The sequence below is a fragment of the Muntiacus reevesi genome, chromosome 13 (genome assembly GCF_963930625.1).
Source record: "Muntiacus reevesi chromosome 13, mMunRee1.1, whole genome shotgun sequence".
Lineage (NCBI taxonomy): Eukaryota > Metazoa > Chordata > Mammalia > Artiodactyla > Cervidae > Muntiacus > Muntiacus reevesi.
In genome coordinates, this window is record NC_089261.1 from 20493591 (window position 1) to 20637769 (window position 144179).

At 38.6% G+C, this 144179-nt stretch overlaps 3 protein-coding genes across 12 annotated transcripts in view; 1 reads left to right on the forward strand and 2 right to left on the reverse strand.

The window, feature by feature from the left end:
• LOC136146091 (zinc finger CCHC domain-containing protein 8) overlaps positions 1-18620 on the reverse strand; it is a 23197-nt gene extending 4577 nt beyond the window's left edge. Inside the window, exons 1-11 of one of the 5 annotated variants that reach the window (XM_065904945.1) lie at positions 18273-18620; positions 14980-15020; positions 11668-11742; positions 9642-9747; positions 8417-8491; positions 6113-6216; positions 5932-5997; positions 5303-5363; positions 4693-4835; positions 3599-3741; positions 796-917 (exon numbers count right to left, since the gene is read on the reverse strand). In XM_065904945.1, coding sequence (XP_065761017.1) covers positions 796-917; positions 3599-3741; positions 4693-4835; positions 5303-5363; positions 5932-5997; positions 6113-6216; positions 8417-8491; positions 9642-9747; positions 11668-11742; positions 14980-15020; positions 18273-18473 — 1137 coding nt within the window. In that variant the 5' untranslated portion in view covers positions 18474-18620. Of the gene's footprint in view, positions 1-795; positions 918-3598; positions 3742-4692; positions 4836-5302; positions 5364-5931; positions 5998-6112; positions 6217-8416; positions 8492-9641; positions 9748-11667; positions 11743-14979; positions 15025-15405; positions 15943-18272 lie in introns of those variants that run through there. The other 4 variants (XM_065904946.1, XM_065904947.1, XM_065904949.1 and 1 more) reach the window with 4 other exon arrangements.
• A 5798-nt stretch (positions 18621-24418) lies between these two features.
• RSRC2 (arginine and serine rich coiled-coil 2) lies at positions 24419-40377 on the reverse strand. Of its 5 annotated transcripts, none has more exons than XM_065903899.1 (10): positions 40229-40377; positions 36289-36445; positions 35150-35193; positions 32533-32723; positions 31860-32063; positions 30706-30828; positions 28268-28347; positions 26685-26914; positions 26251-26340; positions 24419-25199 (listed from the first exon to the last, which is right to left on the reverse strand). In XM_065903899.1, exons 1-10 carry the CDS (start codon positions 40232-40234, stop codon positions 25020-25022), a joined length of 1305 nt encoding a protein of 434 aa, XP_065759971.1. In that variant the 5' UTR covers positions 40235-40377; the 3' UTR covers positions 24419-25019. The 5 variants fall into 5 exon arrangements, with proteins under 5 accessions (XP_065759971.1, XP_065759969.1, XP_065759973.1 ...); XM_065903897.1 differs by having other exon boundaries at positions 26685-26917; XM_065903901.1 differs by having other exon boundaries at positions 32533-32745.
• Positions 40378-40621: 244 nt separating this feature from the next.
• KNTC1 (kinetochore associated 1) lies at positions 40622-110966 on the forward strand. Of its 2 annotated transcripts, XM_065904322.1 has the most exons (64): positions 40622-40728; positions 42847-43025; positions 46219-46339; positions 47827-47942; positions 48800-48878; positions 49646-49723; positions 51267-51301; positions 51534-51644; positions 52610-52703; positions 53065-53117; positions 53322-53437; positions 53934-53988; positions 54502-54600; positions 55865-55908; positions 56014-56079; positions 56177-56252; positions 60886-61011; positions 61102-61191; positions 61765-61818; positions 63139-63200; positions 66124-66235; positions 67471-67614; positions 67800-67856; positions 67957-68058; positions 69561-69677; positions 69768-69911; positions 70341-70439; positions 71133-71236; positions 71418-71517; positions 72099-72233; positions 72781-72900; positions 74459-74531; positions 75619-75686; positions 79654-79934; positions 80805-80977; positions 81607-81704; positions 82251-82389; positions 82964-83020; positions 83529-83692; positions 84400-84507; positions 84805-84933; positions 85575-85691; positions 86715-86824; positions 88170-88377; positions 91827-91916; positions 93533-93704; positions 93791-93849; positions 93981-94197; positions 95337-95410; positions 96341-96551; positions 96671-96780; positions 99083-99129; positions 100442-100520; positions 102322-102440; positions 102811-102946; positions 103617-103712; positions 104097-104153; positions 105911-105965; positions 106280-106343; positions 106710-106839; positions 107923-108012; positions 108488-108633; positions 109672-109762; positions 110741-110966. In XM_065904322.1, exons 2-64 carry the CDS (start codon positions 42897-42899, stop codon positions 110756-110758), a joined length of 6624 nt encoding a protein of 2207 aa, XP_065760394.1. In that variant the 5' UTR covers positions 40622-40728; positions 42847-42896; the 3' UTR covers positions 110759-110966. The 2 variants fall into 2 exon arrangements, with proteins under 2 accessions (XP_065760394.1, XP_065760395.1); XM_065904323.1 differs by lacking the exons at positions 105911-105965; positions 107923-108012; positions 108488-108633; positions 109672-109762; positions 110741-110966.
• The last annotated feature ends 33213 nt before the right edge of the window (positions 110967-144179 follow it).

A 144179-nucleotide genomic window follows, 5' to 3' on the forward strand; every position in this document is an offset into this window, starting at 1 on the left:
AAGTCCCTAGAATGCATTTTTATTAAAATACTACCACCACCATCACCACTACTACAGTTAGTTGTTGAATCGTGAAACATATGATAAAAGTTGGAAAAGATTAAGTATAGCAAACCTTTCTTGTATCGGAGAAATTTTACTTTGTGGGGGGAAAAGAAGGAAAAGTAGGAAAAAGTTATAGTACACGTAGATTGATTGAAGGTAGAAAAATACTTCCCAAGTAATTCTGTAAAATTACAATACTGCTTTAAAGCACCCCACGTTGTTAAAAAAAAAAATCCTTTAATTTTAGAATAGTTTCAGATTTACAGAATCTAATCATTCTACTTTAGTTCCTTAGGGCATAACAGCAGAAAAAACTGGGTTTTCTTTTTGATGAATTCAAGATTTCACTTAACATTCTAGTCAACACAAAGGAAATTAAAAAGTTAAACTCATAAGCAACACATTTTGTTGTTGTTGTTCAGTTGGTAAGTCATGTCCCACTCTTTGTGACCCCATGTAGCACACCAGGCTCCTTTGTCTCCACTATCTCCCAGAGTTTGCTCAAATTCGTGTCACATTTACTATTTTTTTTTTGGTCACACTGCATGGCTTATGGGAGCTTAGTTTCCCAACCCAGGACTGAGCTCCCACCCTCAGCACTCAAAGTGTAGAGTCCTAACCACTAGACAGCGAGGGAATTCTCAACCTTTATTTCTTTATGGGACATTTAATTGCTATACAAGCTAACATTTTGAACAATCTACACAAATAATTTTATATCCCAGAAGAATATAAAGCCAATATACTTACATCTGGAATTCCTCTGGGAGTAGATATATTAAAACCTGGATAGTTTACCAATTTCGAGAGATCGTAAGTGACACTTTTAGTTTGCTGTACTTCTCCAGCTTCCATCTCTCCCTCCGCACCATCTATTGTGGATCATCAAAAAGGTTAATATTGCTGAGTGCCCATATAAATCCCTCTCTGGACCAAAAGCAGACCTGGAAAGTGCTTATATTTATGACCACAAAATTATTCTGAGAACGGCTTTCATTATAATTTGTCTGAACCGTTAGAATTTTTAAACAACATGGACATACCATTTTGATAAAAATATAAATATTGAAAAACTTGCAAAGTTTAGTTCTTCCATGAGTTGCTTAAAAGTCTATTTTGCACTGATTTTATGATTTTCCTAATGCTCTATTCTAGTTCTTTTATTTAAGAGACATTTATATAACGGTTACTATATAAGAAAAATGTTTTCTTCTCAGATAGTGCTTTAAACAGTTTATAAGTATTCACTCACTTAATCTTCACAACAACCCTAAGAGGTACTTACTACTCATACCACTTTACAGATGACAGCAATCCTTGAAGGATAGTTGAGAACTACTTCATTCTTTTTGAAAAGTACATTAAGTAAAGCGAACATTTATGTTGTTAGTCCCATGTCTATATACCTAAGGTCACTAAATGGTTGATAAGTTTCTCTTTATAGAAGTTTTCAGGATAATAAGCCAAGAAGTAATGAAAGAATGAGAATACAACCACTGTGCCATCCCCAATAAATAGATATTGGCAATGTTCACTGATGACTGATTTTACCACCAATTCACAGGAAACAGAGGGACAGAGAAATATACTAAAAGAAAACCATCAGGATGATCAGGAAAATCTAAAAAAACCCACAAGGACAAAATCCAGAGCTTTGTTAAAAACAAGAAAGAGAACTTATAGACTCTCAATTATCTACAACCATGTATCCAAAGAACCCCTATGTGAACAAACAAATTTAAGAAGAGATCAGTGGTCCAGTGGCTAAAACTCTGCATTTTCAATGCAGGGGGCCCAGGTTCCATTCTTGGTCAGGGAACTAGATGCCACATGCTGCAACTAAAACAGCCCACATGCCACAATGGAGATCAAAGATCCTGTGAGCTGCAGCTAAGAGTAGGTGCAGCCAGATAAATTTTCTTTTTTAAAAAGAGAGAACAACAGACTTGCAAGCACCCACAGACACTGGCATAAGTAATGATAATTTGAATGTCAGCATCACCTGGGGATATATAAAATATTAAAAGGACTGTGCTAAATGTACTCTTCTTGTACTACGTGAAAAGGGGGGCTTGGTAAATGTTTTGTTTTTATTTTAATGACCTAAGTAATATCTAGAAACAACTTTCTTTTCTTTTTTAATTTAGAGCATTAGAGATAATACTAAAATCTTAAGAGCAATCCTGTTTTCCCTCTCAGGGATAACCACTGTTGAGTTTGCTGTATATTGGTTAAGACTTTTAAAAACTTATTTACTATCTACCAGATGTCAGGCACTGTGCTACATGATAAATAAGCATATATGAACTGTGACAGGGCATGAAGAATACAAACAGGGTGCAGTGATAAAGTCTGGCAGGACACACAGATGAACATAGGAGAGATATGTTTAAATAAGGTGGTCAGGGAAGGCCTCTGTGAGTCTAAACCCTAAAATCTAGATGGTTCCTTTCAAAAGTATCTTTACAAACATAACTCCTTATAGAAAATATACAGCATGGTTTCATCCATGTGGGATTTTTTGTTTTTTTAAGATCAACGGTAGTAGTAGTAGTGGTGGTGGTGGTGTTAGCGCTCAGTCGTATCTGACTTTTTGCGACCCTACAGACTAGCCCGTCAGGCTGCTCTGTTTATGGGATTCTCCAGGCAGGAATACTAGAGTGGGTTGCCATTCCTTTCTCCAGGAGATCTTTCCAAGACAGGGATCAAAGCCGGGTCTCTCTCATTGAAGGCAGATTTTTTTACCATCTGAGCCACCAGGAAGATCAACAGTATCATAATATATAAGCTATCCAGAAATTTATCTTTTAAACTCAGTATTGCGTAAGAATCTTGCCATAGGAGCTCCATGGATTTACTCCATTTATTAAATTCTACAAGGATTCTACCCCCTAGATCTACCATGGTTTACTTAGCTGTTCTTCCTTACGGCCTTAATGTTGTTTTAAAATATATATATATATATTCATAAAATTAATTTATTTTGGCTGCGCCAGGTCTTAGTTGTGGCATGTGGGATCTAGCTCCCCAACCAGGGATCGAACCCAGGTCCCCTGCATTGGGAGCACAGAGTCTTAGCCACTGGACCACCAGGGAAGATCTCTTAATGTGTTTTTAATTTTTCACTATCATATTCAATGCTAAAAAGTATCTTCATATACATACATTTCCTTGGGCACATGTGTGAATATTTTTCTAGAGACCTAAGAGAAGTTTTAGAAGGTTTATTTATTCGAACTTTTATAGATCTCCTGGCAGAGATGGGTCATATTTCTGTTACTATTACTGAGAAAGGCAAGAGTTTTGAGGTCTAGCTGGAGAGCTAATACCTTGCTCGGTAGTCACTGAGCAAGTGCAGATAATTATTTGATAACTCTCAATGAAGTTTTAGTTCCTTCCTTGTAAAACAAAGGAAAATCATTGTAATTTTTAATTAACTCAGTACACACTAAACAAGACAGCCATTCCCATTTTATTTTATTGTGACTCTTTAATTGAAAAAAAGAGAGAAATAGAACCCTTAAGTTGACTTATCTAACTGAACATACTATACCTTTCCCATCATAGAGCGAAAGCCCTGAGTTCTCCAGTTCGGCCTCTTTGAGCCACCCTGGTGGGTATCCTAGCTGGCGCATTCGATATATAAAAGGTGGAAGACTCTTGTCCGTCACACCCAGTGCATCCTGGAGTTCCTCACTGAGTGAAAATAAAAGAGGAGGAAAAAAATATTGTATTCTTGCTTGGATGAAAATACATACTCTTCGAGTATTTTAAAACACTTCCGTGTCCTTAGAGAATAGACTTGTGGACACGGCCGGGGTGGGGAAGAAGAGGATGGGACAAATGGAAAGCGTAGCATGAAAACATATATCCATCATCATATGTAAAACAGACAGACAATGGGAATTTGCTGCATGACTCAGGGAACACAAACCCGGGCTCTGTAACAACCTAGAGGGGTGGGATGGGGCGGGAGGTGGGAGGGAGGCTCAAGAGAGAGGGGGCGTACGTATACCTAGGGCTGGTTCATGTTGATGTAGAGCAGAAAACAATACTGTAAAGCAATTATCCTTCAATTAAAAATAAGTTAAAAAAAAAACAAATCACTTCCATGTCTTATATTACACAGCATGTGGCACAGCAGTGCCTATCAATCACAATACACATAAGTATTGTGATTGATATGAACATATGAACATATGAACCTTCAAGTTGCGAACTTTCAAAGATGTGACTGTGCCTCTGTATGCTAGCTATTGTAGTGTTAACTACTGTCCTTTTCAAGGTACTGTACTATAAGATTAAAATTGTTTCCTTTATTTTTTGTGTTAGTTTTTTTATGTATTATCTGTTTGAAAAGTATTAGAAACCTATGATGCTATATACACCCAATTGTGTTAGTTGGATACCTAGGCTAACTTTGTTGGACTAACGAACAAATTGGACTTATGAACATGATTCTGGAAAAGAACTCCTTTATATATAGGGGACTTACTGTAGATATTTTTTGGATTAATCGATGTACCTTTTATGTAGAGACTTGTGGGAGAACACTTATATGCTGATTATTACCCTGAAGATACACAGAACTTGTTCCAAATAGTGGGGACATAGAAATGACATTCTAAGGTAAAATGACACAGGTACCTAATAACTCCTGGCTTAAATCTTCCAAATCTCTCTTCTACTTCTTCTGCGTGATATCGCTGCTGAAAATTCTGATTGTTTGTCTCACCACAGGCATCCATATACTCTTTTCTCTTTTCGCTTATTCGAGCAGCATTTCGAGGCTAAATCGTAATGTGTTTGGAAAGAATGGTATCAAGCAGTGTAGAAATATTTCAGAAATTAAATAAACATAAGCACTTTTCCTAGGTCAAGCACACAGACTATTTCAGTTTTAATGCATAAGGAGCAAGTATAAAAGAGACTCGATAGTTTAGAAAATCAAGCAAGGAAGAGAGGCAGTCTTTCAATTTCTTATTACCTTGGCACTATCACAAAGTTTTAAAAATAAATTGTCTAAATATGAATTCTCATCATGTTTTATTCATCTTAAATAGAGAGCACTGTAATAAATTATTTTTTTCAATAATGTCTTAAAACTTACGGACAAATTTGGAAAGATTTAAAAATTAAGGACTACAGGAAAGTAAGACAGGAAGCTTCTTCATATCGCACAATGCTATAGATGCATTGAAAATATTAGAAAGCTCTGGTTCAAAGATTTTTTTTTTTTTATATGAGAAAAATTTACCATTGGGCAATCTTTCATTTGATGCTCTTCAGAACCACAATTGAAACAGTGAGGCTTTGGCCTATTTGGTCAAAAAACAAAGATTTTCACAATGTAAATAGAAATATCAAAGCAAATCAATAAAATTCTGTGTGACAGCAATGTGTATCAGAGACAAGAAAGTACGCAGATCACCAATTACTAATATCTGCAGAAATGACCTCACTTTCACCTCCTGTCCTAATGAGTTACACAAATATTATTTTTGATCAAGTCTTTTAACCAAGAGCCCTTATGTTCCCGACTAATCTGTCACCTCTGAATTTTGTCAGTGGCTGATAACAGAAGGATTTGAGGCAAACAGATTATCATATTTTCCATTAGGAAACTTGGAAAGGGGTAGATGGTTATAAGACAGCAATCAAAGACAGCAATGATTAATCCTTTCCACCCACCCAGGCACATCAGGCCTGAACCAATGAGTTGCAATATGACTGACTTAGAGATTTACTCTATGTCTATGTACTGAAATTCTGGTTTAATCTGTTTATTCATAGTAAGCCGGTAATATTAACTTTTCAAGCTATAAGAGTTTATGGTTTTGGTTAATAAAGAAGAAGAAGAAAACAAAAGCAACTACCCACACAAACCTTTTTGCCTTTACTTGTATTTCTTGCCCTTCTAGAGAAACAATGTGGCTGAAGACTTGCTGGTACCTTTAGTGAGTTTTATTAAGGAATAGTTAGCATAGTCTGCACAATTTGGTTTTTTTTTTTAAAGGTGAACTTAATGGCAAGATGCATAAAGATCTTCATTCACTATGTAGGATACTTGGGTATTTCCCATCCTTCCGTAAGCTGAGGGTTTTCATTTAGTAGCGGTTGCCCCAATTTATCAAGGCAAAAATTAGTAAAATACAGGACACTTCCTACAACCTGCAGAAAACAAGTCAAAAAATATTGCTATTTAAGCGGAAAAAAAAAAAGATGACATTAGACACTGTAAGACTATGGTTAATTGTTTTACCAACTTATTTCTGGATGATAAAATTACTAGAAATAATAATCAACTCCCTAGTGAAGGAGTCACATCCTGATGTGTCAGTAAAATCTCCATCACTGAATTCCCTAGATCATGGAGTTTTTCCTGTTGGATCACTACTGTCAGGGGCACTCCCTCCAGACTTAAAGAGCAAAAATTTGTCAACAATTCTTCTATTTCCCATTTCTTTGCTTCCTTTTGTAGCAAGATCCTCAGAAAGCTGTCTTTATTTCTATATTTATTGTTTCCATTGCCTTGTCTCCCAATAGGAGAAAAATTCCATACCAATTTGGAAAAATTTCATACAGAAAAAGTCGGAACACCCATGAACCCTCATCTAGATTCAACAATGGTTAACTGACATTTCTGCGTGCACATCATTCTCTCCACACAAAAACATACTTTTTACTGAGCCATTTTAAAAAAGTAAGCTGCCACCACTCTCACCTTAGTCTAAGCTATTATTTGCTCCTGCTGGGGACTAACAACTTCCTACCCGAGATCCAGCTTCCACACATAACCAGCTACAACACTGCACCACTCACAGCATGGCATCCCTAAATACTTCAGTATGAGCCTCCTAAGAATAAGAACATTCTCCTACAAATCATGATACCAGTGTCATACTTGCGAAAACTAATAACACTTTATATCATCTATATCCTGTCTGTGCTGGGAGGATGAAGAGCCCACAGATCTTACTGGGAAGATTTACAAGATATGGACACAACTTTGCATACGTGATAAAGGCTAATATCTGCAAAGGTATCATGTGAGATCACCCTATAGAGTGCCAAGTGGCAAGACTAGGACCAGCGAGTACAAGAAGCACATTTCAGCTCAACTTTTAGAGAGTACAAATTTCTATCAGAGATGTGACAAATGAAGAAGTATGTCTCATTTATTTTTTTAAAGTGAATTCCACTTACTGAGAAGAGTCAAAAAAAAAAAAAAAAGACCAGGATGCTAGCTATCAGGGCGCTTTAAAGAAAGATCCTGACCTTCAACTAGATAACTTCATCTCCCTTCTAAACAATAAGGTTCTGGGATTTAAGGTGGCACCTGACTAGGATGTTGCACAATTATTAGTCTAAATTGTGGTATGTCAATGGCACACAATACTCCATGAACATGAAAACTGGTCTTCCTTTAATGGAATCCAGGATTATATCATCTTCTTTAAAAACTTTTAAGTTGCAAAATCACACATGACATTGCACTGACACCTCTGAATTTTGCATAGGTATCAAAAGGCCTACATATAGGCTCATCTCTGTTAAAAATCTTCTGTTTTTCACTTACTATATGAGTCTTTCAAATATTTAACATTTCCAAGTTGCCACTTGTTATACTAGTTATTTATCCCTCTCAGATTCACCCATCTATAAGTTCAACAAGCATGCTTTCTATATTTTCATCCAAGTTCTTAAAGATGATGAGTGGGGAGAGGATGATGAATAGGTGGAGTAAAGAGAATTTTTAGGGCAGTGAAACTACTCTATATGAAGGTCTAATGGTAGGTGCATATTACTGTACAAATCCATAGACCATACAGCACCAAAAGTGAACCTTAACGTAAACCATGGACTCTGGGTGATAATGTGTCACTGCAGATTTATCAATTGTAACAAATGTACCATATGGTGGGAGATGCTGATAGAGGGGGAGGTTATAAATGTGTCGGGGCAGGGGAGGCATGGCAAATCTCTGTATGTTTCACTCAATTTCTCTGTGAACTTGAAAAAATATAAAATCTATTAAAATTATAAAATCTACTAAAAACTGCTCTAAAAAATATAAAATCTATTTTTAAAAAAAGAAAAGAGAATGAACAGAGAGGATACTCAGGAGAAAAATAAAGTCCTCTGAGGTATATCTATTGTACTCCTAGGCCACAATGAAATAGTTATTAAAAAGCAAACTATAATATTTAGAAGGCTGAAGCCTACACTGTTGTTTACAACAGATTTAATGAAAGAATATGTCATCATTAGATGACACGCGACTACATCAGTTTACCATTTAAATGCTACCCAATGAACAGTGGATAGGAACTATATCTGCAGAATTCAAAACCAAAGTGTCCAAACTTACACTAAAAGCTTCCTTATTATTAACGGCACTGGATTCTTCTACTTTATGGTCCTCTTCTAGCATAACACTGGATGGCTAACACAAAGAAAAACACAAGTTAGAAAAGCTAAACAATTTTTAACAACTTTAAATTTCATAATTGAATCTGAACACATTCACTTTATTTTCTAATACATACCATTAAGGTATATAAAAGTTTGAATTCATTGCTGTGATAATTAGGGGGAGTGAGAAGTTAAGCTAGGTAGGAAAGTTTATGAAAGCTATTTCCCAAGTGGGAAAGTTAAAAAAGATATAAAAGACAGCATCTTCTGAAGCATTAGCTTACACTATGACTTTTATGTTAATAAATATTAATTATGGAACTTTCAACATTTAAACTGACAAGACAGGCTTTATCTTCAAATCAGATAATCAAAAATTTATTTTGTCATTGCTGGTCAATACTGATACTCAAGGCACAAAATTCTGAAGTGTTTCTTGAATCAAAAATTAAATAACATTCAGTATGGTTTTTATTGTTAAATGTATTCTGTTCCTTGAATCTTTAAAAAAAATTATATATAATAGATGAAAACTAAAGGTGACAAAAATTTAGTAAACTAGAATACTCCATTCTCCAACCTCTGAGGATAAACAGCTAAAGATCCTTATTTGAGAGCCTCTACTTACCTTAACTTTTAATTTAAAAAAAAAAAAAAAAAAGCCCAGAAATCATAATCCTAATTTTCTTTGAGATAAATTTATGCCTTAATATTCACACAGTGGAATCTCTCAGATTTCTTTGGGCATGCTACTGATTTTTAAAACAAGTAGAGGGGAAAAAAAGGATGATACATGAACTTGTTCATTTTAGTAAAAAAAAAAAAAAAACAAGAAAATCAATTTTTTATAGTCCCCAGAAAAAGAGATGTTTTTCCCTGGCCTAAAATTAATTTTCTGCCCCAAACCATGTGTCCAAGTTAGGGAATGGTGCAGGGGGAAAGGCTTTGAGTGTAGCCAGGTGTGAACATTATTCCCTAAGAAAAGCAATCACGATCCAAAAGAAAGCCCCATGACTGCATTGGTCAGATTGTGGAGAGGAAGCCAGGTTGCAGGATGGAAGGTGAACAGACAACCTCAACAACCATTTTGGTTTTGATTCAAGAGGATCCCTGGAGCCGTCTAATAATTGGCAGTAAAACGCATAACCTACTAATCTTAAAGTCTCTTAAGTTTGAAATACCTGGGGCAAAAGATTAAAGGAAGTCTTTTCCACATCATTTTTCTGCTGTTCCTCAAATCTTTTTACTAAATTTGATACAAATTCCTCTATTTCTTGATGATATTGCCTGCATAAGAGGACAAAGTGGTCAGAACCCAGACAGAGTAAAACACTGACTTGACTGAAGTCATGCATTTTTAGAAGATGACATGTGTAAATATAGTTATTTTGTTTTTCAGAGTTTATATCAAATCACTGACTGTATGTAACAGTCTAATCTATTCTTTAGGGAAAAAGAAAACAAATCCATTTTTGCCAAGTTAATAATACAATGATGACAATCTAACATAGTGCCTAGCATGTAACAGCTGGCAAATACTTACACGAAGACTACATGGATTTATAAATTTTACAAATTTAATTTGTAAATATATAACACATGGAAATGGTTCAAAATTCAAAAGAAGTAAAATAGTTACATAACAAAAAGCCCCCTTCCTACCCTGTCTCACAGCCACTTATTTCTGCAACACACACACAATCAATGCATTCAGTGCTTCCATAGCCTCTTCCCACAGACTCTTTCTGCACACACAAGGCAACACCTATGTAAATATGACACTGGAGGAAAAAAAAAGACCAAAATGCAATGCAAGAAAAATGACCGAGGTCTATGTTCTCCAGCTCTCCAGGTCAAGAACCATGTTCATCAAATACTCTTCAGTGCTCAGTTCAGAAGGGGCCAAAGAGCCAAATTCCTCTTCATGGACTTGATGATCTGTTAGGTCTATTTAGCTCTGACATTCTAAGATTTCTGCAGGCACAACCTCAGGTGAGTGGTGCAGACATTAAGACTGTAAGGAGGGAATTCTGGTGGCCCAGTGGTTGAGACTCAGCACTCCCAACGCAGGGGGTGTACATTCGATTCCTGTTCAGGAACTGAGATCCTACATGCCATGCAGTGTGGCCAAAAAAAATTTTTTTTTAATTGGGAAAAAAAAAAGGTCTGCCAGGAGCTTGAGCCAGAGGCTGACTCTGATGGTGACAGTGGCCCTGGAGTCCCACATGCCCAGCACCGTGCCACCGGATGTTCCACCCCACACAGCTTCAGGTTCCACTTCTGTGAGATAAAGTAGCCAATGGATCTGCCATGCAGGTAACACCTAAGTATGCTCCCTTTACCTTGCACAGCATCTAAGATATGACAACATGTGATGCGGGAGGGGGCAAGCAACCATCTGAAATGTCTATGACCATGCTTCAAGCAAGGCACGGGTCAAGGCCTCAAACCATTTCAGAACATTCTAGCAAGCATTGTAGGAAAGCACTGAGACATCCTAGACCCAAGAATACTGAAAACTAGCAAAGGTCTAGTTTTGCTATTAAAAAAAAAAAAAAATCACGTGGTAAGTTTTGAACATAGCCAACAGGGAAAACTCAGCTCCCTGATTCTGGTAGGGAAATGGTGGTAGCAGTGACTTTTATTAGCAGCTAGATAGCTACTTGGGCTATCTGGGTTTCCCTGGTGACGCAGTGATAAAGAATCCACCTGCTAATGCAGGGGCTGCAGGAGAGGCAGGTTCAATCCCTGGGTAGGGAAGATCCCCTGAGAAGGAAATGGCAGCCCACTCCAGTATTCTTGCCTGGGAAATCCCATGGACTGAGGAATGTAGTGGGCTACAGTCAATGGGTTGCAAAGAGTCAGACACCATTTAGAAACTAAACAATAACAACACTGGGCTCTTACAGGTGCTCATTTAGTTACCTAAAAGGTAGTTACTATTAGTGTCCTATTTTCCAGTAAGGAAACTGATATGCAGAGAGGGTCAGCGACCTCTCCAGGTTCACATATCTACTAGAAAGTAGAGGTAGCCAGACTCAAATTCAGATTGATATGACTGCAAAGTCCTGGCTCTTATCATGATTCCATACATTTTAAGTAGAAGAATACAGATGGTATAAATACAGATGAAAACAGCATATTTATACAAACACTGTATCATAAACACATTAACTCGTAATATTTAGGAAAGAAAAAATTACTTACTTTGAAATAACATTGTTCATAAATAGAATCTGTAATAAAGGTCCATCTAACTTAGTATTGTTCACCAATATTCCACTAAAACAGAAGTTAAAACATATTCTTAGAAGACATTAAAGTAAAACTTGCATATGTATATATAAACACTGAACCTTTATCATTTCTAAGTACCAAAGATGATATATTTTACGAACAAGATCAAGAACCACCAGGAACTCTGGTTTTCACCAATTTAACATACTTGAACAATTTTATAAAGATTATCTTTTACTTTACATACATATTTTAAATATTTCATAAAAAATTAAAAGCTGCAGTTAATCTTTCAGTTTTCAACCAGAAAGTTTCTTTACCTAATGGCTGTTTGTTTACAAATTGAGGAGAGGGAGGAACTGAGTAAACCAGGAGGTTACAAAGAATATAATTCTGAAAGAATCATAGTGAATTTGGCTTGGAAATATACAGGAAATGGAAATACTTTATAAACAAATGGGTAGACTTTTTGGAGGGCAGAGAACACTGCACTAAACATCTTTGATCCAAAATTTTAAAGTAAAGATGTAAAATTACACTATTCCTGGATGTGACTTTCAAATACTGGAAAAAATAGAACTAGACTGCAGCCCTGAAATCTGCTATATATTCCTTTGGTAACCTGGGAGCAGCTGTATCTGATTTCTCCACACGTTCCTCAAATCCTTGTACCTGTACAGCATGCGAAATCAATCAATCTGTATGTGGAACTGCTCACATCAAGTAGAGAAATAAAATTAAAATATGAAGACATCCAGAAACTTGTTTCAATTTGCAAAAACTGCAGTTTAAAAAAAAAATACATTGTGGGCTTCCCTGGTGGCTCAGTGGTAAAGAATCCGCCTGCTAATGCAGGAGTCACGGGTTCGATCCCTGGTCCAGGAAGATCCTACATACCATGGAGCAACTAATCCCACGCACCACAACTATTGAGCCTGCGCTCTACAGGAACTGCAACTTCTGAGCCCTTGTGCCACAGCTACTGAAGGCCGAGCGCCCTAGAACCCGTGCTCCACAAGAGAAGCCACCGCAATGAGAAGCCCACACACCACAACTAGAGTAGCCCACACAGCAACAAAGACCCAGCACAGTCAAAAATAAATAAATAAATACAACTATCCAACAAAACAAAACACCATGTTTTTAAAAACCACATGCAATTGTGTGACTCTTGATTGGCATTCAGTTTGAGCAATCAGTGATAAAGACATTCAGTTGGGGAAATCTGAATATGGTTGAGAATGTTATTAAGGAAATCATGCCAGTTATTAGGTGTGATCATGGTGTTGTGGTAACACATGAAAGTTTTTAGAAAAAAGAATACATGCTGAAATATTTGGGGTAAAATATGTATATGGAATTAGAAGGAAGGTAATATGTCAAAACATTGTTAAATCTAAGTGATAAAAAAGAGTATTAAATATACTATTCTTTCCACTTTCTGTACATTTAAAATTTTTATCATATAAAGAAACAATAACAAAAACCAACTCACAATGTTTATTGGGAGACATTTTGATATGCAAGTTCCAAAAATGAGGGTTAAATCAAGACAAATGGGGAACAAATTTTATCTAAATTTTTTTCTTCCTTGGTTTTCTGTAGAAAGTTCTGTCAGTCTCACAATGTGGAGAACTCTAATTCTAAATAAATAAATATATAGTTTATTCCTTTTTCAGGGTACTAATGCTTCCTCATAAATTGGCAAAGCCTATAATGCTATAATCGTTTAAACTCAGGTGATTGTAACCCACTTTTAAATAAATATTTAATGTTCAAATGATTGACTATTACAAAGCATGTGCTTGTCTAAATAAAATATCTCTACACATATAAAAATTATGATTTATTTTTTTAGGAATCCTACTTACATTCAATACATTTACTACCTAACCAAAAACAAGTGTAGATCCACAGAGTGTGCTCATATAGATAGGAAGGTAGAGCATAGAGAAATTATTCTTTAGACATATTCTGAAATATGTCTAAATTCTAAAATTTTAGTCACCAATGCAGCAGGTTACTTCAGCTGGTACCAGGGATAAAAAATTCCATGTGAAACTGCATCATGGCACCCCAAAGTCTGAAAGCCTTAACATACCACTCTGTATAATACATCTGTTTTAATAAATATTTTAGATTTAGTGGCTACTAGATAAACGCAAACTAAGAAATAATTGGGGCCTTCTTCGTGGCTCAATGGTAAAGAATCCATCTACCAATGCAGGAGACATGGTTCGCTCCCTCGTTCGGGAAGATCCCACTTGCTGTGGAGCAACTAAGCCTGTGCGATACAACTATTGAGCCTGTACCCCAGAGTCCGGGAACCGTTAACTACAGAACCCAGCTGCCACAGCTACTGAAGCCTGAGCCCTAGAGGCTGTGCTCTGCAAGAGAAGCCATGGCAACAAGAAGCCCTGCGCACTGCAACTAGAGAGTAGTCCCTTCTCCCTGCAACTCCGGTACTCCTGCCTGGTAAATTCCACGGGCAGAGGAGCCTGGTAGGCTGCAGTCCATGGGGTCGCTAAGAGTCGGACACGACTGAGCGACTTCATTTTCACTTTTCACTTTCATGCATTGGAAAAGGCAATGACAACCCACTCCAGTGTTCTTGCCTGGAGAATCCCAGGGATGGGGTCACACAGAGTCAGACACGACTGAAGCGACTTAGCAGCAGCAGCAGCAGCTGCAACTAGAGCAAAGCTTGTGCAGCAATGAAGATCCAGCTAGCCAACAAATAAAATTACATAAAAAAGGAAATACCAACATGTAATTATCTATTAAAATTAGATGCCTGAGAGCAAATTTACTCACTGTACTGTTTTCAAAAGCAACTTCTTTCTCTTCTTCTAAACGTATCTTGCATTGTTTCTATTTACAGACACATTTTAATTGTGTAAATAAATCTTCAACTGTATCAATACCGTAATTTGAATTCTAACTTCCCAGAAATGTTCACTGAATAGAAACGTGAATAGGTTGATAGCTTGCCTGAAGATAACTTATTCTGAAGATTAAGAAAAAATTTCTGGTTTGTGTTTCACACGTATTTTCACCCAGTCAGTTTCAAAGTTTAATGCAGTTATGAGAATTCAAATTTTACCCTCATAAATTAAAAATAAAGGATCATTACTCTGATTTCTTCAGAATATACGGAACACATACAAGCAATACAAAAATCCCAAATACTTAAAAAAAAAACCAAACCCAAAACCTGCGATTAAATATTAATATCAGGACAAAATAAAAAGTACATTATAGTGCAAATTCAAGATCTCATACCTTGGTCGAGTCAAAATATTCAATTTTCTTTTAAGTTCTTGATGTTATTACTTGTTAAGGAGTATAGCCCCCATTAAACAGAAATAAGATCATAAAATTCAACTACTAACCTCACTTTTGATGTCAATGTTATAAACATGTTATAAATATGTTACAAAAGTTAAAAGACAAATATTTTGAGGATGACACACTTACTGACCTTTTCTGTTGCAGGACTAGTACCTGGATCTAAAAAGCTAAAGTACATACCCTTCCAACACGGTATTTCTAAGATAGGGTCATGTAATTCAAAAGAGACTAACAGACTGAAACCAAAAATGCTATTCGGACAAGAGTGTACAGTCAGAAGTTAAACAGCCACTTAAGAAAACGTTCCAGGTCAAAAGTATCATGATAACTCTGTAAGGTAAATGCAGCATAACATACCGTTAAGAACTGAAAAATCTATGACGGAATCTATGAATGTTCACCACCAAATCCTTTCAACTTTTCTGTCTTTAGAAATTTTCCACAATAAAATGTCCAGGAAAAAGGCATTATGAAAAAAAAAAAAAGGCTTCGAAAACCTTACACTAGAAAAAAGTTCCTGAACCAAAATTGTAAGCTAAGTAAAAATAAACAAAAAATTTTTAAATAAGTTAACCCCCACCCGCAAACACCCTCTAAGAACACATAAACATATTAACACATCTTGCTAGAAAGGCTGTGGACATGTAACTAAAGTCTAAGGGAAACTCATTGGGAGCGTTTTCCCTGGAGCTCTGCAATGCACATTCCACACGGAAGCTGTTTCAAAGTGGAAGAGCTTTCAAATGAATCCCCAATGGTCATCAACCAATGAATCATTTCTCTGTGCATGCCTCGACTCCTTTAGGGACCCCAACTCCACAGAATAGGACCACTAACTGGCCCCGCCTTAAAGACACATCTGCGCCCAGGTCAAAGTAGCCGGTATCGCCTAATACACCACGTAGCGTGACTGCATCAACTTAAGACTGGTTCCAAAAAAGGAGACCGGATAATGACTCAAAAGACGGGAAGAAGAAAACTATAAAACACTGATGAAAGAAATCAAAGAGGACACAAACAGTTGGAGAAACATACCGTGTTCATGGATTGGAAGAATCAATATTGTCAAAATGGCTATTCTACCCAAAGCAATCTATAGATTCAATGCAATCCCTATCAAGCTACCAACGGTATTTTTCACAGAATTAGAACAAATAATTTCACAATTTGTATGGAAATACAAAAAACCTCGAATAGCCAAAGTAATCTTGAGAAAGAAGAATGGAACTGGAGGAATCAACCTGCCTGACTTCAGACTCTACTACAAAGCCACAGTCATCAAGACAGTATGGTACTGGCACAAAGACAGAAATATAGATCAATGGAACAGAATAGAAAGCCCAGAGATAAATCCACGAACCTATGGACAGCTTATCTTTGACAAAGGAGGCAAGGATATACAATGGAAAAAAGACAATCTCTTTAACAAGTGGTGCTGGGAAAACTGGTTAACCACTTGTAAAAGAATGAAACTAGAACACTTCCTAACACCATACACAAAAATAAACTCAAAATGGATTAAAGATCTAAATGTAAGACCAGAAACTATAAAACTCCTAGAGGAGAACATAGGCAAAACACTCTCCGACATAAATCACAGCAAGATCTTCTATGACCCACCTCCCAGAATATTGGAAATAAAAGCAAAAATAAACAAATGGGACTTAATGAGAATTAAAAGCTTTTGCACAACAAAGGAAACTATAAGTAAGGTGAAAAGACAGCCCTCAGATTGGGAGAAAATAATAACAAATGAGGAAACAGACAAAGGATTAATCTCAAAAATATACAAGCAACTCCTGAAGCTCAATTCCAGAAAAATAAACGACCCAATCAAAAAATGGGCCAAAGAACTAAACAGACATTTCTCCAAAGAAGACATACAGATGGCTAACAAACACATGAAAAGATGCTCAACATCACTCATCATCAGAGAAATGCAAATCAAAACCACAATGAGGTACCATTACACGCCAGTCAGGATGGCTGCTATCCAAAAGTCTACAAGCAATAAATGCTGGAGAGGGTGTGGAGAAAAGGGAACCCTCTTACACTGTTGGTGGGAATGCAAACTAGTACAGCCACTATGGAAAACAGTGTGGAGATTTCTTAAAAAACTGGAAATAGAACTGCCATATGACCCAGCAATACCACTTCTGGGCATACACACTGAGGAATCCAGATCTGAAAGAGACACGTGCACCCCAATGTTCATCGCAGCACTGTTTATAATAGCCAGGACATGGAAGCAACCTAGATGCCCATCAGCAGATGAATGGATAAGGAAGCTGTGGTACATATACACCATGGAATATTACTCAGCCGTTAAAAAGAATTCATTTGAATCAGTTCTAATGAGATGGATGAAACTGGAGCCCATTATACAGAGTGAAGTAAGTCAGAAAGATAAAGAACATTACAGTATACTAACACATATATACGGAATTTAGATAGATGGTGGCGATAACCCTATATGCAAAACAGAAAAAGAGACACAGAAATACAGAACAGACTTTTGAACTCTGGGGGAGAACGTGAGGGTGGGATGTTTTGAAAGAACAGCATGTATATTATCTATGGTGAAACGGACCACCAGCCCAGGTGGGATACATGAGTCAGGTGCTCGGGCCTGGTGCACTGGGAGGACCCTGAGGAGTCGGGTGGGGAGGGAGGTGGGAGGGGGGATCGGGATGGGGAATACATGTAACTATATGGCTGATTCATGTCAATGTATGACAAAACCCACTGAAATGTTGTAAAGTGATTGGCCTCCAACTAATAAAATAATATTAAAAAAAAAAAAAAAAAAAAAAAAAAACAGATTCCTTTGGGTTGCTCAAGCAGAGTGCCACATGTCTGAAATAAACCACATTAATATCAAAAAAAAAAAAAATAAAAAAAAAAATAAAATAAATCAAAAAGCAAAAAAAAAAAAAAAAAAAGACGGGAAGAGACGTAGTGAACAGTCTACAACTGAACAGTTGAAACAATCCGTAATAACGCTAAAATCCCGCCTCAGACTCGCGGACGGGAGAAGCGAATGAGGTCTAGGAGAGAAATCCCACAAGGGGAGAGGTCTGTGCCGAGGCCTCGAGGACATTTTACGCAACCCGAACCCTAGATTCTAAGGCTGAATTCTGGCCCTTGTGGAATTTCCGCCCGCGCCATACCGGCACGGGCCCCACCACACGCCCCGGTGACAGGGCCCAGCGAGCGGGAAGGATATTCTCGGCGCGGAGCTGCTCGATGGTTTCCTCGCACTGCCGAAGCCGTTCCCGCAGCTCCGCGTCGCCAATCCCATTCTCGTGCTCCTCGTCGCCGTCGTCGTCCTTGAAGCGGGTGTGAACGGGCTTCGGAGTCGAGTCCTCTGGGTGGTCAAACGCCTCGAACAGCTCTAAATCGCCAAAATCCACCTCCGCCGCCATTTTGGGCTGTGGGAAAGATACGAGAAGAGGCGGAGCTGGCCACCAGGCCGGAGGCGAGGATTTTGTTGGGCGGAACCGCTCTCTAGGGCCCCCACCGCGCTAAGCCACCCAAGTAGGGTCTCCTCCAAACGTAGGCCGCCGAAGTTGCACAAGGGGCGGGCCAGTCCTGTGAGACTACAACTCCCAGAATGCAGTGGCGTCTCCTCTACCCACCTCCGAGATTGCTCGGGATCACGGCATTCTGGGATATGTGGTTTCTAAGCGACTGTTAACTCATTGTTTGCATTGCATACTGGGATTGGTTGTTTTTAACGTGAAGAAAGCCGAACCAGATCAGAAAGTGTTACAATGCGAGTTGTCCCCGTTTTGCCTCAAAAGTAGGGGAAAAAAAAAAAAAATCAGAGCACGAGGCATGACTTGTCACAGATTCTGGTGTTCATGCCAAACAGCAATAAGGAACTCCAGTTTGCCACAGACTACCTTTTTTTTGTTCTTGGAGAAGCTGCTTCAGTTGATTGGACTTGTTTCACTTTTTCATAAAAAGCTAGCTTGAAAAAAAAAAAAAAATCTAGCTTGATTTTAGATTATTTTAGATTTGTCCCTAGAAGCTTTTGGTGGTATCTCTCCTTCAATCAACCCACTCCAGTACTCTTGCCTGGAAAATCCCATGGACGGAGGAGCCTGGTAGGCTGTAGTCCATGGGGTCAGCAAGAGTCAGACATGACTGAGCGGCTTCACTTTCCCTTTTCACTTTCATGCATTGGAGAAGGAAATGGCAACCAACAACAGTGTTCTTGCCTGGAGAACCCCAGGGACGGGGGAGCCTGGTGGGCTGCTGTCTATGGGGTCGCACAGAGTCGGACACGACTGAAGCGAGGCAGCAGCAGCAGCTGCAGCAGTTCCTTTAATCACTCGTTCATTCAACATTTATTTACCGAGTTCTGTGTGCTAAGCACTGTTCTAGGAGCTGAGGATGCTAGAGTGAGCGAAATAGAGACGGCCTGGTCCTGCTTTCATAGAGGGTGGAGTCTAGCAAAAGAAACAAAAGGAAAGTGAAAGTCTCCAAGTAGTGTCCAACTTTGGGACTCCATGGACTGTATAGCCTTGCCAGGCTCCTCTGTCCATGGAATTCTCTGGGCCAGAATACTGAAGTGGGTAGCATTCCCTTCTCCAGGGGATCTCCCAACCCAGGGATTGAACCCAGGTCTCTCGCATTTCAAGCCAAGTCTTTACCAACTGAGTCGCAAGGGAAGCCCAAGAATACTATCCTTTCTCCAGGGGATTTTCTGGACCCAGGAATCGAACGGGGGTCTCCTGCATTGCAGGCGGATTCTTTACCAGCTGAGCTACCAGGGAAGCCCAAGTTCAGTTCAGTTCAGTCGCTCAGTCGTTTCTGACTCTTTGCAACCCCATGAACTGCAGCACACCAGGCCTCCCTGTCCATCACCAGCTTCCGGAGTTTACTCAAACTCATGCCCATCGAGTCGGTGATGCCATCCAACCATCTCATCCTGTCGTCCCCTTCTCCTCTCGCCTTCAATCTTTCCCAGCATCAGGATCTTTTCCAATGAGCCAGCTCTTCCCATCAGGTGGCCAAAGCTTCAACATCAGTCCGTCCAATGAATATTCAGGACTGATTTCCTTTAGGATGAACTGGTTGGACTTCTTGTTGTCCAGGGGACTCTCAAGAGTCTTCTCCAACACCACAGTTCAAAAACATCAATTCTACAGGGCTCAGCTTTCTTTATAGTCTCTCACATTCATACATAACTACTGAAAAAACCATAGCCTTGACTAGACGGAACTTTGTTGACAAAGTAATGTCTCTGGTTTTTAATATGCTGTTTAGGTTGGTCATAACTTTTCTTCCAAGGAGCAAGAGTCTTTTAATTTCATGGCTGCAGTCACCATCTGCAGTGATTTTGGAGCCCCAAAAATAAAGTCTGTCACTGTTTCCACTGTTTCCCCATCTGTTTGGCATGAAGTGATGGGACCAGGTGCCATGATCTTTGTTTTCTGAATGTTGAGTTTTAAGCCAACTTTTTCACTCTCCTCTTTCAATCTCATCAAAAGGCTCTTTAGTTCCTCTTCACTTTCTGCCATTAGGGTGATGTCATCTGCATATCTAACGTTATTGATATTTCTCCCGGCCAATCTTGATTCCAGCTTGTGCTTCATCCAGCCCAGCATTTCGCATGATGTACTCTACATATAAGTTAAATAAGCAGGGTGACAATATACAGTCTTGACCTACTTCTTTCCCTGTTTGGAACCAGTCTGTTCCATGTCCAGTTCTAACTGTTGCTTCCTGACCTGCATTCAGATTTCTTAAGAGGCAGGTCAGGTGGTCTGGTATTCCCATCTCTTGAAGAATTTTCCACAGTTTGTGGTGATCCACACAAAGGCTTTGGCCTAGTCAATAAAGCAGAAATAGATGTTTTTCTGGAACTCTCTTGCTTTTTCGATGATACAGAGGTTGTTGGCAATTTGATCTGTTCCTCTGGTTCCTTTTGGGAAGCCCAAAAGAAACAAAAAATAAACGTAAACATTTCTGATCTTGGGTCATAATGGATATTGATGGGAATTCATCTTATTAAGAAATAAATATGCATAAAGACACAGGAAATTATTGATATATAACAAATTTGAAATTTCTGTGGGAGTCTGAATTGAGGAATTGAGGTTTGAGCTGAATTATGAAATGTTAAAGAGGGCAAAGTTGGTGGTGAGCGTGGGGGATGGTATTAAGAGTCTTAGGCTGGGACTTGCCTGGTGGTACAGTGGAAAAGAATCTGCCTGACAGTGTAGGGGACACAGGTTTGAGCCCTGGTCTAGAAAGATTTCATATGCCTCAGAGCAACTGAGTCCGTGTGCCACAACTACTGAGTTGGCTCTGGAGCCCTTAAGCCACAACTACTGAAGCCTGCTCTCCCTAGAGCTTGTCTCCGCAATAAGAGAAGCCACCACATGAGAAACCAGTGCACCGCCAATTGAGAGTAGCCCCCACTCTCTGCAACTAGAGAAAGCTTGCACAGCAATGAAGGCATAGTGCAACCAAAAATAGATAAATGAGTCTTGGGCTGAAGAAGTGGAGTCTTAGGCAGAGTGGAACAAAATGTGGCTGGAACATTAGGCAAGTACTCACAGATCACCCTAGGGATATTCTTTCCAGTCCTAGAATTGGGAAGTCATTTAAACATTTTAAACAAGTGGTGTGTCCATGACCCACCAATTTTCATTGTGATATGATCCTGATCCCATGTTTGGAAAAGGAGAGGCATGGAGCTGAATAACATTCTGATTGTAGCAGACAGATCGCTATTTTGTAATGAAATCAACAAATGTTAGCTTGGATTAGGGTAGTATCAAGAGTAACATAGAGTTGATATTCAAATAGAGGATATTTAAGCGACTTCCCTGGTGGCTCAGTGGTAAAGAATCTGCCTGCAACGCCAGGAGACGGGGTTCGATCCCTGGGTCAGCAAGATCCCCTGGAAGAGGGCATGGCAACCCATTCTAGTACTCTTCCCTAGAGAATCCCATGGACAGAGAAGCCTGGCAGGCTGCAGTACTTACGGTCACAGAGGCTGAAACGACTAAGCAGCAGCAGCAGATATTTATAAGATAAAGTAAGAGAGATAATTGAAGGGTTGTAAATGGGGGATGAGAGAAGAGTGAATTATTTGCCCAGATTCTGACTTAAGTGGCTGAATGATTGCTTGAGATAGAGAAAAACTGATGTTGACTATGTTTGGGAGTAAAGAGCGAGTTCCATTTTCACTACGTGGTAACTTGAGGCAATTTTATCCTTAGAGATAAGTACGAGTGGAAGAAATTCTTGAAGCACTGGTGTATTAGTATATTGAAGGTGGAATTTTAGGCCCCAGTGGAGAGGTATGTATTAGTCAGGTATTTGGGACTAAACTCCAGAAAGAGGTCTGAACTAAAGATTAGCATTTGACTGGATCCAATTTTTATGCAAATGTCAATACAAGGATAGGAGAATGAGACTGCATAATGTAGAATGGGAAGTCTGGGACGGAGTCCTAGAGGGCTGGGATTGAGGATGAGACAACTGCAGAAATTGATGAATGGCCAATGGGAGAACTTGGAGAGGGCTCAAGATTAAGTACTTACTCTTAAAATCATCTTTTGGCCTATGAAACGTAACTTGAAATGATAAATCACACAATTTGTTTCTTACCTCTTTCTACCAACCTACTACTTAAAATGGAATTTACATTAAAAAAAAAAAAAAAAACTGGGAGTATTTACAGTATTTCTAATTTAAATCACAATAATCACCCAAATTGGAACCCTCATCTTTAAATTTACTTACTCTCCAAGTCATCTGCCTTTACATAGTTTATCAGACCTTGCCTCAAATAGTGTGGTCTTAACTTCCTGCCGGCCTAGCTACCATGTCTTTACAGAACCTATTGGACAACTTATGTTCCTGTTGCATACAAAAGTAAAGCCAACATCCATCAGTAAGTAACAGGCTTTGAAAAAGCAAGCACAGTAGTAGCCAGCAAAAGGGGGAAACAAAGCTTAAGCACATAAAAACTATGGAGTTTATCTTCCTATGAAGTCATTTCCAACCAAGCCAAGCAGTTAACTGTCCCTTGCCTCCAGGACTCCAGTAATTGTTTCCTGAAGTTTAATTATGCTAATTACAATAATCTATATGCCTCCCTCTAAATTTATTGTCCAGGACTGTTGCCCCTGGCTGTATATGGCTATTATAGTCCAAGTCACTCAGTCGTGTCCTACTCTGTGTCCCTGTGGACTGTAGCCCACCAGACTCCTCTGTCGATGGGATTTTCTGGGTAAGAATACTGGAGTGGGTTGCCATTTCCTCCTCCAGAGGATCTTCCCAATCTAAGGATCAAACCCAGGTCTCCTGCATTGCGGGCAGGCTCTTTACCATTTAGGCTACAAGGGAAGCCCAAAGATGGATTCTTCACCACTAGACCACCAGGGAAGCCCCTATTCTTTAAATGTAGCTAGGCCCAACTGGGTTAAAATACAAAATATCCACTGGATTTCAAAAATAAACATGAAAATAACAAATTGAAACCTCAATTAAAAGTACGTGTTACCTATTCAATTATTTAGACATTATATTAAATGAATCAAAATCAGTTCCCTGTTTAAAACTTGCTACAAAAATTCTTAAGAGTGAACTGTTATTCATAATTTATGTCTAGCACCTAAAATACAACAGAAAAATACAGGAAGTTTAATGTGTGTTCTCCATAACCACATTGCATTACAAGCCCTCAGACATTAACAAAACTGATTTCAGAAAGTACAGCTCAACAGCAAAATGTGAATTTGGGATGACTTCCAAAATGAAAAACCATGGTGTTACTTTCCCCAGAAACTTTGTCACTGAGGCATGAAGAGGCATCTCTCCCTAAAATTACTGTGCTCTGGGAAAACAAAACATTTATCAGAATGCATTAAGTAGTCTTCCCTCGTTCTACTGTGCTGCTACACTGTGGAGAGGTTTTTCAAAGGACCTTTCCAGGGAAAGCTAAAAATTATGAATTTGTTTTAATAGAAGTAAATGAAGTACAAGTTCTGTAGTCCCCTCCTTCCACAAATCTATGCCCTAAATGTATTCAATTTAGTGACAAAGTGGTTTTCTCTTTTAGCACTTTAGTCTATGCTAGAGAAGAATTCTAAATGGATAATGAGGAAAGGGCATACAAAGAACTTGTTATAAGGCACTTTATTAAAATAAAAGTGCTTACATCCCTTTAATGTATTAATCTATTTCCTGAATAACATATGGAATATTTAACAAATACTGTACACCAATTCTGTCCCTTTTAATAGTAGGAAAACAGTATTATTTTAGTAAGTTTTTTCACTGCTCCCAACTTCCTTTTACATTTTTGCTCACCATGGTACTGCCTATAGCATAGTTGTTCTTTAAAAAAAAAAAAAAAAAAAGAAAAAAAGAAAGGAATTTCCAACCAGTGTCTTCTAACAGAAATTGCAAAATGCCATAGAAACCATAAAACAAATTCAAATAAGAATTCCAGGTAACTTAAATTAACACCAGTCTTGAGAAAACCAATTTTATTATCATTACCACCCAGCTTATTTGTGCTGGATTATGTACCAAATGGCCAGATCTTCTAAAGAACATCTACATAACATTTCTTTCATGTTTCAAGAGATGAAAATAACTGTACAAGGTTAAGTACAAAAAGTACACAAGACAGTGGACACCAAAAATTCATGTATGAGATATTTATCCCACCTGCAGCTTTTATATATTTGAAAAGTAGAATTCATGAACTAAAAAATATTGTCCTTCTATAGTCCTGTCAAGTTTAATGGAAGTGGGTTTAACCTGATTACAACACTAACACCAGTATCACTGATCTGATATTTACAAAAAAATCGTATTTTTCAATAAATTAAAGTCAATGCAACACCCATGCAAGCTAGAATGCTAGCTGTTTGGTGAACAAGGACCTGACATCAGAACCAGAAGTCTATAAAAGTCCCAAATATAAAGTGTGATCTTCTTCAAACTGCGTCCATTCCTCGCATTGATGATGTGAAACCCAAACCCATTCCTCTCTGTGTGTGGGTTTGTGATCTTGCCATTTCATACTGAGCATCTAGATTTCTAAACACTTCTTCCTGCTGTTTCAGTGTCTTGTAACTTTCTTCATCAACAGAGCTACATCCAGCTTCATCTTCACTCTAAGCAACAGATACAAAAATATACCATCAAGATGAATTCACCTAGACTATAAAGTACTTCTCTCACTTAAAAGTCCTGGTAGATCATATTTTTGCAGTATTTTGACTTCACTTAGCTTCAATTCGTCATTCAAGGCAATGTTCATTCTTGGTACTGGGATAGAAGATGTTAACAAATATCAACTTCATTCAGTGGGAATGAGAAAGAACATGCCAAACTATGTGAATAAATGTCTAGAAGAAAAGTTAAGTATAAAATGGGGATCGAGTTTAAGTCAAATATTTTTTCAATGAAAGACCAACTCCCTTAGTAATGACCAATATTTGAACATTTATGGACATTATCAGGTTACTGTACAAAACCTAATACTGTATTTGTCTATCTTTACATTATTTAGCAAAAAAACACAACCTTCTACATCTCCTTTAAAGGAGATGGTCCACTGGTTGGGAAGCTGCCTTCCAACAGTGGACACAGGTTCCATTCCTTGTCAGGAAACTAAGATCCCACATGCCACGAGGCAATTAAGTCCATAAAAAAGACCCTGCATGTCACAAAAATAAGACATGATGCAGCCCAAAATAATATTAAAAAAAAAAAATCTTTCTTGAAAAAAATAAAGGTCTGATGACAGTTAAACCTTAACAAACACTCTATCAACAAATATTTAATCAAATTTAACAATCTCTATTGTCAGTTAGTGATAATGTATTGGTCTCTATTCTCAAAATTAACCTAGAGAACACAAATGAGAACACACTAGATGTAGAGCAAAGGGAACTATGCATAATGCTATGTGGCAGCCTAGTGGAAAGGGAAGGGAAGAATGAACACATGTGCATGTATGGCTGAGTTCCTTTGCTGCTCATCTGAAACTATCACAACATTCAACCATACTACAATATAAAATAAAGTTTAAAAAAAAAAAAAAAAAAAAAAAAGCACTAGAAAGTATCCAGAGATGGCATATCACAAAAATAACATTTGAGAACCAATGTTACCCTAAAGATATAAATTAACATGAGTTTTAATACAAAGTGTGTAACTCACCTTAATACCCATTAATTTCCTAAATTTGACGTTTTGGTCCTTGTTTCCAAAATTCAATTTCTCCCATATTTCAGCAGACTGGGATTTGTCCTGTTAAGAAACAATGAACTTTTAGGGTATGTAAAATTTAAATATCTTTTATTAGGATACTAAAATTTTCCATAATACTGCCTAAGTAAAAAAACCATTTATGACATTCTATCAGTGGAGCTGGTAATTGTCTTAATATGAAAACATATAAACTAAGGAACTCTTCCCCTTTAATAAATGTATGGGCACACTGGTTTTCTCTGAAAGTCTGACTTAGATCATGCATTTTTCCCCAGCATTAATAATTGTAGCAAGAAAGAGAAACCCAAACTAAATTATTCCAATCCAAATGAATTTTTCTAACTTAGAAATCAACAACAAAAGAGGGGAATAAGAAAACTTACTCCTTCTTTCTTGCCTTGCCATAGCATTTTCCTTTTTTTCTCTTGTTCAGCAAATTTCATTGGATTCACAGCTGCTGGGTTGTAATAGCTAGGTACAGCTATTCCGGTCTCTGCCAAAGCTTTTGCCTGCAAGGCTGCCATCTGAGCTGCCATAGCTATCTGAGGAGTTACTTGTGTTCCTGACGCCAAGAGGGCAGCAACATTGAGAACAGAACCTCCAGTAGCGGCAGCTGCTGATGAGGAAGTAAGTATGGATTTTAATGAAAACAAGCATCTTAATTTACAGTAACATATTATTTATAAGCAAGAGCTACTAAGCTGCAAAAAGGCAGAATATTCTCACCAAATATAAAAAATATGATTTGAGTGTTAAGCTTATAAAGCAATAACATTCTAGCAAACACTCAATGTATTCATCAATAGACATTTTTGTATATAATTCCTTGTATGAACTAAAACTTCATTTTCTCCTCTGAGGATAAAGAGAATTCTGTAAACATGAAAAAGGTGTACAATTTCAATAGAAATGAACTATGGTGACTGTAGCTAAACTTTTAGTAACTTTCATTTGTATGGTTCTTGATAGGTCACAATATGATTTCACTATACCTCATTTGAAACTCATAAGAAACATTTAAAACTATTAAACAGATTGTTGTTGTTTAGTTGCTAAATCATGTCTGACCCTTTGCGACCCTGTGGACTGTAGCCTGCCAAGTTCCTCTGTTCATGGGATCTTCCAGGCAAGAAGACTGGAGTGGGCTGCCATTTCCTTCTCCAGGGGATCTTCTCGACCCAGAGATCAAACCCACATTCCTGTTTTTACTTTTGTTTTTCAAACCCACATTTCTTGCACTAGCAGGCGGATTCTTATCACTGAGCCACCTGGGAAACCCAAACAGGTATTACACTCACTTAACAGATACCTGGCCCAAGTCTTATAAAGTATCAGGTCTGGTACTTCCACCTTTCAGATTACATTTCATACAAGCTCTCTTTGATCACCTCTAAATCATCCACAGGCAGTGTTGGTGTCATACATAAAAACTTGGATTCCTTAAGCAGTGATGGCTAACGTGCTGCATGAACAATAGTAGTCACTATTCACTTGTCAAAATTATCTACACTGACCAAATCAGAAATACAGCACAAAGAAAGTTTTATGAGGTAGGAAAATTACACTAAAAATAGCATGTTCAGGACCTCCTGGTGTTAGAGAGAATAGAAACCTGCCTGCTAATGCAGGGAAAATGGGTTCAATTTCTGGTCTAAGGAGGTTCCACGCGCCATGGAGCAACTAAAGCTCATGTACCACAACTAGTAGAGCCTCTGTGCTGCAACTAATAAAGACTGTGCACCTGGAGCATGAGCTCTGTAAAAGGGAAGCCACCACAATAGGAAGCCTGAGCACTGCAACTACAGAAATCCTGTGCGCAGCAATGAAGACCCAGAGCAACCAAAAATGATTAAAAAAAAACAAAAACAAAAACTAAACACACACACACCAAACAAAAATAACATGTTCACACGTCAGTAATGATTTTTAAAATGCCATACATCCATAATAAAGAAGAAAAAGTTACCTGCAGCTATTTCCTGTTGTTTTTGTTTTTCAACCATTTCCTTTTCTCTCTGTTCTTGTAATTTCTTTGCCCTTTCCAACCTGTCAAAGACAATTTAATAAAAAATAACAACATAAAGCCAACATTTATCTCTATATGTATACATGTGTAGGCACAAAACACTACACAGAATTTTAAATAAATTATTTCCCCCAAACTGACATCTGCATGTGAGGAAAAAAGCAATCATTCTTAAGATGGTATCAGTCACAATCCAATGGTATTTCATATTAGTTTTAAACATTTTTAAATTCACTGAATAGCCAACAACTCTAACTGCTTTTATATACAGTTCCCGGAGAATGGTTAAAATGGTTAAGAGATAAAAATTATTCAGTCTTCATCAGTGCTGGTTACAGGAGAAGGATAAAATTAAACCTTGCAAATGTGAGACACTGAAAAAATATATCTGAGTAAATTTCAGGGTATGTTCAATAACTTATAGAATTACCTAAAAGCTTCTTAAGTGAGGCTGATTGGGAGTAAGGCCAATCAAAACATGCAGATGATATTTATATTTAAACAGACTTTATTGGTCTCTAAATTACTGGAAATTAAAAAGCCAAAAATTTCTAAAAGGGCAAGCAAACCCTACCTATAATCTAATAAAACAAGGGAAAAACTATTAGAAAATTATTTTTAGGAGATGAAGAAATTAGTAAAGGAATTGGAAACATGTAACACAAACTCATCCCCAAACAAAATAAAAACAAATTTTGGTTCACACTAAATTTACTAATGAATACACATACTAAACAAAATGTGCTGCCAAGTCAGCGCCTGCTATATTGCAAATCTTAAGTAATATTATCTTCATAATGAGTTCCTGAAAGAGAAATCCCTTTTCTTCTCTGAAGACTCCTTGATTTACCAATCATACGTTAAACACTGCCCCCTCCCTCCTTTTAACATGGTATAAAGAGGCAAGGATTGGGGAAAAGTTTTTTGAGGGGGGAAGCAGCGGGCACTATGGGTAAAATACAGTGGTAGAAAACTGGCATTCCCTTTTAACAATTGCTGAAATTTACATAAAAGGAATATAGTAATCTTGCACGCATAAAAGAAAGGCATGTAGTAAAGCCTTGAACTTGTCCTTGGAAACAAAAAGTTTCTGATTAGAATTAATGTTAAAATGTAGATTTATAAATACTTAAAAATATTTCAAATGTAGTTTTAAAACTCTGTTATTTAAAAACAAAAAAAGAACAAAAAAAGGTCTACATACTGTAGTTTAACAACAAACGACCATCCTTCAAATTTCAAGGTAGCCAAAGAACAATTTGTTATTCTGAAATTTGTATTGTCATCTGAAAATCACTCAGGAGACTAAGTCAGTTTTAGAGGCTAGTCACAGACTCAACTTTAATAAAATAAAAAAATAAAACAAAAAAAAAATCATGATCAAAGTTACTGGACTATTCTTCATAAATTAGTTCAGATATTGTGGAAAATTATTTCCTAACTCCGTTGATTTTAGTTTCAGGAAGAAAGTGATTGACAACTTTTTGTTTGCATATTTTAAACGGCCATTGCAGGTTTGGAATCAACACCATTCACTAAGGTGAATGGAATGAGGAAGGGGTGAGCTCACACCTTTGCTGCTGCTGTTCAGCTGGAGTTTCTGCCAGGCTGGGTTCGCAGGGCAGCAGCCCATCAGGTTACATTGAGATAACTGTATTTTTGTAATGGAAAAAAAAAATACAAACTCAATTTCATAGAGAAAAAAAAATCAAAATCAAAAGATTTTAGTTTTCAGAATATGGGAAAACCTGCAAACAAGGGCTTGTATTTTACTTCTTGCCTCTATTAGGTAGTTCAGTCAACGGTTTTGCAGATTTAGTTATATAGCCCTGTTGTTGTGTGGTCCCATAGTAACCCATCTTTGAAACATCAGAAAATTTAAGAATACAATGATCTTTCTATGATATTAGCAGTAAAAATTTTAAGATCAAATAAACTGGTTTATTATTTGCCACTTTCAAAATAAGAAAATTATTGACAGAATTCTACTTATTGTTTCAGAGACTGTTTTCTTAGGAACAAAGAAAATAATGACAAAGCAGTTTTAGAGACAAAATGAAGAGAGTTCTTAGATCAGATTTAGGATTTTTAAAAACGTTTTCAATTGCAAACTGAAAATATTTATAAGTCTAGATTGGAGAAAAATGAATGAATTAATCATGGAAGAGAAAAAGAGGACCTGCTGCAGAAGTACCCTTTCCAGAATTAACAAACCACTTACATAGCTCTGTATCACAAAGGTGCCACAAGTAGTCATGGCTACATTTAGTTGTTTGAATTCTTCTCTGACTGAAAGCATTCATTTGCCCTACACAATTGAGTATCCATTTCAAGATGAAAAGGAGGAAAAAAAATGCATCAAACAAAAATATACACACCTCCGAGCTAAAGCTTCTTGTGCATCCATTGCTGTGTTTCTGCCTCTAAAGGGAGGTGGACTAGGAGTTCGGCTTAAACTTCTGCTAAATCTTCTTGGTTTTTCAATTCTCTTCTTCCTATCTCTTTAACAAGTCATATTTTACATGTCAGTATGGCCAAGTAATACTTCACTGAGTCAAAATCATGGTTACATAGTTCAAACTGTGTAAGACTAGTTTTCCATAATTTCATGTAAGCACTCCTTTACACTCCTTTTTCAGATGATGTTTAGGTTGTTTCCAATTTCTTGCTATTATGCCCAATGTTGCAAAAGTTAAAAGACATGTAGGTTAGTTGTGTGGGTCAACATGTGTGCTCCCCTGTGCTCCCCTTGGCTCTGCAGTCAAGAGCCGGCCTGCCAATGTATGAGACACAGGTTTGAGCCCTGGTCAGGAAGATCGCCTGGAGAAGGAAACGGCAACCGAATCCAGTACTCTTGCCTGCCAAAATCCCATGGACAGAAGATCTTAGCAGGGTATAGTCCATGGGGTAGCAAAACAGTGGGACACAACTTAGCCACTAAACAAGGTCAGTATGTAGAATAAATTTCTAGTAGTGGCATCAATAGGTTAACTGATCATACAAGTGACAAACCCAAGTTCTTATAATAAGTTTAAGTGCACTTATACCCATATTTCAGCCTTTTATAGGCTGTTTGACTTAAGGAGCAATAAATTAGTAAAGAAGCTTTCCCACTAATTTTATATCAGTACTTGTGAATATAGATATAACACACTATTAGTTCATGGGATTGCAAAGAGTCAAATACAACTGAGTGGCAGAACTGAATACTATTAATAACTGCTTTGTAGAGACTAAACCTATTGTTTGAATACTTATAATGAAATGATCTTTATTGAACATCCAGTTTCAACAAATTAAAGCCTCCTTCCAATCAAGACAAGTTTGAACTAATAAGCTCATCTTCTGAATATCTGAGAAAATAAAACAGTATGGTGGATTGAGCCCATGTATTGACTTTGCTTTCAGATACACCTGGGACCAGTCCTAGCTTTACCATTTAAGAACTTCTTGGGCAAATTACTTAACCTCTCTAAGCCTGACCTATCAGACCCTGTTCCTATCTGAGTTATTCAAGCTAATGAGTACCTACCGACTTCTACTCCTTGTCCTACTCCTGCTTCTACTCCTATGCCTGTGTCTTGATCTTGAGCGGGAACGAGATCGGATCCGACGTTTTCTTTCCCTGCTTCTGGATCGTGATTTCTTCCTCTCTCTGCTTCTGGATCTTGACTTCTTCCTATCCCTACTCCTGGATCTTGACTTCTTCCGCTCTCTGCTTCTACTACGATGACGCCTGAAATTAAAGCACACAAAATTTCAGTTATTTAAGAGTTCTGTGTTCAATTATAGACATTATGAATTATCTGCAGCATATGCAGCCAATACTATTGTGTTGTATAACTGAAGTTTTTTAATGAAAGAAGTTACACAAAAAAATTGACTTTTGTTCTTATTTGATGATGCCTCCTAGAGAAGAATGTGATAATGTAAAAAATGGAATATTTCCTACCCCAATTTAAGATTTAGTTTAGTAGTTAGCAGCAAACAAATCCTACACCAGCAATGTAAGAGGACTGTTATATGGGCAAACTATATATAGTTTTCAGCAATATTTTTTTTTTTCACTGTAAAAGACAGACAAATCAAAAAGTTAAAAATTCCAAATTTTCTAACCAAAATTTTGTTGTGTTGCTCTGTTAATGTAGACTTTTTCTGTAATTTAGAAGTTTTGTAGAGGCATTAACTTTGGAAAAACTACTTACCTTTCACGAGACCTAGACCTTGAATGACTTCTGCCTCTTGATGATTTTCTTTCTTTGCGTTTGTGTCTGTCCTCACCATTTTCAGATGAATTTAGCCGCTCTCTTCCTTTATCAGAAGAATGCTCTTTGTCATTATGTTCCTCAGACTTGTGTTTCTTAGACGACTTATCTTTGGATTCATGTCTTCTTGCCTGTTTTAAGAAGAAGTTGGTTCTTTCAGGAAAATAGTGCAACAAAGAGAGTTAGTATGGGTATCAGAAGCAAAAAAGTTGTGATGCAACATTAGTAACCTTAGGAGTGTGTGGCAAATTTTAAAAAAAGATCTAGTTTCACATCACCCAAATGTTGCAAATATATACTACTAATTTTACCTTTTCCTTATACACCCCCAAATGCAGTTTCTACCCCAAAATATTTTCAATATCACAATTAAAACAATGACTTTCAATGTTAAAATAATATAAACCATTATTTCAGAAAAACAGAAATCCCTGTTGTTTCTTTTATCTAAAAGGGAAGTACACATGTATCAAAATTTTTTCAAATTTCCAACAAACCTTTTAGAGAAACAGACCATATATATATACACACACAACACAACTTCTAAATCCAGAGTACATAATAAGTTAACAATAATGAAGATAAGGACACAGAAATGTAGCAGAAAATGCATTTCCAATTAGGTAATTAAGTTAAATTAACCTAAGTATTAACATTTTCTGCAATTTCAAATTACTTTACGCAGAGTTAAGTGTCCTTTTTATATAGCTATACTGACACATCCTTTCTTAAAGACGGCTCTTGATTTTTCTCCCAATGTCTACACTGTGAAGCAATCACTTTTCATCTTGCAATATCCCAACAGGCTTGGAGTTCTATTACATTTCATGTACCTAGGGTAGAAAATGGCAACCATATCTTTTAATTTTTATGAAATCAAACTAGGTATAACACAATTAATCCCTATACCATTATATAATACATACTTCCCCCAAATTCTGAAGAATTGTAAAAACTGAGGCTTCTGCTTTCACAACATATGCATTCAGAGACTGAGCTAACTCAATTGTATCAAGTCTCCATCCTACACTCACTGAATTACAAAGTGTTAAATGTTAGATTTCCCCACATTAGGATTTGTCAGATCCATCCTATAGCTAAAGTTCACAATCCTGGATATTTCAGAATCATAATTTTAAAACTAGAAGGAAACTCAGATCCTCTAATTCCCATTACTTTACATACGACTAAGACCTGAAGTCACAAAGCTACGTATTAGGAGAGTTGAAACCAGACCCCATATTTGATGCCCAGACTACAAGAGGACAGTTAGCTCATAGTTTCCAAACTAGACCTTAGCATATTTCCTCTAAGATTAACTTTTCTTAAAAACAAAAAACTTGGTCAAACATTTTGGAACATGCATGATGATACATCTGAAAAGGGTGATAGCATAAAACTCATTATTTTGCAGAAAACTAAGAGACCTGGAGACACAGCTAAAGTTTAGTTTCAATGCCAGTTCTCTGTATGAGCTTATAAAACACTATTTTCTTGATTTTGCCATATGGTGGCAAAGTGGAAAAGCTTTAAGTGGTTAAGCTTGCAAAAGTTTTAGAGTTTATTTTAAACCAGTTTTCCAAACATAACATTACTATTATTTTTAAAAAGAAAAAAACCATTTAAAACCCTTAACTGATTTAAGATATACTTAAGGGAAATAGGAGTTTGAATGACTAATAGTTACCTTATCATGAAGTAGGCTTATTATTTTGCTATCTGAGTCTGCAGCGTCTTCAGTTCAGTCTCTTCGCGCATTAGCACGCTGAGTATGATTTATTATAGAAATGTTATCATGTGAGCTAAACAAAATAGTCATTTTCACAAAAACTCTCCTAAATTAAAAATTTAACAGAGCTTCCATTAGGGGAAGAGGTGAAGTCCCTGCCCATATTTGTTTAAGGAGTCCCTTGCCCAGCCCCCATGAGACTCTCCTCCCTTTTGGCTTCTACTTCCGCTCTTCCTTTGTTGGCTCATTCCTTGTCTTCTCAGGTAGGCAAGTTAACTCTTCTGCAATACAGCTGCTGTCTTAATCCTCAAGTTTTGCTGTCACTGCCACCTTTCCAGCTGTCCCTCACTGACGCTTTTATTTCAAAATTCAGTATTATTAGGAAACTAGTTTACTAATGAAAAGGACTCTTGTCACCTTCCACAAAGAAAAAGTAGCCCATAGATATTTAGAGTACTGCTACTTAAGAATGATTGCTATTTTAAAATCCTGAACAGTCGTAAGGCATAAGGAGACTCGGGACCTCAAATTAATGGAAGCTCTGTGCAACAGGCCTAAAAAACCAATTATATTCTTCATATGAAATTTTTATGGTGAATATTTTCACAACATAACATATTAATAGTTTCTGAATGAACTTTTCATATAAACAACTATCTTCTTGAAAAAATGATGAATCCAAATCATGCTTATTTTATAACTCAATTAAACCTTTTAAATTTCAAGTTTTGGTACTTACCTTGACAATATCATATATTCACACAAACATTTCTACCAAATACTTTACAAGTATTTTAAAGTGCCTATTCACTACAAAGCGTTAATTACCTCTTTGCTTCTGCTCCGGCTCCTGTGTTTTCTTCCTTCATTATCTGTGAACACACAAAAAGTCACTATAAATAAACATATAAAGACATCTCAAACATAAATTTCAAAACTCACACAAAGAACGTTTCTGTCCACTTGCCTAACTCAAGAATTTATTAAATATTTACCAGTGAAGTAAAGCCTCTAAAGTCTATTTTTTATGACAGGGGTGGGATTATCCTACATCATGTATTTGAAACAAATAAAGCAATCTGAGTAAACCAGAATATAATCAAGTAAGCAAGCAAAATAAGTTCCACAAAAAGACCATGTTCTATGACACATGACCAAACAAACTTTTAGGTGGCCACAGATTCTTAGTATTTTACAAAACATTCTGTCCAGTCCATCTTGTTTCCTATTATGCAGCAAACTTATAAAGAAGTCAAAAGGATGCTATAGTTCAGAAAAATTCCTTTAAAAAGTAGTGATGATACTGCACAGTTTCCAATATATAGATAAAAATCACACTTAAACCATTTTGTAGATGATTATCTGCGGTTACAAAAGTTAAATAACTAGACCTCAGGTTTTAAAACTTTCATTAAACTCATTTCTACTCTACTTCTCATTTAAGTACCTCATTAAGTATTCACTCATTAGCAATACAGGATGCTTTCTAAGACACATCACTCTCGTTTTTTTAAAAAAAAAGTTAACAAAGAGCATTTCAAAACACAACTCTTGCTTTCATAAATATTCTAACATTAAGTTAAAAAGAAAATCAAGGTTAAAAGTGTTCTTGTAACTTGTGTCAAAGATGTTAAATAAATTCAGAATACACCACTGCCCAGACTACACCTTTCAAAATATTGTTTTGCCTGTGTTAAAAGGACAAAACTTAAACCTCTAGGGCTAATATTTCTGTGACACAAGTTTAAGCATACAGTTTGACAAATTATGAAACTTCTGTATACATTAGGACATTTGTAGTTCTCATAACTGAAAAATTCTCCACCAAATTACCAATGCACTTTTCACTATTCATTTCTCAATTCGAAGAACACACATATTAACAGTATCAGTAAACTAAAATCTTTTACATTTCCACATGGATTATACAAATGCTGGTAAGTGGTATCATTTCTAGCAGTTCTTACCTGACTTTCGTTTTCTTTCTCTTGACCTTGACCGTGATCTTGAATAATGATGTTTTGAGGCTCTAGGAGAAACAGACACATCGGACTGCTCTTTTTTCTTATCTGTATCTGGGGATGTTTTTTCTGGGGCTAGTCCATCTCGTTCTGCGTCACTAGCCTACAAGTTCAAAGAAAAATCTTCGTAAATTCTTAATTGCTTTTAAATGTTTTCAATTTCTTAAGAGAGGGGGAGGAAAGACACTTATCCTTGGGTTTTACACAACTAAAAAAAGAAAATCAAGTAACAGAATAGCTGATTTCCAAGTGGCTAAATATGCTTTATAAGTAAGTAAGTCTGAGTAAACTGAAATGACTAACCCAATACCAAACAGACGTATGTAACTTGGTGAATTTTTTAAATCATTGTTTTTACATCTTTCAAAACAACAAGGAAGGGGAAAATAAGGGTCCAAGTATTTCCAATAAATATTTAAGCAGAGAAGAGTCCATTTTAGATCTCTGAGTTCATTTAGTTGCCTTTACTACATGGGCATACCTTAAAAAGGCATTTTAAATGAGCTGTGAAAGGTTAGAAAGACTGAGGACTATGAAATCTCAAAAAGCAGAATGCTTCTAGAATATTATACAAGAAAAAAAAAAAAAAAAACACAGAAAATTAACTTACCTATCTGAGAACCCAATCTTAATTTCATTAACCCTCTTTAATGAAAGCACCTTGGCACAGCGCTTCTCCAAGTCTGCCTCTCCTCACATATGCTCTGGGCTATGGAAACATTGTTTCTGCTTTAAAGTGTTTTATAAGTTACACAATATAAACTTTAAAAATTGAAAGGAACAGTCAAGTGTACACTGGCTCCAAAGGCCTGATTTACCTGAGAGAGTAGGGTCCTTCATTTAACTATCAACTCTTTGTTTTCCCATTTACAAAAGAGAACTTTTTTTTTTTTAAAAAAGGAAACTTCCTGTGCCTAGATCATGACATAGTCCTCAGTACAGAAATCAACCAATAAAAGAAGAAACGAATTCCAGTTACTAGTTTTTCATTAAAAAAATGTATTTCTGTAAGAAATTGATTTAAGTAAGTCACAGGAGAAACTAGAACCTTAATGTTCTCGAGTCAGATACTGATAAAAGGAAGGGAAAACAGTTTCAGTATATGTGGAAGGTGGTGACCCATCTGTCCAGAGAAGGAATAGGAAAGAGTCAATATGCTAATATGCCCGAGAAGCTAATTATTTAGGGCATGAATTGGCAAAGTATGGCCCCTAAGAATGACTTTTACATTTTTAAAAGGGCTGTTAAAACAAGCAAGCAAGAAATGTGACAAGAGACTGTATGTTGTATGTGATCCACAATGCCTAAAACATTTATCAACTTGCTCTTTACAGAAACAAATTTGGATTGGATAAATGGTGAATTACTATACGTTTTCAGCAGAAGGAATAATCACATGATAATGAACTACTTCTCTTAGGAAGATCAGTCCAGAAAACAAACAGCAAGTAAACTAAATGGACAGTAATTTAACAAGTGAAGTTTGAGAGGCTGCATTATTTCACCAACTATTTTCTGAGGGTCAAATATGCACCCAACTCACTTGATGCCGGACACTTCGAGAATAAACTAATAAATTTAAAGGGAGGGATTTACAGACTGGGTTAGGATGAAAGACATATTATGTGTTAAGCGTCTAACAATATTATCAAAAAACAAGAAACAAGTGGAAGTATATAACTACTGGGGAGGCTCATTCAAGCATACTTGTTTCTTTATGTATGGGTCGTATCTGGAGTCAGAAAACTTTTGTGCAGAAAGGCTCTCATCCCTTAGAATCAGACTCAACTTTCAATCCACAGATGGGATTCAGCAATATTATCTGACTCACCAAAGAAGGTACTCTATCTCCTGTCTACTATTAATATATGATACTCTTATCAAGCAAAAGAGAATTCTGATATTCACACTAACACTGGTTATTTTCTTTTCTTCTTGTGCTCATCACTATTCTTAAGGATTGTTTCTAACAGGTTTATGATGTGCGATGTGCTGGTCAAGTTACACTGAATATAAAATAAAGCAACAGAAAAACTTAAGGCACTGCTATCTCTTCTCTCAGTGCATGCCACATGTCCAACTGAGACAGCATACCTGAAACCACTGGCACATCTCATTCACTTCTACAGATATCATGACTAGTTAAAAATCTTTCCATGGAAATGCCAGCATCTAGCCCAGGTCTTAAGTTTTCAGTCAATGGTTTATTTAACTACATGCTTAATATTAAGGAAGTCCAGCAATAGGGAAGCCAAATGTCCTTGACTTAAAGGAAGGCACTCTGTAATATGGGGGTAATAACATATCAGCCATTTTCATCTGTAAAATATATACTACAAGACGCCAACAAAAACCATCCCATCACTAAACAGATGAATAATAAGTGGTCACTTAGACCACCCTAAGCTTTTATGTCCTTTAGGATATTTTACAGTAGTTAAGATTTCAATTTAGTAAGTACCTGTAAGTAAATCTCCATATGCTAACCGCAAAAATGCCCTTCACTCTAGCATTTGCTCTTTTAGAAAAACATCATTTTTTTAAAAAATTTACATCTTCTTTAAAACCTCAATGACGCTCAAGACACAATAAAGGAATCTTTTCCCAGTGCCAAGAGAAGCACACTGGACTTAATACAAGGCTACATCTCCAGGGGATCGTGTCTTTCTATCGAACAAGGAACTGAAGAAACAAATGTTTTTTAAATATCTGAGCTCAGGTAAAACAATATTCTTCCAAGTCACTATTTAAACAAAAGAAAACACTAAATCGATTCTTTGCACAAATACCAAATAGCCTGCCGACTGTTTGAAAGTGGTTCTAAACCAGTTACCAAAAAACCCAGTTTTAAATCAAATCGACTAGGAAAGGGGCAACAGGGAGAGGCAGATTAACGATTTCTAATGCCAGGCGCTCCAAAGATTAGGCTGAGTAAACTACCAGTTTTTCAATATGTTTAATAATCCTATTTATTTTCGAAAGCGAGAAAACAACTTTTTAATCAGTGGAAAAGGATACAAAATGTTTGCATTTTTCTTTTAACCGGGTAAAGTAAAACGAAATATTCCCACAATAATGCGATCCATCTGGATTGGGCATCTTATATCCAAAGTAGGCTTATTTTACATTAGAGGTAATTGAAAAATTGCATTTTCATTTAAAATTAAACGGGCCAATGAAGGACTCAAATTTAAAATAACAACGCCAATGATAAGTGCTTGATTATGTTTCTCAAAGACTTCAAAACGGAGCATCATCAGTTCGAATTCGCAGTTTCAAAGTCTTCTAATTAAAACGAATTTCTACTCCCTTCCAGAAACTCGTTCCCTAGCTGCTTACTAAGGAATAAACTAAGGTTTGCGCAGACGCAACACTAATTGAAAATTTGAGATTAGAATTGTCTCATTGAGCGCAGGCAAAATGATCGCTCCTAGACTACTCTGTTTTCGCGTTCGATCCCTTACAGGCACCGCCTTTCTGACCCAATACTTTTTCAGAGACGACCCCTGATCCCTTTTCTCTTTTCCCTAGCCCTCTCCCACTGCGAACATAAATGCCCAAGCCTCAACGAAATTCAATATAACCCACTAACTAGTGAGTAAGCTAAACTGCAGTCAGTCCTGTGGGTCAAAAGGAACAAAAAACTGGGAAAGAGACAGGAAAGTTCTGGAAAAAAAAAGACACTCCCTGCTGCTCCCCACCCCCAACAACAGCGCCTTATTTCCCCCTCCCTACAGCAGCCAGCCATGATGGCGGACGCAGAAGAAGGCCAAGGCGCCATTTTGTCCACACACAAGCGCGGACAACAGCCCTGGAAGCCGCTCATCCCTTCTTTGGAGAGTAACAGAAAAATATCCATGATTTTAAACTCAAATTTGGCACCCACCGCCATAGTCTAGATTCTTGGCCGCAACGGCGGCGCCTCCACTTGCCGCTTTCCACAGTACTGGCCGCTTCGACGCTTCGCCACAGACAGAAGAGCTCGCGCAAGAGACCCGGATGGCACAAAGGGGAAAAGGCCCGGAGCACAGCACAGCTTGCTGGGAGGAAAAGGGGTGGGGATAAGAGTTTCTGTAGCAACGCGGTTAGACGGTGATTGGTTGTTCTTTTGAAGGAGCGCGTAAGGCGGGGAGAGGGCGGGGCCAAGGACGTACCACAGAATGCTCAGCCTGGATTTCAGAACTGGTGGAATTTAGGGTGGAGCGACTTCCTATTTCGCTTCTAGAACAGTCTTGGCCTCCTTTAGTCGCCGTAGAAGGGGTTGGGCTTGGTGTTCTCCCGCCAATTTAAACCTGTGGCAAAACCCCTTAAGACCTTAGGAGCGGTTGTGGGAGCACGGATGCGGGGGAGGTAAATTTGAGTGTTCTTTAATTTTTTCAGTTGCAGGTGAGGAGGGGGAGCCACGCTACTATAGGAGCTGGGGGGGGGGGAGGGTGGTTTTAGGTCAAAACAGGAGAAACCTTAGCTCAGTTTGGGGTGTTTTCCCCTTGAGACTCCGGCGGGAGAGTGGTTGGAGTTGTTTCTTTCTGGTCCGTGGCTAGCTGAGAGCACTTAAGCAAGGAGGCCTATTTGAAACTTTCGTTTAATTCGTTTATGTGTTCACTTAGCACCCAGAGTAATCTCAAACTTAATCACATCACGTCACTGGCCTACTTAGTATTTTTTCCACCCTAGCACTGAGGATGAAAGCCAATCTTGTAATCAAGGATTCATTGGTTCCACCGGTTGGTTTAGCCCCCGCAATTTCCCATTCTTTATATGGCCCTACAGCAGCCCCAAACTCTTTCCACCCTCTGCATCTTTGATATTCGGCCTGCATCTTTGTCCCCCCTGAGCCTTGCATAGTTGCCTTGTCTTGTTATTCGGATCTCAGCTCAGTTGTCATCTCTTTCCCCTCCCAGATTTTTCTTATGCGCCACCCCCAACCCCCCCCCCCCAATCACTTGAGCATTATTTGTAGTTGTGCATTTACTTATTTTTTCGTAGGGAAGCAGTATAACAGTTAATAACTGGCATGAATTTGAATCTTTTCTAGCGACATCGTTAACTCATTTTAGGTGACCGTGGCCATTTACTTAGTCCCTGACTCATGCTTCTCAGCTGTAAAATAGGCTGTTGTGCATATTAAATGAGTAATACATTCAAACTATCTTGCCTAGTCAATACCGCATTTATTTTTGTCTGTCTTTCCTATGGGATATGAATTTCATAATGACAAAGACCTTTTCTGTCCTCTTCACAGATGTATTCCCAGCTCCTAGAACAGTGCCTGACACATAGTAGGTGTTCAGTAAACGTTGGTCAAATGAGTGACATACCTGGGAGGCTGATAATATTTCTCTGTTCTTGCAGATGTGGAACTCTGAAACTCAATAGAAGTATTTACTTCAGCCTGTCTTAATCTCCTCCCAATTCCTGCCCAAACACAGCCACTAAAATTATTGTCTATTCTAACATGCCTTGTTTTCGGGCCCTTGCTTACACTCCTAGTAAGAGCTCTTCCAGTATTTAAAAAGCACCTGTAACCTTAAATACTAGCTCAAATGTTACCTTCTTCCATCAATACTATAGTGGATTAGCTGCACTTAAAAGGGAGCGCTTGCATTGAAACCAAGCATTTTTCATGAATGTTTGAAACTGGTAGTGACGTTTCTGGCTATGTACAACTGATATTCCTATTTTATAGAAGAGAATTGAGGAACAGAAAGGCTAAATTACTTGCTTGAACACAACAGGTTAAGAAATGTAAAATAGCCCTAAGTCAAAAATCATTTCTTTCCTGTACTATTACCGTCAAAGATTTAAAAAAATATCTCTGAGCAGTTACCAAAACAACTGAAACTATTTGGTTCTTTTCCCCTCCAGTCTTGATTCAAGCATTGCTTTTCATTTTAGTGTTCTATGCCGGGGAGACCCAGTGAAATGAGTTATTTAAGTCCTTGCTGATGAAATAGTTAAGTGACTCCTAAGGTTACAAACACACTGTTTGGTTCACTCAGAAGCCTAATCGTTTTTTTTCCACCTCTCCTTAACATTTTCATTTATGGTGTAACAGTCCTGGAAACATGAATGGACCTGGCTTTTTAAGTTCGTCTGGAACCTTAACCAACCTAAGGTATCCCAGAGGATATGGATTCAGAAACTTCACTGTTTTTTGCTATTCTGGTTAAGGATTTTTTTTTCAAATGAAAGCTTGTTATAATTTCACCTACATATACAAAATACTAGAAACTCTAGGACACATTGGTAGGATTGAAATTGTTTGCCTGTGACCCTAAACCAGTATGTTCTTCTCTAGTGATAGTCTTAGTTCTAGTTGCATTTATCTTATTGATCCAAAGTGTCTAGTGACTGCAGAAATAACACAGAGAAGTCTCTGTTTATTGATGTGTATGTGTGTGTATATATATACACACACACACATGTATATATATTTAATAAAACCTTTTTATTTCCCAAGGAGCTGGAGTCTATGCAACAATGTAATTTGGTCTGATTTTACAGTTGTCATAGGGAAGGCAGTGATTCCTGAACAGGAAAACAATCTCAGAAACATGTGGAATGATGTTGAGCTGCTAACAAATGATGATACAGGAAGTGGGTACCTAAGTGTTGGTTCAAGAAAAGAACACGGAACCGCTTTATATCAAGTAGATTTACTAGCAAAGATCTCCTCTGAAAAGGTAATGGTTATGTCGCTGTTTTCATTCACAAAATTTTTACTGTGTTTAGTAAGACTAGTAGCCATGTGGTGGTTGTTTTATAAATGAGTATAGTCCTTTCTCAGGGATTCAAAGTTTAGTGTCAAATTACTGGAAATTTCCATCTGAATTCCCCATACATCATTTTAAGGTCAGTATTCCAAACCTAAACTTCATAGCTCCTCTTGGCATTTTAGAAATACAGATGTATGCAAAAATGATACAAAGAATATCTACCACCAGCTTAGGAAGTAAAACATTACCTAGAATTGAAGCAAGCCCCTGGAGTCCCTCCCTGGTCCCAAGCTCTTCTCATACTCCTATTACTGAGGTTGAGATTGTCCAATCCTTTCCATGAATTTCTCTCTATATTTTAACTTTCTTCTTTTAATAACTACTCCACCATTCTCACACCAGGCTTGAAACCTTATTCTCTGCCTGCTATGGAAAGTATTGCTGTTCGTCTTTTATCTTTGATTTTCTTTCTCAGTAATTTGCTTTTGATAAAATTTTGGTGATCGTGGTAAACAAAGATTTCTTTCAGAGAAAGTACAAATGATCTTCTGTCCTAGTATTATAGCCCAGGATTCCTCTGCTTCTCATAGTAAGTTAATGTAATGTTTTAATTAGCTGATTAAGGAAAAAAGTTTTGAAAGGAGGAAAGACCAGACAAGATTTGTAGTTTTTAGAGCTAGAAAGGGAGGGCCTGAGTCTTTGGCAACATTGTTCATCAAAGGTCTCAAAATGTAGGCTTTTGACTTTTTCTTCAAAGGAGCATTAAAGACACTAGCTGATAGAGGTTTTCAAAAAATCTTTCTTCATGCAACTTGTGTCCTCTTGTCAGCCTGTACTGCTTTATGGCATTTGTAAATCACAAATTTATATGGAATTTATAAATATTATGAATAATACAAATAAATTTTAGTCCTTGGTATTTATTTCTAAAAGGCAAGAGTGTAAAAAATACTGTAGGTTCTATAATGAGAAAATGGTATTTCTTTATTTTTTATTATTACCAGTAGCCTTAAAAGATGGAAGTGGCCTGGGCCCCTCTTGATCTCTGAGGGCTACTGTTGAAAAAGGATAGTATGTATTGAGCTTTGAGTTCAGTTAAGAACTAAAATTTCATCAGTTGTTAGCTTGGGGCATTACCTGTAGCAAATGCTGTGTTCACAACCCATGCTTGCATTTGGTAACTCTTTTTAGGATTTTTCCTTAAAGGTACACAGACAGGACACAGCAATAAAAGATACCTAAACTGTGCAAGTCAGTGTATGCCAAATACCAAATGAATGGTACAGACAGGACATGTAGTAGGAGTTCAGAGAATGGAGAGCTCACTGTGGGTCGGGACAATCTAAGGAGCATTTCATAAACTAGCATCTGATTTGGGCCTTTAGAAAAAGGAGGGGAAATGAAAGCACAACTTAACCAAAATATGTGGAATGCAGCCAAATCAGTTCTTAGAGGGAAACTGCATGCATATATTAGAAAAGAAGAAAAATCTAAAGTCAATAATCTTAAGTTTTCAGTTAGGAAACTAGAAAAAGAAAATAGACTTTCCTTGTGATCCAGTGGTTAAGACTTTATGCTCCCAATGCAGTGGGCACAGTTTCCGTCCCTGGAGAGGAATTAAAATCCTGTTGCATGGTGCGGCAAAAAAAAAAAGAAAAATGTCTCAAGGTTCGCAATCCAGACAGAGAATACAGCCTGGGTTAGAATCCTGGGAGGTGTAGCACAGTTTCTTCTTTGGTGTAACTTTTCAGTTTGAAGAGGTTAAGAGTATAAGAGGAATCAGAATGTAGTTTTCAAGAATTACACCTGCAGGAGTTGGCTACTGAAACAGATATAATATGAACTGATTTAATGAGCATATGCTACAGGCTAGGTTCCCTTCCAAGCCCTGTGCTGTTGTGCAGTGGCTCAGTCATCTCTGACACTTTGCAGCCCCATGGACTGCAGCATGCCAGGCTTCCCTGTCCTTCACTGTCTCCCCGAGTTTGCTCAAACTCGTGTCCGTTGAGTCAGTGATGCCATCCAACCATTTCATCCTCTGTCACCCGCTTCTCTCCTTGATCTTTCCCAGCATCAGGATCTAAGCCCTTTATATGAATTAATTCATGACTCTCCAAACCAGCCAGTGTTGTAGGCATTATTATTATTGTTTCTGGTTTACTAGAGAGTTGAGGCATTTGCCTGAGATGACTCAGCTAGTAAGTGACAGCATTCTCAGCCACTGAGCTGTCCAACTGCTTTAAGTTACATATGTGTGGGAAGCTCTAATCAACAGAAGCTGCAAACTGGAGACTCATATTTGGCTTGCAGTGTTTTTTAAAATGTTGACTGAGCTGCCAATATTTAAAATTTAGAATATTTCACATAAAGATGCAGATTTTCTTGGTAAATTGGAAGCTGTGGCCATGCCAGGGTCACATTTCCATGGGGCTTTCATTTTGCTGACTCTAGTTTCTGTAGGGCCTGTGTCCTTCATTTCACAGTACACCACAGCCCCCCTCCCTATTGTAGCCCAGACACTGAGACTTGATGCCAATATTGGTTCATTCATTTGTGTTAACACCTGCTGGTTTCTCCAAGTGTAAGGTCGACCCTTAGGAAACAAAGGCTTGTACTTCGGAATCGTTTGCCCTGTGCTACGGAAGACAGAGGAGCCTGGCGTGCCACAACCCACAGGGTCGCAAAGACTTGGACATGACTTTAAGACTGAGCAACAGCAACAGAAGCAACCCTGGACTATTTCCCTGTTTCAGGTTCTGATGGGATTCAAGATATATCATAGAAAGAAAAGCTTGGGGCTTCCCTGATGGTCCAGTGGCTAAGACTCTACGTTCCCAATGCAGTTCAATCCCTGGTCAGGGAACTAAATCCTGTATGCTGCAACTCAGAGTTTGCATGCTACAACTAAAGACCTTGCATGCCACAAAAAGATCTAGGATCCTGTGTGCCACAACTAAGACATGGTGCAGCCAAATAAATAAATAAACATTAAAAAAAAAAAAAAGGAAAGCTTGACTAAGCAGTTATATGGGCTCAAGAAAAGAGGCCTGTCGAGTGAAGTTTTAAACTTGGGTGCTTAGGACTGTGATGACATTGTTGATAACTATTGTTTAACGTGTATAAAAATGCTTTATTTTAGTCTTATTTTTCCCTCCCCCAGGCCTCATTAAATCCAAAAATACAAGCATGCAGCTTAAGTGATGGGTTTATTATTGTGGCAGATCAATCAGTGATACTGTTGGACAGTATTTGTAGATCTCTTCAGTTACATCTTATATTTGGTAAGTCTAATGTAATGCAGTAAACAAATTGGAAGTCAACTATATCTTGCTACCAATTTCTACAGCGTTGCCTTTTCTTTACTCCATTATTTAGAAGACTTGAAATTAAACTGATTTTAAGAAATGAATCTTGAGTACCGTGTGCTCAGTACCAGGTGGAAAGGATACTGAGATGATCCTTTCTGTCAATAAGCCTAGGGAAAAGCATACTAGGAGAGCAACAGTTGATTTGCATGGTTTTTGTGTTAGTAGAAAACTGGGCTTCCCTGGTGGCTCAGCAGTAAAGAATCCGCCTGTAATGCAGGAGACATGGGTTTGATCCCTGGGTCAGGAAGATCCCCTGGAATAGGGCATGGCAACCCACTCCAGTACTGCCTGGAGAATCCCATGGACAGAGGAGCCTGGTGGGCTACAGTCCATGAGGTCACAGAGTCAGACACGACTAAAGCGACTTAGCACACACGCATGTTCAAATTCCTGGATCTTGTGCATAATTTCAATACCATCAGGAGATATTTGAATACTTCTAGCACTATAAATGTTTAAAAAGTGCTTATGAATGAATTCCTATTGCATTAAAGAGCTTTAAGTATGTATATGCAAATATGGACTTAACAGTAAACTAAGGGACAAACAAATCAGTGGTTTTGTTGGAAAATAGGTGAAAATATTGTGAAACTTTTTCTGAAATTTTGAGAGAAATTGAAGTGTTTGAGAACAGCTGAAAATTAATGATCAATTTTAAAACAGAACTTAGCTGGAAAGGAATCAGAAGGTATGCACGTGAGATCAAAATCTTGATCTCAACATGTAGGAGGACAATCCATATTTTGTGGAATCTTAGCATATCTGCCCTGATGGGGCCACAGGATTCAGTTTCACTGATGGAAAGTGAGACTCTGTCTACATATAGTACTCTGTGTACAGATATTGCTAATGAATAATTTTAGTTATAAACGATTTACATTCTACTGCCTTTTGTCTTAGTCTTCCCATTGCAGTCTTCACTTCCCCCTGGCCTTCTTTCTGTTGTGCAGACAAAAACTTTCACCTCCTTCAAATTTTTGTTCAGATCTGACCTTAACAAAGGGAGCTGTCCTGAGCACGCCAATTAATGACACGACTCTTCCGAGCTCTGTTTCCCTCTTCTGTATCACCTTTGTTTGTGTCATATAATTAGAATGTTATGCTGACTGTTTATCATCTATTTCTGCCTTAGCATTTGAGTTCCATGAAGGTGGGACTCTTGGTAATATTCTCAGATATATACAAAAGGCCTTGAACAATGCTTAGCCTATATTCAGTGCTCAGCAAATATTTATTGACTAAGAGTCAGTAGCATTCCTTTTGACATCAATCACTACTTTCCTGAAATATTTAAAAGAAGCTTCTTAAATAGTTGACTTTAAATAAAATTTGCAATTCTTTGTATTGAAAATAAACATTTTTGGAGGAAGCTTGGCATAACTTTGATTTGAAATTTTCAGATACTGAAGTGGACGTAGTTGGCCTGTGTCAAGGAGGAAAGTTTCTTTTGGTTGGGGAGAGAAGTGGAAACTTACATCTTATTCATGTAACATCAAAGCTAACATTACTTACCAATGTAAGACCTTGTTACCTTGTTAAGTTTTTCATCTCCGTTATCTGAATTCTAAATTATCTCTTAGCTAAAAACTCTAGCAAAGCATTACTTGATTTGTGTTTTAAATTAAAAGAGTAATGTTTCTTAACATTGAATTTAAGAATCATAGCTTAGAAACTGAAAAAATGCACAACCTAAAAGTTGAGAATTGTTTTATTGGGTGGACTTTCTGAGAACTTCAAGCCTGGGAGGCAGTCTTTCAAGGTAGCTCTGAGGGACTGCTCTGAAGAAGTAAGGGAGGAGCTAGGATATATAGGAGTTTTGCAAGACAGACCATATAGTCAGAACATCAAAAGAGTACTGTTAACTAAAGAAAATCAGGTATCTCGGGTTAATGAATTTAATGTTTTCTGTGTATGGGAAGATGCACGAGTGGGCTCACTCAAATCATTCCTTTGATACATGCACCTTTACTATCCAGGGCCAGATTCAGGTGCTTCCCCATCCAGAGTCCCCTTGGTGTACACTTGGGAGTAGCTGCTGTGGCTGAGGGCTGGCCAGTGGGCAGCCTGTTCATATCCATCCTGAGTTCCCTCATGGCTGGATGTGGCCACAGCATCCTTTGTTTGCTGATATGGCAGGCAACATTTTTTAATACACAAAACATATGACTTTGCAATTTCAGTGCAAAGCTGAAAAATTACAGTTTGAAGACTGTATACTTGTCCATAATAGTTTTCCATTTCAAGACTAAAATGTTTGGGATATAGGTAGAATTATTGCTAATGATAATTGATAACCCTCGAGTTTAAAGAAAATAATCTTTGATTGTATTTTTCTGGGTTTAATCTTATCACTTGATATTAATTTGTAATTAGGCTTTTGTTCAGAAAGCTAACGATGAAAATCAATGTACTTACCGGAATCTTGTTATTGAGAAAGATAGTTCAAATGAGGGTAAGTTTTTAAATTTCTTTTTAAATATCTTCTTAATAATGTTCGGTCAAAAAATCAGATTTGTACTTAGTATATTAAGTAAATTAATTTGCGCTAGGTGGCTCAGTTGGTAAAGAACCCACCTGCAATACAGGAGACCTGGGTTCGATCCCTGGGTTGGGAAGATCCCCTGTAGGAGGAAATGGCAACCCACTCCAGTATTCTTGCCTGGAGAATCCCCATGGACAGAGGATCCTGGCGGGCTACAGTCCATGGGGTCACAAAGAGTTGGACATGACTGAGTGACTAACACACAGTTAGACTTTTGGGGTGCAATTAATATTGTTTTAAAAAATAAGTTTATTTTAGATCTTTTCAGAGGCTTAAATGTTAACTCTTAAATAATATATCCTAAACTTTTTACAATTTTAAGAGTTCTATAGATAATTAAGGATACATAATATTCTTTAAAAATGTTCTTATTGGATTTTAGTGTATTTATTATACTTCTTTTTAACACATGTTAACTGGACTTTATTTTGATGTAGCTGAGATTATTTTTTTCTGGTAAATGAAGTTTGGTTTATAAGTTTCAAAGAAGTAATTTTGTTTTTGCAGATAATTTACCAACTCTTTATAAATAACTTTTATCTGTATTGCTACTATATTATTTGGTTATTAGACTTTAAATGAGCAAATGGACATATTTTTAAGCCAGATCCAGACTCTGGTTTAAATTTTATATTGATGTGCCTTTTAAAGAAGCTGGCTTGATTTTATTTTAATAGATACCTATTATATGCTGCTTCTTACAAACAATGGACTTTTTTGTATTACGAACCTTCAGCTTGTAAAAATTCAACAAGGTAAGTAATGTAATATTTTCTTATTACTGATTTGCAGCGAATTTTTTTTGAGCAAAGGGCTCTTTTTTTTAACCAATAGTTTTATTTATTTTTTGTTGGCACTGTTATACTGTTTGTTTATTGTGTCTTCATTGCTGAGCATGTGCTTTCTCTATGTACAGAGCTCAGGAGTTCTGCTCTCCCGTTGTGATGTGCAGGCTGTTCATTGTTGTAGCTTCTTTTCCTGTGGAACACGGGCTCTAAGGGTGCATCGACTTCAGTAGTCGCGGTGTTCCCGAGCTGTAGAGCGCAGGCTCAGTAGCTGCGGTGCGTAGGCTTAGTGGCTTCTCGGCATGCGGGATCTTCCTAAACCAGGGATTGAACCTGCGTCTCCTGGATTGGCAGGCACATTCTTTACCACTGAGTCACCAGGGAAGCCGCACAGCAATATTTCTTATGAGTTTTCCAAGTAATTTTAATATACTCTGAGAATATTTTAGTGTAACTACATACTTTGATACTGGGTATACTTTGAATATTTGTAATATACATATTCTCCAAGTTAGGGCTGCAACAGAATCTGAAGAAATATTTATTTATAGCCTTCGACGACTTTACAACTTAGTCGGAGAGACGGGCAATATGCTAGAGTAGTAATAAATGCTTTTTGCTGGAATGAATGAACCTGTAAACTGAAATGATTGTGTGTTAATAATACAGAGCAGTAATCTAGAGTGTGTTAGTGAATCGTGTGGATCTTATATCCCTCTGAACTGGCAGAGATTGAGGAATTGATTCCAGATATGTATTCAACAATTTTTTTTTTTTATTAGTTGGAGTAACACTTTTTTCTTCAAGATATACTATGTGCTAAGAGGGCTTCCCAGGTGGCATTAGTGGTAAAGAACCCGCCTGCCAGTGCAGGAGACATAGGAGATAATAGTTTGATCCCTGAGTTGGGAAGATCCCCTGGAGGAGGGCATGACAGCCCACTCCAGTATGTTAGCCTGGAGAATCCCATGGACAGAGGAGCCTGGTGGGCTACAGACCATAGGGTCACAAAGGTAATAAAGAGTAGGACCCAACTGAAGCAATTTAGCACACATGCATACATGTGCTAAGAATGTGCCAGATCCTGGGGATACGAGGAGATTTAAGATAAATGTTTCTCTAAAGGTTGATGAAGGAGCTGGACAAGTGAAACAGCTGTTCCAAAAGGGAGTGCAAAGTGATGAAGACATCACAGGTAGCACTTCAGAGCTTGACTAGGAGAGTTAGGGCAGGGAGAAGATTCTCTGAGTAGGAAGAACCTTGGTGAGCGAACGTGTGGAGAGGCTCTATAAGGATTGTAAGACATGCTGGCTGGTGCCCTGAGTACAACATCTCATCACAGTTTATTTCTTTGGTCAAGGGAAAAATTGAAAAGTCACCAGCACTTTATTAATTTCTGACCAGTTGTTCTTCTCACTAGATTGTATATAATTTCATCTTGACACAAAAGGGGAGACTCCTATGTATTTTATGTCATAGTATAAATTTAGCCTACTTTCTCTTTTTCATGCAGCGATTGAAAAGGCAGATGTCAATACAGCTAAGAAGGTAAGACAAAACCACACTGTCTTGTTAAAACTTAAATGCCAGTTTAAGAAAGTGTGTCTGCATAATTGTCTTATGGTTGATTTGGGGGAATTAGCATGATGAAACACTTTAATGATATTCCCATTAAAAGGTACGTTTGTAACTGTTGATTTAACTGATTTTTATCAATCTTTTCAAGGAGTTTGAACTATGGAGCATATATATAACATTCTTATTTTTTTAAATCTTGCAGTTACAAGGACAAATCAAGTCCAGCTTTATTTCTACTGAGAATTATCATACTCTTGGTTGTCTCAATCTTGTGGCTGGTGATTTAGCAAGTGAAATCCCTGTGATAATTGGGGTAATTCTTTTTTTATAAAATTTCAAATTTCTTTTTCTGAAATGTTTCATTAAAATGTAGTTTTGGTAAAATTATGAATTTGTAGTGTATAGCAGAAACGGGGAAATTAGAGAATAAAGGTCATGAAATTAACTCAGTAAGTTAACTAAGTTTCTACATTGGAAAAACTATTGCATCTTTATTTTCACAAATCTCTACCTGACATTTAGCATGTCTTTCAGTTAGGGTTCCCTGGTGGCTCAAATGGTAAAGAATCTGCCTGTAATACAGGAGACCTGGATTCGATCCCTGGGTCCAGAAGATCCACTGAAGAAGGAAATGACTTCCAATATTCTTACCCGGAGAATTCCATGGAGAAGAGCCTGATGTGCTGTAGTCCATGGGGTTGCAAAGAGTTGAGCAACTAACACTTTGACTTTTCACTTCAGCTATGAGTGCAACAGCAGCAAACAAAACATCTAATATCATATTCAAGGAGTAGGCAAAAATTCTATATTGAATTATATTATTACAGCATTTAGAACATTTTTGCTTGCCAAATTTATATATTAAGCAGGCATTTCTCCCCATCTAGTGTATCCTGTTCAGTATTTCATCAGGCTTCAAATAATTTGAAATGAATATTTATGAGTTCTTTTCAAATAGTAGTTATTTTAATGACAATACTTCATCAAGCACTGTATTTATCTCATAATTCTAGAGAAAGTCTTAAAGCTTATCTGGTGTCTCTAAGTTGCCTGAACATGCCTGCTCCTTATTAAATGTTCATGTGGTAGGAGTTCACTGTTCTTTCAATTCTGTTCTCTTGAAAACTAAGAGAGGAACTGGATGATACAGCTAGCTGAGCTTGAATATATATAAATATATTTTGAAATTAGTCATGTACAACTTTGATGTTTCTACTTGGAAGAGAACTTGGGTCTAAAACCAAGTTTGTAATTGACATACTGTTTTCACTTCTGTAGGGAACTGGCAGTTGTGCATTCTCAAAATGGGAGCCAGATTCTTCGAGGAAAGGGATGACAGTTAAGAGTGTTATTGATTCAGAGATTATTAAAGGTAAGAACAAGTTAATGAAACTACTTTTGGTAATTGAAAATGAGTTGTTATTTTCATGTCAATATGCTAAGTCTAGCATGTGGGCCATTTTACCAAATAACTCTTGCAAACAAGCCAGCTTATTATTCTTTGATTGTCTGCATATTTGACTTGAAGTGTTGCAGTTGTTACTCTTCATTTTGGAAGGTTTTTTTGTTTTAGTAGTCATCCAGAAAAGTAGAGGGGAGGGAATAAATGGGAATGGAAACTTCTTGTTTAAGTGTAGTTCTGCCTTTTCATAAGTATGTTATTTACTGTCTTAAATATGGCAATATGTAACCCAGAAACATAGTCCTTACACACCTTGCTTTCTCTTTTGTAGGTGCAAAGAAGTTCCAGCTTATAGACAACCTACTTTTTGTTCTTGATACCGAGGTATGTTTCTGATACTTTGCCTTAAGTATTTTCACTTGGTATTATATTTAACAGTGGAAGTGTTGTCACGGACAAGGACTTTAGCTGGGGTGAATTACTGTCTCGTGTAATGTACTTTATTTCAGTTACACATCAAAAGATAGATTCCCAAATGTAACTTTTTAGTCATTAAGAGGATGTATCAATGAAATGTCTCTTTTGCAGAACGTGTTGAGCTTATGGGATGTTTACACCCTAACTCCCATATGGAACTGGCCTGTCCTTCATGTAGAAGAGTTTCTTCTCACCACAGAGGCGGAGTCACCTTTATCAGTCACCTGGTACATTATGACACTCACATTGATTTCCCTTCTGTTAGAACTAGGTTTCTTGCCTGGTTCTGATAAGATCTTTGCTACCCCGTGGTCTATACAGTCCATGGAATTCTCCAGACCAGAGTACTGGAGTGGGTAGCCTTCCCTGCTCCAGGGAATCTTCTCAATTCAGGGATCGAACCTAGGTCTCCTGCATTTCAGGTGGATTCTTTACCAGCTGAGCCACCAGGGAAGCCCCATTATGTGTTACATTCCAAATAGCACTGTAAACAGACTGACAGGGTAAAGACCATTTCATTGTTAGCTATTAAGAACAAATAGGTAACACAAAAACCTCCAAGTGAATGTGTTAGAAAGAGTGTCAGTCTAGGCCATAAACACTGAGAAGCCAAATTCATTATCTTCTGTGTGAATAAATTTTTATACAAGGATATCACTTTGACTTAGCTTATGTCTAGCAACTGGCTTATGTGATTCACTTAAACCTTCTTTTCTTTTTCAGGCAAGGGATTACAAATCTCAAATTAGTGGCTCTGACAACTACTACTAATAAGAAGGTTTGGGAGAATTTATTTCACATTTGTCCATATTATGTGTTAGAAATAGCATTAATACAAAACTAGTTGTTAAGTAGTGCTCACAATATATTAGCTTTTACTTCACACATGTACTTGACAATTCAGAAATAACCCTGCAGAGAGGTCTTTTTTCTCATCTAAATGAGAAAATGGTATAAATCTCTGTTCCATACTCTAATTGGAGCATTTCCACAAGAAAATGTTTATTATAGTGATACTTCATAGTTCTGACACTGAGGAATTACATTTGCCTTCGGAATTACATTGGCCTTAGTTTAAATTGTAAAATGGACTGCAGGTAGCAGATTTAAAAGATGGGACAGGATGTAATTTTATATGTAACCTTTAAATGATACAGTAACAAATTTACTTATTTTTTTCATTTAACATTGTATCAAGTGTTTTCATCTATGTCCTGGATTGTGAAGTGCTATCTTGTACTTATAGGTTTATATTGACCTAAGAAATTCATTGCTGTCCTATTTTTCTTAGATGAAAAACCTCGTGGTCTATTCATTACCTGCAATGGAAATACTGTATTCTTTGGAAGTATCTAGTATTTCTTCTCTGGTCCAAACAGGAATTAGCACGGTAAGGTGACATGTATTTTGAACTACTTCATAGCAACAACAACAAAAACAATTAAGAATAACTGAGTTAAGAATGAGAGAATGAGTGGAACCTAGTGGAATACCTGGATAGATCTCAGGTTTCTAACCATGTTTATTGTTATCAGAGGTCCTGAAATACATTTATTTGTAGGAGGTCAGTTTTCATTTAAAAAGACGAGAAAATTAATTGACTAAGACGTCAGTCAATTGCATATTCAATTTTCTTGTCTGTTCACAGGGAATATAAATGATTGTTAATTTGGGAGAGGTTATCACTTTTTACTTACTTTCTAACTAAAAATATTAACTAAATAATAATAAATTTAACTAATAAAATAAGATAAATTTAAATAATTTTAACAAAAAATAATTTATTTTTTAACTAAAAATTTTATCCTAAAAAATTTTTTTTACTATGTTTCATCTCTTTTTTATATACACGCCCTGTACTTTTTCCAAACCATTTGGAAATTACTTGCAGACATCATAACTTCTCATCTCTAGTTTTAGCAGGTATCTCCTAAAGAGTCAAGCCATTCTTCTAAAACATAGTCATCACACTCACAACATTTAACAGTAATGCAATATTATTGTGAAATATGCCATCCAAATTCAAATTTTACCAATAGTGCCAATTACTTGAGAACTTTTTTTTTTCCCTGACCTAGGATTCAGTCAAGCATCACAAATTGAATTTTGTTGTTGTGGTCACATGGTGGTTTACTTTAATCTCTAAAACTTCCTTAGTCTTATTTTGGTCTTTTCCGACACATTTTCTTGAGTACTAGTAGAATGGTTGAATGTTCCTCCGACACATTTTCTTGAGTACTAGTAGAATGGTTGAATGTTCCTCCATTTGGATCTGTCAACCTCATCATGATTAGATTTGTGCTATGCTTTTCTGGCCAGAATCCTGCATAGGTGATATTGTGTCCTGACTGGATCATGTTAAGGGACTCAAGTTTACTCATCTTGTTATTGGTGCTATTAAATTTGATCACTTGGTTAAAGCAGATTTGCCAGATTTCTTCCTTGTAAAGGTACACGTTCCCCCTGGTAATTAGTAAGTAATTTCTGTGGTACTATTTAGAGACTATGGGAATATATTCTTTTCCTCAACAGTTTTTCCCAGTAATTTTAGAATCCATTGATGGATAATTTCTGCCTAAACCAGCTGTTACTCTAGTAACTATAAAGTGGATTATTTCTGTTTCTCAATTTTAAGCATGTTTTTGCTCTTGTAGGATACCATTTACCTTCTGGAAGGAATTTGCAAAAATGATCCAAGGTAGGTCACATTTTGTTTATCAGATACATCATTAAATAACAGCATAGTTAAAATTTACTTGCTAATATTAAATGACAAATGTCAATATTAAAACATTTTTTTCAGTCTGTCTGAAGACTCAGTCTCCATTTTAGCACTCAGATGTCTTACAGAAGCTTTACCAGAAAACAGGTAACTTCTCCTTTTCTTCTGAGCCTTACCCCTTAATGGAAGACTTGAATTCCCTGATTAATAAAAATTTTACTGAAATTTTTTTTCAATTTTTCAGATTGAGTCGGTTACTTCACAAACACAGATTTGCTGAAGCTGAGAGCTTTGCCATTCAGTTTGGACTAGATGTTGAGGTAATTATTCATGTATTCATTCATGCATTGAAAGCATTTCTTCATGTACTAGAGGCTGAGGAGACAAACAGGTAAAACATGATTGAAATTCAGTGTGATCAGACCTGTAATTAAGATACTACCAAAGTAGAGTAAGGGATTCAAAGGAGGTATTGAACTTTTAAGTAGGGTGGGAAATCTTCCTGGAGGAGGTAATTTTATGTCAGATCTTGAAGATATTCCTGATAGTCCTGGGAGAGGAAGGGAATTCTAAGTATTAGGACACATGAATAAAGTGAGGGATGGAACTTTCCTGGCAAACCAGTGGTTGGGGCTTCGCCAACCAAAACAGAGATGGGGTTGCAGGTTTGATTGCTGATCAGGGAGCTAGGATCCCTCTTGCCTGGAGGCTATAAAACCAAAGCATGGAACAGAAACAACACTGTAACAAATTCAGTGAAAACTTAAAAAACAAAAATTCATCCCTTATTAAAAAGAAATTCACATAGATGTTAAAAAGAAAGTAAAGGAGTCTTAAGGTTTCCAGGAACTCCTAGTAATTAGTCAGAACTAGCATGTAGGTTCAATGTGCATAGAAAGAAAAGGTGATGATGGAGAAGAAGGTCAGAGTCTGGAGGGCTTTGTGTGCACTACAGAGGATTTAAGTTTTGTTCTGCAGGTGATGGGGAGCTCCTAAGAATTTCACTGTATAAAGAGGGGAAATTGATAATGGGATTGAACCTGTATCCAGTTGGAAGACTGAACCAGTGCAGCAAGGTAGAGACATACAGGAGGGAAGGCCAAGAGAGGTGTGTAGAAGGTAGAAGCAGTGGGGCTCAGTGATCAAACAGGGGGTGATAATGTCGGGAAGGGACTTGCAGGTCTCTGCTCAGCACACTAGTTGGAATGTGATGATATGACTTAAAAATGAAGAGTGTCGTGAAAGAGTTAGGGATAGCATATAAAGGGTTCTGCCTTATGAACATTGCATGTGTGACTTCCCTAGTGGCTCAGTGGTAAAGAATCTGCTGCCAATGCAGGAGATAGAGGTTCAATCCCTGATCCGGGAAGATCCCACATGCCAGGGAGCACCTAAGCCTGTGTGCTGCAACTACGGAGCCTGTGCTCTGGAACTGGGAAGCCACAACTGCTGAAGCCTTGTGTGCCCTAAGGCCCATACTCCCCAACAAGAGAAACCACTACAGTGAAAGGTCCATGCAGAGAATAGCCCCCACTCACTGCAACTAGAGAAAAGCTCTCACAGCAACAAAGACCCAGCATAGCCCCAAAATTAAATAAATAAAATTATATATTGAAAAAAAACATCGCATGTAAGGGATCTAATAAAATGAGGCTCTCTGATAGGAACCTAGAGAGTGATCTGAGTTGAATCTGGAGGTGGATAACACGGGGGAATGACTCAGACCTCTCAAGGAGAATGTGGAGAGTCAGAAGAGATCTGAGTATGATATATAGGGCACCAGCACACGGGACATAGAGGAAGAAAGGCAATGAACACATTCGGGAAGAAACCCACACAAATGTACAATTGAAGAAGCCAAGGAAGAAGAAACTGAAGTTTAGGGAGGAGAATCCCTGGGAGTCCAGTGGTTAGGGCTTCTTGCTTTCACTGCTGAGGGCCTAGGTTCAGTCCTTGGTGGGAGAATTATGGTCCCATAAGCAATGAGACATGGCCAAAAGACAAAAAGTTGAGTGGGGTGTGATCAGCAGTTGCAAATATTACTGATAAAATCAAGCATAAAAACTGAAAGTTGTTGAATTTGGTAATTAGGAATTCATTGATATCCCCTGAAAAGTCGTGGTAAGTAATGAAGGAGGAAGCCTAGTGGTAGTGAAGAACTAGTATTTCCTTTGCGAATGATGAGTATCCACCTGTTTGTTGTTTAAAAAATGTAGCATTTTGGGGACTTCCCCACTGGTTCAGTGGCTAAGACTCCAGTAATCCCAATGAAGGGGGCCCAGGTTTGATTGTGGTTAGGGAACTAGATCCCCACATACTGCAACTGAGAGCTTGCATGCTGTAGCTAAAGATCCTATGTGCCACAAAGACCTGGCATAATCAAATTTTTAAAAAAAGGAGTGGAAAAATGTAGCATTTTATGTAACAACCTAAATGGGAAAAGAAAAAGAGTAGATGCAGTGCATATGTATAACTGAATCATTTTGTCATACACCTGAAATTATCACATTGTTAACTATACTCCAATATTAAATAAAATGTTTTTAAACATAGCATTTTAAAAAACACAAAAGAATTCCATATATTGTTTAAAAGTGTTTATGAGTAAAGAAGTAAGTAAATTAGTGGGATAACAACCACCAAAATTAAGATAACAGATACTTCTAGTTTAGGGAAGGAGGATGATGTATTTAGAAGAAGAGAGAGATCTTAAACTATATTAATAATTTCTGTGGCCAGCATAGCAAGTAGGGATTGAAAGTGGTCGACGCAGTTTGGGAAAAAGAAACTAGAGACAGAATTAAAAGTTTTAAAGATGGAACCAGGGAACTCAAGACCTCTTGGGTCAAGAGCCCTGTTCCTTGGAGCCACATCGCTTTTATTTAGTGTTTTGGCAAGCAGAATGTATCTTGTGTTACGATGAAGTCAACCTCCTGTGTTCCCGGTCACGTCTCCCATTTTATTGATTACTTTAAACTATCTTCGTTATTTTCTTGTACAAGGGCTGTCACCAAGCTGGAGGTCATAGACCCACATATGCCTTGGGAAAACATCTTAGTGTGTGCACAAGCAGTGTTCTGAACTTGCACTGACCCGGCGCTCCAAGGTCCACACTATGTTTTTCCTTAGCTTAGCAGGGCATGACAACCCCAACTGATCAACCCGATGTACTTTTATTTGGGTTATGCTGTATTGCTATATTTTGCTTTTATTCTTTTCCCATGGCGATGTTCTCATGGCTTAACCAGAGCAACAGGCGGCTGACTATTAACCCCTATAAGTAATGTGCTTTATTTTTTTTTAATTTGAGTGGTAAATATACAAGTATTTGTTATATTGTTATCTTTTTAAACATCTGAGTTTCTAATTTTTAAAAAGGTGAATAGAGCAAAAAATCAAAACCAGTGCAAGGTGTTTTCAGGTACTGGAGACACAGAACTATAGAAACTACTCTTTCATATCATTTTTTTTTTTAATTTTCTCTTAATTAAAAAAAATGGGTTTACATGTGTTCATATGTACATCATGTGTACATATCATTTTTAGTCTTCGGAACCAGAAAGCCCATGTTAAAATTGGTATTTTGTTTATAAGAAAGGAACCTGAAGTACTTCCCTGGCAGTCCAGTGATTAAGACTCCATGCTTTCAAAGCCAGGAGGCTGTAGTTCCATCCCTGTCAGGGAACAGATACCACATGTCACATGGCCAAAAGATAATTAAATAAAATTAAAAGAAAAAAGAAACCTGAAATTTTGACTTTGTCTATATTCAAGTTGTTTCTAGCTGCTAAAGAACCTTTGATGGAAAACTAGACATGAAACATAATTGTGTGGTCATCTTCTAAAAACCAGCTCCATTTATTAAAAAAAAATTAAAGTTAATCAATTTGGCAGCACTGGATCATAGTCACAGCACACAGGGTCTTCAGTCTTTAGTTGTAGTATGTGGGATCTTTGGTTGCAGTGTGCGAAGTCTTAGCTGTGGCATGTGGGATCTAGATCTCTGACCAGGACCAAACCTCGGCACCCTTCATTGTCAGCACTGAGTCTTAGCCACTAGATCACCAGGGAAGTCCCTCTATTAATTTTTGAACAGCATAATTTCAGGCCCTCTCTTGAGTTTCAGGTTTTTTGGAGGGAGTTTTGAAATTTTTATTTTGTTTATTTATTTATTTATTTTTGGGTGTGCTGGGTCTTCATTGCAGCATGCTGGCTTTCTCTAGTTGCAGCACATGGGGGCTTCTTGCAGAACGCAGGCTCTAGAGTGTGCAGGCTCAGTAGTTGTGGCTCATGGGCTTTTCTAGTTGTGCCATGCAGGCTTAGTTGCCTCATGGCATAGGGATCTTAGTTCCCTAACCAGGCATTGAACTTGAGTCCCCTGCAATGGAAGGTGAATTCTTAGCCACCAGAGCACTTGGGAAGTCCGAAGTTTAAGTTTTCTCAACCATAGAATAGGGATCTTAGTATTTACCCATAGAGTTATGATGAGGTTCAAATGCTTACTTAGGTTTTTATGAGAATTAACTGAGATAATTCACATAAAGCTCTTAGTACACTACTGGTCACGTCTAGTGAGGACGCAGTAGAAATGATTTACATAACTTTGCAATCTGGATTACCTTTCAGTTATCTAAGTGTTACCTTCTTTAATGTTTTTTTTTTTTTTTTAATATTTATTTTTATTTATTTATTTGGCTACACCAGGTCTTCGTTTAGACATTCAGGATCTTTAGTTGCAGTTTGTGCGATCTAGTTCCCTGACCAGGGATTGAACCCAGGCCCCCTGCATTAGGAGCACGGAGTCTTACCCACTGGACCACCAGCAAAGTCTCAGTGCTTATTCTTGAACTGCATAAATATTCACTTTTTTCTTTTTTTAGCATACAGCATAAGGTTTCATCAACAAGTGTTATTTTGCTTCAGGTTTCTTGATGTGGCATGTTTATATTACAGCTTGTTTACAAAGTAAAATCAAATGATATATTGGAGAAACTAGCTTTGAGTTCTTCGGACACCAGTGAGCAGACTGAATGGCAAAAACTTGTAAATGAAGCTAAGGAAAATCTACATAAAATCCAGGTAGGTTTTTCCTGTTGTATAGTAGAATATTCAGAATAATGGAATGATCAGCATTGCGTTGCCTTACCATGTCTGGCATTTATGCAATAGGATGATGAGTTTGTGATGAATTACTGCTTGGAGGCTCAGTGGATAACCTATGAAACCACTCAGGAAATGCTAAATTATGCCAAAACCAGGGTAAGTTTTTCTAATTTTTGTCCATGTTAGTTTGTCTTAAGCAAAAGAAATAATTTCCAAAAAGCTGGATTGTTTTTCCATCAGTGATCTTTTTAAAGTGCATTTTTAATTTTTTTTTGCTGTTCCAAATGATGCCATTTTTTTGCTATAGATTGTTTTTCTCACTGATCTTTGAATGGATACTGTTGCTAGTTATATTCCTTAACTTCAAGGTGTAACAGATGGGCAAAATGTGAGCTGTTTTCGTAAAATGCATTGTTTTTAAGATACATAATTTTTTTATTCATCTCAGAGTTCAATGCAATTTACTTTTTAAAAATGATTTTTTTTTTTTTTCTTTTTTTTTTTATTTTTCAGTGGGTTTTGTCATACATTAATGTGAATCAGCCATAGAGTTACACGAATTCCCCATCCCGGTCTCCCATCCCACCTCCCTCTCCACCCGATTCCTCTGGATCTTCCCAGCCCAACAGGCCCGAGCACTTGACTCATAAAAATGATTTTTTGCTTTAATTCACAGAATGGAGAACCTGATATAGCCAATATTCTAACCATGTTTCTTATTCATCTTAGCTTTTGAAGAAAGAAGATAAAACTGTTCTTGTCTATTCTGATGGCTTAAAAGAGGTAATTACATTAGATTTATAGGTTAATTTGGGGATGAATGTACTAATAGAATATGCTTTTGAATTCAAGATAGGTCTGTACTTTTTCAAGAGCAAGTTACTTTAATACATTTTTCCTTATTGCAAAATGGGAGTGATAATAGTCCTTAAGGGTTATTTTGAAATCAAATGAAATATTTCCTCTAAGTATTTTTGCATAGCGATTGCTACCTCAAATAATTATAAATTATGATGATAGTTATGATAGTGTCAAAAAATATATATGTGTGTACTTGTACATACAGATCTTCCTAGACTTATGATGGTGTTATGTCCTGACCAACCCATTATTAAGCTGAAAATACCATAAGTCAAAAATACATTTAAGGGATTTTCTTGGCAGTCCAGTGATTAAGACTCCATGTTCCCAATGCAGGGGACACAGCTTCCATCCCTGGTGGGGAACTAAGATCCTGCAGGCTGAATGCAGGTAAAAAAAAGTACATATAATGCACCCAACCAACTGAACATCATAGTTTGGCCTCGCTTATGTTAAATGTGCCCAGAGACTTACATTAGCGAGAGTTGGACAAAATCATGTGACTCAAGGCCTACTTTATAATAAAGTGTCAAATAGCTCATATAATTTATTGAATACTATACTGAAAGTGAAAACACAAAATGGTTGAAAGGGTATCAGTTGTTTGGGATTATGTGGCTGAAGGGGAGCTACAGCTTCTTAATTCTTGCCAGCATCACAAGAAAGTATTGTCTTGTATATTATCATTAACGCAGGAAGAGATCAAAACTTGAAGTGCAATTTCTATTGAATGCGTATTGATTTTCCACCATCATAACGTCAGAAAATCTTAAGTTGAACCATTGTATGCCAGGGACCATCTATAATTTTTAACTCTTATCTCAAAGTAAATGTTTAGTATAATCCAGCTAGGTTTTACCAGAAGGTCATATTTATAAATCAGTGGGAAAACTAATTGATTTTGAAAGACATTTTTCCTGCTAAGCTTTAGGCACTTCCTACATCATCCATTGGGATTGAAACATTTGGAAGGCAGATGTAAAGGCACAGTTTATATACAAATACCTTCCTCTTCTTTGCTGTTTTATTGCAATGCAATGACTGTGATTGGAAATGTTTCCATCAGTCCAAGTTTTATGTTTTGTGCTGAATAAAGGCAGCCATATTTATGGGTATTGACCTGTAATACAGGATAAAAGGAGAATATGTACAGATTTCTAAAACAGAGTGCCTAATTTTGGGTGTTTTTTATTTTGTTGTTACTGCACACAATATTCAGACTGTCGGGTTGTTTCTTTTTAGGTACTAAGGGCTCATGCAAAATTGACTACTTTTTATGGAGCATTTGGACCAGAAAAATTCAGGTGTGTACATTCCCCATTTTTAATTTAAGTTTGGACTGTCATAAAAAATACAGCATTGCTTTGAATGAATTTATATTTCTAGGGAGTGAATGATGGAAAACATTATCTTTCCTGCTAAACTTTAGGCACTTCCTACATCATCCAGGTAAGGCAGACCACCTTACCTGCTTCCTGAGAAATCTGTATGCAGGTCAAGAAGCAACAGTTGGAACCAGTCATGGAACAACAGACTGGTTTCAAATTGGGAAAGGAGTCCTCAAGGCTGTATACTGTTACCCTGCTTATTTAATTTATATGCAGAGTACATCATACGAAATGCTGGGCTGGACGAAGCACAAGCTGGAATCAAGATTGCCGGATGAAGCACAAGCTGGAATCGAGATTGCTGGGAGAAATATCAATAACCTCAGATATGCAAATGACACCATCCTTATGGTAGAAAGCAAGAACTAAAGAGCCTCTTGATGAAAGTGAAAGAGGAGAGTGAAAAAATTGGCCTAAAACTCAACATTCAGAAAACTAAGATCACGGCATCTGGTCCCATCACTTCATGGCAAATAGATGGGGAACAATGGTAACAGAGACTATTTTGGGGGGGCTCCCAAATCACTGCAGATTGTGACTGCAGCCATGAAATTAAAAGATGCTTGCTCCTTCGACCAACCTAGACAGCATATTAAAAAGAAGAGACATTACTTTTCTGACAAAGGTCTGTCCAATCAAAACTAAGGTTTTTCCAGTAGTCATGTATGGATGTTAGAGTTGGACTATAAAGAAAGCTGAGCGCCGAAGAATTGATGCTGTTGAACTGTGGTGTTGGAGAAGACTCTTGAGAGTCCCTTGGCCTGCAGGGAGATCAAACCAGAAAATCCTAAAGGAAATCAGTCCTGAGTGTTCACTGGAAGGACTGATGCTGAAGCTGAAACTCCAGTACTTTGGCCACTTGATGTGAAGAACTGATTCACTGGAAAAGACCCTGATGCTGGGAAAGACTGAAGGCAGGAGAAGGGGATGACTGAGGATGAGACAGTTGGATGGCATCACTGACTTGATGGACATGAGTTTGAGCAAGCTTCACGAGTTGGTGATGGACAGGGATGCCTGGCATGCTGCAGTCCATGGGGTCGCAAAGAGTCGGACATGACTGAGTGACTGAACTCATTGAACTGACATCATCCATTGGTATTGAAATGTTTGGAAGGCAGATTTTTTTTGGAAGGAAGATTTAAAGGCACATACCTTTGGCCTTAGCAATTCACTTCTGGAAATTAATTCTATTAGATATACTAACATGTGCACCAAGAATATAATTTATAAATATGCAGTATAGCTACTTCAAAGATAATTTTATTTACCGTGATAAACAACAAAGGAAGCTTTATTTTTTTCCTTGTGACTCTTCAGTTATCCCAATACTATCATTAAGCATTCCACCTTTACAGTGCTGATTTAAAACGTTACCTTAATTATATGTTAAAATTCTCATGTGTATTTAATTTTCTGGAATATAATTGTGTTTACTTGATCTCATCTCTGTTCATTCACCAGTATCCAATAATTTTAATTAATGTAGCTTTAAAGTGTCTCATTAAGTGATAGACTAGTCCCACTATGCTTATTTTCCAGAATTTGGGGGATTACTCTTTTCTGTATGAAAGAGAATCAGCTTATTCAGTTTTTTTAAAGTCTTATTTTTATTGGATTTATTATTATTTTTTAAAAATGGTACTGTGCTGAACCTAAGATCAATTTGGGGAGAATCAGTATCTTTATAATATCAAATCTTCATATTTAATGACAGTATGTGTCTTCTTTGGAGGAGGAAATGGCAACCCATTCCAGTGTTCTTGCCTGGGAAATCCCATGGACAGAGGAGCCTGGTGGGCTACAGTCCCTGAGCTCACAGAGTCAGGCACAACTTAGCAAATGAGCCCACACGCGGGTGTCTTCCTACTCATTCTTTTCTTATATTCCTAAGTGATAGCTACTCAGTTGTCTTCATACAGATTGTGTATACTTTATGTTAATTTTGTTCTTTTTTCCTACTATTATAAATGGAACTTTATCATATTTTCAAAAGAATATAGAAGCTAATGATTTTTTTAAATTACTTTTAAATCAGTTACTTTATTGAACTCCCTTTTTTTTGCTTATAGTAATATTTCAGTTAATCTTGCTTTTTCCAAGTATATTATTATATATGCAAATAATGATAATTTTGCTTCATTTTTTTCCTCATTTCTTGCCCAGTTTCATTGACTGATACTTGTAGAACATTGTTAAAAAGTGGTTGTAAACAGACATCCTTGTGTTATTCTTGATGTTAGTGAAAATGCTTATTTTGTCTTATTTAATCATGACACAGGCTTGTAGAGTTTTGTCTTTTTGTCATTTTAAGGAAGTGTTCATCTTGTATTTCTGAGCTTTAGTTAGGACTGGGTAGTCACTACAGCATTATTGATTATAGCAAAAGACTGGAAATAACCCTAAAGTTCACCTGTGGGAGTCCTAGTTAGATTATAGTAAATCCATGCCATGGAATCATATGTAGTCCTTAAAAAGAATAATAACTATTATGTGCTCATTTGGTATAAGTACCAAGATAATATAAAGTGAATTTTTTCAAGTATAAACAGTGTGTATTAAAAATTCCTTGAAATCATTCATTTAAAATTAAAAATGGTTGCTTGAATATGTAGTGATTATTTCAGAAAGGCCCTACAAGAAGAGCTATGCCTTCTGGAGGAGGGGAATACAGGAGTTTTATAGGTCTGGATATGGAGGAGACTAACTGTACAATCTTTGGTATTTTTTTTTAACTCTTTGAGGAAAAAACTAGTTAAAATGCATAATGATATTCACTTGTATAACCTTAATATATATTTCTAAACTATTAGCTTCCTTCCTCTCTCTGACTTTGCAGTGGTAGTTCTTGGATTGAATTTCTGAATAATGAAGATGACCTTAAGGATATTTTTTTACAGCTAAGAGAAGGAAACCTTTTTTGTGCACAGTACCTCTGGCTGAGACATCGGGTAATTTCTTTTGCATTTTTTTCTGAATGGTTTTATAGTTCCCTAGAGATGTGATTCAAAGAAGGCAATGGCAACCCACTCCAGTACTCTTGCCTGGACAATCCCATGGACAGAGGAGCCTGGTAGGCTGCAATCCATTGGGTCGCTAAGAGTCGGACACGACTGAGTGACTTCACTTTCATTTTTCACTTTCATGCATTGAAGAAGGAAATGGCAGCCCACTCCAGCGTTCTTGCCTGGAGAATCCCAGGGACGGGGGAGCCTGGTGGGCTGCCATCTACGGGGGGCTGCACAGAGTCGGACACAACTGAAGTGACTTAGCAGCAGCAGCAGCATAGATGTGATTTAATCAGTGTTAGAAACAAATGAGGTGGCACGAATGACTGGGCAATGGGGCATTTTCAGACTGCTTGATAAAATAGAGAAAACTGTCCTCTGATGATATTAATATTAACTCAAAGGAAATATTATGACGATAAAATAGGAACTTATGTTGTCTCATCATTCAGAACCTGAAGAAGTGAAGTGAAGTGAAGTTGCTCAGTCGTGTCCGACTCTGTGACCCCATGGACTGTAGCCCACCAGGCTCTTCTGTCCATGGGATTCTCCAGGCAAGAATACTGGAGTGGGTTGCCATTTCCTTCTCCAGGGGATCTTCCCGACCCAGGGATCGAACCCAGGTCTCCTGCATTGCAGGCAGACGCTTTAACTTCTGAGCCACCAGGGAAGCCCAATTCAGAGCCTAGTTAGCTCCTAAACTTAGCTCAAGAGGTAACATTCTATTAAACAGTTTATTGACACAGTTTATTCACACCTTCTGTGTTAATGGTGGAGAGGGTAGTCCTATTGCAGCTCAGATGGTGGTAAAGTGTTGCCTCTTATGAGTTGCTGCTCTGAATCACCTGAATAGTGATATAGGATATTAGGTCCGAAGAGCAGGATCTGGGTGTGACGCTGTTAAAGACACACGCTTGTTAGGGTTTATACTTTCACCTTCAGTTAAGTTTTCGTTAGAATGGCATCTCTGCCAGATCCTCTGCCTTGATTTATTAACTCGTACTTGCTGCCATGAGGTTTCATGGAATTTAGCTACCAACTCAAATCATTTGCTTTAAGGGTCATTATTAAATCAGTAGAATATTTCTTCAAATGACTTCCTAGTGTCTTTCCCTCTTGGGAGGCTCTCAGTTTAAATTTATCAGATAAATCTTTGTTTCTCACTCTGTATGATTTAGGCAAACTTTGAAAGCAGATTTGATGTGAAAATGCTTGAGAACTTGCTCAACTCAATTTCTACACCAGTCTGTCTGCAAAAACTTTGTCCATGGCTTAAAAATGATGTGGTCCCATTTGTGAGAAAGACTGTACCTAAAGGACAGGTAAGTTGCTGTCAGTGTTTCCACTCTGGATGATTCAGTTTTATTTTTTACTTTATATTGTTAAAGATTAAGTCATGCAAACACCAGGTAGTTCATTTCAGTATCTCTTTTGAAAGATTATCATGGAGGTTTTGAATGATCTCAGTGATTATCTATTTGTAGTTTATATGATGTATCTATTTCAGAAAATTCTTGCAAAATGGTTGGAGCAAGCAGCCAGGAACCTTGAATTAACTGATAAGGTACTACCAGTTTAATTAGGACTAAACAGACATTTCAAATACTCCCCATTTTATTTTAAAAATAACATTACTTTTAATGGTCTCTAATATTTTTTTAAAGGCAAACTGGCCAGAAAATGGGCTTCAACTGGCAGAGGTATTTTTTACAGCAGAAAAACCAGATGAGTTGGGATTGACATCCTCTTGGAGTTGGAGTTCCTTGGTATGATATGAAAAAGAAATTTTTAGTAATAAAACATTTGATTCTTTACCGTCTGAGCCACCAGGGAAGCTCAATTTAAAAATATTTAATTTATATTAAAGAGTTTGTCTCTGTATTTAGACATATCTGCCTCTTAAGTTTTCTTTCTGTGTGTTCTTTTGTTGTGTACTTTGACAATCCACTAAAAGGAAAATTAGCTTTATTTCTTCATGATGTTTCTGTCACAACTTCAACCTGTCCTAATGCACTGTTTTCCTTTATTGAACCAAAGGGAAACAATATATAAACATACTCCTAAGTAGTCTAATTGGGATTTTATGCATTAGGAGCATTTGATAGCCCTTTAAAAGGGCAAAACTTAATAATTCATTAGGATTAGTTTTTAAAGGCCCTATCAATCAGGTTTGTTTTTATTTAAACTGGTAAACTGCTTCTAGTTTTGAATGCCTTTCTTAGACATTCCAATAGTCATAATGGCTTAAAAATCAAATAATTTTTTAAAAGATCAAATTGAAAAAAGTCTTGAACTTCTGACTGACCAAAAAAATAGTGATGCTAAAAAGAGAACTAAGAGCAGGAATATTGTCACATGTAGTGTTAGTTTGAGGATAATGAACTAAATTTATTATTTGGCTTCTAAATTTCTTAAGTTTATTTATTTTCTCCTTTACATTTCTAAAAACTAGAAAGCATTGATTATATTTTTAAAAAAATACATTCTTATATTTTAAAAAATGTTTGTTGGGGTACCATAATTTAGTTTATAAGCTAGCATTGAGACATCTCAATATATAAAGTACTTAAGGACTAGAAGGTATGACTTTTTGGAACATATGTGCATTATGAAATTATGCACATATTAAAGGAATATTGACACTTATTCCTTAAGTTTCTGGAGCCCCCAAATAGATAATATCAATAAATTTCCTCCTACTTTCTGATATAACAGTTTCTTGTTATTATTTACATTTAGTGATTATATACTTTTAAGAATAAAATAAAAATTTTTCCTACAGGTTGCAAGCAGTATATTGATATCATATAATCTTTATATGTTATAATGTATAAAGTATATTGATTATTATATATGTTTTTCCACAAGAGAGCTTTTCCTCTTCCTCTTTTCCCTAATTGCCTTTTATCAATTGAAAATTCTGTTTCTTGTATATAGCTTTAGGAAATGTCATAGCTTTATATCTGATTTTAATCTATAGCTTTATATCTATATGGTTGGAACATTGAGGACCATCTAAATGATGATTGTGTACCTAAGTATATTTGGGGTTCTGAAAAAATTTACACTGTATTAATAGTTTTTTCTGTTTTTTAGGAAAGAAAAATTTCAGATTTCTATTAGATTCTGGTCTGTTAATTTGTACTAGTTAATTTTAGTTAAACTTATACAAAATTTAAAGGCATGAGTTACAGGTTTCCTCTTATTTGTATTTCCCTCATGCTTTTGTTTCATATCCGTAACAACTTCAACACTTTTGTTTTATAAGGATAATCAAAACATGGAGGAAGTATGTCAGTTAAGGACTTTGGTAAATAACCTTCGAGAGTTAATCACACTGCATAGGAAATACAACTGCAAATTGGCCCTCTCTGATTTTGAGAAGGTAGGTAAAATTCTAGGTTTACCAGAATTATTTTACCACAGTCAGCATGGCTAGAGTTTGCATTTATGCCATCTTTATTTTGATATCCAGGAGGATACAACCACCATTGTGTTCCGAATGTTCGATAAAGTGCTGGCCCCCGAGCTTATTCCTTCCATCTTCCAGAAATTTATAAGAGTTTACATGCATGAACATGACTTACAGGAGGAGGAACTTCTCCTTTTGTACATAGAGGTAGCTTCTTTTTTTCCTGGATCTGTGCAGTGTGTTGCTGTATTGAATGTTTAACTCTGAGGAATGTGGATACCTACCATTAGGATCTGTGCAGCATATTGTGTTGTTAAGAATGTGAGTTAACTCTGCTGCTAATTGAGTGGTAACCTTGACACAATGGGATAATATTAGGACTTTCTCCAAATGGTTGTTGTGAAATAATAGAAGTATGAACAAAGTTTTCTGTGCCATGTAGAACCGAAGACCAAGGTTTTGGGAATTTTGCACTGTTGATCATTGTTCATCATTCATGGCTAAGTAGAAGTTTTTGGTTTTTTACATACCCATAAAAGCTATTTATCTGTATTTATTTGTGTGTGGGGGGTTGGTTTCTGTTTCTTTGTTTTCTAGTGAGTTTTAAATTTAAACAAAATGTTTGTCTCATTTTAGGATTTACTGAAGAGATGTAGTTCAAAGGTCACCTCACTCTTTGATACAGCCTGGGAAGCAAAAGCCATGGCAGTAATAGGATGTTTATCTGACACAGATGTAAGTAATAGTGACCATATAGGTTTTTCTTTTGAGTATTGCATCCTTTCTTAAAAGTTTTTTTCCTGGTCACAAAAGCAGCAGATATTTTTTGCTGTTCACCTTAAACTGCCACAGCATTGTTAATTGGCTACATTCCCTAGTACAAAATAAAAAGTTTAAAGTTTGAAAGAAATAAATATTAAAAAGCAAAACCAAGAAAAAGCAATGCATATTTGTTAGGAAGAATTTGTATAATATGAAAAAAAGAATAAGAAGAAAATAAAATCACAATCACCCATGATTCTTTTTTCTCATGAAAAATCTTCTCATTCCCACCTGCAGAAATAGCACATGGACATTTGAATGCATGTATTTCCAGCGTTTCTATGGTCTTACAAACATACAGTTTTTAATATATTTATCATATATACCTTTATTTTGACTTCACACTGTTTTTAGTCATTATTGTAAAATGTGAATAAAATCATAAAAACATTTTTAAACACAGAGACTATAGAAAATAATAGAGCTATATGACTTAATGTGTGTGAATATTGGAAGAAATACATGGTTTTGCTGTCAGAAGATGAAATATTCTCGTTTCCATACAGTAGATGGCAAGGCTCCTGCTATAGCTTGGGCAGCGTCATTAATTTGCATGAGACGTAAGTCCAAGGGCTATTCACTGTTGGTGTGTGTGTGTCTTTGTAGCTCATATTTGATGCTGTGCTGAAGATAATGTATGCCGCAGTGGTCCCCTGGAGTGCAGCTGTGGAGCAGCTGGTGAAACAACACCTAGAGATGGACCATCCCAAGTAAGATTACAGTCTCCTGATCCAGTTTTTTGGTGTTGGATAAACTATGTTTTGAGTTGAAATTAACATGTTTTTCTATCCTTTACTGTGTCTCTTAGTATTTCGTAACAAAGACAGTCTGTGTTAAGATGGACATTTACTTTTATATAATTTATATAAATTTATATAAATTTACTTTTAGGGTCAAGCTATTACAGGAAAGTTACAAACTAATGGAGATGAAAAAACTTTTACGAGGCTATGGAATAAGGGAGGTGAATCTCTTAAACAAGGAAATAATGGTAAGTCCAATAATTGAAGAATCTTTTAACACCTTTGTTCCACTTCTAGAACACCATGGGAAATGTGACTGAGTTTGACATTCTTAAAGATTCATATACCTAGGTTCTTCACTACTTTACTTTTGTTAGATAGGATGTTAACAGAGTGTTTGATTGGTTATTAAAACAGTAAAGACAACAGATAATAAATTAAGGAACTAAAGAAGCAGATTACATCATAATGTTGTGTACCTTGTGAAGTGAAGTCGCTCAGTCGTGTCCGACTCTTTGCTACCCATGGACTGTAGCCTACCAGGCTCTTCCCTCCATGGGATTCTCCAGGCAAGAGTACTGGAGTGGGTTGCCATTTCCTTCTCCAGTGTGTACCTTAAATATATATAATTTTTGCTTAGCAATTAAACCTCAATAAAGCTAAGGGGAACAAAAAAGGTGAAAGGATTGTCATTAAATTAAAAATATAAATTGTGTTTTAATTCTTCGTACAGTTTAGTTTTTGCTACATTGTTTTAATTGCATAAACATGATTTCTGGGTTCTCTGTGAGATTTCATAACAAAGAAATATGAATTGTCTCTATTTCAGAGGGTGGTCAGATACATTCTCAAACAAGATGTCCCATCTTCTTTAGAAGATGCTTTGAAGGTGGCTGAAGCATATATGTTGCCTAAAGATGCAATCTACAGTCTAAGAATTATTGACTTGATTGATAGAGAACAGGTGCAAGTTTTATATCATTCTTACTTTTTTCCCTATATGGTTTCTTTGTTTTGAGTTTTTAAAGGTTTAGCTATCAAATTATACAAATAGACAAGCATAAAATAAAGTTACACTAACATTAGGCATTAGATTGGCCTCTGTCTATAGTTGTTTTTTTTTTTTTCTTTAAAGTATTTTGTGAGTACCTAAAGAGCTTTCATAGTCTTTGGTAGTTAACAAAATTTAGCTCATGTTTTTATATATGCTATAGGACACTTTGTTCCCAGAATAGGACGTAGGTTTTAATTTTGTATTTTTAAGTGTCTTTATATAATTCTAAAACTATTAGGTATACCCAAGAATTACCAAGTACAGAGGGTAGTATTTTAATTTAATCTTTTTGTTTCTGTCATCTGAAACAGAATTTTCAGATTTTTAAACCATGGAATCATAATCTGTTTTTCAAAATGATGTTATTTCATCTTTAAATAATAAAGTCAAGAGGTAAATCCAAATCATTCCTTGCCAGTACCAGCTGCTTTTTCTTCCTTTCAAACTCTGATTGTAGGGTGAAGACTGTGTCTTTCTGTTGAAGTCTCTGCCTCCTGCTGAAGCTAAGAAAACTGCAGAAAGAGTAATCATATGGGCACGACTGGCTTTACAGGAAGAACCAGATACCTCTAATGAGGTAAGATTTCTACTACATAAAATGAAGATGAATCTAGTTTTTATGACTATTTATCAATAGGATAGAAAAGACAGACTCACAGTAAGCGTGTTTGTCCTTCTCACTGCTACAGTGGCATAATATGAAAATTCCCATTTACTATGTCGAAAACTTATCATAGAGAAATAAAAAACAAATATGGCTGCCTCGGAGCAGTGCCTCTGCCCCCACTCTGAGTAATCTAGGATCTGCAGATCAGAAGGAATAATTGAGGCACCTGTTGGACAGAGTTTTCCCTAACACCTTCAAGTGTAAACAGTGTTTTACATTGCATGGGGCATAGTCATTACTCTCAAGTAGTGTCAGCCACAGAAATAATGTATATCTAATCTGAGAACAGAACCTTGAAATTTAGAAGCCGTTACCAGAAAGCCAATTTGAGATAGACAGATAACAGACTGAAAACCTAATTTACCCAGGGGAGTTGAGTTTTTTAAACCTTTGGAGATACTTACTTCCCAGTCTCTCTCAGTGGTTCACTTAAGTTTTTTTCTTTTTTTTCTCCCATTGCAGCCATTTTTCTTTAGAGGTGGGGGCTGCTCCTGGTCTTAGTTGCGGTATGTGGGATTTAGTTTCCTGACCAGGGATCGAACCCAAGCCCCCTGCATTGGGAGCATAGAGTCTTAGCCTCTCCACCACCAGAGAGTCTCCACTTCAGTCATTTTTTACCTTTAGAGAAATGAATTTTTTAAACACCTAAAATTTATTATCCTCTTTTTGTTCATGAAGTATTAAAGTACTTTAAATGGATTATCCATTTCTTCCTCACAGTAAAGCAGTGAACATAGTTGTGAAGAAGGCCCTGTTGTTAGCTCCTTACTGATTGAGTTTAGAAATTAAAATTTTAAAATTAGAGGCTTTTCCAAGGGTATTTGAAAAGTGGCAGTGCCTCATTTCAAACTCTGATAATCGTCTGTGTTCTCAATCACCAGCTTCAACTACAACCCATGATCGAAATGTTTGAGTACTACATGTGAACCCGACCCTTACTAAGCCTTTAACATGTATCTTCTCTTTAAATTAAAGCTTTTCCCTGTTGGTGGTCTTTCTTGTCTTAAAAAAAAAAAAAAAAAAGGTGTTTTTTCTTTTTTGGTCTTGAGCAGTCTTATTTCTTAGACTTCTGATTTCTATACTAAACAAGTTCAGTTCTTTTTAACTTTTCCAAAGATCTTTTTCCAGATGTTTTCTCAAATAATAAGTATATGCTATTAAAACAAACAAAATCCAAATGCTTGTTATAGTGTGATTGAAAGGTGATATGAGAGATTTGCATATTCTGTGGTATCCCTAAATCATACATCCAAGACTCCATTTGTTATTTTTCATATTTAGCTTATATAGTATTCATTTATCATCCTTTCCTTGACTGCCCAACTCCCTATAACACTGACCTTTCGACTGTTCAGCCATTTCTATTATTTATTCTGATTCTGTGCTTTGTATGTATTTGTCTATATATGCACTGCCTGTACAATGGCAGATACAAGAAATGTACTTCATTTTGCATTTCTCTTTTTAGGACAAGGCCTGGAGACTGTCTGTAGCGAAGACATCAGTAGACATTCTTAAAATACTTTGCAACATTCAGAAAGGTAGTTTCCATTTCTGTTCCCTCACTTCTTTAGTTCTAAAACCAATCCTTTTCAGGAGCAGGTATCAGTGACATCTGCCATACTGATGCACAGGCTCTGATTGTGTCTGTTCGTTTGCTTGGCTCTGACTGTATGTTTTTGTTTGTTTGTTTGTAATATTTATTTACTTGACTGTGCCAGCTCTTTTTGCAGCATGTGGGATCTAGTTTCCTGACTAGGGACTGAACCTGGGCTCCCTGCATTGGGAGTGTGGAATCTTAGCCACTGGACCACCAATGAAATCCCCTGATTGTCTTGTTTGATCCCACACATTTTTCTTCAGGAAAAGCCCTGCTTGCCTTATTCTTTTGATTAGCAGTGTAAGAGCAGAAGCATCTAAGAGTAGCTCATCATTTGTATATACTTCAGTGACTGTTTAATGCCAGGCTAGATTTCTCTGGTGCCTTGCACTGTTTACTCACATATCATTTGATTATGACTGAGGAAAAAACCATTTAACCTTGAACTTAAAACAGTTAGCAAGGGACTTCCCGAGCAATCCAGTGGTTAAGACTCTACCTTCCGTGAAGAGAGGACTCGAGTTTGATCCCCAGTCAGGGAACTAAGGTCTTGTATGCCTTGAGGTGTGGCCAAAGTTTTTGAAAAAATAAATGTACTATTTCCAACAAGAAAAGCTAGAACAGACAAATAATTACCAAAGTAACTCTCCTGGGGGGAAAAAAAATCTAGAATTTATTTCAGAAAAATTGCCATTTCTCATGTAACCAAAAAACTTCTCTTTTTTACTTTCAAAGAGAATACTTAGATTTCTCTCTTTTTTTTAATTGGAGAACAATTGCTTTACAATGTTGTATGGTTTCTGCCATACATCACCATGAATCAGCCATAGGTTAACTTATGTCTTCTCCCTCTTGAATCTCCCTCCCTAGATTCCTTTTTGTGTTTACTTAAATTGTCTTCTGTCAGAATCTGAAAAGAACTACTGAAGATTTGAGAAAACCAAAGTGAATTAAAATTTTAGCTTTTAAAAATTCTGATAATATCAGTATTTGGATGTCTTCTATAACTTTAAAAAATTGAATTACAGACAATCTGCAGAAGAAGGATGAATGGGAAGAAACCTTGAAACAATTTAAAACTGTTGCTAGCTTACAGGTAAGTTAAGCCATGTTGAACATTATTACCTGACTGATCAGTGCATTTAACATAAATGATCAGTTCCTCAAGATTTTCTGCACTACTAGCCTTCAGGAACTTTGGATATACTGGTTTTCCTTCTCTCTTTTTAAAAAAAGTAATTTTATTTATTCATTTACTTATGGCTATGCTGAGTCTTCCTTGCTGTGCAGGGTTTTTCTCTACTCTCCAGTTGCAGTGCTCCGGCTTCTCATTGTGGGGCCTTCTCTTGTTAGCGGCGCATAGGCTTCAGTAATTGTGGTGCAAAGGTTCAATGGTTGTGGTTCTGGGCGTATAAATCATAGGCTCAATAGTTGTGGTGCCGGGGATTAGTTGCTCCGCCACTTGTGGGATCTTCCCGAACCAGGGATTGAACCTGTGTCTCCTGCACTGGGCAGGTAGATTCTTTACCACTGTCTCTTTTTTTTTGGAAGCAACTTTAATGTGATATAATTCACGTACCATACTTCTCATCCATTTGAAGTGTATGTATAATTCAGTAACTTTTTCGGTGTACTGCATTACTGATTGTTTAAATCATGGTAAAGTACTACAATGTAAAATTGGCCATTTTAACCATTTTTCGATATACAATTCAGTGGTGTTGACTCCATTCACAGTGTTGTACAACTGTCACTGGTGTCTGCTTTTTATCACCTCAGGTAGAAGCTTTGCATCTGTTCAGCAGTATAACTCCCCATTCCACTCTTCCCGCAGCGCCTGGTAACCTCTAATCAACTTTTTATCTCTATGAATTTGCCTATTCTAGAAATTTCGCATAAGTGGAATCATACAATATTTGTCTTTTTGTGCCTGACATTTTTGGCTTAGTATAATGTTTTCAAGGTTCATTTATTTAAGATGTATAGAACTTCCTTCCTTCCTCTGAATAATATTCCACTGTACAGCTCTCTCACATTTTTGTTTATTTCTTGATGGCCACTCAGTTTGTTTTCACATTGGGGCTGTTGTGAATAATGCTGCATTGCACATGGATGTGCAAATATCTGTTAAGTTCCTGTTTTCAGTTCCTTTGGGTATATACCCAGGAGAGGAATTGCTGAGTCATATGGCAATTCTATGTTGTTTTAACTTTTTAAGAAATGTTCTCTCTTTTTTGAACTACTCAGTTGTTCCATGTAAGGTTCTGTTGATTCTTGACCCGAATACCAGCATATAAGCAAAGAGGAACTAAAGAGTCTTTTGATGAAGGTGAAAGAGGACAGTGAAAAAACTGGCTTAAAATTCAGCATTAAAAAAAACTAAGATCATGGCATCTGGTCCCATCACTTCATGGTAGATAGAAGGGGAAAAAGCAGAAGCAGTGAAAGATTTTCTTTTCTTGGGCTCCAAAATCACTGTGGATGGTGACTGTGGCCATGAAATTAGAAGACAGTTGCTCATTGGAAACCTCGGCAGCGTATTAAAAAGCAGAGACATCACTTTTCTGACAAAGCTTCATATGGTCAAAGCTAAGGTTTTTCCAGTAGTTGTGTAGAGATGTGAGAGCTGGACCATAAAGAACGCTGAGTGACAAAGAATTGATGCTTTCAAATTGTGATGCTAGAAAAGACTCTTGAGAATCCCATGGACTGCAAGAAGATCAAACCAGTCAATCCTAAAGAAAATTAACCCTGAATATTCAATGGAAGGATTGATGTTGAAGTTGAAGCTCCATTACTTTGGCCACCTGATACAAAGAGCTGACTCATTGGAAAAGACCCCGATGCTGGGAAAAATTGAAGGCAAAAGGAGAAGAGGGCAGAGGATGAGATAACATCACTGACTTAATGGACATGAACTTGAGTAAACTGCAAGAGACAGTGAAGGACAGAGAGGCCTGGCGTGCTGCAGTCCATGGGGTTGCAGAGTTGGACACTACTTAGTGACTAAATAACAACTCTCTTTTTAAACTATATTCTATCAATCGTTTATGCCTTTTTAAAAAACCATTTTGATTTAAGGTATCTGTATAGATTATTTAATTCCAGTGACCCTGAATGATGGCTAACAGTAGCCGTTACTTACTCAGCTCTTACCATGTACTAGACATCATTCCAGGGGCTTCTCATGTGCTAATTGTCACAGTAGCTCCTCCCTAGAGGTTACTATTACCATTCTCCTTTACAGAGGAGGAAACTAAGAAACCACAGCATCTCAAAATATTGTGAAAGACAGCACATTTTATGTAGAAATTGGTCCGAAAGATGACTGTCTACTTCATAATGTCTTTACTTTTTTTCTATATAGTTTCATCCTAGACAGTTTGCTTTTTCTTGAAAATTAATTTCTGTTCACTTTAAACGGATTAAGTGTCTTCAGATGTGACATTTGAAATTAACTTTATTTTGGCTCCAGGTCCTTTCTAATGTGAAAAGACTTTGTAAATAGAAAGGCTATCAGGGCTCACCGATAAGTAGGAAATGGAGTACATACAAGGATCTCTTTGTGAAAACTTGAAGTAAATACACTGGCAAATTTAACTATCAACTGTTTTATCTCGAAGTGTGGGAAGAAGAAATAATTTATCACAATTTATTGTATCGCAGTTTCTCAAAGAATAGCCCATGGAATCCCAAGGGTCTCTGAGACCCTCTCAGGGAGTCCTTGATATTAAAACTATATTTATAGAAAAAATAAGAAGTGATTTGTTCTTTCCATCCATATTCTGTCATGAGAGTAGTGGGGTTTTCAGAGGCTTCATGCTGTGATAACATCGTCCCTCTAAAGGCTGATAGAATGTGCATTTTTATTTGCTCATGTATTTTAAATTTTTCTGTTTAATTTCCAATATAGTAAATATTGATAGATATCTCATTAAAATTTGGGGGAGGGCCCTCAATAATTTTTAAAATTATTTTGTTTTTTGGTTATGCTGGGTCTTCGTTGCTGTGCAGACTTTTCTCTAATTTCAGAGAGCAGGGGGTATGCTCTAGTTGCAGTGCTCAGGCTTTTCATGGTGGTGGCTTCTATTGTTGGGCTCTTGGGCATGCAGACATCAGTAGTTGCACTCCCGGGCCTAGTTGCTCCTCGGCCTATGGGATCTTCCCAAACCAGGGATCGAACCTGTCACCTGCACTGGCAGGCAAATTCTTTACCACTGAGACACCGGGGAAGCCCCCATCAATAATTTTTAGAAGAGTATATAGAGGTGCTGCACCGCTAAAGTTTGAGACCTTCCATTTTAAACAATAGATGTTTTCATTTAAAGCACCCTGGAGTCAGCTTCTCTAGGAGTTAACCCAGGAGTTAACTTCTCCACATTCTTCTTAAATTTGAAAATTACAGATGTTTTAAAGCAACAGTTTTGATCTAAGCAAAGTCGTGTTTAGTTATGCTACTATTTGTGGAACATTGCTTGTGCCAGGTGTAGTGGGGAGAGGCCAGGGATGCTGCTAAACAACCTCTTGTACCCAGACAGCCTCTGCAGGAAACAATTATCTGGCAGATAGAGAAACCCTGCTCTAAAGTGTGGTGTCAAAGAAAAACGTTCCCTTACTGCCGCTGCCTCTTGGTGCCCTTCCTTGGGCTTCAGGAGGACTTTTTTTTATTGGGTCGGAAAAATAAATCCTAGTTCTGGAGTTAGAAGCCAACCAGGAGTTATTACAGAGAAAAGCAAAGCTGGCTCCTTCAAGCCGCCAGGGTGGAATTGCACAAACTTAACCCCTTTCTCCTTCTGTTCAGGGCTAGGTTTAGAATTACAGTAGGTTTAGAATTACAACAGAATTACTGAGCCAAATACACTCAGCCGTGCTGAAGTTAGAAAAACCCCGGGTTAAAGTGATATTTTCCCCTGTCTCAACCTTTATATAAGTTACTTTTGAAATAGAGAGACTTAAATTCTTAATTTACAAGGGAGAAAAGAGAGGTTCATGACACACCAGTGATGTTCAACCGTGGATGAACTGAATAGACATGGGGCTTTGTCTTGCTTGCCTTGCTGCAGGAGAACTTTGAGGTCTTTCTTGCATTTGAAGATTACAGCAATCGTTCCCTGGTGGCAGCGCTCCGGGAGCAGCACATTAAAGCTCACCGAGTCGCACAGGCTAAACACGAGCCGCGGAGGCCGGCCGCGCCCCGGGCCGCCGAGGAGCGGAGACTGAGCGCCGAGTCCAAGCTGCACCGGCAGGCGCTGGCCCTGCAGCTGTCCAGGCAAGAGCTGGAAGCCGAGCTGACCTTGAGGGCCTTGAGTGATGGGGACGTGGAAGCTGCATTGAGAAAATGCAGGTGAGTTCTTGGTCCCCGGATCACACAGCTTATCAGAAAGGAACACCGACTTCATTTATTTCTTTGGTGATAAGGATGGGGCTGGTGGTGAGTCAGAAAGAGAAAAACAAATACCGTATATTAACACATATATGTGGAATCTGAAAAAAAATTGATATAGATGATCTTATTTACAAAGCAAAACTAGAGACACAGATGTAGAGAGCAAACATATGGACACCAAGGGCATTGGGGGGAGAGGGGGTAAATTGGGAGATTGACATGACACATATATACTGTTGATGCTATGTATGAAGTAGATAGCTAGTGGAAACCTACTGTCTAGCACAGGGAACTCTGCTCTGTGGTGACCTAAACAGGAGGAAAATCCCAAAAAGCAAAAAGAGGATATATATACACATATGTATGTGTATACGTGTAGTTGATTCATTTTGCTGCACAACAAACTAACACAACATTGTAAAGCAGCTATAATGTAATCAGCATTTTTTAAAAAGCTATGTCTTATTTTCAACAAGCAATAAAAAATTTAAAAAGATAGGTAGGGCTGGTGACCCTTTCACTTCCTTAGAAATGATTCTTGGTTTCTCACCCTGAGAGCCTGTCTTGGTCACCTGGGTCAGAAAAAGGGGGCATAGAAGTCTAGTAACTGACCGCCCCCCAAGTATCTGAATGGTTCAGATAACTGAGCCATTGAGTGTAGATCCTCTTGCACTACAACAGTACCCCAAGCAAGTTTTCACTGTATACTGTGAAAACATTTAAAGACATTGTACATGTTGTTAGTGATTATATATTAGTCTAAGTAAGGCAAACACATCTGCTTTCCATGTGAGTATTCTAACTTCTGATACTTGCTTTCTTCCAAAGGGACTTGTTTAAATATCACTGCAACGCTGACACTGGGCAGTTCCTGTTCCTGATGTGTCAGAAGCTGTGTCACATGTTGGCCAGTGGCGTTCCAATGACAGTACCTATGGGTCTGAATCTTCCCTCCGAGATACATGACCTTGCATGCCAGGCTGCCACCATCTGCAGTCCAGGTGACAAGATTTATAATCTACATAGTTCTATGTTCTCTGCTTCATTCCATTTTTGTCTAGCTAATGCTATCCCCTTACAGTTGGACATGTGGAGATATGGAGAGATCATTACCCCCTTTCACAAAGGGACACTTATAATTGAATCTCTGTGGGGATTACTATTTTAAAATATTTCCAAAGTTAGCAGTGTCTTTTTTTTTTTTTAATATTTATTTATCTATTTGGCTGTGCCAGGTCTTAGTTGTAACATGCGGGGTCTTTAGTTGCAGCATGTGAGATCTGGTTCTCTGACCTGGGATCGAACCCACGCCCCCTGAATTGGGAGTGCAGAGGCTTAGCCTCTGGACCACCAGGGAAGTCCCAACAATGTCATTTCTGACTGTTGACAATACTCACTTTAAGGGGATGGTGAAATTCCTTGCCTCCCCATATCTGATCTTACTTTCCAATCAAGCTTAAGAAAAATATTGACCTGTATTATTTAGGGTAGTCAAAGCTATGTGAAAACCTTTCTCTCTACTTTGTGGCCTGTCTTAGAATTTGAATGGTAATTATTAAAAAGATTTGTTGTTGTTGTTGTTATTCTAAACACATGAAATAATAGTTTAATGATTTTTCTCCACTTTCAGATTTTTTGCTGGATGCCTTAGAACTCTGTAAATATACTTTGATGGCAGTAGAGCTTTCCAGACAGTGTCAAATGGATGATTGTGGAATTCTCATGAAAGTAAATTGCTTTGAATTTCTTTTCCTTAAACAAAACCCCAGCCCAATCCATTATACACCACTCTTAAATTATTTGCATAGTTTAGAAAAATACTGAATCTACCTCTTGTATTTTCTTACTCTGCACCAGAGAACTACTTAAGACCATGAGACCACTTCTCTTTTCTAGTCACACATTTTTTGGCTTTAATTTGCACTCTTTTGAAACAGGGGGCCTCAAACATGGCATCTCTGGACATTGTCCAGAGTAACAATTTTTTTTTTTGACCTCACAGTTTGTGGGATCACCCTGACCAGGAATGGTACCCCGACCCCCACAGTGAACACACCTAATCCTGACCACTGGACTGCCAGGAAATTCCCTGAGCAACAGTTTAACTTAAAGCAGCATTATTTTAAGCCCTTGACCAGAAGAAACAAACTTTATAGTCTGGCTAAAATTACATTTGGCTCTAATAGATCTGATTCTGGATTCTACTCAGTGAAGAGGCTATCTATGTCCCACAGTGTCCTTATCTATGTGTTTTCTGTACTCTTTGATATTTAGACTTCTTTCGGAACTCATAAAGATCCATATGAGGAGTGGTCTTACTGTGACTTCTTCAGTGAAGATGGAATAGTTCTCGAGTCACAGATGGTGCTCCCTGTCATCTATGAATTGATTTCATCACTTGTACCTCTGGCTGGTAAATCTCATCTGTGTAGTATCTTTTTCCTGTGTATTTCTGGGTTTGGAACTGGAGCTACACACAGTAACATGGATGAATCAATTGTAGGCATGAGTGCATGTGTGCTAAGTTGCTTCAGTTGTATCCGACTCTATGTGACTCTATGGATAATAGCCCGCCAGCCTCCTCTGTCCATGGGATTCTCCAGGCAAGAATGTTGGAGTGGGTTGCCATGCCCTTCTCCTTATTGTAGGCATACTGCTGAGCAAATGAAGCAAGGAATAAAAATACATATTGTATGATTTCATTTACATAAAGAACAAGCTATAAGGAGGCCATGCTGTTGGAAATGAGGATAGTGGTTACTCTTGGGGGGTTGACCAGAAGGAGGCAAGGGGGTGACCTCTGGGAGCTCATAGTGTTCTGTTTCTTGGTCTGGATGTACACTTTTCTGTGTATTTGTCTATATGTATACTTGCGTTTTTTAAGTAGCAGATTGCTTTAGGACGTTATTGGATAAGAGCACAATATTAAAGTATCCTTGGGACTATGTGTTCTATAAAAGAGTTATTGAGTTTACTCTCTTTTCTAGAAAGCAAGAGATATCCCTTGGATTCTACGAGTTTACCGTACTGCTTCACCAGTGAAGGTATTTGGCATCAGACACATATAACCACTGTGTTTCAATTTTGTAAATTTGCCAGTACAGAAAGTTCTTGAAATCCTGAATATGAACCTGATACAGTGTCCTTAGTGAAGTTTCTTAGTTACTACTGTTACATTGTTACTCTTCCAAACAGTCAGGAGAGTGGGTCATTTGGCTTATCTAGTGTTAACTTTTATGAATCTGTTCTACATTTTGGTCTTCCAAGTGGAGAAGTGGTTTTCTTCAACTCATGACTTAACGCATCTCAGAATAAGCAAGTTAAAATCAAAGTACCTCCATACCCATGTACTTAGCTATTTTCCGGTTTCAATCAGGCCTCTTGTTAACTCTCATTTACTAACTTTGAGAACCAATTCTATGACTATTATGTGCATTGAAGAAGTAGACCATCCCTGAAAACAGTTTCTAAATATGATTTTGTTTGTTTAAAAAAAAATCTAAAGATTAAAATACTTTTATTCAAGTAAAATTCTTTTTTATCATTTCACAGGAGACAGCCTGATGTTACCTGTTATTGATTCCATCTCTGCCTTGCTTCAGAACCTTCAGGAATCTAGTCAGTGGGAACTGGCCCTAAAATTTGTAGTTGGTTCCTTTGGTACCTGCCTTCAGCACTCTATGTCAAGTTTCATGAATCCCAGTTTGAGTGAAAAGGTATTATTTTAAGAACAAATACTTTCAGTTTGCAAGAATATAGATACAAAAGCACTGTTAGAGGAATCGGGGGCCCACGTTTTCCCATTTGGCTTTGTAGTAAGGAGATGGATTATTTGCCAGGTTTAGGAAACATCTGTTGAACATCTACAAAAATGTATGCTTGCATTTTATCGGAAATTGTCCATCTGCTCTTTGTTTTTACTGTGGCCCAAACTATTATAATTATTACCTGACAACATTATGAAAAGACTCTAGAAGACAAGCTGTCTATTGATATCTTGCTTATGAAGCTGGTCTCAGAAGGAACTGCATTCATTTCTACTACTCTATTGATATTTACTAAATGCCAGTTTTTCTTTTTTTAAAAAAACAACTTTATTGAAGTATAGCTTTCAAAATTAAAATGCACATATTTTAAGTATGTCAACCAATGTACTTTCACCTTGCCACCAACACTATAATAAAGGTACAGAGTATTTTATTTTATTTATTTATTTATTTTTTTTGGTACAGAGTATTTTAAAAGGCTCTATTTTTGTCCTTTCCCAGTTAATTCCCCTTCACATCCCAGCTTTCTGTCATTACAGATTAAATGACAGTGCTGTTTGCATATCATGGTGAATTTTCAAAGTTCCCTTAATATTTAAGAAGAGTTTTCAAAGTGCTCATAGAAATAGACCTGAGGATTCTTTTCTTTTTTTTAGAAGTTGTTTGAAGACGCCCCATTAGTTAAATCCAGGCACGTTGTTATGGAATTGAAAGAGAAAGCTGTTACGTTTATCAGGGGAAATGCCACCACTCTCTTGTACAAAGTGAGTATTTGTGCTGAGTTCCTCTCCCTCCCCACTGTCCTCACCCTGGTTGCTTTTGAAGGTAAGGTGCTCTGTCACATAGGACTTGTTAGAGTTGCTTTCCTTAAATTTGTAATAGTGATAAAAGACATGAAACCTAAGCAGCAAGTTGGAACTATTTTACTATAAATAACTTTTTGTGCAACGCTTGTTCTTTCTTAGAGTCTAAAATTAAATTTAGTGGCAAATCAGCCTTTAGAGACCGAGTTCTGTTTTAATTGTGAGGAACTTGCTTCTCCAGGTGCTTTCTCCCTACAGGTATTTAATTGTCGCCTGGTGGATCTCGACTTGGCACTGGGGTACTGCACTCTCTTACCACAAAAAGAAGTCTTTGAGAATCTCTGGAAGCTCACAGATAAAGCATGGCAGAATTACGACAAAATATTGGTATGACCTAAGGAGGCACACCTTCGGTTCCTGAAGAATTAATGATTTAGCGAAAGAAATAAAACTGGCTTTGGCACCATATTTTCAAGATTTAGCAGAAGCATCATCAAGCTAACTCACATGGTTTCTCCCAGCTTTTCCTTAACTAGTGACACTCCAGAGATTGCATATGCAGGTCCTAAGCATTGCTCAACCCAGGGAATTGTATTTTTTTATTTCTTAAATCTGTATTCAGCCACAGAACCTCACTGCCCATACTTACTCTAGTGTATTTGAAACCTTAGATTCACGGGCCAGTTCTTTTTCATAGGGCAAGTTTAATGGATGCAAAACTTGTCTTTAATGTTTGTTTTAAAATTTGCCCTTTGTGGGATTTTACTTGTAGGATAGCTCAAATTGGGCCTTTTCTTATGAAAGAAACCCAGACTAAATTTATGGCATCACACTCACTGAAAGCCAAATTACCAAAGCAGTTATTACCTAAGTGTAAGTAATGATGGTTTACAAAGCAACATGAAACATTCTAACTGTTACCATAAGGAAAGACTGAAAATTATGGTTTTTATTGTTGAGTTTTGCATAAAAAGTATTAAAACAGTCTCTATTTGCAACCTAATTTTAATTCTATTTTAACTTTTTAGGCAATATCTCTGGTGGGCTCTCAGTTGGCCAGTCTCTGTCAGGAAATAGAAACGAAGTTTAAGTTCTGTGAACTCAGTACTGATGCCTGGTGGGGTATTCGTCTTAGTAAACTTGGTGTGAGTATTCTTCAAGTGCTTTGAAGTTTCATCCATTCTGATAATTACCCAGCTGAAAAATGTAAAACAAAGGACTCATTGTCCTTTCCTTTTGGAGAGGTTGCTCATGCTCGTGCTCAGTGACTTTAGTCGTTTCCACATCTTTCGCAACCCCATGGACTGTAGCCCACCAGACTCCTCTCCTCTGTCCATGGGATTTTCCCAGCAAGAATACTGGAGTGGGTTGCCCTGCCCTCCTCTAGGGGATTAAGCCCACGTCTCCTGCTTTGCAGGCAGATTTTTTACCACTGAGCCACCAGGGAAGCCCTTTGGAGAGTTATATGTAAATATAAACTGTGGCACATAAGTTTTAGGTATATGAAGTACCCACATTTTCAATCTCAAAGAAATAAGGACTTTTTGCCTTATTTTCGTTTTGCTCTATTTTTAAGTAAATTAGAAGCTTGATATTTCATCTACTAAGCCATCTCATTAGGAATGTATCTAGTATTAATTGACATTTAAAGCTATTCCAGGCCTGCCCTTTAACCTCATACTTTTTTGTGTGTTAGTAGGTTAAAGATAATATATGTAAATGTAAATACAGGTATACTAGCTTCAGCAACTCCTCCCAGGGAGCAGTGAGTGGCCCTTGTTTTTCAATTTACAAGAGCAAAATCCTGTTTTCTTTACTATGAATGAAAGCATTTTATTTTATTTGCAAATAGTTGACTTATCAGGAATGGAACCACCGTAGAATATATTTTGAATATGTATTTTGAAGCCTCATTCCTATTCCAGAATGAGACTGTTCATTGCTAACTGCCATACTTTAGTGATGAAGCGCCAGGGGTTAGTATGACTGAGAGATTTTGGACCTGAAATTTCAGAGTGATGTTCAGCTTGAGTAATGTAAAAGTTGAAGGAGCTGTAGAAAAATGTTTCTTTATAAAAGTGGACAGTGAAAGGGCATGACATGATGGTACCCTTATTCTGATACATTTCAGTTTAGCAGGTTTTTTCTTTTGCTCTTTTTATTTCTAGATTTCTTTCCAGCCAGTTTTCAGGCAACATTTTCTCACCAAGAAAGACCTCATCAAAGCTCTCGTGAAGAATATAGATATGGACACAAGCGTCATTCTAGAATATTGCAGGTAATTCTTTAAATCTCAATAGTATTTTTGCTGTTAGCGTAACAAACTGGTCATCCTAATGAGAGAACACAGTGATTAACAATGATTATTACATATGACCCACGACCTCTGGTGTTTTCTTTTACTCAGCCCCACACTGAGTAAATCCAAACCAGATTAAATTCTCTTATATATCACCTTTTAAACTTACTGTTAAGTGTTTTCCCAGCTTGCCTCACAATAAGCATCACCTAGGGCCCTTGGTTACAAATACAGATTCCTGGGTCCCGCTGTTGGTTCTGATTCGGCGGATCTGGGCTGAGGCCCAGGAATCTGGGTTGTTCCAGAATCCAGACCATTTACATGATCAGAGAAGCTTGGGATGTTCTTCCAAACAAGTAAACTTCTGTATCAGATCAACTTAGGGGCTCAAAGCAATCTTAAATTAAAATTGGTGGAAAGTATGATTTAGGGAGAATTTTTTTTAAAAATAACTTAAAAAAATCTAAGACTAAATGTTATTTATAGATACAGCTTAGTGTAGCGAGAACAATCAAACAATTTATAATTTGCATCTCAGTTGTATCTGCCTGATAAATTTAGGTATTAAATCTGCTGGCCCATTATTAGTTTCAAAGTGGTTTTCCACACATCATCTCATTTCATTTTTATTGTATATTATCACCAAGTTACGTATGAGTGAACATACCCCATAAGGTGCCCTACTCAAAATCAGATAATAAGTGATCATTTCTAAAATACCGTGGATGCCGTAACCCTCACTCAGTTTGTGACAGATGAGTAGAATCTTGAGTTCTTGATAATGAGACTGCTGAGTGCCCTTCCTCACCAGATAGGGATCTAGTTCGTTGTCTTTGTGGATGGTGGGGAGTATTGTCCCTGGCTGTCACCATCCTGGACTTGGAAGTCAGGAACTGGAGGCTACTCTTAGCTCTAAGTAGCTCTGACTTACCTGTATTCCAATGTAACAAAACTCTGCCATTCTTTAGTTTGGACTGCTGCAAAGCCAGAATGAGGTACACACACTCCCTCTTCTTTTTTAATTTAAACTGGTAGATTTTTGCCTGTTGTTTTCTGGTATTGACCTCTTTTGTGAAATTTAAAGAGCTCTAATTTTGTCAGGCTCATTTCACCATCTTTATGCTTACATGATGTTGGTGATTTTTCTTTGGTTGTCAGTGACTCTTTTGCCTCAGGCAGTCCCACTGAATAAATTTAGATGACCTTTAGAATTTCAAAGATGACTTTAAAATTGTGATATGTAAACCTGAGTTTTCTGTGAGAAGCTCTGTCTAGAAAGGCACACGTTCTGGGAGACTCATGTGTAACGGAATACTCATTTCAGCACGTTTCAGCTGGATGCCGATGCGGCCCTTCAGCTGTTCATTGAAACACTCCTCCACAACACGAATGCCAGCCAGAGCCAGGGAGATGTGAGCACGGGATCCATAAAGCAGCAGCGTTCCAAACTCCTGGCCAAAGCCCTCGAAATGGTTCCTTTACTGACGAGCACAAAAGATTTGGTCATCAGTCTTAGTGGAATACTGCATAAGGTAGATGAATGGTGAAATGAATGCGTCGGGGTCATTTCTAACATCCCTCCTACCCTTAACTAATCAGATATATGGTAACAAATTGGAAAAGTAACTCCTATATTTTTTTGTAAAGTATTTTCAGAAAATTGTAGATTTCTGTATTCCTAATTATAGTTTAATATAGCACTTTTCCTGTCTTTTTTTTTCCCCAAAAAATAAAAATAGCCCTTTTTTTCCAGACTTTTAAAAATAGCAAATATTCTTTGGAAAAGATCAAACTACAGAGAAACGTATAAATCAAAAAGTAAATTTCCAAAAAAGAGTAAATTTCCCTATAATCCCACTTCTATAGATAAAAAGTTAATAGTTCGGTAGATACCGTAGATCTTAGACTAAATATCAGTTCAGTTCACTTCATTTCAGTCGCTCAGTCATGTCTGACTCTTTGCAACCCTCTGAATTGCAGCACACCAGGCCTCCCTGTCCATCACCAACTCCCAGAGCTTACTCAAACTCATGTCCATCGAGTCGGTGATGCCATCCAGCCATCTCATCCTCTGTCATCCCCTTTTCCTCCTGCCTCTAATCCCTCCCGGGGATTAGGGTCTTTTCCAGTGAGTCAACTCTTCGCATGAGGTGGCCAAAGTATTGGAGTTTCAGCTTCAGCATCAGTCCTTCCAATGAACACCCAGGACTGAGCTCCTTTAGGACTGGTTAGATCTCCTTGCAGTCCAAGGGACATCTCAAGAGTCTTCTCCAACACCATAGTTCAAAAGCATCAATTCTTCGGTGCTCAGCTTTCTTCACAGTCCAACTCTCACATCCATACATGACCACTGGAAAAACCATAGCCTTGACTAGATGGACCTTTGTTGGCGAAGTAATGTCTCTGCTTTTTAATATACTATCTAGGTTGGTCATAACTTTCCTTCCAAGGAGTAAGAGTCTTTTGATTTCATAGCTGCAATCACCATCTGCAGTGATTTTGGAACCCCCAAAAATAAAGTCTGACACTGTTTACAATGTTTCCTCATCTATTTCCCATGAAGTGATGGGACCAGATGCCATGATCTAAGTTTTCTGAATGTTGAACTTTAAGCCAACTTTTTCACTCTCCTCTTTCACTTTCATCAAGAGGCTTTTCGGTTCCTCTTCACTTTCTGCCATAAGGGTGGTGTCATCTGCATATCTGAGGTTATTGATATTTCTTCTGGCATTCTTGATTCCAGCTTGTGCTTCTTCCAGCCCAGCATTTCTCATGATGTACTCTGCATATAAGTTTAATAAGCAGGGTGACAATATACAGCCTTGACGTACTCCCTTTTTCTATTTGAAACCAGTCTGTTGTTCCTTGTTCAGTTCTAACTGTTGCTTCCTGACCTGCATATAGGTTTCTCAAGAGGCAGGTCAGGTGGTCTGGTATTCCCATCTCTTTCAGAATTTTCCACAGTTTATTGTGATCCACACAGTTGAAGGCTTTGGCATAGTCAATAAAGCAGAAATAGATGTTTTTTTGGAACTCTCTTGCTTTTTTGATGATCCAGCAAATATTGGCAATTTGATCTCTGGTTCCTCTGCCTTTTCTAAAACCAACTTGAATATCTGGAAATTCACGGTTCACATATTGCTGAAGCCTGGCTTGGAGAATTTTGAGCATTACTTTACTGGCGTGTGAGATGAGTGCAGTTGTGCGGTAGTTTGAGCATTCTTTGGGATTGGAATGAAAACGGACCTTTTCCAGTTCTGTGGCCACTGCTGAGTTTTCCAAATTTGCTGGCATATTGAGTGCAGCACTTTCACAACATCATCTTTCAGGATTTGAAATAGGTCAACTGGAATTCCGTCACCTCCACTAACTTTGTTCATAGTGATGCTTTCTAAGGCCCACTTCACTTCACACTCTAGGGTGTCTGGCTCTAGGTGAGTGATCACACCATCGTGATTATCTGGGTCATGAATGTCTTTTGTACAGTTCTTTTGTGTATTCTTGCCACCTCTTCTTAATATCTTCTGCTTTTGTTAGATCTCTACCATTTCTGTCCTTTATGGAGCCCATCTTTGCATGAAATGTTCCCTTGGTATCTCTAATTTTCTTTAAGACATCTCTAGTCTTTCCCATTCTGTTGTTTTCCTGTGTTTCTTTGCGTTGATCGCTGAGGAAGGCTTTCTTATCTCTCCTTGATATTCTTTGGAACTCTGCATTCAAATGGGAATATCTTTCCTTTTCTCCTTTGCTTTTCACTTCTCTTCTTTTCACAGCTATTTGTAAGGCCTCCTCAGACAGCCATTTTGCTTTTTCGCATTTCTTTTCCACGGGGATGGTCTTGGTCCCTGTCTCCTGTACAATGTCACGAACCTCCATCCATAGTTCATCAGGCACTCTATCAGATCTAATCCCTTAAAGACTAAATATACTACCCTTTACTCTCTTTTTTTCATTTAACATATTTTACATGTCAATAAATAGACATCTCTCCCATTTTTGGCAGATATGTATTTATTATTCCATTATGTGGATGAGACATTCTGTGTTTAGCCAGGCTTTTATGAATGGACTTTTACATTGTTTGCAAATTTTGATTCCTGTAAGTTGTTTCAAGGAATACCTTCATACACTTGTGAAGTGTATTTGTGCTCTTGTCTGTTTTTTTTTTTTTTTGGACATCGTCTGAGAATTGGAACTTTGAGATCAAGGGGTAGTTTGATGGGGGAATGAAGGTGGATGGATGGGGAAATAAAATTATATGACTACAAGAAATACTTCAGTTAAAGTTTTGTCTGTAATTCAACCAAAAATAATATGGACGAGCTCAAAATCTATAGGTACTATAGAAATCATCTTCTCACTTTGTTCAGTGTTATTATTCATGTGAATTTAGTTGGCATTTAAGTTGTTTTTTTTAAGTAATGGTATGTGGGCAGAAACGGAACAAAGGAAATATTTCCTTTCTTTTTATAAGCATATATATATACCACCCAGCTAGATTTTGTAGCTTGTATGTGATTATAGCTGGAATGAAGTCCTTTGAAAAGGTTTTACTTGGGGGCCCACACTCTTAATTATGTCATTTCCAAGAAAAGGTCAGTTTTATCCTGTTCTAATTTTCTCATCATAAAAGACAGGAATAGAATTTTAATTTAAAAATCTTATAAAATTGTAAAATTTTGATATGTTTATTTTTCTAGATTTTTAGTCCATTAAGAACATTTTTCTTTATTCAACCAACTTTGCCTCATACAGGTTTTTTTAAAAAAGAGCTTTCAAAATGTTTTAAAGCACATGTGTTTATTCTAAGAGTTGACTTTAGAGATGAGAAAATGTTAGTTCATTTTTTAAAAGAATAATCTAATTTAACATGGTAATTTACTGAGGTGTTATATTTATAATCTGTGCCGATGAACATAACCAGCAGCATCAACCAGCCTGGCAACATCTTCAGTTTTGATGTATTTTTGCTTTTATGCAGTTGGATCCCTATGACTATGAGATGATTGAAGTCGTCCTGAAAGTCATAGAAAGAGCTGATGAGAAGATAACCAGCATTAATATTAATCAGGTATAACAAATATATCATAGATTTTAAAATTATGCTTTTAATTTGGATCATTTTTTAAAATTACTTTTATTTGGTGTCTTTCTGAACTGTTCTCTGAGCTTCCTTGAAACTGTACATTTTTTTTTACTCTATTTCCTTTTCTTTAAAGGGATACAGAGTAAAAAGAGGTTTTTATTCTCCATGTTTTATCATATTTTATTTTATTTTATTTTTTGGCCACTCCTCATGGCATGTAGGATCTTAGTTCCTCAACCAGGGATCGACTCTGCACCCCTTGCATCGGAAGTACAGAGTATAGTATAGAGTCTTAACCACTAGAGAAGTCTCCTCTCCATGTTCTATCTTAATCTAGTTTTTGTTCTACTGGGGCAATTTAAAACTTGACAAAAGTACAAAGCCATTAAAAGACTGATTTAGAAGAATTAAGGCAAAAATATTTGACATCTGGCAAAAAAATCCCAAAGCACGTAAGACCCAGAATCAGATTTAGCTTTCTATATTAGGTAGGTCCTGGACTCAATTCTATTTGAGTACTTGCGGTAACTTACTGGGCTTCCTCCCTGGTGGCTCAGATGGCAAAGAATCTGCCTTCAGTGCAGGAGACCCAGGTTCAGTCCCTGAGTCGGGAAGATTCCCCAGAGAAGGGAATGCCTACCCACTCCAGTATTCTTGCCTGGAGAGTCCCATGGACAGAGGAGCCCGAGAACTACAGTTCATGGGGTCTCAAAGAGTGAGACACGACTGAGCAACTAACACTTTTTTAGTAACTTCCTATTCTTTTACAAATTTTGGTCATAGGAGCTTATATATTTTCTTAAATTAGCTTTTAAAAATCAAAAGAAAATGGGTTGATTTAAAAAGTACAAGCCCCAAGGATTTCCCAAGCATTCCAGTGGTTAGGATGCAGCACTTTCACTGCTGGGGTTCAATTCCTGGTTGGGGAGCTAAGATCTTTCAAACCTTTAGGTACAACCAAAAAGTTATACAGGCCCCCAAAATATAAGATATAAACTTAAATGAGGATGCATGTGTGCACACTCAGTCGTGTCCAACTGACCCCGTGTAGTGTAACCCACAAGGCTCCTCTGTCCTTGGGAGTTTTCAGGCAAGAATACTAGAGTGGTTTACCATTTCCTTCTCCAGCAGATTTTCCTGATCCAGGGATCAAACCCATGTACCCTGCATTACCAGGCATATTCCTTATCACTGAGCCACCTGAGAAGCTATGGAAGCCCTAAAAGAGGACATAGAGGATTCATTTTAGATCTACTGCATATGTACTTAAAGTGAAATCGAGTATTTTTAAGATACATCTAAAACTATTTGAAGAGAGTATAGAGAACTTTGAACTCTAGAGTATAAGACATCCCACCAGCAACAGCGTTGCGGTGGTTTAGTTTCCAGTGGAGATTAGTGTAATTTCTTTAGTAATCACAGAAGTTATGGTTTAGAAAAATAACGTAATAGTTTTAAAGGTAAAACTACAAAGGGTTTTGATCATCTTCATGAGGAGAGACTGTCCCAGGAATGGTATCCTGTGATAGTATAGAATTAAACATAAAACGCTTAACGATTAGTTTAATCTCACAGGAATAAACCTTTTTATATTAATACAGGCACTAAGTCTTCTGAAACACTTGAAGTCATACAGAAGAATTTCTCCCCCAGTGGACCTAGAACATCAGTATATGTTGGAGCACGTCATAACTTTGCCATCAGCTGCCCAAACCAGACTGCCTTTTCACCTAATATTCTTTGGCACAGCACAGAGCTTCTGGAAAATTCTCTGTATGTTCATTAACCTCTTTTGAATTGTCCTAAATAGCCAAAACCTTTTACGTAGGTAAATCATGCTATCTTTGTTTCCTTTCCAGCTACAGAACTCAGTGAAGAATCCTTCCCAACCTTACTCTTAGTTTCTAAATTAATGAAGGTAATGGGTTAAAACTTGTGAAAGTCATATCTTTGCTCTATAATTCTTTCAGCACCTCTGTAGAAAAATTTATGTAAAGCCTGTAAAAGTGAGCATATAAGTCAGTCATATAACTTTTCCCTTCTTTGAAGTTCTCTCTGGACACTCTGTATGTGTCTACAGCCAAACACGTTTTTGAAAAAAAGCTGAAGCCCAAGCTCCTGCAGTTAACACACGGTAAATCCTCAACAATGATTAACAAGGAGATAGCCAAGATCACTCAAACCATCGAATCCTACCTGTTGTCCATAGTTAACCCAGAGTGGGCCGTAGCCATCGCCATCAGTCTTGCCCAGGATGTCCCAGAAGGTATGGATGCTTTCATTAATTGGTCTTCAGATGGTTGGCTATGTTGTTTTTGTAACTTGCAAAAAAACCCCAATTATACTCCTTTCATTTCCTTCCATTTCTTTTAAGGAGAAGAAGTATGATAGCTTAGAAATGTATGGGACTCCACTGGCAGTCCAGTGTTTAAGACTGCATGCTTCCAATGCAGCAGGAGGAGTTTGGTCCCTGATCAGGGAGTTAAGATCCCACGTGTTTCGTGGCATGGCTAAAATTTTTTTTATAAAAGTAAATATATTTGCCCCCCTGTCCTCCCTTGTAACACTGTCATATGTTAAAGAGGCACCAGTGAGGGGATTTCCCTGGTGGTCCAGTGGCTAGGACTGTGCTCCCAGTGGCAGGGGGTCTGGATTCAATCCCTGTTCAAGGAACTAAGTGCCCACATGCTGCAAATAAGAGTTCAAACGCCACGACTAAAGATCCTGCCTGCCACCGCTAAGACTTGGAGCAGCTAAATAAATACATTAAAAAAAAAGAGGCACCAGTGAACTAAGCAAGATGCTGCATTGCTTGCTTGGGGCTCAGGCCCGAGGCACCGCCCAACTTGAGTATAAACTCATACCCTCTCATGTCCAATCATGCGTACTTTCTGCAACGAAACCTTAGACACTGTCACATGGTCAAACAGGTACACAATCACTTATTGCCATGTTTTCAATTATAACAAAAGTTGAAAATAAGTAATTTTTCTAAATGCTCATTTATCAAAAACTGATTTAAAAAAATAAAGAATATTCATAGAATAGAGTACTGTGTAGTTGATTGGGAAAGATATCCGAGATATATATTAACTGAGAACAGCAGATTATGCTCCATATATGATCTTATCCCATTTGGAATAAAATGCTTGTACACATGCATGCACACTTGTACACAGAGAACTTCTGGCAGAATGTCGAGGTCTCGGGAATGGGAATAGAAGCTTAGGAGATGGCCATCTGTGGACTGTGCTTCCTACTTTGTCTCCTTCTGTCCTGTTTAAACTGTTTTTTTTTTTACTATGAGTATGCCTTTCTGTCGTTTTAAAACTGGCTAATTTGGCTAAAATACATTTTCTTGAAAGGATTGTGATTTTCTTTTAAGTCTTTTCTTTATCTGTTTAGGTTCCTTCAAAATGTCCAGTTTGAAATTCTGCCTGTATTTAGCCGAGAGGTGGCTTCAGAATATCCCATCTCAGGTGTGTCTGAACTGTAAAATGGAAGAAGGCTCCTCTTCCTTAAATTGAAGTATAGCTGATTTAAAATATTAGTTTCAGGTGTACAACATACTGATTTAAAATTTTCATAGGTTATACTGTTTATAGTTATTATAAAATATCGGGCTATATTCCCTGTGCTGTACAGTATATTCTTGCAGCTTATTTACTTTTTTCATAGTAGTTCATGCCTCTTATTCTTGTACCCCTCCCAGCTTTCCTCTCCCTACTGGTAAGCACTAGTTTGTTTTCTCTATCTGTGAGTCTGTTTCTGTTTTGCATATATACTCGTGTATTTTTTAGATTTCACAGATAAATGATGGTATCATACAATATTTGTCTTTGTCTGTCTGACTTATTTCACTAAGCATAATACCCTACAGGTCTGTCCATGTTGTTGCAAATGGCAAAGCTTCATTCTTTCTTATGGCTGAGTAGTATTCCTATATATACATATACACACACATCACACACTATATCTTCTATAGCCATTTATCTCTCAGTGGACACTTAGGTTGCTTCTATATCTTTGCTATTATAAATAATGCTGTTATGAGCATTAGGGTGCAGGCTCTGCTGCTTTTTTAAGGTTCACATTTCTATTTATTTTTTAAAACTTATTTTTAATTGGATGATACTTGCTTTACAACATTGTGTTGGTTTCTACTGTACCACAGTGAGAATCAGCCCTAAGTATACCTATATCCCCTCCTTCCATCCCTTTCCAGCCCACCCTGGTGATAGATTGTTTTCAAGGGTTGGAGACCTAAACTGGAGAAAGAAGATGAGGCTTGGTGTAGATACTAAGGTTGTAACTAAGTCAGGAAGGGACCTTGATTGAAAAAGGTGGATTCTTAGTCTCACCGAAGATTTAGAAAACAAGTTTTCTGTTTGCTTGGAATTTTTTAAAAGGATGATACACGTGAAAAAGCTGAAGCTCTGTTGAAGAAGCTTCATGTTCAGTACCGGCGATCAGGCACGGAAGCTGTGCTCATAGCCCACAAGCTGAACACTGCAGAGTATTTAAGAGTGATTGGAAAACCAGTACATCTCATTGTCAGTCTGTACGAACATCCCAGCATCAATCAAAGAATTCAGAATTCATCTGGGAAAGATTATCCTGGTGAGGGCAAAACTCTTTTTATATCTTTCCATCCAAGGAGAATTATCCTTTTGATTTCCTGGTATCTTGTATTGAAAACTTGGGGTTCTCTTTTTATTTCTTTATCTTGAATATCTTAGACATTCACACAGCTGCTAAAGAAATAGCTGAAGTCAATGAAATTAATTTGGAAAAAGTCTGGGACATGTTGTTGGAAAAATGGCTGTGCCCGTCCGCCAAACCTGGTGAAGTAAGTGCTTGCTTTGATGGTGTCTGTTGTTGAGTATGAGCCAGTGGCGTCTTCTCAAAGAAGAGGGTAATTATTTGTCTCGCCATGATATGACTTCTCATTAGAAGCACAGAATCTTAGAAGAAGGAACATTTGAGCGTTTTAATAGCTTCTGTTATTTGATGAGTTTTAATGAAGTTGTTTGCTTCTTCTTTTCCTTTAAATATTATTTTGCAGCTAGTCTATCTTTTCTTTTTTCACTTGCCAGTATTTTTTTAATTGAAGTATAGTGGATACATTCTTCCTTCTAATTGATGATTTCAGATGAACTGTTATATAATAGAAGTGGCCTATGCTTAGACTTTAGGCTCATATGATTCTTTTCTATTTTGAAATAATTTTAAAGGTACAGAAAAGTTGCAAGAATAGTACAAAAGAATTAGCTGTGTATCCTCCACCCAGATCTGTCAGTTTTTAAACATTTTGCCACATCTACTTCATCATTCTCCCTGTAATATGTTTACCCATAACATTTTTTCAAACCCTTTGAGAGTAAATTCCATGTGTCATGCCCCTTTACCCTTAATAATTAGTGTGTGATTCAAAGAACAAAGATTTTTCTCTTATTGGACCACAGTATAATTATAAAAATCAGACACAATTTTGATACAGTATTGATAAAATACATATATGTTTGTGTTTGCATACTTGAATTTATGGTCCATGTTACAGTTTAACCAGTTGTGCCAATGATGTTCTTTGTAGTAATTTTCTCCTCTGAGACCAGGATCTCAGAGACATGTATTTGTCATGTCTGTAATTTCTTTCACTCTAGAACAGTTCCATAACTTTTCTGTCTTTCCTGACACTGACATTTTTTAACAGTTCAGGCTCGTTATTTTGTCAGTGGCCCCTCCTCTTGGGCTTTTCTGTGTCCTCACGATAAGACTGGAGTTTTGCATTTTGGGCAGTATGTTACCTGGGTGATAGGTTGTCCTTCCCAGGGTATGAGGTTTAGAGGCACATGATGCCTCTTTGCCCAAATAGAGGATGTGAATTTAGATAACTTGGTTACACTGTTGTCTATTTCTCTCAGACACAGTTACTATATTTCCTTTTGTAATTACTGAGCGAGGTGTTTTGAGACAATGTAATACCCTGCTCTTCTCCAGATTCCTCCCTGCACCACCCATGGCCCTGACTTAGTCTCTTTTATCTGTGCTGAGACTTTGTCTTTTTTGGAGGGTGCAGATTCTTTGGTTTGCAAAATGTCTCATCCTGGATTTATGTTCCTGAGGTTTCTCATGATTAGATTCAAGTTATGGATTTTTAGCAACAATATTCTATGGGTGATATGTTCTCTTCAGTGTATCATGTAAGGAGACACATAATGTCAGTTTTTTTTAGAAATAATATTAAAATCTAAATTTGTGATGGGATTCAGCAATCCAAATGCAAAATTTTCTGTATCGTTTCTTTTGAGTTTTCAGGCAGAACTTAATTAAGGAGATTCTGTAATTCTTCTGTTCACCTAGGCAGGTATCCTTGGGAAAAAATGTATTTGTAAACAAATAGTATAACTGATGTGACATTAGCTTTTCAACTCATGGTTTTTATATCACTTGTAATTCAATTTAACAGATATTTTTTAAGTGTTTACCCAGAGCAAGGACCATGTATCAGTGAAAACAGAAGAGTTAGAAGCATATCCAGGCCACATAGAATCTATGGCCCCATGTTTTAACTTACGCATAAATCTGGAACACTAAACTGAAATTCTTCTGAGACTAGAAACTGTGTTTATACACCTAATGCATTTCTGTGTAAGTCCCCATAAATACATACTGAATTAATGGACAACTCATACAATTCAGAGTCCTTTCCTTTTAAAAATTACACAATGAATGTAAACTCCAGGAGGACAGGAATATTTGTTTTGTTCACTCAGGGAACCCATGTGCCCAGAATTATGCCTGGTGCATGGTAAGCACTCAGTATGTATTTGTTGACCGAATGAATTTGAGTAAACCCATTTTTAAAGCAAGAATCTTCTCATAAAGTGATGAATTACACTAATTTTTTATCTGCAAATGTAATTGTTTTATAAATCTTTTTTTTTTCCTTTGTTGTCATCAAACATGGAAGTGCTGGGAGTTGAACCCCTGGCCTTGTGCACACTAAGTATGTACTCTGCTACTGCACTGCACCCCCTCCTGTAAATATAATTTTGCATGTTGGACTTTTCCATTTAATAGACTTTCATAAGCTTATGTAGTCAATCAATTTTCTTCTGTTTTTAACTTGTTTATCTACTTTTTCAAAGACACCATCAGAATTGTTTGAACTTCAAGAAGATGAAACACTACGAAGGTATTCTTCCTTTACTTACATTTGTCTAGACCCTGTTGCCCAATAGGAATCTTACCAATGATTTTAAAACCAATGGTTTTTAAAAAGGCTTTCTTAATATAACTTGGATCAGAGCCTCTGAGAAGAATCAGTTCATTGACACATGACTATGAGTGTGTTTAAATATCTCCAGTCAAATAAATAAGAAACAACCAAGATTCAGAGTTTCTGAATCCTCTGTGAGTTTGTACACTTAGCAGAGAATGTACCGTGAGCAAAGGAAAACTCTTCCGTAGCGAAGATTCTGACCCCAGACTTGTACGTGTTCTCTGTCCCTGTCAAGCTAGGCTGGTTCAGATATGGGCCACCAGGATTCCTTTTTCACTTCTAACCTAAGGCTGAGACCCAGAAAGGCACATTGGTGTCACATACTATAAGTCTGATTGGGAAAGGGAATGGTGGCATGTGTGCCAGCTTCTTGCCATTTTGGTGTAGGCCAAAAGTGTCAACAGGTAGGGTTACTCATGAAGCTCTCCACCCTACATCAGCCCTGGAGATCTGATAGTGAGAGAGGATATAGGAAGATAAACCCCAGAAAAGAATTTCTCCTGATCTGGGCAGAACTGGTCTAGTACCCCCTCCAGGCTCTCCTTCCCTCTGGGCACTCCCTCATCCTTGGTTAGTCCTTTGAGAGCAAGAACACCTTTGTCTGAGCAAAAGGAAGCTCCTGGAGCATCTGACTGAAGCAACCAACACAGAAAGGCTTAGGGGGAATAGTTCATAGAGAAAACTCTCAAGATGGAAATCCCAGAGAGTAATTCATGGCAGTTTCATAACTTCCTGCCTTTTCCCACTGGAATCTCTATCCCTTCTTCATCCAATTTGCCTGATCCATCTTGCCCTTCTCTTGGGGGCTGGGGGGAAGGCAGGCAGTCTGCCCTGAGTCCCAAGGTTAAAACGTGCCACTAACAAGGTCCTGAATTAAAACACAAGTTTCCATGTATAGTAGTGTTCAGTGTACTTTGCAGCTATGGTTTGTATCAATTTCTTAACCAGAGAGATTTAAACTATCAGTTGCTTAGCCATTTCCTAGATGAGAAGAGTGAGGCCTATCTTTTGTGTCTTTATTATCGCCTTTAGCTGTGAAGGAACCCAAGAACAGATTAAGCCTCCTTTAGAGGGGAAAGTAAACAGTGGCCTTGACCCATAGCCCTTCAGGCCTTTGTTTGGGCTGTCTGATGCTGTTTTTTTTATGGATAATAAAGCAAGTCTCTTGTTTTGCTAATCAGTCACTAAATTAAAATCTAAATGTAACAAAAAAATATTTTTTCAGAGTCCTGTATCTCCTTCTGTCTCGTCCAATTGATTATAGTTCAAGAATGCTGTTCATCTTTGCAACATCAACCACAACCGTAAGCTCTAAAAACTTGGTCAAAACTTATCTTTGTATCTCAGCCTAACATTTTTTTCCCTGCGTTATTTACTATTGACAGGTGACTAGGATAATGCTCTCTCTGTACTTACTCAAACTATGTCTTACTCTGTAGATGAGGTTTGTAGTATCTACTGAGCTCCATTTAGTTCTGGCTACAGAAACATCCTATTTTGCAAACTGAGTGGTTCAACTGTTGACAGTTCCCATGGGTTATCCACGATCACTGTCCTAACACCCTGGCCCAGTGTAAGTCACTCAGTAGTGTCCCATTCTTTGTGATTCCATGGACTGCAGCCCGCCAGACTCCTCTGTCTGTGAGATTTCCCAGGCAAGAATACTGGAGTGGGTTGCCATTTCCTTCTCCAGGGGATCTTCCTGACCCAGGGGTCGAACCCGGGTCTCCCACATTGCAGGCAGACTCTTCACTGTCTGAGCCACCAGGGAAGCCCCCAGTCACATTCCTAATACCAAGGACCCCCAACCAGCAGGCCTGAGAGAAGTCTCCACTCTGGTCTCCAAGCCCTGCCTGACCTGTCGCACCCCGTCCCCACTAAACTCTTAACTAGTCAGAACTTCCCCTCATCCCTGAAAGCATGTGACTGACCTTCAGGCTTGTCCATATAGAAATGCCCTCTGGGGAACTTTCCTGGCAGCCCAGAGGTTAGGGCTCTGCCCTCTCAGTGCCGAAAGCTCAGGTTTGCTCTCTGGTCAGGGAACTGAGATCCCGCAAGCCACAGGACATGGTTTAAAAAAAAAAAAGTGCTCTCTGAGGCAGTTGGAGCTGAGGGAAAGGAAAGATGTAGGTCAAAGGATGGAAAGAAGAGGGAAAGGCTAAGATGCTGATCGTTTGTCCTTGATGACAAGCAGTATGAAGGAAATCCCTCTTTCTCTTGCATCTTAGTTTATCTGATAGTTACCCTGGCAAGTAAATAAACATTATGTTCCTTGAAACAGACCAGGTTCAGCTCCCAGATCAGTCATACAAGTGCTTTTCCCTGAGAAAATCGTCGCACCGAGTTGTGTTTATGTGTACTTCCTGTTGTGTCATGTAGACATTAATGAATACATTCTGATTAATTAATAATGTGTATGCAAACGTGAACTCAGTTATATATTCAGGAGTTGAGGTTTAATAAAATTAATTTTTACTGCTTCATCAAGAGCCCTCTTAAGTGAACATCTCTTTTGTTTTCAGTGCTGAAAATGTGAAGAATGCAGTGGCTCTCACAGCAGTTGGGTGTTTCTACCGTTTGCCCACCAGTGATTTTGCACTATGAGTGCACATTTTGGGCTGGTCAAAAAGTTCGTTCGCGTTTTCCCATATATCTTATGGAAAAACCTAACCTGGACTTTTTGGCCAGCCAGTATTAACAAAGTGTAAATGGTAGAGTCCATCATGGTATTATTATGAAAGTGGTTCTCACCCTGTTCTTTCTGAAAGACTGAGGAACCCTTCAGCCCCCAGGCAGGGTCCCATGGAACACAATTTGAGAACCACTGAACCCCCTCCCCCAAGGGCAGACATAGACTTAAATCTTTCTTTTCTTTTTTTATTTTCTAATTTGGCCATGCGCTTGGCTTGATGGATCTTAGTTCCCCCACAAGGTGTTAACCTGAGCCCTGGGCAGTGAAAGTGCAGAGTCCTAACCACTAATCTGCCAGAGAATTCCTGGCTTTAATCTTTTAAAAACCAACATGGCTCATGTCACCTAGATTGAAACTCAGTTACCCAACTGAAACCCATGGGTGCAGCTCTGAAACCTCTTCTGGTCTTACAGATGCTCAGGATGCACCAGCTCACATTCGCCCACAGAACTCGAGCCCTGCAGTGTCTCCTCTATTTGGCTGACAAGGAAACTATAGAATCTCTCTTCAAAAAATCTATCGAAGAAGTGAAGTAAGTGGAATTTTTGTATTAATAGAAAACAGATCACTCTTTGGAACCATAACTTTTAAGCCTCTTAGTTCGGAAGATTACGGTAGAAGGGCTGTGTCAACAAGGTGCTCTTGCCTTGAGTGTCCTTGTTCTGGTAGAGAGGAGACAGGCCCTGAAGAACATCTTATTTCTCTTGTATCTTTGAGACATTTAGACACAGTGTTTTTTGCATCTTCCTCCAGTTGATTTCTTTCTAGTATTTCTTGACTTTATCTTAGAAGCCTAAAACAGACATGTAATAGACCAGTCCAATATTTCTAAGTGTTGGCTTTTATTTTAAACATAAATGTGGCTAGTGAGGAGATTCCCATTTCCTGCCTCTGTTTTCCAGATCTTATTTGAAATGTATAACTTTCCTGGCATCATTTGAGGCGCTGAATATCCCCATCACGTATGAATTATTTTGCAACAGCCCTAAAGAAGGAATGATTAAGGGTCTTTGGAAAAACCACAGCCACGAATCCATGGTATGTACACTGAGTTAGCTGTGGTGGCGGCCTCCATCCTCTCAGATGCTGTTGCACTCACTTGGCTGCCTGCCACCACTCAGATCCCTGAAAGACAGATCCAAAGAAACCCTTGATTCCTGAACAGATCTGCTGCTCGGAGAGCTTTCCTGTTTTCCTCTCCTAGCAGGTGACACCCAACTTGAAAGCCGCCTTACCTCTCTCCCAAAAGCTTGAGGCCTGAAGCCATCCCTTCCTATCAGGGCGAGGTGGGGGTGGGAAACACTTTTTTAATCCCTCCCCAAGCCTGTCTGTCCTCATCTAGACAGACTGTCTTTGTGCAGGAAGTTTTGTTCCTCTTCCTTCTAGTTACCGGTGGGAGTTCAGTCTCTGAGGCAGCTGGAACCCAGGGCAGGAAGGATATGGGGCCAACAGGCAAACTGTTCTAGGACACAAGAAACAAAGAGGGGAGGAGGAAGAGGAGCCTGAGATGCTGTTTGTGAGTCCATAGCTTCAAGAAAGAAAAAAAATTTTTTTTTCTTTCCCTAGACAGATGAGGGGCTTCATTGAAATTAGGCAGTAGACACAGGTTGACTGTAAGCATATTTTGTCTTCAGCTATCCTACCTTTTCCAAAGATGGTTGAATTTACTGGTGTCTTGAAACAGTATGATTTTTTTCCCCTGCTTCAGGCAGTAAAGTTGGTGACTGAGCTTTGTTTAGAATACAAAATCTATGACCTGCAGCTTTGGAATGGACTCTTGCAAAAGCTTCTTGGCTTCAATATGGTAAGTAAAACTCAGGGCCCTAGACTGCGGTGTATTGTAAAGATTTTGCGCAGCATCTCCTAAACTGATACTTGCACTGATACTTGTTATTGAACAGATGTATGTGAAAAATGTTCACTATCATTGAGTTCATACCCAACTTAAAGAATGTGGCGTGAGGCCAGAGAAAGTGCAGTCTCAAAACTGACATAAATTTCATTCGAAACAAACAGAAGAGTCCCTGGCGTCTTTTGGTGTTTGTGGATTTATAGGTGACCTTCTCTGGTGATCCTCAGAGAAGATACAGTCTCCTGATATTCTTTGTGAAAGTTTCAGACTCCTAGATTGGACTTTGAAATTTTCCATTTGGGTAATCTTCAGAACTTTTCTGTTTCATTTTTTCAGATTCCTTATCTAAGGAAGGTTTTAACAGCCATTTCTAGCATCTATCCTCTGTGGCAGGTATGTAGTTTTTTCTAAAATAAATTTTATAGAATTTAATCTTTAGACTCACTGACCTTGTGACTCACAGGTACCCTGGATTAAGTAGTCAGTTCCTCAGTGAAGCTGCAGGGTGCTGTTCCATTAAAATGGTGCCTAGACCCGGAATACTCTGTTCAGACTTTGCCTTCCCCGACATCACCTCCCCCAGCCCTCTAGGCCTCATGAATCACATCTCCATTTATGCTCTTAAAGCACATGGGCTCAGCTATAACACCTGTCATGGTATAATTTTTTTTAAAACATTCATTTACTTATTTATTTGGCTGCATCAGGTCTTCGTTGCGGCATTTGGGCTCAGTAGTTGTGGCATTTGGGCTTAGTTACCCTTCAGCATGTGGGATCTTAGTTTCCTGATAAGAGATAGAACCCCTGTCCCTTGCATTGCAAAGTGAATTCTTAACCACCAGACACCAGGGAAGTCCTGGTATAAATTATTTTAATCACACATGTGACTGCCCATCTTGGACTTTGAAGATTCCTAAAGTCAGAAGCCCTGTCATTCATCTTTTCTGAATTTCACTTGTTGTTCACATGCACAATCACTATACATATATGTAATGCATATAATATATAATACGTGAGTGCTGAGTCACTTCAGTCCAATCATGTCTGACTCTTTGTGACCCTATGGACCGTAGCCTGCCAGAGATATATATATTTTATTCTTAGTTTAATAACTTAGAACATATGCTGAGTAAAATATGAAAATTTTCCTTTACCACTTCCCTTCATAATCTCCCCAGGAGTGACTACTGTTGACAGTTTCCTTTGTTCTCTTCTAGAGTTTTCCTGTTATCATATAAGCAGGTGTATGTATACGTGCATGTGTACGTTGTGTGTGTGTGTGTGTATTCATTTTTGTACATATAAATTAAATCACATTACATACAAATGTTTTTTTCCATGTAACAATGGTATCTTGGAGATTGTTTCCTATTAGCACATATAGATCTCCTTTTTTATTGAGATATGATTCACACGTAAAATTTACCCTTTTAAAGTATACAATTAAGTGACTTTTAGTATATTCACAGACTCACAGAGAATACAAAGAAGTGATTACCAGAGAGAAATGGGAAGTGGCAGATTAAGGATATAGGATTAAGAGATAGAACTACTATGTATAAAACAGATAAGCAGGACTTCCTTTGTGATCTAGTGACTAAGACTGCACTTCCAATGCAGAGGGCCCCGGTTCAATCCCCAGTCAGGGAACTAAATGCCACAACTGAGAGTTCACATGCACAGTGAAGATCAAAGATCTTTCATTATGCATCTAAGACCCAGTACAGTCAAAATAAATTTTAAAAAGTAGATAACCAGCATGGGCATATTACATACCATAGGGTATTATAACCATTATCTTAAAATCTTTAGTGGAGAATAATCTGTAAAAATACTGAGTCATTATGTTGCATACCTAAAACTAATATTGTAAATCAACTATATTTCAGTTTTTTAAAATATAAATAAGAGGGGACTTTGCAGAGCAAAAAACAATAATAATAAATCAGCCAGGATTATGTGTTAATATCCTAAAATATATAGTATGAGGAATATTCTAGAATCTTGATGATCTAGAACAGGGAGCTAGCAAGTTAAGATTTTGGTCTTAATGTCAAGAATATAAGCTCTAAATGTATATAGTTCTGTGACTACAAAACAGAGTTCATAAGATCCCAGACATTAGTTCTTTAATACACGTGTTTCCACAGGTTCCCTACTTCAGCAGAGCTTGGCAGTGTGTGGTTCAGATACCGCTGCTTTCAGGTATTTTTCTGTGCCCTGAAATGTTGACAGTAGCATTTTATAGTTTTGTATATAGACATGTTATTGGGTTTGTTTTGGTTTCTTTGTGTGTTTTTTGTGTTTTTTTTTTTTAGTGTGGACCATTTTAAAGTCTTTCTTGAATTTGTTACAATATTGCTTCTATTTGTTATGTTTTGGTTTTTTGGCCACAAGGCCTGCGGGATCTTAGCTCCCCAACCAGGGTTCAAACCTGTGTCACCTGCATTGGAAGGCAAAGTCTTAACCAGTGGACCACCAGGGAAGTTCCTAAACACATTGTTGCTTTTTATTTTCAGCCTCTTGTCCTTTAAGCCCCAGTCAGCTGTCAGATTGTTGTGAGAGTCTCATTGCCGTTCTAGAGTAAGTAAAATATTTTTCCTACCCCCTAAATCAAATTCGTTGCTTATAAAATTCCTTTCTAATAAACGTACCTTATGAGTAATGCCTTTTTCCTCAGAAGTTAAGCACACCACTTGATTGAAAATAAAATATCTCTATTATTTTTACAGTGTCTACTTTCTTTGTGCAGTGCAGCTAATGAACTTATATTCAATACACATTCTTGAAAATTTGTACCTAGTTTTAATGTAAATATAGAGTACCTTTTGTGATTACTGTAAATCATATAGTTACGTCATAGATTTTGAGTCTTCTAAGTATTTGTCGCCCGACACGTATAGACTTGAATCCGACAGGTTATTAACTAATTGACATGCTCTCTTGAAGATGTCCAGTTTCAGATGATCTCGACATGATCAGAGTGGCCCGACAGTATGTCCAGTTAGAACTTCCGGCTTTTGCATTAGCGTGTCTAATGCTCATGCCCCACTCAGAAAAAAGGCACCAGGAAATAAAGGTATCTGGCAAATTACTCATCTGGGACTGCCAAGGAGGTGGAAGGTCTCACATTGCATGTCCCCTGCCAAAGATTGCACTTTCTTTTCATCAAACCTGTAAAGCATGAGTAGGATAGAAAGTTTGTGTCAGGGTCTAGTGGGAGGTATGACTGAAAGATAGATGAAGACTCATCTTAGAAAGCCTTAAGAGGAGTTTGGACCTTATTCTCTATCAGTGGAGAACAGTGAATTTTCCTGCAAGTGCAAAGTGAAATGCTCCGGCAGTATTTAGAAGGAAGTAATCCACCTGGGCTTGATCAGAAGAGAGAGGGAGCAAGAAGTAAAATTTCTAGGAAGCTCTTGCATTTGGATAGAAATTCATCTCACTTGATGCACGTACAACAGCCTCGTGACTAGGCCAGGGAAGCTTGAGGGGGTAAGTGCCCAAAGGAGGGTGGTGGCAACAAAAACAAACCAGAGGAAGATGGCTTGCTTGCAGCTTGACTTGGTGTTTAGTTGTGGAAAATAGAAAAGTCAGGTTGTGTGTGGGTGTCTAACAAAGGCACCATGAGCATTCTGAGGACAAAACTTTTAAATATAGCTCCCATCCCCTTTATACTATAGAATAAATAGAACAAAGCATTTTGAACTGTTTTACAATGATTTCCCTGTGGGTAGATAAGCTAGTTCATAAAGATCTATATAAATGAACACACATATTTTTTATTTGTCACTTGCTCTATTCGTTTCATTTTTTTTTTCAAAGCCATCTGTGCCTGTCCTTGACTTTGTTCTCTTTTGACTGGTCTTAAACTCATCTGTTGATGCTTTTCAGAGTTTTAATATTTAAATAAATTCCTTCTGGCACTTAGGATGACAATGTGTTTATTAAACAGCTCTTTGTTGTTGAAATGGGTATTTGTAAAATGCTTTTTCCTTACTTCAGTAATTTTGTTGTTGTTGTTGATAGAGGCGGTCTTTTTTCTGTACTAGATATACTTTAAAATATTTCAAATGTGAATATGAAAACCTTCCAGATTTGACAGAAATTAGTAGTGACTATACTTTTCTATTAATTATGTTTTGATTTTTTTTTTCTCCAGAATTTTCTGGGCTCGTGTGACCCTCAGATCATTTTACAGCAATTAGAGGAGCATATGAATACTGGCCAGTTGGCAGCGTTTTCACATCAAGTAAGTGGCAGTTTCCTCTCCCTTTTGTTATGAAAAATTTTGTTATTAGGAGGTAATCAATTTTCCCCAAACCAAGATTAAGCTGAAAACTCACCATCTCCATCTGTTGTTAATATATACAATTAACGTCGCTTTCATTAAAGCCTCAGTAAATTTTTAATAGTCAGAAACCCTGGGTGTCCTGTTTACTTCTGTGCACAGTGGAAAATCTGTAGCCTTTAATGCTTGTCACTATGATGAACAGATTTTCCTCAAAAAAAATCCCGAAGTGCTTAACAACAACAACTTTTAATTTATTCACTGTATGCTGAAATGGGCCAAAGCAGTCCCCCCCCCCAGCCCACCCCCTCACAAGGAAGGCTTAGTCACTATGCAGTGATAATTTAACATCTAATTGTCAGAAATGCTTTGGTATAGAAGGAGACAACGTGGCATTTAACACATTTTGAATATGATGATACCTGTTATTCTATAGATTAGAAGTCTGGTGCTGAAAAATATCATAGATAAGAAAGAGTTTGGGATTTTGGCAAAGACAAAATACTTCCCAGTGTTGAAATCACACATGATGAATACCAACAACATCACTGAACTTGTAAACTATTTGGCAGATGAGCTGAGGTAAGTTGATAAATTTTTTTAAAAACAACTTAGTGTAAAAAAAACAAAAACAACTTAATGTAGAATATACTAAAATTTATCTTTACTTTGGAGGAAGATACCAAATAATTGTAAAGCTATTTGGTTGTAATTAAAGGCTCTGAATATTAAACTGTAGCATCACTACATTATGCATACCATACTGCTAACACATACTCAGAAGCAGCTGTTTTGTAACCCAGTCTCTTGGAACATGAACTTGAAATCAGACAATTGATCAAGCTGCCTGAAATCCCAAAATAGGCATCTCACAATCCTTCTAAAACCCCACATTACAACTTTATTCCTTAGACGTTTGACTAGAGGCATCGACAACTGTATATAACATCATTTTTTCTAAGCGTATCTAATTTTCCAGTACCCACAAGTTTAGAAATAGTATCCCTTGGGATGGTCTTGGGTGCAGATTTGGAAATTAAAAAGAAGGGCAAAATGAGTTGGCACTGAAGAAAGAGAAAGCTCAATCAGGACTGAAATATTTCCAGATCCATCCCTACATTTGCTTGGCCTAACTGTGCTGATCCCTGGGAAGTATCTCTTTCTCAGTATCACGCCATGGATTTCTTTTTCTTTTCTTTTTTAAATTTCTATTTCTTTTTTTATTTGTCTGCACCGGGTCTTAGTTGCAGCATGTAGGATCTTTAGCTATGGCATGTGGGATCAGCCTGTGGGATCTTAATTCCCTTTCTAGGGATCAAGCCCTGGTTCCCTGCACTGGGAGCATGGAATCTAAGCCACTAGATCACCAGGGAAGTCCCATGCCATGGATTTCTTTCTGCTTGTTTACCACTTGTGATCCAGCCATAATTGCAGGTTGTCGTTTATGAACAAGTAATATTTTTGAGGTAACGTTGATATATACACTAAGCTGCACATACTTTAGGTATGTCATTTGATAAAGCTTGATGTACACCTGTGAAACCATTGCCGTAGTCGAGATGGCAGACCTACACATCACCCCCACATTTTCCTCATGCCCTTCTTCTTCTTGTTTCATAGTTTAGATGACGCTTCAGTCTTTATAACTGAATATTACAAGTATTGTGGGAAGCCCATACCACCAGGCACCACTCCCTGTGAAACTCTGAAGGTAAATCTGGCCCAAGTTACTGGGTTTTAACCTGACACCATTTCTATTTCTAGAGTCTTGATATTGAGCCAGCCTGTTCTGGAGATAAATGAGTTTTTATGTGCAACTGCATGTGTTTTTACATTTCAGTTTTTGTATGAGAGAGTCCCAGACTCAGCAGTCGTGTGGCCTCAAGCCAGTTGCTGTACCTGAGTGGCCTGCAGTTTTCAGATCTGGCCCTCCCAGCCTCTCAGGTGCTTTCAAGAATCACGACTCCTTGTGGAGTCTTGTTTTTAATACAGGGGCAGGTGACAAACCAAGTTTTATTGTATTTCCTTATTTGGCTGTACCTCGAAGCTTGAGGGATCTTAGTTCCCCACTGGGGGCCTGAACCCAGGCCCACGGCAGTCCAAGTGCAGAATCCTAACCACTGGACCACCAAACTAAATTGCAAAGCGCATTGATTAATGTTGTGCTGGAGTTACCATTGCTTTTATTTGTTTTCCTTTAATTAGCTAAGACATATATGTCCAGTATAGAAAAACAAAAATCTGGAGGAGAAAAATAATAATAACCAAAAAACTGATCACTTGAGATAAGATCCCTGTTAACATGTTGGTATGCATTCTTCCAAATGCTTTTGTGTATAAAAACTGCACATAAATAATTTTTACTCTTGTTCTGAACTTAAGTATAAAGTAAAATTTTTCATTTTGATCGTGTTTTGGTTCCGTTAGTAACTTCCTTTGTTCATTTTCAGTCTATTGTGATCAATGGCATAAGATTACTTTTTTCAAAAAGGGAGAGTATTGATTCAGGAGACAAGTTTGTGGCCCTTAAAATGTATCTGTTTTTCTCTGATCATAGTTGTCTAAAATGCAAAATAATCTCATACATAGATTTTTAGCAGGATAGTGAAGTCTTTTCTGTAGTTTGTCAAACCATTTTCTATTTAAAATACTGACACTCATAAAAATGCTTGTGTTTCTTTCCATTTAGATGTTTAATGGATCCTAATAGATCAAAGTTTTTTCAAGAAGAACAAGAAGTTTGGAATCTGTTAATAACTGACACTATTTATTACAGTTTTTAAATTGTGCAATCTGTGTGCAATAGCTATTGTCAAATATTCCCTGAGAAGTAATAACTAAGATGCTTAATAGCAGCAGAACTGCCTCATAAACAACTCATGTCCCAAATTAATAAATCTTTTCCTTGCCAGTTACGTGCATAACTTGTAGAGACTCTATCAGTTTTTTGGTACTCTATATGAAGAAAAGTATTTTGCTCTCCCCATAAGTAAAGCAACTGCTTACATCCTGTCTCTTCCACCTATGTAGGTAAGAATATTAGTCTCTTTTTTTTTTTTTTTAAAGTCTTTATTGAATTTGTCACAATATCGTTTCTGTTTTATGTTTTGGTTTCTTGGCCACAAGGCATGTGGGATCTTAGCTCCCTGACCAAGGATCAAACTTGTGTTGCCTGCATTGGAAGGTGAAGTCTTAACCACTGGGCCATCAGAGAAGTCCCAGAATATCAGTCTTTTTAACGTCATTCGAGTAAATATGTCTATAATCTTTGCTGCTGCATGTATCCGTCAGTGGCCAGCCAGATGTACAGAAACCACTCTAGATAGTTGAAGCAGAGAAGGATTGAGTGTCAGGAACTGGTTACAGAGGTGTCAAGTGGACTGAAAGGCAAAAGGGAGATGAAGAAGGGGCACTGGAGAAGCTGAAGGGGAGGGGCTGTTAGCCTAATATCAGAACCTGCCTTTGGGGACTTTCCTGGCAGTCTAGTGGTGAAGACAACGCTTCCCATGCAGGGGGCTCGGCTTCCATCCCTGGTTCAGGAATTAAGATCCCACAGCAGCACATAAAGTGGAAAAAAAAAAAAAAAGCTGCTGCTTTGGTTCTGAGCAGGGGGTGCCGCTGTTCCAGAGACTGAGCCTCCTCCCCCTGGCACTGCTGCCCACGCAGCCCTTGATCATCCTCCACTAGTGCTGCACTGCCAAGCCCCCTCCAATGTGGGGGGAAAGCAGCGTTTTGCTTTCAGCAACCTTCTAATTCCCGTGCCTCTGCCAAGAAATGACAGAGCTAAACAGAAGCCATCTGGCAAGGAGCCTGAGAGATGAAGGCTGCAGGCTGTAAGCCCCTGGCAGGACAAGAAGGAAGCTGACTGGAAGGGCTGCGTGAAGCTGAAAACCTGCAACAGTACCCAGCACACAGAAATGTTAATCACACCTCTTTTGGTTCTACTTGTGAATAAACTGAAGCTGGTAATACTAGAATTCATTTGCCTTTGTTTGGCTTGTGGAGAAAAATATTTCTGTATAGGAAAGTCAACATAATATAATTAAAAACATGGGTTTTGGATAAATAACAAGTCTGGGTTTGACCCCCCTGGCTTCATCACCTACTAGCTGTGTGATCTTAGATGAGTTATATAATGTCCCAAAGCCTTAATCCCCTCATTTGTGTACCTCTTGGCTGCAGGTTTATTAGATGGTCCACCACTCACTGTCTTCTGGACTTTTTACACCACTATGTTTCATAAAGCTTTTTTCATGTTTTTGGAGTTACTTCCTTAACATACATTCCCAGGAACATATTTACCAGATCAAAGGGAACTCAGGATCTTTTAAAGACTAGATGCAAATTGCCAAGCTGCATGCATTTCCAACGGTCTTCACGAAACCCTATTCCTACCAGAAACACATGTCACCTTTACTTCATCCTCCTAAAAGGTGGGCAATTTTTCTTTTTAAAACTTTTTGCTAATTTGATCAGTGAAAATAATGTCTCGGTATTTACATTTGTACTTATTTAGCATCTATGTGATTAATCCTTAAAAAAACTGTAATTATAAGGCTGAGCTCACAAGTAGAGCCTGTGATTGTTACTCTTGGGCATAAATGTGCAAGGAACAAAAGGGTCACGTGGTGGCACTAGAACGTAGCAAATGGAAATGACCGTTTCCACTTCATCAGCAGTTCCCAACCTTTTTGGCACCAGAGAGCGGTTTTGTGGAAGATCGTTTAGCCACAAATGGGGGTCGGGGGGTGGGGGTGGTTTTGGGATGATTCAAGCACATTACATTTATTGTGCAGTTTATTATTATGACATTGTGATGTATAATGAAATAATTACATAGCTTACTATAATGCAGAATCAGTGGGAGCCCTGAGCTTGTTTTCTTGAGCTCAAGCAGTGATGCAAGCAATAGGGAGTGGCGGTAAATATAGATGAAGCTCCACTTGCTCACCTGCTGTTCATCTCCTGCTATGTGGCCCAGTTCTTAACAGGGCACCAACCAGGGGGTTGGGGACGCCTGCACTTCCTGGACTCAAGCTGGGCTAAAAAGGATTTCTTTCTCCATATTAACACTGGTTTCATTGTTCAGAGTAAAGTTCTGTATGTTAACTAGATTCATTGTGGTGATCATGTCATCATGTATACAAATATTGAATTATGTACACCTGAAACTATTATTACATGTCAGTTATCCCTCAATACAATAAAATAATTTTAGATTAGGAAGCATATCAAATAAATTGGTGGAAGATGAATAGACATGCACACAAGTTCTGATAGATGATAGCAGGTTAGCTTTTTTGGGGGGGTAAGATTATTTTATTTTTCAGCTGTGGTGGGTCTTCGTTGCTGCAGTTGGGCTTTCTCTAGTTGAGGCGAGCAGGGTCTGTTCTTCATTGCAGTGTTTAGGCTTCTCCTTGCAGTGGCTTCTCTTGTTGAGGAGCACAGGCTCTAGGCACACAGGCTCAGTAGTTGTGATTCAGGGGCTTAGTTACTCCTCAGCATGTGGAATCTTCCAAGACAGGGATCAAACCCCCATGGCCCATCATCAGGCAGTTTCTTAACCACTAGACCACCAGGTGGGCCCACAGGTTAGCTTTTAATATACCAATGAAGTAGTTTTTTGCTATATAAATATATTTGAATTTAAGTTCAAATACATAATTAGCCAGGATCTTTTTTGTTATTATATTTATTGTATTTTTATTAGCCATGACCATTTTTATTTTCCACTTGTCTCCATACAGTCATTCTCCATCCCCTTCCCTAAGCATATTCTAAAAACTCAGGCTCAGTAGGTGTGGCTCATGGGCCTGAGAGCTCATGGGCTCAGTAGTTGTAGTACACAGGCTTAATTGCTCCAAGGCACATGGATTCTCCCAGACCAAGGATCGAACCCATGTCCCCCACACTGACAGGCAGACTTATCCACTGCACCACCAGGCATGTCAGCATACAAAGATCTTGATGAAATTTAAAAAATTTTTATTCTGGGACTTCCTGGTGTTCCAGTGATTAAGACTCCATGCTTCCACTGCAGGGGGTGCTGGTTTGATCCCTGGTAGGGGACTTAAGATCCCCACATGCCCATGTAGCACTGTCCAAAAAATTACATTTTAAGACAAGAAATATGAAACAAACCTTTATCTGCTTGTGTTGGCCTCCTCCCTCCCCTCCAGTATGCACCGTGCGTCTGCATTATGCATTAACCAGACCTCCCCTGTGGCAGAAATACCCGCTCAGCCATAAAACCCAGTTTTTCTTCTTCTGGCACTGGCCATGTAACTGGAAGATACCATTCCCTTCGCATCTGTTTGTGCCGGTATCTTCAGTGAGTGCTATGTAAAATGCCAATATATTGGTTTCCTTATAGCAATTGGTTCAGCACAGACTGGTCAGACAACCTGGGAAGATACTGGGCCACACCTAATGGAAGTTCTTAGCTTAAATACTTATGACCTTATTGATGTTACTAGCTATATTACATGTATTCTGCCTAATTCACAAGATTATTGTTTCTTGCATGGCCAAATGTGTGACTGATCCTCAGATAAATTGAATGACGACTAGGTGACTTTGAAATGATGGATAATATTGTTCTATAAGATCAATGATTGTAATAGTGTAGCTTTAGATTTGGAAAGAAGCAACAGGAAAGAACCATTTTCTAGACCATAGCAGACCAGTAAGACAAGTAGTCCAAAAGCCTTTGGTTATAGTTAATAGGGCCTAGTCCAGTAAAGTGTGTGTGTGTGTGCTCAGTCATGTCTGTTTGTGACTCCATGGACTGTAAGCCCCCAGCTCGTGTGTGTGTGTGTGTGTGTGTGTGTGTGTGTGTGTGTGTGTGTGTGTGTGTGTGTGTGCACGCTCAGTCATGTCTGACTGTGACCCCGTGGACTGTAGCCCACCAGGCTCCTCTGTCCATGGAATTCTCCAGGCAAGAATATTGGAGTGGGTTGTCATTTCCTTTTCCAAGTCCAGTAGTAACACAGCCCCCCACTCCCTAAAAAAGAAAAAAGCCCATCAATGAAATCCACACCTGACCTGGAAATGAACATTCCTAGCGTCATGGGACAAATTGGTCACAAAATACCTCCCAAACCTTGATTGCAATTAAGACTGAAAGAAAGGAGTTATAAAATAAAGAATGGTGCCCACCATCCAGTTCTACAAGAATCAAGTCATTAACTGCTGTGGTCACTGACCTACAACACACCCTGAAAGGAATTCAGGGCGAAGATCAAGTTGAGGCACTTTGTGCTCTGGGAAAACTGGCAGGACTGGCCCTCAGATTGTTAGATATTTTCAGGAGAGAATTTTGTAAACCCAATTTCTTGCATCTTCCTGTCTCTGGAAAAGCACTAAACCCACTATGGTGTTTGTTCCTGGTAACAAACCGCAACCTTCTACCAGTATGTCTGGTAGATTTCATGTCCCCCTTCACAAAAACCACATATATGCTAACCTCCCCCTTAGCTCTTTGGAATAACTCTCAGAGCTGTCTGAGTCACCGTCTCCCAACCTATAATCCTTAGGTTGGTTGGGGTAAAAGTTTTCATTTCTTTCTTATAGATTTTTTTCATCAATACTTTCTAGGAAAGTTTTCTATTAAAAAAGGTTCTCCTTTAAGACTTCCCTGGCAGTTCAGTGGTTAAGACTCTGTGTTTCCACTGCAGGGGGTGTGGGTCTGATCCCTGGTCAGGGAATTAAGATCCTGCAGGCTGCTTGATGCGGCCAAAAATTTTTTAAAAATCAGCAGTTCTCTCAGTAGATCTACCAGGAAAAGGCACCCCTCTGTGGAGGGTCACATTCTTTTTTCTTGATTTGGCTGCACCAGGTCTTCGTTGTGGCATGCAGCATCTTTAGTTGCAGCATGTGAACTCTTAGCAATGTAGTTCCCTGACCAGGGGTGGAGCCCAGGCCCCCTGTACTGGGAGCACAGAGTCCTGGCCACTGCACTACCAGGGAAGTCCAGGGTCACATTTTTTAAAGCACAGTGTTTAAAAACTGGATCTCAGTTGCAGCCCATTATTTCCTGCCCATATACACCATGACTTACAAGTGGATCCAGTCCACCTGCCTTTCTAGCCTCAATGTTCCCACTCTCCCCTTTTCTCTGGCCAGCCTCTCCCCTTCCCCAGTCACTTGCTAGGCCATAACCATATTTACTTCCTTCCCAAAACTATTAAAAGTTATCTTTGTCACTTTCTCTATTGATCATCTCACTATTCATTAATGTGTCCCCAAACCTTAGAACTGTGCCTCATGTGGGAGACTTTAATACGTTTGTATGAGATAAGTAAATTTTGGCTGCCCATTTTTCAGGGTAAAATTCCTTCCTTGAATGTTTCATGGTCACATGCACACATGAAGGCACCTCATTACACATAACAAAAAGAGAAATTTAGCAACAACTAAATAAGTAAAGACACTATATTTAATTTTCGTGACTCATGCACAGTCTTTTTTTTTTTTCTTTTTTTTTTTCATGCACAGTCTTTCATCATCTCTAACTTTGCATGAAGTGGCTCATTGCCATTCCTTTGACTAGTTGGAGTAAAGAATCTAATTAGTGGGGCACTCTGCTTGCCCTTCTTAAGGATGGAAAAGCTGGTCTGACAAGATGGAAGATAGTCAGCCTTCTTTGTACTGTTTCTTTTGGGGCCCAGAGATTTGGAATCTACTTGCTGTGCTTATGTAAGCACATTGGCTCCCTCCCCTGGGTAGTTTTTGACAGAGTTAGCTTTAAATAAGAGAATAAGACCAAAGAGTTTGGGTGAACACGTCCATCCAGATGGGAGTAGCCAGGTAAGCACACAGATGTGCTTAAGATAACCAACAGGTTCTTTTTAGTTGTTGAATGCTGGTGCCCTAGATATAATAGGCTAGTGATCCCCCAACTTTTCTATGGCATGCCCTTTGGTTAAAATGTTTGAATATGTACTCCCAATGTATATTCCTCCAATGTATAGTAGAGATTTTGAAAAGAAGAAATATGAACACATTCAATATCTTCTAATAACCTATCATGGGAAAAAACCTAAAGCTATATACCTGAAACTAACAGAATATTGTAAGTCAACTATAGTTAAATTTTAAAAAAGAAGACAAAGAGGGACTTCCCTGGTGGTCCAGTGGCTAAGACTCCTCACTCCCAATGCAGGGGGCCTAGGTTTGATTCCTGGTCAGGGAACTAGATCCTGTATGTCACAACTAAGGCCCAACACAGCCAAAAAAAATAAATATTTTTTAAAAGAAAAATAAAAAATTAAGATTCTAATACTTTCTCTGTATATCCAGTGGATTGTCCTATGCACTCCATGTTGGAAACCTCTGGCATAGACAACTTTACTTTGCAATACTCTTTTAATATTGAGGTGTAATTTACATACAATAAAGCACATAAGTCAAAGTTGGGTTACTTTTTCCCTATGTCTACAGCTGTACAATGATAATCCTTAATCAACATATAGAACATTCTAACACCCCAAAAGACTACCTGGTACCCCCTCCTAGGTAGAGCGTATTTCCCCCATTAATAACCATTGTTCTGACCTCTGCCATCATAGATTATTAGTTTGACCTGGTTTTGAACCTTCTTTATGTGGACTATTACAGCATCTACTCTAGAATCTGACTTCATTCCTCAACATTTTAAGAGTCACCTATATTATTTTGTATAGCAATAGCAGTAGTTCATTCTTTTCCATTCTTGTGAGTATCCCATTGTATTAATGTACCTTAATTTATCTATTTTGCTCTCTTTTTTTGGCCAGACAGCAGGTGGGATCTTAGTTCCCCAACCAGGGATCAAACCCGGTCCCTCTGCATTGGCAGCTTGGAGTCTTAGCCACTGGACTAACAGGGATATCCCTACCCATTCTGCTTGCTTTTTTTTCTTGTTTGTGCTGGGTCTTCATAGCTGTGCGTGGGCTTTCTCTAGTTGTGGTGAGCAGAGGCTACTCTTCACTGAAGTGCACGGGCTTCTCATTTCTTGGCTTCTAAAGAAACAGCAACCCACTCCGGTATTATTGCCTGGAGAATCCCATGGACAGAGGACCTGACAGGCTACAGTCCATGGGGTCGCAAGAGTCAGACATGATTTAACAACTAAACCTTATAGAACACAGGCTCTGGGCTCACAGGCTTCAGTAGTTGCAACATGTAGGCTCAAGGGTCCATAGGCTTCAATAGTTGCAGCATGCAGGCTCAGTAGTTGCAGCTCTTGAACTCCAGAGCACAGGCTCAGTAGTTGTGGCACATGGGCTTCGTTGCTCCACAGCATGTGGGATCTTCCCGGACCAGGGGTCAAACCAGTATCTCCTGAACTGGCAGGTGGGTTATTATCCACTGTTCCACTAGGGAAGTTCCCCATTCTACTCTTGACAGATATCTGGGTTATTACCGGTTTTTAACAATGATGAATGAAGCTGCTCTGAGCACTCCTGTACATGTTTTTGATGGACAGAAGCCCTCACTGAGAGTTTCCCTGATGGCTAGAGAGTAACCCCCACTTGCCACAACTAGAGAAAAACGCATGCAGCAATGAAGATCCAGCACAGCCAAAAAATAAATAACATTTAAAAAAAGAAGAACACTCACTGACTGGGTGTGTTTCCGGGAGTGGAAGTGCTTTAGTAAACATTGCCAAACAGTCTTGCCAAAGTGGTTGTACCATCTACACTCCCTCTAGCCATGTGTGAGAGATTACCCCACATCTGTGACGAGACTTTGAATCATCAGTCCTTTTAATTTTATTATTTTTATGTATTTTTAAAATTTGTATTGGAGTTTAGTTGATTTACACTGTTGAGTTAGTTTCAGGTCTACAGCAAAGTGTTTCAGTTATACATATATGCATATTCATTTTTTCAGAAGCTTTTCTCATATATGGTATCAAAGAATATTGAATAGAGTTCCCTGAGGAATACAGTAGGTCCTTGTTGTTTCTCTATCTTATATATATTAATGGGTATAGGTTAATCTCAAGCTCCTGATTTATCCCTCTCCTCCCCATTTCCCCTTTGGTAACCATAAATTTAGTTTTGATAACTGCTAAGTCTGTTTCTGTTCTGTAAATAAGCTCATTTGTATCATTTTAAAAAATCAGATTCTGCATATGGTATCATATTTTTCTTTGTCTGACTTACTCAGTATCATAATCTCTAAGTCATCCAGTTTGCTACAAATGGCATTACTTTGTTCTTTTTTATAGCTGAGTAGCATTCCTTCATGTATCTGTACCATATCTTCTTTATCCATTCATTTGTTGATGGACATTTAGGTTGCTTCCATGTCTTGGCTATTGTAAACAGTACTGCAGTGAACACTGGGGAGCATGTATATCAGTCCTTTTAATTTTAGCCATCTTGGTGGGAGACCTTACAATACTCTTGATGAAGTGGGAGAAAATGCCAGGACAAACGTCTTGTCTTCAGATCTGGTTTATCTCCTCTTGCTTTTCCACTTGAGATTTATGGATGAGTTAAATCCACAGTGTATCTGTACATCTCAGAGTCCAGTGGCCATCATTCTATATGATCTCAACTGGAAAGCATGACAAGATTCTAAATCTGAACTCAAAACAGCTAAGTCTTACCATAAACTCTAGAAAAGATTAAAGAGCTACTCAGTGGATTTTTTCTTTCCTTCTCAGTTCAGTTCAGTTCAGTCGCTCAGTCGTGTCCAACTCTTTGTGACCCCAAGAATCGCAGCAGGCCAGGCCTCCCTGTCCATCACCAACTCCCAGAGCTTACTCAAACTCATGGCCATCGAGTCGGTGATGCCATCCAGCCATCTCATCCTCTGTCATCCCCTTCTCCTGCCCCCAATCCCTCCCAGCATCAAGGTCTTTTCCATTCAGTCAACTCTTTGCATGAGGTGGCCAAAGTATTGGAGTTTCAGCTTCAGCATCAGTCCTTCCAATGAACACCCAGGACTGATCTCCTTTAGGATGGACTGGTTGGATCTCCTTGCAGTCCAAGGGACTCTCAAGAGTCTTCTCTAACACCACAGTTCAAAAGCATCAATTTTTCAGTGCTCAGCTTTCTTCACAGTCCAACTCTCACATCCATACATGACCACTGGAAAAACCATAGCCTTGACCAGACGGACCTTGGTTGGCAAAGTAATGTCTCTGCTTTTTAATATACTATCTAGGTTGGTCATAACTTTCCTTCCAAGGAGTAATCGTCTTAATTTCATGGCGGCCTTCACCATCTGCAGTGATTTTGGAGCCCCAAAAAATAAAGTCTGACACTGTTTCCACTGTCTCCCCATCTATTTCCCATGAAGTACTGGGACCAGATGATGCCATGATCTTAGTTTTCTGAATGTTAAGCTTTAAGCCAACTTTTTCACTCTCCTCTTTCACTTTCATCAAGAGGCTTTTTAGTTCCTCCTCACTTTCTGCCATAAGGGTAGTGTTGTCTGCACATCTGAGGTTATTGATATTTCTCCTGGCAATCTTGATTCCAGTTTGTGCTTCTTCCAGCCCAGCGTTTCTCATGATGTACTCTGCATAGAAGTTAAATAAGCAGGGTGACAATATACAGCCTTGATGTACTCCTTTTCCTATTGGAAACCAGTCTCTTGTTCCATGTCCAGTTCTAACTGTTGCTTCCTGACCTGCATACAGATTTCTTAAGAGGCAAGTCAGGTGGTCTGGTATTCCCATCTCTTTCAGAATTTTCCACAGTTTATTGTGATCCACACAGTTGAAGACTTTGGCATAGTCAATAAAGCAGAAATAGATGTTTTTCTGGAACTCTCTTGCTTTTTCGATGATCCAGCGGATGTTGGCAATTTGATCTCTGGTTCCGCTGCCTTTTATAAAAGCAGCTTGAACATCTGGAAGTTCACAATTCACATATTGCTGAACTCTTTAAATATCCCAAAACAACCAGAAAACAAGGGCTTGTGCTTTTCAAACAACCAAGGCTTAGTGTTTTTTAGAGGGAATAAAGACATTCCTAGAGAAATTTCTCATTTTGAACTCTCCTTCTGACGTCCATAGGACCAAAGAATACAACCTCTAAACTGACTTTCCCTTGGTAAGTAGTCCTACAGCTTGAGAAAAAAAAGGCTTTATTGAGATATAGTTCACATACCATACAATTCACCTATTTAAAGTGTACAATTCAATACTTTGGAGTACATCACAAATATATACAATTCTCACTACAGTCTTCCCTGATGACTCAGATGGTAAAGAATCTGCCTGCAATGTGGGACACCTGGGTTCAACCCCTGGGTTGGAAAGATTCCCTGGAAGAGGGCATGGCAACCAACTCTAGTATTCTTGCTTGGAGAATTCCCATGGACAGAGGAACCTGGTGGGCTACAATCCATGGGGTTGCAGAGTTGGACACGACTGAGCAACTAAGCACACATATCACCAGTCAATTTTTGAACATTTCCATCACCTCTAAAGAAACCGCATACCCTTTAGCTATCATCTTCCTATACCCCTTCCCAATCCACACCTCCCAAGCAATTGCTAATCTACTCTCGATGGATTTGCCTCTTCTGGACACTTGAATATATAAATGGAATCGTATGATATGTGGCCTTTGCAGTCACAAGTTTCTTCCATGTTGTAGCACATGTATCAGTACTTTATTCCTTTTTATGGTTGAATAATATTCCATTTCATAGATAGACCGTGCATACCTGCTAAGTTGCTTCTGTTGTGTCTGACTCTTTGCATCTCTTTGGACAGTAGCCTGCCAGGCTCCTCTGTCTGTGGGATTCTCTAGGCAAGAATACTGGAGTGGGTTGCCATGCCCTCCTCCAGGGGATCTTCCTGACCCAGGGATCAAAACTGCCTCTCTTACATCTCCTGCATTGGCAAGCAGATTCTTTACCACTAGTGCCACCCGGGAAGCCCTGTAGATAGACCACACTTAGTTTATCCATTGATGGAAATTTGGGTTGTTTCCACCTTTTGGCTATTATAAAACTACTGCTATATTCTGTAGCTTTTTAGCCACCTTGATACTTTTAGAGTTTTTGTTGTTGTTATTTTCAGTATGTACACATATTGACTTACTCATCCTTAAGATATCAATAAGACTGTGATAAAACAAAAAAAAGGAATCAAAATATGTATAGAAATGAATGAAAATAAAAACACGACAACCCAAAACCTATGGGATTCAGTAAAAGCAGTGCTATGGGGAAGGTTCATAGCAATACAAGCTTGCCTCAAGAAACAACAGAAAAATCAAATAAATAACCTAACTTTATACCTAAAGCAACTAGAAAAAGAAGAAATGAAGAACCCCAGCATTAGTAGAAAGAAAGAAATCATAAAAATTAGGGCAGAAATAAATGAAAAAGAAACAAAGGAGACTATAGCAAAAATCAACAAAATTAAAAGCTGGTTCTTTGAGAAGATAAATGAATAGACAAACCATTAGCCAAACTCATCAAGAAAAAAAGGGAGAAGAATCAAATCAACAAAATTAGAAACGAAAAGAGAAATCACAACCGACAACACAAATACAAAGACTACTATCAGCAACTGTATGCCAATAAAATGGACAACTTGGAAGAAATGGACAAATTCTTAGAAAAGTATAACCTTCCAAAACTGAACCATGAAGAAATAGGAAATCTTAACAGACCCATCACAAGCATGGAAATTGAAACTGTAATAAAAACTCTTCCAACAAACAAAAGCCTAGAACCAGATGGCTTCACAGGTGAATTCTACCAAAAATTTAGAGAAGAGCTAATATCTATCCAACTCAAACTCTTCCAGAAAATTGCAGAGGAAGGTAAACTGCCAAACTCATTTTATGAGGCCACCATCACCCTAATACCAAAACCAGACAGTTCAGTTCAGTCACTCAGTTGTGTCCAACTCTTTGTGACCCCACGAAGCACAGCATACCAGGCCTCCCTGTCCATCACCAATGCCTGGAGTCCACCCAAACCCATGTCCATTGAGTTGGTGATACCATCCAACCATCTTATGCTCTGTCATCCCCTTCTCCTCCTGCCCTCAGTCTTTCCAAGCGTCAGGGTCTTTTCCAGTGAGTCAGTTCTTCGCATCAGGTGGCCAAAGTAGTGGAGTTTCAGCTTCAACATTAGTCCTTCCAGTGAACACCCAGGACTGATCTCCTTTAGGATGGACTGGTTGGATCTCCTTGCAGTCCAAGGGACTCTCAAGAGTCTTCTCCAACACCACAGTTCAAAAGCATCAATTCTTTAGTACTCAGGTTTCTTTATAGTGCAACTCTCACATCCATACATGACTACTGAAAAAACCGCAGCCTTGACTAGACAGACATTTGTTGATAAAGTGATGTCTCTGCTTTTTAATATGCTCTCTAGGTTGGTCATAACTTTCCTTCCAAGGAGTAAACATTGTTTAATTTCATGGCTGCAGTCACCATCTGCAGTGATTTTGGAGCCCAGAAAAACAAAGCCAGTCACTGTTTCCTCTGTTCCCCCATCTATTTGCCATGAAGAGATGGGACCACATGCCATGATGTTAGTTTTCTGAATGTTGAGCTTTAAGTCACCGTTTTCGTTCTCCTCTTTCACTTTCTTCAAGAGGCTCTTTGGTTCTTCTTCACTTTCTGCCATAAGGGTGGTGTCATCTGCATATCTGAGGTTATTGATATTTCTCCTGGCAGTCTTGATTCCAGCTTGTGCTTCCTCCAGCCCAGTGTTTCTCATGAGTCTCTGCATATAAATTAAATAAGCAGGATGACAATATACAGCCTTGACGTACTCCTTTTCCTGTTTGGAACCAGTCTCTTGTTCCATGTTCAGTTCTAACTGTTGCTTCCTGATGTGCACACAGGTTTCTCAAGAGGCAAGTCAGGTGGTCTGGTATTCCCATCTCTTTCAGAATTTTCTACAGTTTATTGTAATCCACACAGTCAAAGACTTTGGCATAGTCAATAAAGCAGAAGTAGATGTTTTTCTGGAACTCTCTTGCTTTTTTGATGATCCAGCAGATGTTGGCAATTTGATCTCTGGTTCCTCTGCTGTCAGGAAGCATTTAACAGGAGGCTTCCTGTGTGCTGTTTTGGATCTGTCATGAATCCTCTGTTCCTTATTAATTCCTGAATATTCAGGAATTAAGAGGAGAGGCAAGCCTCTCCCGCGACTGAGGAATGCATGCATTTCCTTCGTTAGTTTTTCCATACGGTGAAAGGTAACTATTTACGACCCTATTTTGATATGGATCGCCTTTTGGCCTTATGGCCTCTATTGCTCCTTGCTTCCTTGGTAAACTTGTAAAGTCTGGTCTCTTGATCTTTATCTAAAGAAGCTACTGGTATATATACTCTTAAAGAATTCAATAAAGCACCCTTGTTCCATCAAAGCTTGGGTCCCCATGTCTTTCTCTCTCTCTCTCTCTCTCTCTCTCTCTCTCTCTCTCTCTCTCTCTTTCTGGCTGATTCCCTGGAACGCAAAGGCCGGCTGCATAACCCAGGGAATATTAGCCTCTTTCCTTCTCTCACTTTCTCATAGTCGACTCCGCACCACCAGGTTCCGGTCCATTAAAGGACCCCAACACTCTGCCTTTTCTAAAACCAGCTTGAACATCTGGAAGTTCACAGTTCATGTATTGCTGAAGCCTGGCTTGGAGAATTTTGACCATTACTTTACTAGCATGTGAGATGAGTGCAACTGTGCGGTAGTTTGAGCATTCTTTGGCATTGCCTTTTGGCCTTTTGGCTAAGATCAAGTGTAGTATCAAATATGTAAACCAGACAAAGATGCCACAAAAAATGTAAACTACAGGCCAATATCACTGATGAACATAGATGTAAAAATCCTTAACAAAATTCTAGCAAACAGAAAGCAACAACATATTAAAAAGATCATACATCATGACCAAGTGGGCTTTATCCCAGGGATGCAAGGATTCTTTAGTATTCACAAATCAATCAATGTGATACACCACATTAACAAATTGAAAGATAAAAACCATATGATTATCTCAATAGATTCAGAGAAATCCTTTGACAAAATTCAACATCCACTTATGATTAAAAAAAACCTCCAGAAAGCAGAAATAGAAGGAACATAACATAGTAAAAGCCATATATAATAAACCCACAGCAAACATTATCTTCAGTGGTGAAAATTGAAAGCATTTCTCCTAAAGTCAGGAACAAGACAAGGGTGCCCACTCTCACTGCTACCATTCAACATAGTTTTGGAAGTTTTAGCTACAGCAATCAGAAAAGAAAAAGAAATAAAAGGAATCCAGATGAGAAAAGAAGTAAAACTCTCACTGTTTGCAGATGACATGATCCTCTACATAGAAAACCCTAAAGACACCACCACAAAGTTACTAGAAGTAATCAATGACTATAGTAAATTTGCAGGATATAAAATTAACACACAGAAATTCCTTGCATTCCTATACACTAACAATGAGAAAACAGAGAAATTAAGGAAACAATTCCATTCACCATTGAGACAAAAAGAATAAAATACTTAGGAATAAATCTACATAAAGAAACAAAAGACCTGTATGTAGAAAACTATAAAACACTGATGAAAGAAATCAAAGGTGACAGAAATAGATGGAGAAATATACCATGTTCATGGATTGGAAGAATCAGTATAGTGAAAATGAGAATACTACCCAAAGCAATCTATAGATTCAATGCAATCTGTATCAAGCTACCAATGGTATTTTTCACAGAACTAGAACAAATAATTTCACAATTTGTATGGAAATACAAAAAGCTTCAAATAGCCAAAGCAATCTTGAGAAAGAAGAATGGAATTGGAGGAATCTGACTTCAGACTATACTACAAAGCTACAGTCATTAAGATAGTATGATACTGGCACAAAGACAGAAATATAGATAAATGGAACAAAATAGAAAGCCCAGAGATAAATCCATGTACCTATGGACACCTTATCTTTGACAAAGGAGGCAAGAACATACAATAGAGAAAAGACAATCTCTTTAACAAGTAGTGCTGGGAAAACTGGTCAAAGAATGAAACTAGAACACTTTCTAACACCATACACAAAAATAAACTCAAAATGGATTAAAGATCTAAACATAAAGCCAGAAACTATAAAACTCCTAGAGGAACACATACGCAAAACACTCTCTGACATAAATCACAGCAGGGTCCTCTATGACCCACCTCCTAGAGTAATGGAAAAAAAAACAAAAATAAACAAATGCGACCTAATTAAACTTAAAAGCTTTTGCACAACGAAGGAAACTGTAAGCAAGGTGAAAAGACAACCTTCAGAATAGGAGAAAATAATAGCAAATGAAGCAACTGACAAAGAATTAATCTCAAAAATATACAAGCAGCTCATGCAGCTCAATTCCAGAAAAATAAACGACCCAATCAAAAAATGGGTGAAAGACCTAAACAGACATTTCTCCAAAGAAGACATACAGATGGCTACAAACACATGAAAAGATGTTCAGCATCACTCATTGTCAGAGAAATGCAAATTAAAACCACAATGAGGTGCCATCTCATGCCAGTCAGAATGGCTACTATCAAGAAGTCTACAAACAATAAATGCTGGAGAGGGTGTGGAGAAAAGGGAACCCTCTTACACTGTTGGTGGGAATGCAAACTAGTACAGGCACTATGGAAAACTGGAAATTCCTTAAAAAACTGGAAATAGAATTGCCATATGACCCAGCAATCCCACTCCTGGGCATACACACCCAGGAAACCAGATTTGAAAGTATACCCCAATGTTCATTGCAGCACTGTTTACAATAGCTAGGACATGGAAGCAACCTAAATGTCCATTGGCAGATGAATGGATAAGAAAGCTGTGGTACATATACACAATGGAATATTACTCAGCTATTAAAAAGAATGCATTTAAATCAATCAGTTCTAATGAGGTGGATGAAACTGGAGCCTATTATACAGAGTGAAGTAAGTCAGAAATAAAAACACCAATACAGTATATTAATGCATATATATGAAATTTAGAAAGATGGCAATGATGAACCTATATGCAAGACAGCAAAAGAGACACAGATGTAAAGAACAGACTTTTGGACTCTGTGGGAGAAGGCGAGGGTGGGATGATTGGAACGAATAGCATTGAAACATGTATATTACCATATGTGAAACAGATCGCCAAGCCAGGTTTGATGCATGAGATAAGGGTGCTCAGGGCCAGTGCAGTGGGATGATCCTGAGGGATGGGATGGGGAGGGAGGTACGAGGGGGGTTCAAGATGGGGGACACATGTACACCCATGGCTGATTCATGTCAATATATGGCAAAAACCACTACAATATTGTAAAGTAATTAGCTTCCAATTAAAATAAATTAATTTTAAAAAAAGACTCTGTGATCAATGAACTTCCCTGGTGGTCCAGTGACTGGGACTTGTGTTCCCAGTGCAGGGGGTCAGGCTGTGATCCCTGGTCAAAGAACCAGGTCCCACATGCCACAACTAAGACCTGGTACAGCCAAATATATATTTTAAAAAATATATGATCAGATTTTTTCCACTCCCACTCTTGTCTCTGGGAGCAATTCTCTACACATACCAATGGTATTTCAAGCCTTTGCTCCCTCCTCTTTGCCTAGCTAACTTCCACTCATTTTTATTTTATTATTGTTTTTACTTTCTGGTCGCACCTTGAGACACATGGGATCTTTTGTTCTCCAAGCAGGGATTGAACCTGCACCCCTGCAATGGAAGTGTGGAGTCTTAACCACTGGACCACCAGGGAAGTCCCCCTTCTCATTCTTTATTCTGTGATGTTTACTCAGTATCCAAGTCCATTGGAACTACTTCAGAGAATATCTTGTTTATATGACTATGCATCTATGCATGAAGTGTTAGGATATTCCTTGTATTTGAATAAATAATACAATGAACCAGGAAAAATGGCATGTTGCCAGGACTATTGCCAACTTATTTTTTTCCAACACTCTTTATATAGACTTGATTTTTTAAGTCTACAGAGGATGTTACTCATAACCCATATTCTGTTTCATACCTCAAAAGAAGAAGTGGTAATTTACAAAATTTCTTCCTCTTCTTTCCATCTCATAATATCACATGCCCTGTGGTTGGTAATGTTTTTGGTCATATGGAACCAGAATATCTAGGAAAACTTTTGTCATCAAGTGATATGAATGCATATGCTGGTGCTTCAATCTCTCTTTCTAAGATGACTCTTAAACAGCCACAGTATACAACATTGATTGTAATAGTTCAGTCATTCATAGGTTTGCCATGTAAAGATAAGAATTCTGGGGACTTCCCTGATGGTCCTGTGGTTAGGACTCCACGCTCTCACTGTCAAGGGCCCAGGTTCAATCCCTGGTCAGGGAACTAAGATTCCACAAACTTTGCAGTATTGCCCCCACCCCCCCAAAAAAGAAAAAGAATTCTACGTGCTAGTATTTTAATGGGTGGCCTTTTCTCAGCAAGTTCCATGCTTTTGGTTCAACCTAGATTACTGGTGAGATTTTTCAATATTTTCATTTTTATTTCTGGGCTTAGCAAGAATAAAAAGAAAATGTGAGTGGTGAGGGTTGAATGGAAGAAAGAACCAGAAGGACGAAAGCCACTGGCCAAGCTATACCACCACATCATCTTCATTGAGCCTCCTTGGTTAGGTCTCTCTAAAGGTATCAAGGAAATACTCAAGTTTCTCTCCAGTTGTCCCAAATATCTCTGTATTCATTTTCTAGGGCTGCCATACCCAGTGATCACTAACTGGGTGCTTTAAAACATCAGAAACCAATTCTCTCACAGTCCTGGAGGCCAGAGGTCCAAAATAAAAGTGTCAGCAGGACCACACTCCCTCCAAAGTCTCTAATGGAAAATTCCTCCTTATCTCTTGCAGCTTTTGGTAGTGCTAGGTGTTCTTTGGCTTTGGCAGCATCACTCCAATGTCTGTCTCCAGTGTTGCATGGCCCTCGCTATGTGTCTCTCTGTCCTTTTATTTTGCTTGTTTATTTGGCCTAACTGTGTGGCTTGTGAGATCCTAGTTCCACGACCAGGGCCCCTGGCAGTGAAAGCATCGAGTCCTAACCACTGCACTGCCAGGGAATTCCCCTTTTCTGTCTTTCATAAGGACACTTGTCATTGGATTTAGGGCCTATCCTATTCTGTAGGATCTCATCTTAATCCTGACCTTAATTACATCTGCAGAGACACCATTTCCAAGGAAGGTCACATTCTGAGGTTCCAGGTGGACATGAATATTGTGGTGGGGAGACTATTCAACCCACTCCTTCAAATTCTATTGCTTCTGCCTTTGGATATAGTATATAAACCTTGAAGTGACAGTGAGCTGTCTACTTTACCACTGATAAGAAACAGTTGTCTTACAAATTTAACAGAAGTAAATTAATGTAGTGGGGGCTTTCCTGGTGGCTCAGACAGTAGAGAATCTGCCTGTAATGCAGGAGACATGGGATTAATCCCTGGGTCAGGAACATGGTCTGAAGAAGGGAATGGATACCCACTCCAGTATTCTTGCCTGGAGAATCCCATGGTCAGAGGAGCCTGGTGGGCTACAGTCCATGGGATTGCAAAACATTGGACATGACTGACCAACAAACACACACACAAACTAACATACAGAAGAGTATGGCAATTGCAATGAATTTTTCACAAAGACAACATGCCCATGTAGTAAAACACTCAAATTAAGACACAGAACATTCCCAGTGTAGATTTGGAACCATATTCTTTCTTTTTTTCCATTAAAAAAATTTAATTGTGGTAAAACACAACAAAGTATACCATCTTAACCATTTTAAAGTATACAGTTCAAGGACTTCCCTGGTAGTCCAGTGATTGAGAATTTGCCTTGCAAAGCAGGGGACTCAGGTTTGATCCCTGGTAGGGAAACTAAGATCCTGCAGACTTTGGAGTTACTGAGCCTGCAAGCCACAACTAGAGAGTCTGAGCGTTGCAATGAAATATTCCCACTTGATGCAACAAAGATACCATGTGCTGTAACTAAGACTGGAGGCAGCCAAATAAATAAACATTAAAAATAAATAAACTATACAGTTCAGTTCAGTCGCTCAGTCGTGTCCAACTCTTTGCGACCCCATGAATCGCAGCACGCCAGGCCTCCCTGTCCATCACCAACTCCCAGAGCTTACTCAAACTCATGCCCATCGAGTCAGTGATGCCATCCAGCCATCTCATCCTCTGTCATCCCCTTCTCCTCCTGCCCCCAATCCATCCCAGCATCAGGGTCTTTTCCAATGAGTCAACTCTTTGCATGAGGTGGCCAAAGTATACAGTTTAATACATTAATACATTCACATTGTTGGACAACCGCTCCCGCCATCCAGTTTCAGAATTTTCTCTCATGTGAACTAAAACTCTGTCCCCATTACACAATAATTCCCCATTTCTGCAGCCCCTGGTAACCACAATTCTGCTTCTGTCTCTCTGAATTTGACTACTCTAGGGATCTCATGGTGGAGAAGGCAATGGCACCCCACTGCAGTACTCTTGCCTGGAAAATCCCATGGTTGGCGGAGCCTGGTAGGCCGCAGTCCATGGGGTCGCTAAGAGTCGGACACGACTGAGCAACTTCACTTTCACTTTTCACTTTCATGCATTGGAGAAGGCAATGGCAACCCACTCCAGTGTTCTTGCTTGGAGAATCCCAGGGATGGGGGAGCCTGATGGGCTGCCGTCTTATGGGGTCGCACAGAGTTGGACACAACTGAAGCGACTTAGCAGCAGCAGCAGCAGTAGAGAACTCATGGAAGTGCAATCATACAGTATTTGTTGCTTTGTGACTGGCTTATTTCACTCAGCATAATGTCCTCTGGGTTCATCCATGTTGTAACACATGTCAGAATTTCCTTCCTTTTAGGGCTGAGTACTATAGGAACCATATTCTTCTGAAAGGTGATGACAACCTCCTCTGGATTTTGATGGCTAAATCTTTACTTATTTTCATCCCTGATTCTAATTGGTAAACGATGTATGTTTTATTTGTGTTTTCCTCTTTGGCAATTATAGAGTTCAGGTTTTCAGGGTTTTAAACCAGAACCTAGCCCTTTGCTCTGGATCCTGTGACTTTGACCTAGTTACCCAATCTCATGTGCATTTTAAGGATCTCACTGAATTTATAGAAAAGCTAAAAGAATCAATGGCATCACTGATTCCATGGACATGAGTTTGAATAAGCTCCGGGAGTTGGTGATGGACAGGGAAGTCTGGCGTGCTGCAGTCCATGGGGTCGCAAATAGTCAGACACAACTGAGCAACTGAACTGAACTGAAAAGAATCAACAGCTTTCAAAAGTGAATGCATGCGTGCTAAGTTGCTTCAGTCGTGTCCAGCTCTTTGCGACCCTATAGACCGTAGCCTCTGTTCATGGCTCCATCCCGTGGGTCCTCTGTCCGTGGGATTCTCTAGGCAAAAGTAGTGGAGTGGATTGCCATGTCCTCCTCCAGGGGATCTTCCCAACTCAGGGATCAAACCCGTGTCTCTTATGTCTCCTGCATTGGCAGGTGGGTTCTTTACCACTCGTGCCACCTGGGAAACCCTCAAAAGTAGATGCAAGTAAGCCAAAGGGCAAGTCTGAAAACATAATTTTTCATTCCTCTTTCCTTTCCCTTTCTTTGCAATTGGCTGGCTCCTAGGCAGAGCCCAAAGGACCTTGGCAGAGGTTTAGTCCTCATCCTTCCGCCCATCTGAACGTCAGCAGGAGTCTGTGTTTTGTTTCCTTTTATTTAAGCACACTCACTCATTGTTTTGGAAATACCTCACATTCCAGGGGATTGAAGACTTTTGGAATAAACAAGTTACCTCTTAAAAGATAAGACCCATTGAACATACGAATCCCTAGCTGAGTGGGAAAAATGAAACAACCAAGATTTGGAGACTGAGGGGAAGGTCATTTTGAATCTTTGTTAGAGATTCTCAGAGGTATAGTCTAAATTCACTTCCATCATGGCTAAGGCCCTGCTGCATGTAAATGTCTGTAAAGACAAATGCAGCACCTTAATCAGCGTGAGCCCAGGACCTAGTTCCCTCAATCCATCTGTTGTAGCCATGCGTTCTGGGAAACAAACTCACTCAGAAGGACAATGCAGATAGTGGAGTGCAGTTTATTACACCAGCGGGCCCAAGGCAGAGTCTCCCCTTAGCCAAGGACCCCAACCAGTTTTTGTGAAAACCTTATATACCCTAAGTGTACTTGCTCAAACCCACCTCCCCAAATTCCTTGAAACTAGTCTGGACAAGGTGAAAGAGAGACACGATCAAACGTAACCCATGATTCACGCTGTCACAAGACTAGATAAACTGGGTATTTATCGATAGGCCTGTGGTCATATCCCGATAAACATAATGGAATCTACCACTTTGTTCTGTTACAGAGATAATGAACATATTCTTTTAGGTGACGGAGAGTCCAAGTACAAGTCCTGAGGCTCTTTTATCTGGGGGATCTGGTTTCCCATTGGTATGCCATGTCTATAGACACCAGGCACAAAGTTCAGAGTCCATGGGGAGGGTGACCATGCGTGTAGCCTAATGTTCGCAGCCTGGCCTAAGATGGAGTCCAGCTCTGTTTCCTCCTTCACATCAGCTGTGAAACAGGTTTTTACTGTAGGCGATTTAAGTCATTTATTTTCATAGTTTACACATTACACAATGACTTAGGACTAAGTGCCAAGAAGTATATAGTAAGAGCAAGATCAAATCCAACCACACTTCAAGTATTAATCTCTAAGGTGTGTGTGTGTGTGTGTGTGTGTGTGTGTGTGTGTGTGTGTGTCTTAGTTGTTCAGTCATGTCCAGTTCTTTGCAATCCTGTGGACTGTAGCCTGCCAGGCTCCTCTGTCCATGGAATTCTCCAGGCAAGAATATTGGAGTGGATTTCCATTCCCTCCTCCAGGGGCTCTTCCCAACCCGGGGATCAAACCTGGGTCTCCCACATTGCAGGCAGATTTTTTACTGTCTGAACCATCAGGGAAACCCTTTAATCTCTAATACTAGCCTTTATATGCCCTTATGAAAGCCCACCCAGTTGCATTATCCTTTTTCTGAAAGTTTTTTATCTGTGGAGTAAAGCAGGAAACATATAGGGTTGTGTATGGTCGGGCCACTCAAGATGGCTGTTCTCTTGTTCTTTGTCCATCCCTTGCCTGATGAGCACCCACTTCACCTAAACTCTACACACAGGACTGACCTTCCTATATACCTGCCCCAGCTGTTGGTTGTTCTCATCAAAATGTTGCAGGAAGGAGGACCCGTTCCAGGGCCCTAAAGTGGGCTCTTGTCTAACTCTCAGAAATGAATTGTCCGAGGAGATGCACATGTTGACAAAGCCAGAGATTTTATTGGGAAGGGGGCGCCCAGGTGGAGAGCAGGAGGGCAAGGGAACCCAGGACTGCTCTGCCACCTGGCTTGCGGTCTCGGGTTTTACGGTGCTGTGAATAATTTCCAGGTTGTTCCTGGCCAATCACTCCGACTCAGGTTTCTTCCTGGTAGTGCAGGCATGGCTCAGCCAAGATGGATTCCAGCGAGAAGGATTCTGGGAGGTGGTAGGACACATGGCGTCTCTTTTTGACTTTTCCCGAATTCTTCCAGTTGGTAGTAACTTGTTAGTTCCGTGTTCCTTACTGTGTTCCTCCTGTCATAAAATAACTCATGAAAATGGTTAGTATGGTGCCTGGCAAGAGTGGGCAGTTTCAGTCACTGTTTCCTTTAACGGAAGGGGTGGTGAGGGGTGTGTCTCTCTGCTGGTTTCCCTGGTAACTAGTGAACTCTCCTGACCTCAATTCCCTTACAACTGGCAATCTCCCCTCCCTCTCAGGAGCAAAGACTGTCGCCATGTCCTGCCCGCCGTTCACTGCACATGGTGGGATGTTGCTCCAGGACCTTGCTTCAGACATGTAAGTTCCCTCATCCATTAAACCATGGATGTCTCTGTTGCTGACTCTGGGCTCTTGAAACTAGGGAAGCATGGGCCTTATTGGCCTGTGGAGAACAGTCCAACAGGTGGCCATTTCCAGAACTTTCCAGAACCACAGAAAAGTGAGGGAAAGGGTGTGGAGAGGGATCCACTTATCTTCCTCTGCTTTCTCCCAGTCACAGCCTAGTGATGCAAAAGGTTAACTTGACTTTGAAGCAGAAAGTGCTCACCTTTACCATGTACAATTGACATTTCACACAGAGAAAGCATGAGTTTTTCACAGTGTTCAGTCATGTTTCAGGGTTTGATGCTAATCTGTCAAATCTCAAGAGAAGCCACACAAACTCAGTGGTGTGCCTAGCAATTCCATCTTGCCAGCAGTACTCAGAGCTGACACTCTTATATAATTATAATTATAATAATTTATAATTATTTAAATATTGTACCTAAAGCTAGTCCATCTGGTTTTTGAAACATTCAGTGCTAAGACTGGCTTGAGACAGGGAATGTGAGACTGGGGTTCGTCTTTGGGGAGCACACACACATATACACACACACACTCCTTGCCTTGCCCTGAGAACTGACTGCACTTGAAAATTCTTTTGTTTTTAAGATTTTTTTGATGTGAAAGTGAAAGTGACTCACTCAGTCATGTCCTCTTTGTGACCCCATGGACTGTAGGCCACCAGGCTCCTCTGTCCATGGGGTTCTCCAGGCAAAAATACTGGAGTGGATTGCCATTTCCTTCTCTGGGGATCTTCCCAACCCAAGGATCGAACCTAGGTTTCCCACATTGCAGGCAGACTACCGACTGAACCACCAGGGAAATCGTTTTTTGATGTGGACCATTTTAAAAGTCTTTATTGAATTCATTAAAACTCTGCTTATGTTTTCTGAGTTTGGGGCCACAAGGTACGTGGGGTCTTAGTTCCGCAACCAGGGATCAAAATCGCACCTCCTGCATTGGAAGGTGAAGCCTTAACCACTGGACAACCAGGGAAGTCCCGAGAATTCTTTGTCATTAGCCATCTACCTACAAGCTGAAAAGGTTTCTTTCTTTCATTTTAGCTGTGGCCACTCATGAGGGTATGTTTTTGCTCCAGGGAGAGACACATGAACATGGTTACCATTAGTCTTGCAGTTCTTGCTCCTGGTTGGATAAAATCAATACCTTTGCCTTGCTTTTTCAGAACCTTCCTTGAGGGTCTTTGGGCAGCAAATGATAAAAACCTTGCTGCCAAAACTAGAAATGGCTTTAAGAGGGCATTTGCTATCTTGCATAACCTGAAGTTCAGATATTGAGTTCCCAGAACTTGCCAATGATGTAATTGAGCCCAGGTTCTTTCCATCTTTCCACTCAGCAATCCTTTACTGTGCTGGTTTGGCCTTGGCTTATCAGCTCCCAAAAGGGCTCAGCTACTCCAAACATTACATCCTTAGGCAAGAATTTCCAAAGTTCCTTTTTTTTTTTAATGTGAGGTAAAATTTGCATGACATAAAATCATCATGTTAAAAGTGAGCAACTCAAAGATAAATATCATATACTCATGCATGTATATGGAATCTAGAAAGATGGTACTGAAGAATTTATTTGCAGGGCAGAAATGGAGAAGCAGACATAGAGAACAGACTTATGGACATGGGAGAGGGGAGGAGAGGGTGAGATGCTTGGAGAGAGTAATAGGGAAACTTACATTACCATATGTAAAATAGATAGCCAATGGGAATTTGCCCTATGTCTCAGGGAAGTCAAACAGGGGCTCTCTATCAGCCAAGAGAGGTGGGATGGGGAGGTAGATTAAAGAGGAAGGGGAAATACGTATTCCTATGGCTGATTCATGCTGAGGTTTGACAGAAAACAACAAAATTCTGTAAAGCAATTATCCTTCAATTAAAAATAAGTAAATTTTTAAAAGAAAAATTAAGTGAGCAACTCAGTGGCATTTAATCCCTTCACAATGTTTGCAAGCTATCATCTCTATTGAGTTCCAAAATATTTGCATTACCCCCAAAATACTCACTAAACAGGAACTAACTACTTATTCCCTCCTCTACAATTCCTGGGAAACTACTATTATTTCTGCCTCTAAGGATTTGCCTATTCTGGACGTTTCATATAATTGGAATCATATAATATAGGGCCTTTTGTGTGGCTTTTTCCACTTAGTCTGGTGTGTTTGAGATCCATCCACATTGGAGCATGCATTAGCACTTCATTCCTTTTTCTGATAGTCCATTGCTTGAATATGCCACATTTTGTTTGTCCATTCAGCTGCTGGTGGCTATTTGGGTTGTTTCTGTCTTTTGGCTATTGTGAATAGTGCTGCCATGAACATGCCTGTATGTGTATTTATTTGGGTAACTGAGCTTCAGTTCTTTGGGAAATATACCTAGGAATGGAGTTACTAGGAGATTTTCTTTTTGGCGGTGGGGCGGGGGGAGGGGGGGCACTGTGCGTAGCATGTTGAATCTTAGTTCCCTGACCAGGGACCTTGTCCCTGCACTGTGGAAGTGCATGGACTACCAGGCAAGTCCCTACAAGGAAATTTTCTGAAAACATCCCTAGACTTCCCCTCACATCCTAGAGATCAGAGCTGTGTTATATCTCCATGCCTACAGCAATGTCTTGGCAAGGAGAGTGAGACCACCACGACTGTCCAAAACTAATTGAGACTGACACCGTGTAGCTGGGGTGGAACCCAGTCACCTCTGAAGGACAACGTCACTTGGAAGAGGGCCATTTTCAGAAGGTGGTGACCTTGAGCATGAACACTGTGACCCAGGTATGCAAATCCTCTGTCAGCCATCCCTCCCCATATTGTTAGAGCAATTTGCTTTGTGTTCAAGGGTGTGAACTTGACTATTCTACCTGGCAAGCAGCCTTTGCTTTGGGGATTGTTCACCCTGCAAACATCTGCCTTAAGGAAAAAGTGTGGGAACTAGCGTCATGACAAACTGTGTGTCAGACAATGAAACCTAGGTGAAATGGAAGCTCTTGAAAAACACTAGAGGAAGGACCCTGGTGGATGTAGGGTGTGCTTGCTTTGTAGAGAGAATGTGTTTCAAAGAACTTCCATTAATTATTTAATTTATTTTTTTAATTGGAGTGTAATTGCTTTACGATGTTGTATTAGTGACTGTTGTACAACAATGGGAATCACCATAGGTAGATATATATCTCCTTCTTCTTGTGCCTCCCTCCCACCACCCCCACCCTCCCCTCTTCAGAGAATACCCATGAATTTAATGTCATTGAAATTCTTCTTTATGTACCCAGATTTGCCTTTCCCTCCACCACCAAGCCATATGAAGTTCATTTTTCATCTATTCCACAAATATTCCTTGTGCATCTGCTATGTGTCAGGCACTGGGAAAGACAGCGGAAAGAGTATGGTAAGGCAGAGAGCTTAGCTCCTGTCCTCATGGAGCTGTTAATAATAGTATGGTAGAGGAGGCTGAGGTTAAATAAATAATTCTGCAGAATATTTTAAAAATTATTTGTCTGTCAGTAATTACTTTTTTTTTAAATTGAAGTATATTTGCTGTAAGTTACTGAAGGAGGAGACAGACAGAGCTGGACTCCATCTCAGGCCAGGCTGCGAACCTTAGGCTACACGCATGGTCACCCTCCCCATGGACTCTGAACTTTGTGCCCGGTGTCTATAGAAATGGCATACCAATGGGAAACCAGACCCTCCAGATAAAAGAGCCTCAGGACTTGTACTTGGACTCTCCATTGCCTAAAAGAATATGCTCATTATCTCTGTAATAGAACAAAGTGGTAGATTCCATTATGTTTATCGGGATATGACTACAGGCCTATCGATAAATATCCACTGTTTATCTAGTCTTGTGACACATGAATCATGGGTTAACTTTTATCGCATCTCTCTTTCACCTTGTCCAGACTAGTTTCAAGGAATTTGGGGAGGTGGGTTTGAGCAAGTACACTTAGGGTATATAAGGTTTTCACGAAAACTGGTCAGGGTCCTTGGCTAAGAGGAGACTCTGCCTTGGGCCCGCCTGTGCAATAAACTGCACTCCACTATCTGCATTGTCCTTCTGAGTGAGTTTGTTTCCCAGAACGCGTGGCTACAACATTACAAGTGTACAATATAGTGATTCACAATTTTTAAAGGTTATACTCCTTTTATAGTTATTATCAAATGTTGGCAATATTCCCTGTGATGTACAGTATATCCTTGTAGCTTATTTTATACCTAATGTGTGTGTGCTCGGTTGCTTCAGTCATGTCCGGCCCTTTGCAACCCTATGGACTGTAGCCCACCAGGCTCCTCTGTCCCTGGGATTCTCCACGCAAGAATACTGGAGTGAGTTGCCGCGCCCTCCTCCAGGAGATCTTCCCAACCCAGGAATTGAGCCTATGTCTCTGGGCTCCTGCACTGCAGGCAGATTCTTTCCTGCTGAGCCACCGGGGAAGCCCTTATACCTAATAGTTTGTATCTTTTGCTACCCTACCCCATACTTCCCCTCCCCCAGGTAACCTCTACTTTGTTCTCTGTATCTGTGGGTCTGCATTATTTTTGTTACATTCACTGCTTTGTTGTATTTCTTAGATTTCACATTTAAGTGATATACAGTATTTTTCTCTGTCTGACTTATTTCACCTAGAGTAGTGCCGTCTAAGTCCATCCATGTGGCTGCAAATGGCAAAATATTGTTCTCTTTATGGCTGAGTAGTATTATACTGTATCTATTATATATATGTATATATATACATATTTTACATATGCTTATATAAATATACAGTGTACAGACCATATCTTCTTTATCTATTCTTATGTTGATGGTCACTTATGTTGCTTCCCTTTCTTTACAATTGTAAGTAATGCTGCTATGAACATTGAGATTATGCAAATTGTTTTAAAACTAATATTGTGATCAATGTGACAAAGAAATAAAAACACAGGGCACAGTGAAAGTGTGGAAGAGAGGAAGTGTTCTGATTAGACCCTCCCTGACAACAGACACAAGGAACGATTGCAGACTTCCTGTAATGAGTCGTTAAGGGAAAGCGGTGACTCCAGCCAATGTCACTGAGGTCCCTCAATTAGCCAGCAAGGCCAAGTGCAGGCTCCAGGGACACTACTTAGAGTATAATGGGGACTCATTTGTTTCCAAGAGAATGTTCATGGGAAAAATAATACTAGGTTTGAAAATGAAGGATTGTTTAGACCCATAAAGGCCAGGCTGGGGATATTTTAAAAACCAAAATGCAATCCCGTGTCCCTCTGTGCTGTGCTGTGAGAGGAGCCATGTCGTGTCACCATCCGGGCCTCAGTTGACTAGATCAGCCCGGAGGAGTCATCCACTGGGTGACTGACAGCTGTAACCTGGCCTGGTACATAAGCTTTGCTCAAAAAGTGACTCTATACTGTATGTTAGTTTCTTGGGGCTGCTATAACAAATTACCACCACACTTGGAGCTTTAAAACCATAGAAATGTATTCTCTGACAGTTCTGGGGACCAGACATCTAAAGTCAAGGTGTTGACAGGGCCACCTTCCCCGTGAAGGCTCAAGGGAGGAACCTTTCTTGTGACTTGCAACTATGGGGGTCCTCAGTGTTCCCTGACCTGCGGCCACCTCACTCCATTCTTTTCTGTCTTCACATGGTTTTCTCCTCTCTGTGTGTCTCTTATAAGGAGACACACTTGTCACTGGATTTAGAGCTTATCCAGATAATCCAGGATGATCTTATGTTGGGATCCTAAATTTAATTATATCTGTGAAAGCCTTTTTCCATATAAGGTAACTTTCACAAGTTAAGGTTCTGGGATTAAGCCATGGACATTGAATGGGTTGAGGATCACCATTCAACTCTCTCCCATAGGATAGTGACTATTTAGACACAATCATATAGGGGAAGATGCTGAACAGTGACAATCCAGATAGGTCCTCTCTTTATGGAAGTCTGAACATAAGATATGCAAGAAACAGACACTTTTGTTGGAGTTGGGCACAAACCAAGAGACCCCGAAAGAAGACAATCAGAAGTCAGAACAATGACCTACTGAGGCCACATCATAAGAATGGAGGTAATTCTAGAGCTGCTTTCTCCTGTCATACCATTTTCATTGATATAAGCTAAAATGTAGGGCTTCCCTGGTGGCTCAGTGGTAATGAACCCACCTACCAATGCAGGAGACATGGGTTCGATTTCTGGGTCAGGAAGATCCCCTGGAGAAGGAAGTGGCAACCCACTCCAGTATTCTTGTCTGGGAAATCCTTTGGACAGAGGAGCCTGGAGGGCAATAGTCCATGGCTTCACAAAAGAGTTGGACATGACTTAGCACTAAATAACAAGCTAAAATCTATCTTTTGTTTTTCATCACATTTTGACCTCTTGGGATGTGCCTAACAATAGCTGGCATTGTTTCTATTTTGGCTGCACCTGATCCCTGATCCCTGATCAGTGATCGAACTTGCACCCCCTGCAATGGAAGGTGTAGTCTTAACCACTGGTGTCTTAACTGTTGTGTTTGTGGAGGCAGCAGTCCTGAAGTGGTGGACATTGCCTGCCTGTCGGAAGGTGCGCACCAAGAGCTTGGGGATTGAAAGGCTCAAGAAGGGTGTCAATGCCTCTGGGAAACAGTGAAGCACTCTTCTCACTTCTGAGAGCCCAGGTGTTGGGGAGAAGGGGTGAGGCAAGAAGAGGATCAGACACGTTTAGCAACATTCCCATTGGAAGATTCAGAAGGAAGCTCCCTGCATGATCCCTAAGTTGGCAGCAGAGCCCAGTGCCAACCGTGGTTCAGTCTTTTAAGAAATGCTAATAAAATAAAATAAAATTAAATTAAAAAAAAAAGAAATGCTGCATCATCTGCATTCTTGAGTCATGGAGGATGATGCTCAGTGAAAAACACAGACCTCAGTGTGACTGTGTTGAAGAGTGATCAGAAAAGTCAGATTCTAAGTAGAAAGGCATTGTAGGAGTACCATAACCAGTTTATTTCCATTTTCCTTTTTATATATGCTCAAGAGTGACATAGGAAATTTAAAAACTGGGCATTAAAATAATATAAAAAAATCCAAGACTAAAAATATCAGTCGAACGTTTTCAAAATGATGACATTTTCAAAATTATTTTGCCACAGTGGGTGTACATTCATTTCCTGTCTTCGTGGCACGTAATGATGTGTCTTCTATCAGATGGTATTTGGATGTAAGCTAAGACCGTATTATCTAGGGACTTCCCTGGCGGTCCAGAGGTTAAGACTTCACTTTCCAGTGCAGGGTGTGCCAGTTTGATCCATGGTCAGGGAGCTAAGATCCTGCGTGCCTCGGGATCAAAAACCCAAAGCATGAAACAAGAAACATTGTAACACATTCCATAAAGATTTTAAAAATGGCTCACATGGAAAAATAATCTTAGAAAAAAAAAAAGACAGTGTGGTTCCAGACCTCCACAAGCCTTGACAGTTTCCCCAGCAAGCTCATTTCAGTTGCTTATTTAGCATTCATTACCTCAGGTAACCCAGAAGTTCCCAAGGAACACAGAGTCAGACAAAAGTTGAACAAGGAACAGTGCTTAAACTCAAAGCCTTGTGGGCTATTAAAGAGCACACCCCAAATCCTGGATTAGAAAAAGAAAAGGAGGCTGGCTTACCTCAAGGATTTACAAGATCCCTCACTGTTTTATTTATTTATTTGGTTGTGCCAAGCAGCTTGTGGGATCTTAACTTCCTGGGACTGAACCTGGGCTATGGTGTGAAAGTTTGGAGTTTGGAGTCCTAACCACTGGACTGCAAGGGAGGCCCCTCTCACTGTTTTTGTGTGTGTTTTTTTTTAAGGTGAATTGTTTAGGTTTTCCTTGAGACTGATGATCTTTACTATGCTGAAGCACAGACTAGTCTCTCTTTATTTATTTATTTGGCTGTGCTGGGTCTTAGGGGTGACATGCCAACTCTCAGTTGTGGCTGTGGGAGCTAGTTCCCTGACCAGGGATCAAACCCAAGCGCCCACATTGGGAGCACAGAGTCTTAGCCACAGGACCACCAGGGAAGTTCCCATAGACTAGTCTTTATTCCAGTATTTCTCAACCCCTTTTCCTTTATTGCCCCTTCCCTGGTTACCTTTTCAGAGTTTTAAAAATTTTTTTACTAATTGTCCTGCTCTGTGAATTTTTTCTTATTGTGATAAAATATATGTATAACATGTATGCAAGCTAAGTTGCTTCAGTTGTGTCCTATTCTTTGTGATCCTATGAACTGTAGCCCGCCAGGCTCCTTTGGCCATGGAATTCTCCAGGCAGGAATACTGGAGTGGGTGGCCATGCCTTTCTCCAGGGGATCTTCTCGACCCAGGGATCGAACCCATGTCTCTTATTGTCTCCTGCATGGACAGGCAGGTTCTTTGCCACTAGCGCCACCTGGGAAGCCCATTTTAACTATCTTAAAATTGCATTAACTGAATTCACAATGTTGTTCAACCAATACCATGATCTCATTCCAGAATTTTTGCATTACCCCAAACAAAAACCCTAAACCCATTATTAAGCAGGCCTGTTCATTGGAAAAGACCCTGATGCTGGGAAAGATTGAAGGCAGGAGGAGAAGGGGACAACAGAGGATGAGATGGTCGGATGGCATCACTGGCTTGATGGACTTGAATTTGAGCAAGCTCTGGGAGTTGGTGATGGACAAGGAAGCCTGACCTGCTGCAGTCCGTGGGGTCGCAAAGAGTCAGACATGACTGAGCGACTAAACTGAACTGATTCTCACACAACTCCCTCCCCTACCCACCCCCGCCCCCCGCCCCCAGGTCCTGGACACTACTAATCTACTTTCTGTCTCTATGGATTTGCCTTAAAATAAGTGGTCTTTTGTGTCTGACCTCTACCACTCATTATAATGTTTTCACTCATCATAACCTTTTAAAAAATATTTTACCCATTTATTTTTGGCTGCACTGGGGTCTTAGTTGCTGGGTGTAGACTTCCTCTAGTTGTAGGGAGAAGAGGCTACTCTCTAGTTGTGGTGCATGGGCTTCTCTTGTTTCAGAGCACAGGCTCTAGGGTGTTAGAGCTTCAGTAGTTGTGGTGTACCAGTTGCCCCACGGAATGTGGGATCTTCCTGGAGCAGGGATAGAACCTGTGTCCTCTGCAGTGGAAACAGAATCTTAACAACAGGACTGCCAGGGAAGTCCCACTGTATTCCTTTATTATGGCTGAATAATATTTTATTGTATGTTCAGATGGATGGACCACATTTGTTTATCCATTCATCTGCTGATGGACTTTTGAGTTGTTTTCACACTTTGGATACTGTGAATAGTGTTGCTATGACCATTTGTGTTCGAGTGTTTGAACATCCATTCAGTTCTTTTGGATGTAGTCATAGGAGTGGAATTGCTGGGTTCCTATAGTAACTCTACTTATCAAAGACCCACCAAACTGTTCTCCACAGTGATAGCACCATTTTACATTCATACTAGCAATATATGAGGGCTCCAATTTCTCTACATCCTCACCAATACCTCCACCAATACCCCATAAAAGGGTAATACCTCACATATACCACATATTTGTGTACTGTGGCCCTTTCAAGGACAGACTTTGTGTCTAGTGAAAACATTTGCAGGGGGTCCTAGACTCAGAAGCCTGCAGGAATTTATAAAAACATTGCTGGCTCACCAAAAACACATCTGCCAAGCCTTGGGGCCTACAGGCTGCCAGGTTGCAGACACCGATCAATTTTATTACAATATATATAGGGTGAGTATAGCATCATTTATTCCATCATTTCCCTTTTCCTTTTGATGGACATTCATTTTGTGGCCAGTTTCCTACCACACACACACACACACAAAAAAAAAAAAAAAAAAACAATGCTCTAATAAACATCCTTGTCCCTAAGTTTTGGTATTTTTATTTCTTTGGGATGGATTCCCATGAGTGGGATTAATGGGCCAAAGGATTTAGTTTCCATTTTAACAGATGTTGCCAGATTGCTTTCCCAAATGGTCACAAAACTTTACATGTACCCTTTTCTCCATATTCCTGCCAGCACTTGAGAGCATTGCTGGTTTTAGTTACATCAATCAGTCTGATGGATGCACTGTTTCATTGCTTCTTTAATTTCCGTTCTTCTGACCACTGTGCAATTTAAAGAGCTTTATATTCATTTGTTGACCATTTGGTTTTGCTCCTCTATAAGTAATCTGTTCATAATCTAAAGTCCATTTCCATCTTTGTCTTGTTCAGGTCAATTTGTAA

Excerpts from the sequence above, each read along its gene's own strand:
- RSRC2 (XM_065903897.1), bottom strand. Across the intron at positions 32,064-32,532 it reads AGGTCTAGGTCTCGTGAAAG|GCGTCATCGTAGTAGAAGCA; the intron begins GTAAGTAGTTTT and ends CTTTAATTTCAG. Across the intron at positions 28,348-30,705 it reads CAAGAAGCTTTAGCTCGGAG|GTTGGAAAGGGCAAAGAAAT; the intron begins GTGTGTATATTT and ends TGTCTTTGACAG.
- KNTC1 (XM_065904322.1), top strand. The coding sequence starts at position 42,897 with ATGTGGAATGATGTTGAGCTGCTAACAAATGATGATACAGGAAGTGGG. Across the intron at positions 61,012-61,101 it reads AAAATCTACATAAAATCCAG|GATGATGAGTTTGTGATGAA; the intron begins GTAGGTTTTTCC and ends TTTATGCAATAG. Across the intron at positions 72,234-72,780 it reads ACTTGATTGATAGAGAACAG|GGTGAAGACTGTGTCTTTCT; the intron begins GTGCAAGTTTTA and ends CTCTGATTGTAG.